General features: G+C 36.8%; 9 protein-coding genes and 1 long non-coding RNA gene across 12 annotated transcripts in view; 4 read left to right on the forward strand and 6 right to left on the reverse strand.

Moving 5' to 3' along the window:
* Positions 1 to 5769: 5769 nt before the first annotated feature.
* LOC121888813 (complement C1q-like protein 4) lies at positions 5770 to 8236 on the reverse strand. Its single transcript, XM_042400322.1, has 3 exons — positions 7740 to 8236; positions 7466 to 7594; positions 5770 to 6473 (listed from the first exon to the last, which is right to left on the reverse strand). The coding sequence occupies exons 1-3, from the start codon at positions 7822 to 7824 to the stop codon at positions 6196 to 6198; spliced, it is 492 nt and encodes a 163-aa protein (XP_042256256.1). The 5' UTR covers positions 7825 to 8236; the 3' UTR covers positions 5770 to 6195.
* Positions 8237 to 16957: 8721 nt separating this feature from the next.
* LOC121888814 (complement C1q-like protein 4) lies at positions 16958 to 19317 on the reverse strand. The gene is made up of 3 exons (XM_042400323.1): positions 18918 to 19317; positions 18647 to 18772; positions 16958 to 17656 (listed from the first exon to the last, which is right to left on the reverse strand). Exons 1-3 carry the CDS (start codon positions 19000 to 19002, stop codon positions 17379 to 17381), a joined length of 489 nt encoding a protein of 162 aa, XP_042256257.1. The 5' UTR covers positions 19003 to 19317; the 3' UTR covers positions 16958 to 17378.
* An 11446-nt stretch (positions 19318 to 30763) lies between these two features.
* On the reverse strand, positions 30764 to 36111 carry LOC121888815 (complement C1q-like protein 4). Its single transcript, XM_042400324.1, has 4 exons — positions 36000 to 36111; positions 32217 to 32378; positions 31943 to 32071; positions 30764 to 31081 (listed from the first exon to the last, which is right to left on the reverse strand). Exons 2-4 carry the CDS (start codon positions 32224 to 32226, stop codon positions 30801 to 30803), a joined length of 420 nt encoding a protein of 139 aa, XP_042256258.1. The 5' UTR covers positions 32227 to 32378; positions 36000 to 36111; the 3' UTR covers positions 30764 to 30800.
* Positions 36112 to 38883: 2772 nt separating this feature from the next.
* Positions 38884 to 40020, forward strand: LOC121889531. Its single transcript, XR_006093555.1, has 2 exons — positions 38884 to 38977; positions 39855 to 40020. It is a non-coding gene; the product is annotated as an uncharacterized LOC121889531 (long non-coding RNA).
* Positions 40021 to 43745: 3725 nt separating this feature from the next.
* Positions 43746 to 45336, reverse strand: LOC121889920 (complement C1q-like protein 4). Its single transcript, XM_042402154.1, has 3 exons — positions 45203 to 45336; positions 44929 to 45057; positions 43746 to 44066 (listed from the first exon to the last, which is right to left on the reverse strand). Exons 1-3 carry the CDS (start codon positions 45210 to 45212, stop codon positions 43786 to 43788), a joined length of 420 nt encoding a protein of 139 aa, XP_042258088.1. The 5' UTR covers positions 45213 to 45336; the 3' UTR covers positions 43746 to 43785.
* A 10010-nt stretch (positions 45337 to 55346) lies between these two features.
* Positions 55347 to 60286, reverse strand: LOC121889969 (complement C1q tumor necrosis factor-related protein 3-like). The gene is made up of 3 exons (XM_042402213.1): positions 60236 to 60286; positions 59962 to 60090; positions 55347 to 55624 (listed from the first exon to the last, which is right to left on the reverse strand). The coding sequence occupies exons 1-3, from the start codon at positions 60243 to 60245 to the stop codon at positions 55347 to 55349; spliced, it is 417 nt and encodes a 138-aa protein (XP_042258147.1). The 5' UTR covers positions 60246 to 60286.
* Positions 60287 to 75513: 15227 nt separating this feature from the next.
* Positions 75514 to 83822, forward strand: vbp1 (von Hippel-Lindau binding protein 1). The gene is made up of 6 exons (XM_042400883.1): positions 75514 to 75654; positions 78785 to 78909; positions 79175 to 79241; positions 80734 to 80832; positions 81004 to 81142; positions 82777 to 83822. Exons 1-6 carry the CDS (start codon positions 75574 to 75576, stop codon positions 82851 to 82853), a joined length of 588 nt encoding a protein of 195 aa, XP_042256817.1. The 5' UTR covers positions 75514 to 75573; the 3' UTR covers positions 82854 to 83822.
* Positions 83823 to 86280: 2458 nt separating this feature from the next.
* rab39bb (RAB39B, member RAS oncogene family b) lies at positions 86281 to 105093 on the reverse strand. Its single transcript, XM_042401612.1, has 4 exons — positions 104610 to 105093; positions 101263 to 101589; positions 93410 to 93590; positions 86281 to 91740 (listed from the first exon to the last, which is right to left on the reverse strand). The coding sequence occupies exons 2-4, from the start codon at positions 101475 to 101477 to the stop codon at positions 91495 to 91497; spliced, it is 642 nt and encodes a 213-aa protein (XP_042257546.1). The 5' UTR covers positions 101478 to 101589; positions 104610 to 105093; the 3' UTR covers positions 86281 to 91494.
* Positions 105094 to 107176: 2083 nt separating this feature from the next.
* zgc:162171 (uncharacterized protein LOC565931 homolog) lies at positions 107177 to 119839 on the forward strand. 2 transcript variants are annotated; one of them, XM_042401133.1, is made up of 5 exons: positions 107177 to 107700; positions 107863 to 108185; positions 114732 to 114862; positions 116508 to 116657; positions 119137 to 119839. In XM_042401133.1, exons 2-5 carry the CDS (start codon positions 107993 to 107995, stop codon positions 119347 to 119349), a joined length of 687 nt encoding a protein of 228 aa, XP_042257067.1. In that variant the 5' UTR covers positions 107177 to 107700; positions 107863 to 107992; the 3' UTR covers positions 119350 to 119839. The 2 variants fall into 2 exon arrangements, with proteins under 2 accessions (XP_042257067.1, XP_042257065.1); XM_042401131.1 differs by having other exon boundaries at positions 107177 to 108185.
* A 19376-nt stretch (positions 119840 to 139215) lies between these two features.
* The window catches only part of si:ch211-200p22.4 (phosphatidylinositol-binding clathrin assembly protein), an 80808-nt gene continuing 75844 nt past the window's right edge, over positions 139216 to 144179 (forward strand). For both annotated transcript variants that reach the window (XM_042400663.1, XM_042400664.1), the window contains exon 1: positions 139216 to 140550. In XM_042400663.1, coding sequence (XP_042256597.1) covers positions 140421 to 140550 — 130 coding nt within the window. In that variant the 5' untranslated portion in view covers positions 139216 to 140420. The remainder of the gene's footprint in view (positions 140551 to 144179) is intronic.

Genomic DNA, 144179 nt, shown 5'->3' on the forward strand with positions numbered 1-144179 from the left:
CAAATTACCATCATAGCTTGTCCATACACAGTTTTTTAAGTTTGGAGGTTTATTGATAACCAGTGCGATTCTAGACCAATAAAACTTAAATTGAAAAACAATGAATATTTTAACTTCATGTAAGGTGAAAGCGGTCAATCTTAGTGACAGATTTATTGCACAAGTTGGTTCAGTCTTATCACTGCTTACATCTGCATTAAACTGCAGAGAAAAATAAGTAGTGTCTACTGGCTAGCTGGTAAACAGAGAGCACCTAGAAAGTTAAAGAAAAAAACAATATTTTTCTAAGGTGTTGATGGAGACCAAACCGGAGCTGAAAAACAGAGTTAATGTTGGACTTTCATTCATCAGATAGCCAGAAACCCAACCAAGTCTTGCTGGTGTTGTCATTTTATCTTACTTGTAGTTTAAACTTCTTAAGTTTTCAAAAAAATACATAGGTGTTGGATAGGATCAACTGTAATAATAATTAACTTTGTTACAATAAATACATGAATAAAATATGACTTGAAAATGATCAATAATACAAATAGAAAATGGTACTTCTATACACTTGGTAAGATTTGTATGCATTTTAATGCTAATTTCATTTCTGATTCAGTTTTCTTTGGACCAGTTCTATGTTTTGTGTACTTTCAATTTGATCCAATCTTCAGTGCACCTGTTGCAGGTGTTTATTATTTTACCCTCTTTTATCATGCTAGAGGACAATATGCATCAAGGCTGTTCCTGATGAAGAACTGCAAGAGCATTGTCATGACGGCTGATGACCAAAGTTTCTCCGGATTCGACTATGACACAGCTGATAATGGAGGAAATGCAGTATTTCTGGAGCTGCAGAAAGGAGATCAGATGTGTGTGTGCCTGGGTGCAAAAACTCATGTTTGGGCAGGTGAGAGACGTACCATCTTCAGTGGCTTTCTGGTCCGTCCCATGTGAGAATCGATGACTCAAGAATGGTTTTTGTGGTTCAGTTTATTCCTGTCTGAATATACAGTATGTCCAAAAACCTGAGATGAATGAAGCATCTACTGTGCTGCCAATAAAACTCAAACTTCGATTAAACAGATAGATGTTACTATTTTCAACCAAAACCTCACCACCATTTGACAAAGAGGCGGAAAACGCAATCTTAGGAGCAGCTGTGAACGGGGAGAAATTATAAACATTAAAATCCTCACAGACAAGAACACACACAGGTGGCAAATTTTACAATTCTTCAAACTTCCCCTAACACTACAACTCAGATTCCCACCAATGGCTGTTATTTCTCCTCATTGGGCAAGATACTGAACCCCAAATTGCTCCCGATGGCTGTGCCTGCGGTGTGTGAGTGTGTGTGAATGTTCATTAGATTAGATCCTGATGAGCAGGTTTGCACCTTGCATAGCAGCCTCTGCCATCAGTATATGAATGTGTGTGTGAATCAGTGAATGTTGCAATGTCTTGTAAAGCGTTTTGAGTGGTCAGAGGACCAGAAAGGCGCTACATGTAAATGCAGCCCATTAACCATTTTTTCTTGCCTGTTACTGGACCCTTGGATGCCTCAAAATAGTATAATAATAATAATAATAATAATAATAATAATAATAATAATAATAATAATAATAATAATATTTTATGAGAAAGTTTCATTCTACCTTTTCTCTTCAGTTCCTCAATCAGCAGTTTGCAATCAGTAGTAAAAATATTTCTTTATATGTCTTACTTTGAAATTGTATAACTTTAAAAAAGTTATACAAATATGTATGGTTGCAACTAATGATTATTTTCATTATTGTTAGCAACTTGAAGTGAAGAGCAAGTGATCATGATTTGTTCTCCACATTAAAAGAAAACATTTGTTGGTCCATGCACTCCAGAATGACCAGTACTCCCAGGAAATTGTGATTTTGAGATCAAAATAATTAACACAAATTCAGGAAATCTAAGCAATATTTGTGAGAGCTTGCAATTTTGCTAACTTTGCAGACCGTTTGTCCTTTGGACCAATTGTTGTATTTCATGTCCTGGTAACTGCATTCTCTTCCTTTACAAATGGGAGGGTGTTTCCTACATCCATTGTACTGATTTTTTTTTTCTTTCTGGCAAATATGTGCCAATCAGGAAGGGCAGTAAAGAATGCACTGTCAGGAAGTGAGCTGCAGTAACCAGCACTGGATGGACCAGTGCTAAATGCTTAGTTTGTATTCAAAATTTAAACATTTGCTTTTGCAGTGTAGACCAACATTGCATAATTGTGAAACCCCTAAGAATAAAAGGTCACAACAATGGTTGATTTTTATCATTTATTTACAGATGATCTCCCGCTGAGGCAACCACCCTCTGAGGCAGAACCTGGCACCTCACAGCCAGTACCTTCCTGCATCAGTACCTCCATGTGTGCACCCAGGTCCCGTTCAGCTGTCCCAAATCTGATCTCAGATGTGATCCAGGACATTCAAGAGACGATTTTATTGACCCATCCATCCTGACCTCCTCCATGTGCGGACTGATGTCACTCTATAAAAACCTCACCGGATTTCCTTCTTTGTCCAGTCATAATTACTTTGGCCACTAGAGGGCTTTGTCACTTGAGCATAAACATTTGGGTTTGGTTGCTGAAATGACTGATTATGTTGTTTTTTTCAAGAGGGCAGTCTCGAAATATCTTAAAACCTTCGGGAATGAGTTTTTTTTTAAAATTTGGTACAGTCAGTGTCCTCAGAGGATATATCCTAATAACTTTAGCGCAATAGGTTCATGTTTATTGATTTGCGTGACAACTCAACAGCTATTGGATGAATTTGTCATATCTGTGCACTTCTTTGGTTTATGACCAAATACATGCAAAACTAAATCCATCAGCCACTACAGCACAGTACTTGATTTTTAGTGCTATTTATTAAGTAGTTCTTTCAATGTAACAATCTTTTCTAATGCCAAAGTCCCTCTTTTTGTTACTATACTTCCACAGCAGCTCAACAGGGAAACACTGTCTGCTAAAAAGACTTTAAATGTGGCAGATATCCACTTGATATGACTTGACTCAGACTGCTGAAGCCTCATATAAGCTTCAGATAAACTTTTAAACACATTTTTGCACAAAATGACTGTGTGGACACACTGTAGATTTTGGCCCCCATCACTTTCATTGAAAACGCATTTGGAAAGGATCTTTTAATAACCAGTATGAACAAGAGGAATGATTACAGTGAGGAAAACCTCTTTCAGTGTTCATTTGGACACCTGACTGTTGTTTTTAGAAAGACTTGAAAAATTGTGAAACTATTCTTTGACATTTTCCTCAAAGCACCACTGTGCCAAAGGAAAGCCTCACAGATGCTTGCATGGCTGTAGACTCTTGACTTATGTCGTTATTTGACATTCAACACAACTATTGCTCAATCAATCATCAATCAATGAGTAAACAAGTTGGTGCAACCCCACCCCATTGAGAAATTTATTCAAAAATCTTATCAACCACAAACACATTTTCCCATCACCACTGATCCCCTGTGTTGTTTGGCAATATTGTTTAATATTTTAATTACTGGGTTATTATTAGTGATGCACTAACATGTAACCAGCAGTTTAATGTTGCAGCTGGTGGTTTATAGTTTGATGGGTACATAAAACAACAAATCCTATTTCATAAGTTGATTATATATTAGTATTACCTTTGAATTCAAGTAAGAAATATTTTCCTCTGAGATGCAGTGGAAGTGTAAATTGCAATAAAATGGAAATAGCCTAATCAGTTAAAGTACAAGTGCTTCCAAATTGTACTTGAGTCAATTCTTACAGTAATTACTTTCTACCACTGGGCGGCAGGCTGAAAGCAGTATAGAAAATTCAATTTTCCTCAGAAGTAGAGGGATATTTTTGTAAGCTGTTTTACTTAATATTATTGAATATTTACTTTCATTTACTGGGTATGTTACTGGGTATTTTTTTAGAGTATAGACTATACTGTCTATTTCTTCTCTCTTTTTTTGACTGTAAGCACAAAAAGTGACTTTGGAATGAATCATGATCTCATCTTATCATATTTCATCTTATCTTATCATATACAGTAGTAGTAGTACGTCTTGTAAAAGTAAAAGCAGCTGTATCAGTAGTGATAGTAGCAGTAACAGCATTGTAGACATTGTAGAAGAAATGTTTCTTCTTCTTCTTTATTATATATACTGTACATATTTTCAGGAGAAATTCAAATAAATTTAAAATCAAATATTACTTTTTTGGAGACGAAAGTCAACGTTAGACCGTCTGATATAGTTATTTGGAACTGAACAGCAAATTTAATAAAATATGTACATTGTGTACATTGTTTTAAGTGCAAGTCCATTACATACATGCATACTAATTTATGTTATTAGAATATAAAACATTCATTAACAAAATATTCTTTTTGTTTTACCAACCAATAACCAATAGTGCCAACTTTCAAGTTCCTTTTAAAGTTCTCACAGACACTCTTTTGTCTTAATGATGTTCTGTTAATTGTATGTCTTCATATTGTATTGTGGTATATGTCATAAAATCACATATGTCAACCTTCAATTTTATTTTTGTAATTTCCTGTGTGCTTTTTGGCTTGTATGATACTGTACTTAGACAGCTTTGCTTGTTTTTTGTTTTTGATGCTCTGTTGCATGCTTGATGTTCATTATCATTCATATTATTACCTGCAGTTTAATATTCACCATCACTAAATTAGGTCTAAAACATTGTCTATGTTATTAATTGTTCATTTTACACCTAAGACAATTTGCTGGTGATTTTTTGTCACATTTTTATCCTCGCAAATACAAATTCTTTCTCAATATGTATGTTATAAACCAAAAGTTGTATTTTATCATTAGTTCTAGGATATTTATTAATATCAAGGGACATTTCCATTTGTTTTATTTTCATACACAATTGCATGTTTTCATGTGTTGTACAAAACAAGTAAGGACATATTTCATATGATTAGGAAATTGACTCGCAACATTTTAATTCAGACTGAAATATCTCAATAACTATTTGATGGACTGCCATGAAACACACATTCATGGTGTCCAGATAATGATAAAGAATGAATGACTGTGGTGATCCCCTGACTTTTCCCTTATAGTCCAACATTTCTGTATTCAACCGTCAGGTTCACATAAGAATATGGATGTTTCTTGTTTACCAGTTGAACTCTAATACAGAGGAAAAGCAGAATTTTGTAGAGAGACAAATCATTGAAACCACAACACTCTCTGCCTTTAAACTTGTGCTTTAATGACCTATAAGCTTTCTGAACTACATCAGCTCTAACATGAAGGAAAAATAATGAAGAAAACCACAGCTGGATACAAAATATTATGAATATTATCATAAATGATAATTAACATTATTGTTATTCATAATATTCACTTTCCTAAAATATATCATTACATAGCTCATTTACTAAACTAATCACTAAAACTAACAGGTAAAGCAGCAGAATAATTGTTGAAACTACATGCGCATTTTTGGGTATTCACATCATTTTGGAAACCAATCACAGTACAGGACAACCCTCAAAATGATCTCTGAAAATGAAAATGTTAAATTGTCTCTCAATTAAATACTAGTACAGGAACAAATGGAGCATTTATGCTTTGGGATCTATTTTCAGAATCTCAATGGAGATAAAAAGATGTAAAAACAGATGTAAAGCCTTCCTGTCAGTATGTTGATCTGAGACGTGTGGATGAGTGTACAAACCATAAAATAAAATCTGAGATTATACTGACAAATGTTCAGTAACAGGAAACTGACAGTGATACCAGACAAAAGTTAGATTTATATATGATTGAACAATGCCATAGGTGCAATATATATGGATTATGTTGTGGTTCCATTTTAGCTGTTGAAATTAAGAAGAAAGTAACTACTGTTATTGTTTGGATGAAAACTCATGGAGTTACCAAAATGGGTTGATCTTCTGTGAATCATTAGATTTTTATACTTTTCGTCACTTTTTATGACATGAAGTTGAAAATGAAACAGTCAAGACTCATTGGACTAATGTTTCAATGATTTATTTTGGTTGAATATAGTAACATCTATCTGTTTAATCGAAATTTGAGTTTTATTGGTAGCACAGTAGATGCTTCATTGATCTCATGTTTTTGGATGTACAGTATATTCAGGCAGGAATAAACTGAACCACAAAAACCATTCTGGGGTCATTGATTCTCACATGTGACGGACCAGAAAGCCACTGAAGTTGGTTTGGCTTGATCCCCAAACATGAGTATTTGCACCCAGGCGCACAAAAACCTGATCACCTTCCTTCAACTGCAGGAATGCTGCATTTCCTCCATTATCAGCTGAGTCATTGCTTGATTTGTGATCAGATGTCATGACAATGGTCTCGCAGTTCTTCATCAGGAACAGCTTTGATGGATGTTGTCCTCCAGCATGATAGAAGAAGGTAAAATGATAAAGACCTGCAACAGGTGCACTGAAGATACCTGCAGACACAAAATGGGATTTTTCAAATATTAAAAGTTTTTGAAAAGCTCTGAAAGACGTAGGGTTAAAAAAAACTGAATCAGAGATTAAATTAACACTAAAATGCATACAAATCTTACCAAGTGTATAGAAGTACCATTTTTTATTTTTATTCTTCATTATTTTCAAGTCATATATTATTTATATTTTTATTGTAACATAGTAAATTATTATCACAATAGATCGTACCCATCACCTGTTTTTTTGAGTTTAAGTAACTTCAAAATAAGATAAAATGACAATACCTGCATAAACACATGAAGACATAAATATTGTTAATACTGTAGAAACCTATAACATACTGATTATATGTTGGGTTTTCAAAGCTTTCTTTATCTTTAGGAAGATCTTGTTGCAATATCATTTGCAGAAAGTTCTGATCATGTCTCTCTTTAAAGCTGCATTAATTACTTTGTTTGGCTTCTGGGGGGCAGTAGAAATCTACAACAAGCTGAAAAACAAAAGCCTCCGATATGAAGTGGTTATAGCCAAGAAGTGCCTATTACACATCCAGCATACATGGAGCAGTATTAACATGTATTTTGTGTCGGGTTTCTAGCTATCTGATGAGTGAAAGTCCAATATTAACTCTCTTTTTTAGCTCTGTAACTTTCTAGATGCTCTTTGTTTACCAGCTAGCCAGTAGCCACTACCCTTTTTTTCTCTGCAGTTTAATGCAGATGTAAACAGTGATAAGACTAACAATAAATCTCTATCACTATGACTGACCGCTTTCACCTTACATGAAGTTCAAATATTCATTGTTGATGTAAAAAATATTAATTACTCAAGTTTTTTGTTTCAGTATATAGTTGAGTTGTATTAGTCTAGAATTGCACTGGTTATTAGTAAATCCAAAGCTTCAGAAACTGTGACAAGCCATGAAACTAACCAAATCAAACCAAACAATCAAATAGATGATTCTGATTGGGGCATTATATAATGATCTTACCTGAGCAGCTATTGTAGGCATCACCAATGTTTGTTATCACCTTGTTGTAAACCAGAGTTCTGTCCATGTTGAAGGGTCCATGGGCCCCACTGTATTCTGCCACAGCAGTGAATGCCACCATGATGCTCTCTATATAAAACAAAACATTCTCATTATCATATTTTGGAAATGTATTTCTTTTCTCTATCTTGTCTTGTGTATTTTATCAAAATACAAACATTGCTTAAAGAGAAAATTACTCATTAAAATCTTTAATGAGAAAGATTCTTTCTACCTTTTCTCTTCAGTCCCTCAATGTGGATTTGGCTGTCCTTCAGCTGGGCTTCCCTGGCTTCCAGGTATTCTTTGAAGGCATCCATCTCCGTCGGTTGATCACTTGTGTTTGGATAGCTGGCGGACTGATTTTCTTTGCTCTGTCTCCAAAGCTGTGACTTGTAAGGTCACTGTGTCTGCTTTTATATTCTTCAGTCGATGATAATGTGTTGTCACATGCCCCCCTTATGCAATTATAAAGTATCTGTGGTGGTGCTCTGTTCCTGGCTGATTTCTGAATAATTTCCTCAGGAAAACGTGGGCTGGAACCAAGTTGTTAACTGGTTTGCAAAAGATTTACCAAGTATTGAGCAAAACAGAAGCAGGAATTGAGCCTCCTTTACCCAATTATAAAGATCGCCAGGGGACAACCTCACAGGTGCTTTCATGGCTTTTAGACTCTTGACTTGTGTCGTTTGACATTCAACACAGCTATTGCTCAATCAATCTTCCGCAACTGCGTAAACAAATTGGAATGGGGTTGTTTATTTCTATAACTTTTGAATCGGCAATGTAATACATATTTTCCTTTCAGATGCAGTGGGAGTACAAGTGCCTCAAAATTGTACTTAAATCAATTCTTACAGTAGTTACTTTCTACTGTTGGGCTGCAGAATTAAAGCATTTTCAGTTATTGCTGTTGCTTAATCAATCTCACTGATCACTTGTGTTGGAATAGCAGGCGGACTAATTTTCTTAATAATATTTCTTGATTTGCAGATTAAATAGTGAGACAAATATATATAATCATCTTATAAAATATGAGTTGTTCGTATAGAACTACCCACGAACTATGAAGCTGCAACATTAAAATGCTGCTTACACACTACATGTAAGTACATTCACATATACAGTACATACATAAATATCTACACACACACCCACATATAAGACAGCGGAACTAAACCACAGTATGATACACAGAACAGATGTTACCAACATGAAGTGAAGAGCAAGTGATCATGAGTTGTTCTCCAAATTAAAAGAAAACATTTGTTGGTCCATGCACTCCAAAATGATCAGTACTCCCAGGAAATTGTGATTTTGCAATCGCAATTGTTAACGCAAATTCAAGAAATCTATGCAATATTTGTGAGAGCTTGCAATTTTGCTAAATTACCACAACTTTTCCACATGAAATGGCCAAATCAACAGCCTGCTTGTGATTTGGACCAATTGTCGCATTTTGTGTTGTGGTAACTTATGTCATCACAGTGCATTCATGTAGAGGATGGACAAATACACTATACTTTTATGATAATGATTTTATTTTAATGGCATTATTGGATGATTTTATTGGGTACTAATGTTGAGGTGAAAGTTTATTTAATAAAGGCTTATAAATGGAACTCAAATACAGTATTCTCTTTTCATATAACTTTGAGCCTGTTGTTCTCATATTCAGAGAATAAATTAAAACATTAGCACTGAAATATAGGTGTTTCTGTGATATGCAGTATGCTTTTTATTTTTTATCAAAGGAAGTGATTACATATGACTCTTCATTTGTAGAAGTTTAATAAAAGTTGTATTATTTTCTTTTGCATGCAATTTTTCTCAATTCCCGCAATTTCACCACAATAAGAACACATAAAGCACTGCAAATTGTATTGCAATTTTTGAGAAAAGCCGCTGCAAAATCAAACATTTTTGGCTACAACAATCACCAAAAAACTCCTGGAGAAATTCTGGAGGGACTGAATGACACACAGAAGCTTTTGCTGATCTGATGCCTCTATCAGCAGCTGTGAGAAAGCCGACACCATTTGTCTGTTCTCTCCATAATCCTTATGAATCGCTTCTAAAAACTGATTTCTTTTCGCACGTAGTGGGGGGCTTGTCAGACAGCTTCAGGAAGGAAGGGAGGCAACTTACCACTTATTCAGAAACTTGGGTTTGTTGCATTCCGTTGAAAAATGATAGGGTGTTCCATTGTACTCATTTGTTTTTCTTTCTGATAAACACCTGTTTAACAAAGATGTGTGATCATCAAAGATTGTGCTGTCAGGAGGTGAGCTGCAGTAACCAACACTGGATGGACCGGTTGTTAAGAATCACTGATTTGACACATATTTTGTGCCCACAGTCAAAGAAAGAAGAAGAAAGAAATAGACAGTGCAGCCTATACTCTACATACATTGGCCAAAAATAAAAACATACATGGTAAATCAAAGTAAATATTAAATAATATTAAATAAAACAGCTTACAGAAATATATCTCTACTTCCAAGGAAAATCAAGTTTTCGAGACTGCTTTCAGTCTGTTGCCCAGTGGTAGAAAGAAACTACTATAAGAATTGACTCAAGTACAAAACAACTCAAGCTCCCAAAACAAGTGATCAACCAACAGAGATGGATGCCTTGAAAAAAAAACTGTAAGATGTGGAAGCCCAGCTGATACAAGATAGAATGAAACTTTTTCATTAAAGATTTTAATATAAAACGTGCTCACTTACACAAGATATGATGTAGAAAAGAAATAGGATGATGAGAATGTTTTCTTTTATATAGAGAGAACCAATGTGGCATTCACTGCCCTGGCAGAACACGATGGGTCCCATGGACCCTTTAGTGAGGACACAACTCTGGTTTACAACAAGGTGATTACAAACATTGGTGATGCCTACAATAGCTGTACAGGAAATCAAATTACCATCATAGCTTGTCCATACACAGTTTTTTAAGTTTGGAGGTTTATTGATAACCAGTGCAATTCTAGACCAATAAAACTTAAATTGAAAAACAATGAATATTTTAACTTCATGTAAGGTGAAAGCAGTCAATCTTAGTGACAGATTTATTGCACAAGTTGGTTCAGTCTTATCACTGCTTACATCTGCATTAAACTGCAGAGAAAAATAAGTAGTGTCTACTGGCTAGCTGGTAAACAGGGAGCACCTAGAAAGTTAAAGAAAAAAACAATATTTTTCTAAGGTGTTGATGGAGACCAAACCGGAGCTGAAAAACAGAGTTAATGTTGGACTTTCATTCATCAGATAGCCAGAAACCCAACCAAGTCTTGCTGGTGTTGTCATTTTATCTTACTTGTAGTTGTTTAAACTTCTTAAGTTTTCAAAAAAATACATAGGTGTTGGATAGGATCTACTGTAATAATAATTAACTTTGTTACAATAAATACATGAATAAAATATGACTTGAAAATGATCAATAATACAAATAGAAAATGGTACTTCTATACACTTGGTAAGATTTGTATGCATTTTAATGCTAATTTCATTTCTGATTCAGTTCTCTTTGGACCAGTTCTATGTTTTGTGTACTTTCAATTTGATCCAATCATTAAGGCAAAAAAACTGAACTCTATGTTTTTCAGAGTTTTTCAGAAATCTTTAACATTTGAAAAATCTCATTTTGTTTCAGCAGGTATCTTCAGTGCACCTTTTGTAGGTGTATTATTTTACCTTCTTCTATCATGCTGGAGGACAACATGCATCAAGGCTGTTCCTGATGAAGAACTGCGAGAGCATTGTCATGACGGCTGATGACCAAAGTTTCTCCGGGTTCGGCTATGACACAGCTGATTATGGAGGAAATGAAGTATTTCTGGAGCTGCAGAAAGGAGATCAGGTGTGTGTGTGCCTGGGTGCAAAAACTCATGTTTGGGCAGCTGAGAGACGTATCACCTTCAGTGGCTTTCTGGTCCGTCCCATGTGAGAATCAACGACTCAAGAATGGTTTTTGTGGTTCAGTTTATTCCTGTCTGAATATACAGTATGTCCAAAAACCTGAGATGAATGAAGCATCTACTGTGCTACCAATAAAACTCAAACTTCGATTAAACGGATAGATGTTACTATTTTCAACCAAAATAAATCATTCGAAACATTAGTCCAATGAGTCTTGACTGTTTCGTTTACAACTTCATGTCATAAACAATGACTAAAATATAAAAATCTAATGATTCACAGGGAATCAACCCTTTTATTTTGGATACTCCATGAGTTTTCATCCAAACAATAACAACAACAAAAAACAAATAAAATGTAAAGTTCCTTTCTTAATCTCAAAAGCTAAAATGGAGCAACAACATAATCCACATATATTTCACATATGGCATTGTTCAAATCCAATATAATCTCAGATTTTATTTTATGGTTTGTACACTCATCCACATGTCTCAGATCAACATACTGACAGGAAGGCTTTACATGTTTTACACTGTTTTACATCTTTTATCTCCATTGAGATTCTGAAAAAAAAGGTCCCAAAGCATAAATGCTCCATTTATTCCTGTACTATTATTTAATAAACCCAAGAGCAATTTTCTTATAATTCTGATGGATTCTCTGTAAGACTAATGATTGATAACAGTTGAACCAGCTCAGCAAAGTCTTAATGTTTCCAGTGATGGTGTTTGATACAGTGATAACTATGACGGTCTACAGATTTTACAGGTCTGATAAGACATTGGAGCGCCCCATTAGCACCATATGATGATGTCAGAACAGGTTTGTCTGTAGATTCTGTAATCTTTGGCCTTCAAGCAGGTGAGGTGGATGTAGGTTTAAATGTACAGAACGAGCTACATCACACAGATATGAGGCAGCAACACCTGTAAATATAAACAGTCACCTGATAGTGACTGTTTAGATGTCTTAAAAGTCATAATTTCTGCTCCTGTTTGCCATCAAACATGTTTTATTCGGGACAATGGAGGTAGAAGAAATATTGACATGAATTATTACTGCTGTATTATTGCCAATACAATATATATATGACTGCAAGTTAAATATAAATTAGTTGATATGGCACAACAAGTCCAAATGTCATTTACTATAAAGATATTGATAAAGCAGCATTAAGTTAACCATTTCCACACTTTGTCCTCTTAAGTTCTTTGTCTGAATGCACTAAAAGCATTCAGTTGTCCATCTAGCTAATGTCAAAAGCTTCTTTGATAAAGATGATAAGATTTAGGAATATTTTACCAAAATTTAAATACTGTAAGATGGGACTGTTACCACAGTTACCACTGTAGAAATACTGCAGAGCCTAATATTTATAACTGTATCTGCTCATGTATACAGACAGCTTTTCTCATAACATTTACTGGTGTGAGGAGACATTAAAACTTTTCGACACATCCAGTTTGCTGTAAAAACATGTAGGAAAACCTAAATCAAAATGAACAACAAAAAACAAAGACAAAATGTAGTTTCCATAGCTATCTCTCTCTTATGCTGATTCTCAAGGCAGTAACTACAAATAGACATATCACTGACAGTTTTTATGTGCGTTACAGCAGCTGTTGATCAGCCCAAACCTCAGGAAGCTCATGGCTGTCGATCAATACATGAACAGGCTTCTTGCCTACTACTCCTCTCGCACCGGGGCTCCAAGCTAACATTAGCCGAGAATGCAGGTAAAGGGCTTGGTGGAAAAACAGAAGAGAGTGGGAGGGAGAGTAGCTCGCTTTTGAGTCTCATGCTAGCACTAGTTTGGTTTCCAGAACTTGCATATTGTGGCTTTAAAAAAAAGAAGCAAATATTCTTCTATTGTAGAGGATGTAAGGGTGTAAGTATAATACTACGATTCTAGATCATGATGAATTTATATAATTAAATCTACTATCTATTTAATCTTTTAGCATGCCTAGTGTAGCCTAATATATAGGCTACAGTATGTTATCCATTGCAATATGTATTCAGATTAAATGTACTGTATTCAAAGTGTTCATGGTTTAGTTTGAGATGGTACAATAATTATTACAATAACAACTGAAGATTAATAAATATCTTTTTACACCCATTACTGTCCTAACCAACTATAACAACAAGAGGGAGCTGCTCTTACATCAGACTTTCAGAGGGTGCAGAGAGCAGTGTTTAGTCACCAAAGAAAGGAAAAGAGACAATGTAAAAAGTTTTTTTTGTTTTGCATTTATTGTTCTGAAGATGTTCACAAACTCTACTTTCATTAAAAGTTGCTTGATCTGTGTTTTTGAGGTTTTTTTTTCAATCAGTTTTTTTTATATATTGATAGTTGAAGTACACGTTTATGGCACAAAATCATACAAAAGCGTTTCAAAGAGCTTTACAAAGTGATAGAGCAGTAGGTAGACATGTTTATCTTATTTGAGCCAAGACGATTATACTTTTGAATTTTCATATCAGCACATGCCTAACGACAGTGTCACAATCTAGGAGAACTGGTTTTACAAACATTACTATTATTGCACGAGTGTCTCTCCTCAGGATATAACCGTAATGTAAATGTGTGATGTCTGATCATCTACACAGTGAAGAGGAGAAAACCACTGAAGGTCGTGTGTGCATTATGGTTATCAAACACTCTGCCGTTCTCCCACAGTTCCAAGTGCACCTTATCGCCAGCAACCAGTTGCAGAACAGCATTATTACTGGTAGTGTCTGAGGTGTCAGCTCCACGGAAATCAAAGGTTGAAACCTGAAGGACGCCATTCTTCATTAAAATGGCCACTGTGTTATGAGTGTTGTAGCCATAGGTCTTGGAGCTGAAGTAGTAGAGACCGTTCACTGGTGCTGTGAAGATCCCTGCAACAATGCAAAAACAAGCAGATTCAAGAAGTTTTACTCAAATTACAAATAGGTTTGAGTTTTATTGTTCACATTTTTCTGAAAGGCAGGGGCAAACCTTAGTGTGTGGAGCCAAAGAATTGTATTTTTTCAGAACCAGAGTTAGCTAACAGGAGACTCATAATATTACCAATTAATTTATGATTGAGAATAGTCGACAGAATATAAGCTTCAATGTTTTTCCTTTATTTATAGTAAATATAATGTTACTTAGAGTTAGTTGGCCCAAACAATTGAATTTTGACTCAATCAATGAAACTATGTCCATTGTGCAACTTAAAGCATCATTAATGAAGTTCAATATTCACTCTCCTTTTAGCTTTATTTTGGTTTTTACTAACTCTTGAGGCAAATATCTGTCTCTTTAGCTATTAGATGCTTAACTATGTTCCTCAGTCACTGTCACTTTGTCTGCCTGCCATTTGGTGCTGTGCAGGTAGGGTACAATCAGTTTATCAGAGCCTTTTGCTGAAAAAGCTGCCTGATTCTACTGGAAACAAGGTTTATGAGAGTTGCTTTTTGGGCCACAAAAACCAAAACAATGATCCAAAATAGATGAAACACAGAACCGGGAAGAACAAAACAGCGGATAATTATCTGTGGGCTCGTCAGTGAAACCGACAACTTTCACATTACACTTTGTTATTTGATCCACTGTTAACATCAAAATATTGATTAGTGCTGCTTTAAACACAAGAACACAGTAGAGACCTGAGTCAAACAGCATTAGCAAACACACACACACAAACACACATCATAGTCTACAGTACCTGTATCTTCATTGTAACAACAGCCAGTGTTCGAGAAGACCCTTTTGAAAACCAGGATCTTGTCTGTGCAGGGTCCTTTGTAAACCTCACCACAATTTGACAAAGAGGCGGAAAACGCAATCTTAGGAGCAGCTGTGGAACATTAAAACCCTCACAGACAAGAGCACACAGGTTGCAAATTTTACAATTCTTCAAACTTCCTCTAACACTACAACTCACATTCTCACTAATGGCTGTTATTTCTCCTCACTGGGCAAGACACTGAACCTCAAATTGTTCCCGATGGCTGTGCCAGCGTTCGTGAGAGTTGGTGTGAATGTGCATTAGATTAGATCCTGATGAGCAGGTTTGCACCTTGCATGGCAGCCTCTGCCATCAGTGTATGAATGTGTGTGTGAATTGGTGAATATTGACATGTATTGTAAAGCATTTTGAGTGGTCGGAAGACTAGAAAGGCGCTATATAAATACAGCATTTTAATCATTTTTTCTCGCCTGTTACTGGCCCCTTGGATGCCTCAGAATAATAAGACTCTAGTCTGTCATGGGTATAAATGCCTCATCCACATCAAAACTAACACTGGAATCCATATTTATCAAAGTTCACTTATTGATATTTTCTTTATAAAATCCAGTTTCTACATCATTTCCTCACACATTAAGTTACTGAGGACATCTAAAAGTTGCTCTTTAATAAATCTTCATTAAAATCTTTAATGACAAAGTTTCATTCTACTTTTTCTCTTCTATTCCTCAATCTGGATTTGGCAGTCCTTCAGCTGGGTTTCCATGGCTTCCAGGTATGCTTTGAAGGCATCCATCTCTGCTGGTTGATCACTTGTGTTGGAATAGCAGGCAGACTAATTTTCTTTGCTCCGTCTCCAAAGCTATGACTTGTAAGGTCACTGTGGCTGCTTTTATATTGTTCAATCGATGATAATGTGTTGTCATGTGCCTCCTTTACCCAATTATATAGAACCTGTGGTGATGCTCTATCCCTGGCTGACACCATTGTTGTTATTTCATACACAATTGTGTGTTTTCTTGTGTTGCACAAAACAAGTAAGGAAATATGTCATATGATTAGGAAATTGACTCGCAAAATTTTTATTCAGATTGAAACATCTCAATAACTATTTGATGGACTGCCATGAAACTCTGCAGAGACATTCATGGTGTCCAGATAATGATAAAGAATGAATGACTGTGGTGATCCCCTGACTTTTCCCTTATAGTCCAACATTTCAGTATTTCACCGTCAGGTTCACATAAGAATATGGATGTGTCTTGTTTCCTGGTTGGACTCTAATACAGAAGAAAAAAACACTACAAAAACACCACAACACTCTCTGCCTTTAAACTTGTGCTTTAATGACCTACAAGAGCTTTCTGAACTACATCAGCTCTACATGGAAGAAAAATAGTGAAGAAAACCACAGCTGGATACAAAATGTTATGAATATTACCATAAATGATGATGAACATTGTTGTTATTCATAATAATCAGCTTTCTAAAATATATAATTACATAGCTCATTTACTAAACTAATCACTAAAATTAACAGGTAAAACAGCAGAATAATTGTTGTAACTACAAGAGCTTTTTATGGGTCTTTACATCATTTTGGTTCAACTCCTACTGCAAATGTGTTGAATACAAAACCAATAACAGTACAGGACAACCCTCAAAATGAGCTCTAAAAGTGAAAATGTTAAATTGTCTCTCAATTAAATAATAATGTTGATCTGAGATGTGTGGATGAGTGTACAAACCATAAAATAAAATCTGAGATTATACTGACAAATGTTCAGTCACACTGACAGTGATACCAGACAACAAGTTAGATTTATATATGATTGAACAATGCCATAGGTGCAATATATATGGATTATGTTGTGGTTCCATTTTAGCTGCTGAAATTAAGAAAGGAACTTTATATTTTACTCATTTGTTGTTATTGTTTGGATGAAAGCTCATGGAGTTACCAAAATGGCTTGATCTTCTGTGAATCATTAGATTTTTATACTTTTCGTCACTTTTTATGACATGAAGTTGAAAATGAAACAGTCAAGACTCATTGGACTAATGTTTCAATGATTTATTTTGGTTGAATATAGTAACATCTATCTGTTTAATCGAAATTTGAGTTTTATTGGTAGCACAGTAGATGCTTCATTGATCTCATGTTTTTGGATGTACAGTATATTCAGGCAGGAATAAACTGAAACACAAAAACTATTCTGGGGTCATTGATTCTCACATCTGACGGACCAGAAAGCCACTGAAGTTGGTATGGCATGATCCCCAAACATGAGTATTTGCAACCAGGCGCACAAAAACCTGATCACCTTCCTTCAGCTGCAGGAATGCTGCATTTCCTCCATTGTCAGCTGTGTCATAGCGTGATTTGTGATCATGCGTCATGACAATGGTCTCGCAGTTCTTCATCAGGAACAGCTTTGATGGATGTTCTCCTCCAGCATGATAGAAGAAGGTAAAATAATAAAGACCTGCAACAGGTGCACTGAAGATACCTGCAGAAACAAAATGGGATTTTTCAATTATTAAAAGTTTTTGAAAAGCTCTGAAAGACCTAGGGTTAAAAAAAACTGAATCAGAAATTGAATTAACACTAAAATGCATACAAATCTTACCAAGTGTATAGAAGTACCATTTTTTATTTTTATTCTTCATTATTTTCAAGTCATATATTATTTATATTTTTATTGTAACATAGTAAATTATTATCACAATAGATCGTACCCAACACCTGTTTTTTTGAGTTTAAATAACTTCAAATAAGATAAAATGACAATACCTGCATAAACACATGAAGACATAAATATTGTTAATACTGTAGAAACTTATAACATACTGATTATATGTTGGGTTTTCAAAGCTTTGTTTATCTTTAGGAAGATCTTGTTGCAATATCATTTGCAGAAAGTTCTGATCATGTCTCTCTTTAAAGCTGCATTAATTACTTTGTTTGGCTTCTGGCAGGCAGAAGAAATCTACAACAAGCTGAAAAACAAAAGCCTCCGATGTGAAGTGGTTATAGCCAAGAAGTGCCTATTACACATCCAGCATACATGGAGCAGTATTAACATGTATTTTGGGTCGGGTTTCTGGCTATCTGATGAGTGAAAGTCCAATATTAACTCTCTTTTTTAGCTCTGTAACTTTCTAGATGCTCTTTGTTTACCAGCTAGCCAGTAGCCACTACCCTTTTTTCTCTGCAGTTTAATGCAGATGTAAGCAGTGATAAGACTAACAATAAATCTCTGTCACTATGACTGTCCGCTTTCACCTTACATGAAGTTCAAATATTCATTGTTGATGTAAAAAATATTAATTACTCAAGTTTTTTGTTTCAGTATATAGTTGAGTTGTATTAGTCTAGAATTGCACTGGTTATTAGTAAATCCAAAGCTTCAGAAACTGTGACAAGCCATGAAACTAACCAAAACAAACCAAACAATCAAATAGATGATTATGATTGGGGCATTATATAATGATCTTACCTGAGCAGCTATTGTAGGCATCACCAATGTTTGTAATCACCTCGTTGTAAACCAGAGTTGTGTCCATGTTGAAGGGTCCATGGGCCCCACCGTCTGCCACAGCTGTGAATGCCACCATGGTTCTCTCTATATAAAACAAAACATTCTCATTATCATATTTTGTAAATGTATTTCTTTTCTATGTCTTGTCTTGTGTATTTTATCAAAATACAAACATTGCTTAAAGAGAAAATTCCTCATTAAAATCTTTAATGAGAAAGATTCTTTCTACCCTTTCTCTTCAGTTCCTCAATCTGGATTTGGCTGTCCTTCAGCTGGGCTGCCATGGCTTCCAGGTATTCTTTGAAGGCATCCATCTCCGTCGGTTGATCACTTGTGTTTGGACAGCTGGCGGACTGATTTTCTTTTACTCTGTGATTTGTAAGGTCACTGTGGCTGCTTTTATATTCTTCAGTCGACGATAATGTGTTGTCACATGCCCCCCTTATGCAATTATAAAGTATCTGTGGTGGTGCTCTGTTCCTGGCTGATTTCTGAATAATTTCCTCAGGAAAACGTGGGCTGGAACCAAGTTGTTAACTGGTTTGCAAAATATTTACCAAGTATTGAGCAAAACAGAAGCAGGAATTGAGCCTCCTTTACCCAATTACTGTGGCTGCTTTCATATTGTTCGATCGATGATAATGTTTTGTCATGTGCCTCCTTTACCCAATTGTAAAGAATCTAAGAGGAATTCATTAACATTGACATCACAGCACTACTGTGCCAAAGGACAACTTCGCAGATGCTTGTATGGCTTTTAGACGCTTGACTTGTGTCATTGTTTGACATTCAACACAGCTATTGCTCAATCAATCCTCTGCAATTGCGTTGGGGTTGGGTTGTATATTTCTATAACTTTTGGGTCAGGAAATATTTTCCCCTGAAATGCATTGGAAGTATAAAGTATAATAAAATGGAAATTGCTTAATCAGTTAAAGTACAAGTGCCTCAAAATTGTACTTGAGTCAGTTATCACTGATCTTGTGCAATCAGCAGTAAAAATATTTCTTGATTTGCAGATTAAATAGTGATACAAATATGTATAATCATCTTATAAAATATGAGTTGTTCTTATAAAACTACCCACGAACTATAAAGCTGCAACATTAAAATGATGCTTACACATTACATGTAAGTACATTCACATATACAGTACATACATAAATATCTACACACACACCCACATATAAGACAGCGGAACTAAACCACAGTATGATACACAGAACAGATGTTACCAACATGAAGTGAAGAGCAAGTGATCATGAGTTGTTCTCCAAATTAAAAGAAAACATTTGTTGGTCCATGCACTCCAAAATGACCAGTACTCCCAGGAAATTATGATTTTGCAATCGCAATTGTTAACGCAAATTCAAGAAATCTATGCAATATTTGCGAGAGCTTGCAATTTTGCTAAATTACCACAACTTTTCCACATGAAACGGCCAAATCAACAGTCTGCTTGTGATTTGGACCAATTGTCGCATTTTGTGTTGTGGTAATTTATGTCATCACAGTGCATTCATGTAGAAGATGTTTATTTAATAAAGGCTTATAAATGGAACTCAAATACAGTATTCTCTTTTTATATAACTTTGAGCCTGTTCTCATGTTCAGAGAGTAAATTAAAACATTAGCACTGAAATATAGGTGTTTCTGTGATATGCAGTATGCTTTTTATTTTTTTTATCAAAGGAAGTGATTACATATGACTCTTCATTTGTAGAAGTTTAATAAAAGTTGTATTATTTTCCTTTGCATGCAATTTTTCTCAATTCCCGCAATTTCACCACAATAAGAACACATAAAGCACTACAAGTTGTATTGCAATTTTTGAGAAAAGCTGCTGCAAAATCAAACATTTTTGGCTATAACAATCACCAAAAAACTCCTGGAGAAACTCTGGAGGGACTGAATGACACACAGAAGCTTTTGCTGATCTGATGCGTCTATCAGCAGCTGTGAGAAAGCCGACATCATTTGTCTGTTCTCTCCATAATCCTTATGAATCGCTTCTAAAAACTGATTTCTTTTCGCACGTAGTGGGGGGCTTGTCAGACAGCTTCAGGAAGGAAGGGAGGCAACTTACCACTTATTCAGAAACTTGGGTTTGTTGCGTTCCGTTGAAAAATGATAGGGTTCCATTGTACTCTTTATTTTTTTCTTTCTGATAAACACCTGTTTAACAAAGATGTGTGATCATCAAAGATTGTGCTGTCAGGAGGTGAGCTGCAGTAACCAACACTGGATGGACCGGTTGTTAAGAATCACTGATTTGACACACATTTTGTGCCCACAGTCAAAAAAAGAAGAAGAAAGAAAGACAGTGCAGCCTATACTCTACATACATTGGCCAAAAATAAAAACATACATGGTAAATCAAAATAAATGTTAAATAATATTAAGTAAAACAGCTTACAGAAATATATCTCTACTTCCAAGGAAAATCAAGTTTTCTAGACTGCTTTCAGTCTGTTGCCCAGTGGTAGAAAGAAACTACTATAAGAATTGACTCAAGTACAATTTTGAAGCACTTGTACTTTAACTGATTAGGCTATTTCCATTTTATTGTAATTTACACTTTCACTGCATCTCAGATGAAAATATTTCTTACTTTGTTTTCAAACGTTATACAAATATATAATCAGCTTATGAAATAGCTGTTGAATAGCATTGTTTGTGTTAAACAATGAGGTGGGAGTTGCACCAACTTGTTTACTCAAGAAACAGAAGACTGGTTGAGCAATAGTTATGTTGAATGTCAAACAATGGTCAAGCCTGAGCTCTCCCAGAAGCCACAAAATTTTGGATTTGGGGGCTCTTGAAAAACTGGTAGTTGATTAGTCAGTTCATCGATTAGTCGATTGACAGAAAAATAGACGCCAGCTATTTTGCTAATTGATTAATCGTTTTTTTTTTGTCATTTTCTCCAAAATTCTCTGGTTCCAGCCTCTCAAATGAATATAATACGAATGAATATTTTCTGGTTGATCTCCTGTGACTGTAAACTGAAAATCTTTGGATTGTGGACTGTTGGTCGGGACAAAACAAGACATTTAAGGATGTTATCTTGGGCTTTGGGAAACAGAAATCAACATTTTGTATAGACCAAACAACTAATTTGAGATTATCCACAATGAAAATAATCGTTAGTTGCAATCGTATATATTTGTAAAACTTTTGAATCTGTAAAGTAAGAAATATTTTTACTGTTGATTGCACAAGATCAGTGTGATCTTCTTAGCCAGTGAGGTGTGGCTAAGAAGATATCAACATAAATTTCTCAGGAAAGTATGGGAGTAATATCAGCTTTACCAGTTTGCAGTAGATTCACCAAGCGTTGAGCAATAGCTGTGTCAAAAGTCAAACAACCACACAAGTCAATAAATCAGAGTTCAAACTCTTACATAAAGAATAAGGCTGGCGATTTTCTATATTTTTCTTATTGTAGAAGTAAAAAACATCACAGTCAACCAAAAGACATGAGAGAGCTGGGGTGCATGTAACCATGAAGTCAAAATCCAAAGCACAAAAAGGGATTTGCACATCCAAATCAATTAGATATTTTATTTTTATTTTGTTTAAATTGTCCAATACAAGCACAGGGACGTTTCACACTGAAGAAGGCATCTTGTGTGCCAACACCTTTTTGCGCACTGCTTTCTATTTTTCTTATCGTCAACAAACCTCAGGTGCAGAGCCAAACCAACAATGAACTCATCCTACTTACAAGTGTTGTTTGTGTATCCAAAGTCTGATATATCTTATTCCTCTTTGCTGTAGACCTCAGTTGTCCAAAAACGAAGGAACATGTCACCCAGTGTAACGGTGTGGCTCATTGATGTGTTCTACAAGGTCTACGGCATGGAGGAATATGGTATATCAGGCTTTGGATAAAAAAATAATACTTGTAAGTAGGATCAATTCATTGTTGGTGTGTCCCCGCACATTAGATTTGTTGGCAATAAGAAAAAGATAGAAAACCACCAACCACGCTAGCAGCTCTGTGAGACTGTGCTTTAGCACAGTGGTGCTTTGAGCTGAATGCTAACATCAGCCTGCTAACTTGCTCACAATAACATTTTGCAGGTTTTGTGTTTATCTGGTTGACTATCTTAGTTTAGCGTGTTACCATGCTTATATTTGGTAATTAACGCTAAACACAAAATACTGTTGAAGCTGAAGGGATGTCAGGTATTTGCAGGTGCAGGTATTTGGTCATAAACCAAAGTATTGCACAAATTAAAATTTTGGCCTGATGACAGTTTCTCCAGCTTGACTCCAGACTGAAGACATGCACATTAGGTTAACTGGCAACTCTAAATTGCCTGTAGAATGTGAAGGTTTTGCTCAATACCCGGTAAATCTTCTGCAAACCAGTAAACAAGTTGATCCATCCATTTTCCACCGCTTATCCTGGACTGGGTCGCAGTGGCATCAGACTGAGTAAGGAAACCCAGACATCCTTCATCTCCTTCAGATACTGTTCTGTTGGCTCGTATCACGTGCACGCACCTTGTTTTTATGTAAGCAGGTTTTGAGAGTAATTAAACACCATATGCAAACCAGTAAACAAGTTGGTGCAAGCCCATGTTTCCCTGAGAAAATTATTCAGAAATGTTATCAGCCAGGAACATATTTTCCAATTGCCACAGATTCTTTATATTTGGGTAAAGGAGGCATGTGACAACACATTATCGCCAATAGAACAACATAAAAGCTGCCACAGTGACCTTACAAGTCACAGCTTTGGAGACTGAGAAAAAGAAAATGAGTCCACCCACTATCCCAAAACAAGTGATCAACCAACAGAGATGGATGCCTTGAAAAAAAAACTGTAAGATGTGGAAGCCCAGCTGATACATGATAGAATGAAACTTTTCCATTAAAGATTTTAATATAGAAAGTGCTCACTTACACAAGATATGATGTAGAAAAGAAATGCATTTACAAAATAGGATGATGAGAATGTTTTCTTTTATATAGAGAGAACCAAGGAGGCATTCACTGCCTTGGCAGAACACGGTGGGGCCCATGGACCCTTTAGTGAGGACACAACTCTGGTTTACAACAAGGTGATTACAAACATTGGTGATGCCTACAATAGCTGTACAGGAAATCAAATTACTATCATGACTTGTCCATACACAGTTTTTTAAGTTTGGGGGTTTATTGATAACCAGTGCAATTCTAGACCAATAAAACTTAAAATGAAAAACAATGAATATTTTAACTTCATGTAAAGTGAAAGCGGTCAATCTTAGTGACAGATTTATTGCACAAGTTGGTTCAGTCTTATCGCTGCTTACATCTACATTAAACTGCAGAGAAAAATAAGTAGTGTCTACTGGCTAGCTGGTAAACAGAGAGCATCTAGAAAGTTAAAGAAAAAAACAATATTTTTCTAAGGTGTTGATGGAGACCAAACCAGAGCTGAAAAACAGAGTTAATGTTGGATTTTCATTCATCAGATAGCCAGAAACTCAACCAAGTCTTGCTGGTGTTGTCATTTTATCTTACTTGTAGTTGTTTAAACTTCTTAAGTTTTCAAAAAAAACATAGGTGTTGGATAGGATCTACTGTAATAATAATTAACTTTGTTACAATAAATACATGAATAAAATATGACTTGAAAATGATCAATAATACAAATAGAAAATGGTACTTCTATACACTTGGTAAGATTTGTATGCATTTTAATGCTAATTTCATTTCTGATTCAGTTCTCTTTGGACCAGTTCTATGTTTTGTGTACTTTCAATTTGATCCAATCATTAAGGCAAAAAAATTTAACTCTATGTTTTTCAGAGTTTTTCAGAAATCTTTAACATTTGAAAAATCTCATTTTGTTTCAGCAGGTATCTTCAGTGCACCTTTTGTAGGTGTATTATTTTACCTTCTTCTATCATGCTGGAGGACAACATGCATCAAGGCTGTTCCTGATGAAGAACTGCGAGAGCATTGTCATGACGGCTGATGACCAAAGTTTCTCCGGGTTCGGCTATGACACAGCTGATTATGGAGGAAATGCAGTATTTCTGGAGCTGCAGAAAGGAGATCAGGTGTGTGTGTGCCTGGGTGCAAAAACTCATGTTTGGGCAGCTGAGAGACGTATCACCTTCAGTGGCTTTCTGGTCCGTCCCATGTGAGAATCGACGACTCAAGAATGGTTTTTGTGGTTCAGTTTATTCCTGTCTGAATATACAGTATGTCCAAAAACCTGAGATGAATGAAGCATCTACTGTGCTACCAATAAAACTCAAACTTCGATTAAACAGATAGATGTTACTATTTTCAACCAAAATAAATCATTCGAAACATTAGTCCAATGAGTCTTGACTGTTTCGTTTACAACTTCATGTCATAAACAATGACTAAAATATAAAAATCTAATGATTCACAGGGAATCAACCCTTTTATTTTGGATATTCCATGAGTTTTCATCCAAACAATAACAACAACAAAAAACAAATAAAATGTAAAGTTCCTTTCTTAATCTCAAAAGCTAAAATGAAGCAACAACATAATCCACATATATTTCACATATGGCATTGTTCAAATCCAATATAATCTCAGATTTTATTTTATGGTTTGATCATTCATCCACATGTCTCAGATCAACATACTGACAGGAAGGCTTTACATGTTTTACACTGTTTTACATCTTTTATCTCCATTGAGATTCTGAAAAAAAAGGTCCCAAAGCATAAATGCTCCATTTATTCCTGTACTATTATTTAATAAACCCAAGTGCAATTTTCTTATAATTCTGATGGATTCTCTGTAAGACTAATGATTGATAACAGTTGAACCAGCTCAGCAAAGTCTTAATGTTTCCAGTGATGGTGTTTGATACAGTGATAACTATGACGCTCTACAGATTTTACAGGTCTGATAAGACATTGGAGCGCCCCATTAGCACCATATGATGATGTCAGAACAGGTTTGTCTGTAGACTCTGTAATCTTTGACCTTCAAGCAGGTGAGGTGGATGTAGGTTTAAATGGACAGAATGAGCCACATCACACAGATATGAGGCAGCAACACCTGTAAATATAAACAGTCACCTGATAGTGACTGTTTAGATGTCTTAAAAGTCATAATTTCTGCTCCTGTTTGACATCAAACATGTTTTATTCGGGACAATGGAAGTAGAAGTAATATTGACATGAATTATTACTGCTGTATTATTGCCAATACAATATATATATGACTGCAAGTTAAATATAAATTAGTTGATATGGCACAACGAGTCCAAATGTCATATAGCTAATGTCAAAAGCTTCTTTGATAAAGATGATAAGATTTAGGAATATTTTACCAAAATTGAAATACTGTAAGATGGGACTGTTACCACAGTTACCACTGTAGAAATACTGCAGAGCCTAATATTTATAACTGTATCTGCTCATGTATACAGACAGCTTTTCTCATAACATTTACTGGTGTCAGGAGACATTAAAACTTTTGGACACATCCAGTTTGTTGTAAAAACATGTAGGAAAACCCAAATCAAAATGAACAACAAAAAACAAAGACAAAATGTAGTTTCCATAGCTATCTCTCTCTTATGCTGATTCTCAAGGCAGTAACTACAAATAGACATATCACTGACAGTTTTTATGTGCTTAACAGCAGCTGTTGATCGGCCCAAACCTCAGGAAGCTCATGGCTGTCGATCAATACATGAACAGGCTTCTTGCCTACTACTCCTCTCGCACCGGGGCTCCAAGCTAACATTAGCCGAGAATGCAGGTAAAGGGTTTGGTGGAAAAACGGAGAAGAGAGAGGGAGGGGAGGAAGGAGAGTAGCTCACTTTCGAGTCTCATGCTAGCACTAGCTTGGTTTCCAGAACTTGCATATTGTGGCTTTAAAAAAAAGAAGCAAATATTCTTCTATTGTAGAGGATGTAAGGGTGTAAGTATAATACTACGATTCTAGATCATGATGAATTTATGTAGTTAAATCTACTATCTATTTAATCTTTTAGCATGCCTAGTGTAGCCTAATATATAGGCTACAGTATGTTATCCATTGCAATATGTATTCAGATTAAATGTACTGTATTCAAAGTGTTCATGGTTTAGTTTGAGATGGTACAATAATTATTACAATAACAACTGAAGATTAATAAATATCTTTTTACACCCATTACTGTCCTAACCAACTATAACAACAAGAGGGAGCTGCTCTTACATCAGACTTTCAGAGGGTGCAGAGAGCAGTGTTTAGTCACCAAAGAAAGGAAAAGAGACAATGTAAAAAGTTTCTTTTGTTTTGCATTTATTGTTCTGAAGATGTTCACAAACTCTACTTTCATCAAAAGTTGCTTGATGTGTACGATTATTTTTGAGGTTTTTTTTTCAATCAGTTTTTTTTATATATTGATAGTTGAAGTTCACGTTTATGGCACAAAATCATACAAAAGCGTTTCAAAGAGCTTTACAAAGTGATAGAGCAGTAGGTAGACATGTTTATCTTATTTGAGCCAAGATGATTATACTTTTGAATTTTCATATCAGCACATGCCTAACGACAGTGTCACAATCTAGAGGAACTGGTTTTACAAACATTACTATTATTGCACGAGTGTCTCTCCTCAGGATATAACCGTAATGTAAATGTGTGATGTCTGATCATCTACACAGTGAAGAGGAGAAAACCACTGAAGGTCGTGTGTGCATTATGGTTATCAAACACTCTGCCGTTCTCCCACAGTTCCAAGTGCACCTTATCGCCAGCAACCAGTTGCAGAACAGCATTATTACTGGTAGTGTCTGAGGTGTCAGCTCCACGGAAATCAAAGGTTGAAACCTGAAGGACGCCATTCTTCATTAAAATGGCCCCTGTGTTATGAGTGTTGTAGCCATAGGTGTTGAAGCTGAAGTAGTAGAGACCGTTCACTGGTGCTGTGAAGATCCCTGCAACAATGCAAAAACAAGCAGATTCAAGAAGTTTTACTCAAATTACAAATAGGTTTGAGTTTTATTGTTCACATTTTTCTGAAAGGCAGGGCCAAACCTTAGTGTGGAGCCAAAGAATTGTATTTTATCAGAACCAGAGTTAGCTAACAGGAGACTCATAATATTACCAATTAATTTATGATTGAGAATAGTCAACAGAATATAAGCTACAATGTTTTTCCTTTATTTATAGTAAATATAATGTTACTTAGAGTTAGTTGGCCAAAAACAATTGAATTTTGACTCAACCAATGAAACTATGTCCATTGTGCAACTTAAAGCATCATTAATGAAGTTCAATATTCACTCTCCTTTTAGCTCTATTTTGGTTTTTACTAACTCTTGAGGCAAATATCTGTCTCTTTAGCTATTAGATGCTTAACTATGTTCCTCAGTCACTGTCACTTTGTCTGCCTGCCATACGGTGCTGTGCAGGTAGGGTACAATCAGTTTATCAGAGCCTTTTGCTGAAAAAGCTGCCTGATTCTACTGGAAACAAGGTTTATGAGAGTTGCTTTTTGGGCCACAAAAACCAAAACAATGATCCAAAATAGACGAAACACAGAACCGGGAAGAACAAAACAGCCGGCGGATAATTATCTGTGCGCTCGTCAGTGAAACCGACAACTTTCACATTACACTTTGTTATTTGATCCACTGTTAACATCAAAATATTGATTAGTGCTGCTTTAAACACAAGAACACAGTAGAGACCTGAGTCAAACAGCATTAGCAAACACACACACACACAAACACACATCATAGTCTACAGTACCTGTATCTTCATTGTAACAACAGCCAGTGTTCGAGAAGACCCTTTTGAAAACCAGGATCTTGTCTGTGCAGGGTCCTTTGTAAACCTCACCACCATTTGAAAAAGAGGCGGAAAACGCAATCTTAGGAGCAGCTGTGGAACATTAAAACCCTCACAGACGAGAACACACACAGGTTGCAAATTTTACAATTCTTCAAACTTCCTCTAACACTACAACTCAGATTCCCACTAATGGCTGTTATTTCTCCTCACTGGGCAAGACACTGAACCTCAAATTGTTCCCGATGGCTGTGCCAGCGTTCATGAGAGTTGGTGTGAATGTGCATTAGATTAGATCCTGATGAGCAGGTTTGCACCTTGCATGGCAGCCTCTGCCATCAGTGTATGAATGTGTGTGTGAATTGGTGAATGTTGACATGTATTGTAAAGCGTTTTGAGTGGTCGGAAGACTAGAAAGGCGCTATATAAATACAGCATTTTAATCATTTTTTCTTGCCTGTTACTGGCCCCTTGGATGCCTCAGAATAATAAGACTCTAGTCTGTCATGGGTATAAATGCCTCATCCACATCAAAACTAACACTGGAATCCATATTTATCACAGTTGACTTATTGATATATTCTTTATAAAATCCAGTTTCTACATCATTTCCTCACACATTAAGTTACTGAGGACACCTAAAAGTTGCTCTTTAATAAATTCTTCATTAAAATCTTTAATGACAAAGTTTCATTCTACTTTTTCTCTTCTATTCCTCAATCTGGATTTGGCAGTCCTTCAGCTGGGTTTCCATAGCTTCCAGGTATGCTTTGAAGGCATCCATCTCTGCTGGTTGATCACTTGTGTTGGAATAGCAGGCAGACTAATTTTCTTTGCTCCGTCTCCAAAGCTATGACTTGTAAGGTCACTGTGGCTGCTTTTATATTGTTCGATCGATGATACTGTGTTGTCATGTGCCTCCTTTACCCAATTATATAGAACCTGTGGTGATGCTCTGTCCCTGGCTGACACCAAGTTGTTATTTCATACACAATTGTGTGTTTTCTTGTGTTGCACAAAACAAGTAAGGACATATTTCATATGATTAGGAAATTTTTATTCAGATTGAAATATCTCAATAACTATTTGGTGGACTGCCATGAAACTCTGCAGAGACATTCATGGTGTCCAGATAATGATAAAGAATGAATGACTGTGGTGATCCCCTGACTTTTCCCTTATAGTCCAACATTTCAGTATTTCACCGTCAGGTTCACATAAGAATATGGATGTTTCTTGTTTACCGGTTGAACTATAATACAGAAGAAAAAAAGATTTTTGTAGAGAGACAAATCATTGAAACCACAACACTCTCTGCCTTTAAACTTGTGATTTAATGACCTACAAGAGCTTTCTGAACTACATCAGCTCTCACATGAAGGAAAAATAGTGAAGAAAACCACAGCTGGACACAAAATATTATGAATATTACCATAAATGATGATGAACATTGTTGTTATTCATAATATTCATTTTCCTAAAATATATAATTACATAGCTCATTTACTAAACTAATCACTAAAACAAACAGGTAAAGCAGCAGAATAATTGTTGTAACTACAAGAGCTTTTTATGGGTCTTTACATCATTTTGGTTCAACTCCTACTGCAAATGTGTTGAATACAAAACCAATAACAGTACAGGACAACCCTCAAAATAAGCTCTAAAAATGAAAATGTTAAATTGTCTCTCAATTAAATAATAGTACAGGAATAAATGGAGCATTTATGTTTTGGGATCTTTTTTCGGAATCTCAATGGAGATAAAAGATGTAAAACAGTGTAAAACATGTAAAACCTTCCTGTCAGTATGTTGATCTGAGACGTGTGGATGAGTGTACAAACCATAAAATAAAATCTGAGATTATACTGACAAATGTTCAGTAACACTGACAGTGATACCAGACAACAAGTTAGATTTATATATGATTGAACAATGCCATAGGTGCAATATATATGGATTATGTTGTGGTTCCATTTTAGCTGCTGAAATTAAGAAAGGAACTTTATATTTTATTCATTTTTTGTTGTTGTTATTGTTTGGGTGAAAGCTCATGGGGTGTCTAAAATGAAAGGGTTGATCTTCTGTGAATCATTAGATTTTTGTATTTTTCGTCACTTTTTATGACATGAAGTTGAAAATGAAACAGTCAAGACTCATTGGACTAATGTTTCAATGATTTATTTTGATTGAATATAGTAACATTTACCTTTTTAGTCAAAATTTGAGTTTTATTGGTAGCACAGTAGATGCTTCATTGATCTCATGTTTTTTGACATACTGTATATTCAGGCAGGAATAAACTGAAACACAAAAACCATTCTGGGGTCATCTATTATCACATGGGACAGACCAGAAAGCCACTGAAGCTGGTATGTCTCCTAGCTGCCCAAAGATGATTATTTGCAACCAGGCGCACAAACACCTCATCTCCTGCCTGCAACTGCATGAAGGCTGCATTTCCTCCATTATCAGCTCCATCACAGCCTGCTTTGTGATCAGATGCTATGACAATGGTCTCACAGTTCTTCATCAGGGCCAGCCTTGACTTATGTTCCCCTCCAGCGTGGTAGAAGAATGTAAAATAATAAACACCTGCAACAGGTGCACAGAAGATGCCTGCAGAAAAAAAGGGGATTTTATGAATGTTAAAGGTTTTTGCTCTGAAAAACGTTGGATTAAAAAATCTTTTGTCTTAATGATTGAATCAAATTGAAATTATATATTTTATCGCATAAAACACAGAACTGGTCCAAAGAAAATTGCATCAGAAATGAAATTAACACTAAAATGCATACAAATCTTACAAAGTGTATAGAAGTACCATTTTTATAACGGATCGATTTCAGGTAATATTTTTATATATTTATTGTAACATGCAAGCTGCATTAATTACTTTGTTTGGCTTCTGGGGGGCAGAAGAAATCTACAACAAGCTGAAAAACAAAAGCCTCCGATGTGAAGTGGTTATGTCTAAGAAGTGCCTACTACACATCCAGCATACATGGAGCAGTATTAAGATTTATTTTGGGTTGGGTTTCTGGCTATCTGATGGATGAAAGTCCAATGTTAACTCCCTTTTTTAGCTCTGGTTCAGTCTCCATCAACACCTTAGAAAAACATTGTTTTTTTCGTTAACTTTCTAGGTGCTCTCTGTTTACCAGCTAGCCACTATCTTTTGTTCTCTGCTGTTTTGTGCAGATGTGAGCAGTAATAAAACTGAACCAAGTTGTGCAATAAATCTCATAATGACTGACCGCTTTCACCTTACATGAAGTTAAAATATTTGTTGTTGATGTGAAAAACATTAATTACTCAAGTTTTTTGTTTTAAATTATAGCAAGTTTTATTGGTTCAGAATTGCACTAGTTATCAATAAAACCCAAACCTTCAGAAACTGTGACAAGCCATGAAACTAACCAGATCAAACCAAACAATCAAATAGGTGATTATGATTGAGGCATTATATAATGATCTTACCTGTACAGCTATTGTAGGCATCACCAATGTTTGTAATCACCTCGTTGTAAACCAGAGTTGTGTCCGTGTTGAAGGGTCCATGGGCCCCACCGTATTCTGCCAGGGCAGTGAATGCCACCATGGTTCTCTCTATATAAAACAAAACATTCTCATTATCATATTTTGTAAATGCACCTCTTCTCTACATCATATCTTGTGTATTTTATCAAAATACAAGCATTGCTTAAAGAGCACATTCTTCATTAAAATGATCAATTAGAAAGATTCTCTCTACCTTGAGCCATAGCTTCCAACTTGTGTTAGGATAGGAGGCGGACCAATTTTCTTTTTCTCAGTCTCCAAAGCTGTGATTTGTATGGTCACTGTGGCTGCTTTTATATTGTTCGATCAATGGTAATGTGTTGTCACGTGCCTCCTTTACCCAATTGTAAAGAATCTAAGAGGAATTCATTAACATTGACATCACAGCACTACTGTGCCAAAGGACAACCTCTCAGATGCTTGTATGGCTTTTACACTCTTGACTTGTGTCATTGTTTGACATTCAACACAGCTATTGCTCAATCAATCCTCTGCAATTGTGTTGGGGTGGGGTTGTATATTTCTATAACTTTTGAGTCAGCAAATACTTTCCCCTGAAATGCATTGGAAGTATAAAGTATAATAAAATGGAAATTGCTTAATCAGTTAAAGTACAAGTGCCTCAAAATTGTACTTGAGTCAGTCAACACTGATCTTGTGCAATCAGCAGTAAAAATATTTCTTGATTTGCAGATTAAATAGTGAGACAAATATATATAATCATCTTATAAAATATGAGTTGTTCTTATAGAACTACCCACAAACTAAATAGCTGCAACATTAAAATGCTGCTTACACATTACATGTAAGTACATTCACATATACAGTACATACATAAATATCTACACACACACCCACATATAAGACAGCGGAACTAAACCACAGTATGATACACAGAACAGATGTTACCAACATGAAGTGAAGAGCAAGTGATCATGAGTTGTTCTCCAAATTAAAAGAAAACATTTGTTGGTCCATGCACTCTAGAATGACCAGTACTCCCAGGAAATTGTGATTTTGCAATCGCAATTGTTAACGCAAATTCAAGAAATCTATGCAATATTTGCGAGAGCTTGCAATTTTGCTAAATTACCACAACTTTTCCACATGAAATGGCCAAATCAACAGTCTGCTTGTGATTTGGACCAATTGTCGCATTTTGTGTTGTGGTAACTTATGTCATCACAGTGCATTCATGTAGAAGATGGACAAAGACACTATACTTTTATGATAATGGATTTATTTTAATGGCATTATTGGATGATTTTATTGGGTACTAATGTTGAGGTGAAAGTTTATTTAATAAAGGCTTATAAATGGAACTCAAATACAGTATTTTCTTTTATATAACTTTGAGCCTGTTGTTCTCATGTTCAGAGAATAATTTAAAACATTAGCACTGAAATAAAGGTGTTTCTGTGATATGCAGTATGCTTTTTATTTTTTATCAAAGGAAGTGATTACATATGACTCTTCATTTGTAGAAGTTTAATAAAAGTTGTATTATTTTCCTTTGCATGCAATTTATCTCAATTCCCGCAATTTCACCACAATAAGAACACATAAAGCACTGCAAATTGTATTGCAATTTTTGAGAAAAGCCGCTGCAAAATCAAACATTTTTGGCTACAACAATCACCAAAAAACTTCTGGAGAAATTCTGGAGGGACTGAATGACACACAGAAGCTTTTGCTGATCTGATGCCTCTATCAGCAGCTGTGAGAAAGCCGACATCATTCGTCTGTTTTCTCCATAATCTTTATGAATCACTTCTAAAAACTGATTTCTTTTCGCACGTAGTGGGGGACTTGTCAGACAGCTTCAGGAGGGGAAGGAGGCAACTCACCACTTATTCAGAAACTTGAGCTTGTTGCGATCCGTTGAAAAATGTTAGGGTGTTTCTTCATCCATTGTAGTCATTTGTTTTTCTTTCTGACAAACACCTGCTTAACAAAGATGTGTGATCATCAAAGAATGTGCTGTCAGGAGATGAGCTGCAGTAACCAACACTGTATGGACCGGTTGTTGAGAATCACTGATTTGACACAAAATCCATGCACAATTTCACACATGAGCACACAAAACAGAAGCAGCCCATGAGCCATGATCCATAAAAACACCCTAAAACACCCTAATCATGTGTATCAATCATGTTACATGCTTTACTGGACATTTGATTTTATGTATTTCTTATATAATTCATTGCAGCATTAGAAATGCTACTGGTTATTTCATACATGTATATATATCTGATTAAACTATATCAAACATTCTAACATTAACTTTCGTCTCCTAAAAAGTAATATTTGATTTTAACTGTATTTGAATTTGAAGTTCTCCTGAAATTATATATAGTATATATGATAAAGAAGAACAACGAAAAAAAAAAACTTCTACAACGTCTACAATGATATTACTGCTACTATCACTACTGATACAGCTGCTTTTACTTTTACAAGACCTACTACTACTACTGTATACAATAAGGTAAGATGAAATATAAGATGAGATCATGATTCATTCCAAAGTCACATTTTGTGCCTACGGTCAAAAAAAGAAGAAGAAAGAAATAGACAGTGCAGCCTATACTCTACATACATTGGCCAAAAATAAAAACATACATGGTAAATCAAAATAAATATTAAATAATATTAAGTAAAACAGCTTACAGAAATATATCTCTACTTCCAAGGAAAATCAAGTTTTCTAGACTGCTTTCAGTCTGTTGCCCAGTGGTAGAAAGAAACTACTATAAGAATTGACTCAAGTACAATTTTGAAGCACTTGTACTTTAACTGATTAGGCTATTTCCATTTTATTGTAATTTACACTTCCACTGCATCTCAGATGAAAATATTTCTTACTTTGTTTTCAAACGTTATACAAATATATAATCAGCTTATGAAATAGGATTTTTTGTCTTGTGTTAAACAATGAGGTGGGAGTTGCACCAACTCGTTTACTCAAGAAACAGAAGACTGGTTGAGCAATTGTTATGTTGAATGTCAAACAATGGTCAAGCCTGAGCTCTCCCAGAAGCCACAAAATTTTGGATTTGGGGGCTCTGGAAAAACTGGTAGTTGATTAGTCAGTTCATCGATTAGTCGATTGACAGAAAAGTAGATGCCAGCTATTTTGCTAATTGATTAATCGTTTTTTTTTTTGTCATTTTCTCCAAAATTCTCTGGTTCCAGCCTCTCAAATGAATATAATACGAATGAATATTTTCTAGTTGATCTCCTGTGACTGTAAACTGAAAATCTTTGGATTGTGGACTGTTGGTCGGGACAAAACAAGACATTTAAGGATGTTATCTTGGGCTTTGGGAAACAGAAATCAACATTTTGTATAGACCAAACAACTAATTTGAGATAATCCACAATGAAAATAATCGTTAGTTGCAATCGTATATATCTGTAAAACTTTTGAATCTGTAAAGTAAGAAATATTTTTACTGTTGATTGCACAAGATCAGTGTGATCTTCTTAGCCAGTGTGGTGTGACTAAGAAGATATCAACATAAATTTCTCAGGAAAGTGTGGGAGTAGTATCAGCTTTACCGGTTTGCAGTAGATTCACCAAGCGTTGAGCAATAGCTGTGTCAAAAGTCAAACAACCACACAAGTCAATAAATCAGAGTTCAAACTCTTACATAAAGAATAAGGCTGGCGATTTTCTATATTTTTCTTATTGTAGAAGTAAAAAACATCACAGTCAACCAAAAGACATGAGGGGGCTGGGGTGCATGTAACCATGAAGTCAAAATCCAAAGCATAAAAAGGGATTTGCACATCCAAATCAATTAGATATTTTGTTTTTATTTTGTTTAAATTGTCCAATACAAGCACAGGGACGTTTCACACTGAAGAAGGCATCTTGTGTGCGAACACCTTTTTGCGCACTGCTTTCTATTTTTCTTATCGTCAACAAACCTCATGTGCAGAGCCAAACCAACAATGAACTCATCCTACTTACAAGTGTTGTTTGTGTATCCAAAGTCTGATATATCTTATTCCTCTTTGCTGTAGACCTCAGTTGTCCAAAAATAGATGGTAATGAGAATGTTTTGTTTTATATAGAGAGAACCAAGGTGGCATTCACTGCCCTGGCAGAATACGGTGGGGCCCATGGACCCTTTAGTGAGGACACAACTCTGGTTTACAACAAGGTGATTACAAACATTGGTGATGCCTACAATAGCTGTACAGGTAAGATCAGTATATACTGACCCAATCATAATCACCTATTTGATTGTTTGGTTTGAGTATTGTTGAGATGTTTTCCATATTGACTTAATAAATGAGTACTGTGGCTGCATATCAGAAATTATATCAGAAATCAAATTACTATCATAGCTTGTCCATACACAGTTTTTTAAGTTTGAGGGTTTATTGATAACCAGTGCAATTCTAGACCAATAAAACTTTAAAAGAAAAACAATGAATATTTTAACTTCATGTAAGGTGAAAGCGGTCAATCTTAGTGACAGATTTATTGCACAAGTTACATCTGCATTAAACTGCAGAGAAAAATAAGTAGTATCTACTGGCTAGCTGGTAAACAGAGAGCACCTAGAAAGTTAAAGAAAAAAGCAATATTTTCCTAAGGTGTTGATGGAGACCAAACCAGAGCTGAAAAACAGAGTTAATGTTGGATTTTCATTCATCAGATAGCCAGAAACCCAACCAAGTCTTGCTGGTGTTGTCATTTTATCTTACTTGTAGTTGTTTAAACTTGTTAAGTTTTTTAAAAAAAACATAGGTGTTGGATAGGATCTACTGTAATAATAATTAACTTTGTTACAATAAATACATGAATAAAATATGACTTGAAAATGATCAGTAGTACAAATAGAAAATGGTACTTCTATACACTTGCTAATTTAATGCTAATTTCATTTCTGATTCAGTTTTCTTTGGACCAGTTTTATGTTTTGTGTACTTTCAATTTGATCCAATCTTCAGTGCACCTGTTGCAGGTGTTTATTATTTTACCTTCTTCTATCATGCTGGAGGACAACATGCATCAAGGCTGTTCCTGATGAAGAACTGCGAGAGCATTGTCATGACGGCTGATGACCAAAGTTTCTGCGGGTTCGGCTATGACACAGCTGATAATGGAGGAAATGCAGTATTTCTGGAGCTGCAGAAAGGAGATCAGGTGTATGTGCGCCTGGGTGCAAAAACTCATGTTTGGACAGTTGAGAGACGTACCACCTTCAGTGGCTTTCTGGTCCGTCCCATGTGAGAATCGACGACTCCAGAATGGTTTTTGTGGTTCAGTTTATTCCTGTCTGAATATACAGTATGTCCAAAAACCTGAGATGAATGAAGCATCTACTGTGCTACCAATAAAACTCAAATTTCGATTAAACAGATAGATGTTACTATTTTCAACCAAAATAAATCATTCGAAACATTAGTCCAATGAGTCTTGACTGTTTCATTTACAACTTCATGTCATAAACAATGACTAAAATATAAAAATCTAATGATTCACAGGGAATCAACCCTTTTATTTTGGATACTCCATCCAGTTTTCATCCAAACAATAACAACAACAAAAAACAAATAAAATATAAAGTTCCTTTCTTAATCTCAAAAGCTAAAATGGAGCAACAACATAATCCACATATATTTCACATATGGCATTGTTCAAATCCAATATAATCTCAGATTTTATTTTATGGTTTGTACACTCATCCACACGTCTCAGATCAACATACTGACAGGAAGGCTTTATATGTTTTACACTGTTTTACATCTTTCATCTCCATTGAGATTCTGAAAAAAAGGTCCCAAAGCATAAATGCTCCATTTATTTCTGTACTATTATTTAATAAACCCAAGTGCAATTTTCTTATAATTCTGATGGATTCTCTGTAAGACTAATGATTGATAACAGTTGAACCAGCTCAACAAAGTCTTAATGTTTCCAGTGATGGTGTTTGATACAGTGATAACTATGACGCTCTACAGATTTTACAGGTCTGATAAGACATTGGAGCGCCCCATTAGCACCATATGATGATGTCAGAACAGGTTTGTCTGTAGACTCTGTAATCTTTGGCCTTCAAGCAGGTGAGGTGGATGTAGGTTTAAATGGACAGAACGAGCCACATCACACAGATATGAGGCAGCAACACCTGTAAATATAAACAGTCACCTGATAGTGACTGTTTAGATGTCTTAAAAGTCATAATTTCTGCTCCTGTTTGCCATCAAACATGTTTTATTCGGGACAATGGAAGTAGAAGTAATATTGACATGAATTATTACTGCTGTATTATTGCCAATACAATATATATATGACTGCAAGTTAAATATAAATTAGTTGATATGGCACAACGAGTCCAAATGTCATTTACTATAAAGATATTGATAAAGCAGCATTAAGTTAACCATTTCCACACTTTGTCCTCTTAAGTTCTTTGTCTGAATGCACTAAAAGCATTCAGTTGTCCATCTAGCTAATGTCAAAAGCTTCTTTGATAAAGATGATAAGATTTAGGAATATTTTACCAAAATTGAAATACTGTAAGATGGGACTGTTACCACAGTTACCACTATAGAAATACTGCAGAGCCTAATATTTATACTGTATCTGCTCATGTATACAGACAGCTTTTCTCATAACATTTACTGGTGTCAGGAGACATTAAAACTTTTGGACACATCCAGTTCGCTGTAAAAACATGTAGGAAAACCCAAATCAAAATGAACAACAAAAAACAAAGACAAAATGTAGTTTCCATAGCTATCTCTCTCTTATGCTGATTCTCAAGGCAGTAACTACAAATAGACATATCACTGACAGTTTTATGTGCATTACAGCAGCTGTTGATCAGCCCAAACCTCAGGAAGCTCATGGCTGTCGATCAATACATGAACAGGCTTCTTGCCTACTACTCCTCTCGTACCGGGGCTCCAAGCTAACATTAGCCGAGAATGCAGGTAAAGGGTTTGGTGGAAAAACAGAGAAGAGAGAGGGAGGGGAGGAAGGAGAGTAGCTCGCTTTTGAGTCTCATGCTAGCACTAGCTTGGTTGCCAGAACTTGCATATTGTGGCTTTAAAAAAAAGAAGCAAATATTCTTCTATTGTAGAGGATGTGAGGGTGTAAGTATAATAGTACGATTCTAGATCATGATGAATTTATGTAGTTAAATTTACTATCTATTTAATCTTTTAGCATGCCTAGTTGTTAGTATGATTTTTATCTGCTCCTATATACTTTATTGATTTTGGGTGTTGGACATGTGACATAAATATTCCAGAGTCTGCATGTCACCTTAGGTAATATGGTATAGCCTTTCAGGGGGGCCTTAGAGATACAAACAATGGGTCCCTGGTCAAGTTTGGAACTGTTCCAGATGTGGTATGTTGTGACACATAATATGTTGTGAGGTAGCTGTCAATCACTTGATGGACGGCTCCCAACTGAAGTAGTGCCCATGGAAAACATGTTATTCATGTGATAAGATACAGATGTGTAACCCCATATAAGCTATGCATCGACAGTGGTACGTTGCCCAGACCATCTTTGTACATGGAATGGACCCGATGGCCATCGTCTAATAAACGTCTTCAAAATAAGAACTTCGCCAGCTCTTCCTTTGAACGATATCATCACACATCCTTCCTTTCACCTAGTGTAGCCTTATATATGGGCTACAGTATGTTATCCATTGCAATATGTATTCAGATTAAATGTACTGTATTCAAAATGTTCATGGTTTAGTTTGAGATGGTACAATAATTATTACAATAACAACTGAAGATTAATAAGTATCTTTTTACACCCATTACTGTCCTAACCAACTATAACAACAAGAGGGAGCTGCTCTTACATCAGACTTTCAGAGGGTGCAGAGAGCAGTGTTTAGTCACCAAAGAAAGGAAAAGAGACAATGTAAAAAGTTTCTTTTGTTTTGCATTTATTGTTCTGAAGATGTTCACAAACTCTACTTTCATTAAAAGTTGCTTGATGTGTACGATTATTTTTGAGGGTTTTTTTTTCAATCAGTTTTTTTTATATATTGATAGTTGAAGTTCACGTTTATGGCACAAAATCATACAAAAGCGTTTCAAAGAGCTTTACAAAGTGATAGAGCAGTAGGTAGACATGTTTATCTTATTTGAGCCAAGATGATTATACTTTTGAATTTTCATATCAGCACATGCCTAACGACAGTGTCACAATCTAGAGGAACTGGTTTTACAAACATTACTATTATTGCACGAGTGTCTCTCCTCAGGATATAACCGTAATGTAAATGTGTGATGTCTGATCATCTACACAGTGAAGAGGAGAAAACCACTGAAGGTCGTGTGTGCATTATGGTTATCAAACACTCTGCCGTTCTCCCACAGTTCCAAGTGCACCTTATCGCCAGCAACCAGTTGCAGAACAGCATTATTACTGGTAGTGTCTGAGGTGTCAGCTCCACGGAAATCAAAGGTTGAAACCTGAAGGACGCCATTCTTCATTAAAATGGCCCCTGTGTTATGAGTGTTGTAGTCATAGGTGTTGAAGCTGAAGTAGTAGAGACTGTTCACTGGTGCTGTGAAGATCCCTGCAACAATGCAAAAACAAGCAGATTCAAGAAGTTTTACTCAAATTACAAATAGCTTTGAGTTTTATTGTTCACATTTTTCTGAAAGGCAGGGGCAAACCTTAGTGTGTGGAGCCAAAGAATTGTATTTTATCAGAACCAGAGTTAGCTAACAGGAGACTCATAATATTACCAATTAATTTATGATTGAGAATAGTCAACAGAATATAAGCTACAATGTTTTTCCTTTATTTATAGTAAATATAATGTTACTTAGAGTTAGTTGGCCCAAACAATTGAATTTTGACTCAACCAATGAAACTATGTCCATTGTGCAACTTAAAGCATCATTAATGAAGTTCAATATTCACTCTCCTTTTAGCTCTATTTTGGTTTTTACTAACTCTTGAGGCAAATATCTGTCTCTTTAGCTATTAGATGCTTAATTATGTTCCTCAGTCACTGTCACTTTGTCTGCCTGCCATTTGGTGCTGTGCAGGTAGGGTACAATCAGTTTATCAGAGCCTTTTGCTGAAGAAGCTTCCTGATTCTACTGGAAACAAGGTTTATGAGAGTTGCTTTTTGGGCCACAAAAACCAAAACAATGATCCAAAATAGACGAAACACAGAACCAGGAAGAACAAAACAGCCCGATAATTATCTGTGGGCTGGTCAGTGAAACCAACAACTTTCACATTACACTTTGTTATTTGATCCACTGTTAACATCAAAATATTGATTAGTGCTGCTTTAAACACAAGAACACAGTAGAGACCTGAGTCAAACAGCATTAGCAAACACACACACACAAACACACATCATAGTCTACAGTACCTGTATCTTCATTGTAACAACAGCCAGTGTTTGAGAAGACCTTTTTGAAAACCAGGATCTTGTCTGTGCAGGGTCCTTTGTAAACCTCACCACCATTTGACAAAGAGGTGGAAAACGCAATCTTAGGAGCAGCTGTGGAACATTAAAATCCTCACAGACGAGCACACGCACAGGTTGCAAATTTTACAATTCTTCAAACTTCCTCTAACCCTACAACTCAGATTCCCACTAATGGCTGTTATTTCTCCTCACTGGGCAAGACACTGAACCTCAAATTGTTCTCGATGGCTGTGCCAGCGTTCGTGAGAGTTGGTGTGAATGTGCATTAGATTAGATCCTGATGAGCAGGTTTGCACCTTGCATGGCAGCCTCTGCCATCAGTGTATGAATGTGTGTGTGAATTGGTGAATATTGACATGTATTGTAAAGCGTTTTGAGTGGTCGGAAGACTAGAAAGGCGCTATGTAAACACAGCATTTTAATCATTTTTTCTTGCCTGTTACTGGCCCCTTGGATGCCTCAGAATAATAAGACTCTAGTCTGTCATGGGTATAAATGCCTCATCCACATCAAAACTAACACTGGAATCCATATTTATCACAGTTGACTTATTGATATATTCTTTATAAAATCCAGTTTCTACATCATTTCCTCACACATTAAGTTACTGAGGACATCTAAAAGTTGCTCTTCAATAAGTCTTCATTAAAATCTTTAATGACAAAGTTTCATTCTACTTTTTCTCTTCTATTCTTCAATCTGGATTTGGCAGTCCTTCAGCTGGGTTTCCATGGCTTCCAGGTATGCTTTGAAGGCATCCATCTCTGCTGGTTGATCACTTGTGTTGGAATAGCAGGCAGACTAATTTTCTTTGCTCCGTCTCCAAAGCTATGACTTGTAAGGTCACTGTGGCTGCTTTTATATTGTTCGATCGATGATAATGTGTTGTCATGTGCCTCCTTTACCTAATTATATAGAACCTGTGGTGATGCTCTGTCCCTGGCTGACACCAAGTTGTTATTTCATACACAATTGTGTGTTTTCTTGTGTTGCACAAAACAAGTAAGGACATATGTCATATGATTAGGAAATTTTTATTCAGATTGAAATATCTCAATAACTATTTGGTGGACTGCCATGAAACTCTGCAGAGACATTCATGGTGTCCAGATAATGATAAGGAATGAATGACTGTGGTGATTCCCTGACTTTTCCCTTATAGTCCAACATTTCAGTATTTCACCATCAGGTTCAAATAAGAATATGGATGTTTCTTGTTTACCGGTTGAACTATAATATAGAAGAAAAAAAGGTTTTTGTAGAGAGACAAATCATTGAAACCACAACACTCTCTGCCTTTAAACTTGTGATTTAATGACCTACAAGAGCTTTCTGAACTACATCAGCTCTCACATGAAGGAAAAATAGTGAAGAAAACCACAGCTGGACACAAAATATTATGAATATTACCATAAATGATAATGAACATTGTTGTTATTCATAATATTCATTTTCCTAAAATATATAATTACATAGCTCATTTACTAAACTAATCACTAAAACAAACAGGTAAAGCAGCAGAATAATTGTTGTAACTACAAGAGCTTTTTATGGGTCTTTACATCATTTTGGTTCAACTCCTACTGCAAATGTGTTGAATACAAAACCAATAACAGTACAGGACAACCCTCAAAATAAGCTCTAAAAATGAAAATGTTAAATTGTCTCTCAATTAAATAATAGTACAGGAATAAATGGAGCATTTATGTTTTGGGATCTCTTTTCGGAATCTCAATGGAGATAAAAGATGTAAAACAGTGTAAAACATGTAAAACCTTCCTGTCAGTATGTTGATCTGAGACGTGTGGATGAGTGTACAAACCATAAAATAAAATCTGAGATTATACTGACAAATGTTCAGTAACACTGACAGTGATACCAGACAACAAGTTAGATTTATATATGATTGAACAATGCCATAGGTGCAATATATATGGATTATGTTGTGGTTCCATTTTAGCTGCTGAAATTAAGAAAGGAACTTTATATTTTACTCATTTTTTGTTGTTGTTATTGTTTGGGTGAAAGCTCATGGGGTGTCTAAAATGAAAGGGTTGATCTTCTGTGAATCATTAGATTTTTGTATTTTTCGTCACTTTTTATGACATGAAGTTGAAAATGAAACAGTCAAGACTCATTGGACTAATGTTTCAATGATTTATTTTGATTGAATATAGTAACATTTACCTTTTTAGTCAAAATTTGAGTTTTATTGGTAGCACAGTAGATGCTTCATTGATCTCAGGTTTTTTGACATACTGTATATTCAGGCAGGAATAAACTGAAACACAAAAACCATTCTGGGGTCATCTATTATCACATGGGACAGACCAGAAAGCCACTGAAGCTGGTATGTCTCCTAGCTGCCCAAAGATGATTATTTGCAACCAGGCGCACAAACACCTCATCTCCTGCCTGCAACTGCATGAATGCTGCATTTCCTCCATTATCAGCTCCATCACAGCCTGCTTTGTGATCAGATGCTATGACAATGGTCTCACAGTTCTTCATCAGGGCCAGCCTTGACTTATGTTCCCCTCCAGCGTGGTAGAAGAATGTAAAATAATAAACACCTGCAACAGGTGCACAGAAGATGCCTGCAGAAAAAAAGGGGATTTTATGAATGTTAAAGGTTTTTGCTCTGAAAAAACGTTGGATTAAAAAATCTTTTGTCTTAATGATTGAATCAAATTGAAATTATATATTTTATCGCATAAAACACAGAACTGGTCCAAAGAAAATTGCATCAGAAATGAAATTAACACTAAAATGCATACAAATCTTACAAAGTGTATAGAAGTACCATTTTTATAACGGATCGATTTCAGGTAATATTTTTATATATTTATTGTAACATGCAAGCTGCATTAATTACTTTGTTTGGCTTCTGGGGGGCAGAAGAAATCTACAACAAGCTGAAAAACAAAAGCCTCTGATGTGAAGTGGTTATGTCTAAGAAGTGCCTACTACACATCCAGCATACATGGAGCAGTATTAAGATTTATTTTGGGTTGGATTTCTGGCTATCTGATGGATGAAAGTCCAATGTTAACTCCCTTTTTTAGCTCTGGTTCAGTCTCCATCAACACCTTAGAAAAACATTGTTTTTTTCGTTAACTTTCTAGGTGCTCTCTGTTTACCAGCTAGCCACTATCTTTTGTTCTCTGCTGTTTTGTGCAGATGTGAGCAGTAATAAAACTGAACCAAGTTGTGCAATAAATCTCATAATGACTGACCTCTTTCACCTTACATGAAGTTAAAATATTTGTTGTTGATGTGAAAAACATTAATTACTCAAGTTTTTTGTTTTAAATTATAGCAAGTTTTATTGGTTCAGAATTGCACTAGTTATCAATAAAACCCAAACCTTCAGAAACTGTGACAAGCCATGAAACTAACCAGATCAAACCAAACAATCAAATAGGTGATTATGATTGGGGCATTATATAATGATCTTACCTGTACAGCTATTGTAGGCATCACCAATGTTTGTAATCACCTCGTTGTAAACCAGAGTTGTGTCCGTGTTGAAGGGTCCATGGGCCCCACCGTATTCTGCCAGGGCAGTGAATGCCACCATGGTTCCCTCTATATAAAACAAAACATTCTCATTATCATATTTTGTAAATGCACCTCTTCTCTACATCATATCTTGTGTATTTTATCAAAATACAAGCATTGCTTAAAGAGCACATTCTTCATTAAAATGATCAATTAGAAAGATTCTCTCTACCTTGAGCCATAGCTTCCAACTTGTGTTAGGATAGGAGGCGGACCAATTTTCTTTTTCTCAGTCTCCAAAGCTGTGATTTGTATGGTCACTGTGGCTGCTTTTATATTGTTTGATCAATGGTAATGTGTTGTCACGTGCCTCCTTTACCCAACTGTAAAGAATCTAAGAGGAATTCATTAAAATGGAAATTGCTTAATCAGTTAAAGTACAAGTGCCTCAAAGTTGTACTTGAGTCAGTCAACACTGATCTTGTGCAATCAGCAGTAAAAATATTTCTTGATTTGCAGATTAAATAGTGAGACAAATATATATAATCATCTTATAAAATATGAGTTGTTCTTATAGAACTACCCACAAACTAAATAGCTGCAACATTAAAATGCTGCTTACACATTACATGTAAGCACATTCACATATACAGTACATACATAAATATCTACACACACACCCACATATAAGACAGCGGAACTAAACCACAGTATGATACACAGAACAGATGTTACCAACATGAAGTGAAGAGCAAGTGATCATGAGTTGTTCTCCAAATTAAAAGAAAACATTTGTTGGTCCATGCACTCTAGAATGACCAGTACTCCCAGGAAATTGTGATTTTGCAATCGCAATTGTTAACGCAAATTCAAGAAATCTATGCAATATTTGCGAGAGCTTGCAATTTTGCTAAATTACCACAACTTTTCCACATGAAATGGCCAAATCAACAGTCTGCTTGTGATTTGGACCAATTGTCGCATTTTGTGTTGTGGTAACTTATGTCATCACAGTGCATTCATGTAGAAGATGGACAAAGACACTATACTTTTATGATAATGGATTTATTTTAATGGCATTATTGGATGATTTTATTGGGTACTAATGTTGAGGTGAAAGTTTATTTAATAAAGGCTTATAAATGGAACTCAAATACAGTATTTTCTTTTATATAACTTTGAGCCTGTTGTTCTCATGTTCAGAGAATAATTTAAAACATTAGCACTGAAATAAAGGTGTTTCTGTGATATGCAGTATGCTTTTTATTTTTTATCAAAGGAAGTGATTACATATGACTCTTCATTTGTAGAAGTTTAATAAAAGTTGTATTATTTTCCTTTGCATGCAATTTATCTCAATTCCCGCAATTTCACCACAATAAGAACACATAAAGCACTGCAAATTGTATTGCAATTTTTGAGAAAAGCCGCTGCAAAATCAAACATTTTTGGCTACAACAATCACCAAAAAACTTCTGGAGAAATTCTGGAGGGACTGAATGACACACAGAAGCTTTTGCTGATCTGATGCCTCTATCAGCAGCTGTGAGAAAGCCGACATCATTCGTCTGTTTTCTCCATAATCTTTATGAATCACTTCTAAAAACTGATTTCTTTTCTTTTTGTGGGGGACTTGTCAGACAGCTTCAGGAGGGGAAGGAGGCAACTCACCACTTATTCAGAAACTTGAGCTTGTTGCGATCCGTTGAAAAATGTTAGGGTGTTTCTTCATCCATTGTAGTCATTTGTTTTTCTTTCTGACAAACACCTGCTTAACAAAGATGTGTGATCATCAAAGAATGTGCTGTCAGGAGATGAGCTGCAGTAACCAACACTGGATGGACCGGTTGTTGAGAATCACTGATTTGACACAAAATCCATGCACAATTTCACACATGAGTACACAAAACAGAAGCAGCCCATGAGCCATGATCCATAAAAACACCCTAAAACACCCTAATCATGTCTATCAATCAAGTTACATGCTTTACTGGACATTTGATTTTATGTATTTCTTATATAATTCATTGCAGCATTAGAAATGCTACTGGTTATTTCATACATGTATATATATCTGATTAAACTATATCAGACATTCTAACATTAACTTTCATCTCCTAAAAAGTAATATTTGATTTTAACTGTATTTGAATTTGAATTTCTCCTGAAATTATATATAGTATATATGATAAAGAAGAACAAGGGGAAAAAAACAACTTCTAAAACTTCTACAATGATATTACTGCTACTATCACTACTGATACAGCTGCTTTTACTTTTACAAGACCTACTACTACTACTGTATACAATAAGGTAAGATGAAATATAAGATGATATCATGATTCATTCCAAAGTCACGTTTTGTGCCTATGGTCAAAAAAAGAAGAAGAAAGAAATAGACAGTGCAGCCTATACTCTACATACATTGGCCAAAAATAAAAACATACATGGTAAATCAAAGTAAATATTAAATAATATTAAATAAAACAGCTTACAGAAATATATCTCTACTTCCAAGGAAAATCAAGTTTTCTAGTCTGCTTTCAGTCTGTTGCCCAGTGGTAAAAAGAAACTACTATAAGAATTGGCTCAAGTACAATTTTGAAGCACTTGTACTTTAACTGATTAGGCTATTTCCATTTTATTGTAATTTACACTTCCACTGCATCTCAGATGAAAATATTTCTTACTTTGTTTTCAAACGTTATACAAATATATAATCAGCTTATGAAATAGCTGTTGAATAGCATAGTTTGTGTTAAACAATGAGGTGGGAGTTGCACCAACTTGTTTACTCAATTGCAGAAGACTGATTGAGCAATAGTTATGTTGAATGTCAAACGCTCTGTGACATTTTATGATTTACACCTACCCTTGGGGCATGTATGTGTGAATATTTAGTTGTTACTTAGAATTATGTTGTAACTTATCTCTGTGGTGCAACAGACAGAATCAGTCATTTCAGCAAGTGCCCCAAATGAGTAATAATAACTAAATGAGTAAAAGTAATAATAACTGGACATATAACTGAGATTAGCCTGAGCTCTCCCAGAAGCCACAAAATTTTGAATTTGGGGGCTCTTGAAAAACTGGTAGTTGATTAGTCAGTTCATCGATTAGTCAATTGACAGAAGAATAGACGCCAGCTATTTTGCTAATTGATTAATCGTTTTTTTTGTCATTTTCTCCTAAATTCTCTGGTTCCAGCCTCTCAAATGAATATAATACGAATGAATATTTTCTGATTGATCTCCTGTGACTGTAAACTGAAAATCTTTGGATTGTGGACTGTTGGTCGGGACAAAACAAGACATTTAAGGATGTTATCTTGGGCTTTGGGAAACAGAAATCAACATTTTGTATAGACCAAACAACTAATTTGAGATAATCCACAATGAAAATAATCGTTAGTTGCAATCGTATATATTTGTAAAACTTTTGAATCTGTAAAGTAAGAAATATTTTTACTGTTGATTGCACAAGATCAGTGTGATCTTCTTAGCCAGTGTGGTGTGACTAAGAAGATATCAACATAAATTTCTCAGGAAAGTGTGGGAGTAGTATCAGCTTTACCGGTTTGCAGTAGATTCACCAAGTGTTGAGCAATAGCTGTATCAAAAGTCAAACAACCACACAAGTCAATAAATCAGAGTTCAAACTCTTACATAAAGAATAAGGCTGGTGATTTTCTATATTTTTCTTATTGTAGAAGTAAAAAACATCACAGTCAACCAAAAGACATGAGGGAGCTGGGGTGTATGTAACCATGAAGTCAAAATCCAAAGCACAAAAAGGGATTCGCACATCCAAATCAATTAGATATTTTATTTTTATTTTGTTTAAATTGTCCAATACAAGCACAGGGACATTTTACACTGAAGAACACCTTTTTGCGCACTGCTTTCTATTTTTCTTATCGTCAACAAACCTCAGGTGCAGAGCCAAACCAACAATGAACTCATCCTACTTACAAGTGTTGTTTGTGTATCCAAAGTCTGATATATCTTATTCCTCTTTGCTGTAGACCTCAGTTGTCCAAAAACGAAGGAACATGTCACCCAGTGTAACGGTGTGGCTCATTGATGTGTTCTACAAGGTCTACGGCATGGAGGAATATGGTATATCAGGCTTTGGATAAAAAAACAATACTTGTAAGTAGGATCAATTCATTGTTGGTGTGTCCCCGCACATTAGATTTGTTGGCAATAAGAAAAAGATAGAAAACCACCAACCACGCTAGCAGCTCTGTGAGACTGTGCTTTAGCACAGTGGTGCTTTGAGCTGAATGCTAACATCAGCCTGCTAACTTGCTCACAATAACATTTTGCAGGTTTTGTGTTTATCTGGTTGACTATCTTAGTTTAGCGTGTTAGCATGCTTATATTTGGTAATTAACGCTAAACACAAAATACTGTTGAAGCTGAAGGGATGTCAGGTATTTGCAGGTGCAGGTATTTGGTCATAAACCAAAGTATTGCACAAATTAAAATTTTGGCCTGATGACGGTTTCTTCAGTTTGACTCCAGACCGTAGCATGCACATTAGGTTAACTGGCAACTCTAAATTGCCTGTAGAATGTGAAGGTTTTGCTCAATACCCAGTAAATCTTCTGCAAACCAGTAAACAAGTTGATCCATCCATTTTCCACCGCTTATCCAGGACTGGGTCACAGTGGCATCAGACTGAGTAAGGAAACCCAGACATCCTTCAACTCCTTCAGATACTGTTCTGTTGGCTTGTATCATGTGCACGCGCCTTGTTTTTATGTGAGCAGGTTTTGAGAGTAATTAAACACCGTATGCAAACCAGTAAACAAGTTGGTGCAAGCCCACGTTTCCCTGAGAAAATTATTCAGAAATGTTATCAGCCAGGAACATATTTTCCAACTGCCACAGATTCTTTATATTTGGGTAAAGGAGGCATGTGACAACACATTATCGCCGATAGAACAACATAAAAGCTGCCACAGTGACCTTACAAGTCACAGCTTTGGAGACTGAGAAAAAGAAAATTAGTCCACCCGCTATCCCAAAACAAGTGATCAACCAACAGAGATGGATGCCTTGAAAAAAAAAGTGTAAGATGTGGAAGCCCAGCTGATACAAGATAGAATGAAACTTTTTCATTAAGGATTTTAATATAGAAAGTGCTCACTTACACAAGATATGATGTAGAAAAGAAATGCATTTACAAAATAGGATGATGAGAATGTTTTCTTTTATATAGAGAGAACCAATGTGGCATTCACTGCCCTGGCCGAACACAGTGGGGCCCATGGACCCTTTAGTGAGGACACAACTCTGGTTTACAACAAGGCGATTACAAACATTGGTGATGCCTACAATAGCTGTACAGGAAATCACATTACTATCATGGCTTGTCCATACACAGTTTTTTAAGTTTGGGGGTTTATTGATAACCAGAGCTAATCTAGACCAATAAAACTTAAAATGAAAAACAATGAATATTTTAACTTAATGTAAAGTGAAAGCAGTCAATCTTAGTGACAGATTTATTGCACAAGTAGGTTCAGTCTTATCGCTGCTTACATCTGCATTAAACTGCAGAGAAAAATAAGTAGTGTCTACTGACTAGCTGGTAAACAGAGAGCACCTAGAAAGTTAAAGAAAAAAACAATATTTTCCTAAGGTGTTGATGGAGACCAAACCAGAGCTGAAAAACAGAGTTAATGTTGGACTTTCATTCATCAGATAGCCAGAAACCCAACCAAGTCTTGCTGGTGTTGTCATTTTATCTTACTTGTAGTTGTTTAAACTTCTTAAGTTTTCAAAAAAAACATAGGTGTTGGATAGGATCTACTGTAATAATAATTAACTTTGTTACAATAAATACATGAATAAAATGATCAATAATATAAATAGAAAATGGTACTTCTATACACTTGGTAAGATTTGTGTGCATTTTAATGCTAATTTCATTTCTGATTCAGTTTTCTTTGGACCAGTTTTATGTTTTGTGTACTTTCAATTTGATCCAATCTTCAGTGCACCTGTTGCAGGTGTTTATTATTTTACCTTCTTCTATCATGCTGGAGGACAACATGCATCAAGGCTGTTCCTGATGAAGAACTGCGAGAGCATTGTCATGACGGCTGATGACCAAAGTTTCTCCGGGTTTGGCTATGACACAGCTGATAATGGAGGAAATGCAGTATTTCTGGAGCTGCAGAAAGGAGATCAGGTGTATGTGCGTCTGGGTGCAAAAACTCATGTTTGGGCAGCTGAGAGACGTACCACCTTCAGTGGCTTTCTGGTCCATCCCATGTGAGAATCGACGACTCAAGAATGGTTTTTGTGGTTCAGTTTATTCCTGTCTGAATATACAGTATGTCCAAAAACCTGAGATGAATGAAGTGTCTACTGTGCTACAAATAAAACTCAAATTTCGATTAAACAGATAGATGTTACTATTTTCAACCAAAATAAATCATTCGAAACATTAGTCCAATGAGTCTTGACTGTTTCATTTACAACTTCATGTCATAAACAATGACTAAAATATAAACATCTAATGATTCACAGGGAATCAACCCTTTTATTTTGGATACTCCATGAGTTTTCATCCAAACAACAAAAAACAAATGAAATGTAAAGTTCTTAATCTCAAAAGCTAAAATGGAACCACAACATAATCCACATATATTTCACATATGGCATTGTTCAAATCCAATATAATCTCAGATTTTATTTTATGGTTTGTACACTCATCCACATGTCTCAGATCAACATGCTGACAGGAAGGCTTTATATGTTTTACACTGTTACACTATAATGATGTTTTATGGTGTGACAACCCTGTGGTTAAAGGGGACCTATTATGCTCTTCCTCATTTTCATTCATATATATATATATATATATATATATATATATATATATATATATATATATATATATATATATATATATTATTACAATGCCAGATGTACATGTTAAACATGGCCAAAGTTACAAAATTATGAGGTAAACATATGTAGATATAGACTGCTGTGAACCCCCTTTTTTCTCCTTTTAACCTGAGCCGATGTCGTCTCTTGACAGATTTCTTTATATGGTCATCTGTTCACTGCTCTGCTCCGCCAACACTACGGCATTTTTACATTGTTTTGAGGGTAGTCAAACCGAGCCATGACTTGAGTTGAGCTGGCATGCTGTGGGTGTTTTTCCATTACACAGCACGGCAAGGTAAAATAAGTAGTTTACCTTTACATCATCACTGTGGCTGTTTCTGCTTGTACTATTCCTCCCTGCATTATTTCTAACTGATCCACTGAACAAAGCTCCAAATATCTCCATATCTTGTTGTTGCGACTGGTTTTTAGCACCATAGAGCTTGAAATGAGTATAATAGGTCCCCTTTAAGGTCTTTTTAGGTTTAGGCAAACAACCCACTTGGTTCAGTTTAGTGAAAGATCATGGTTTGGCTTAAAATGATCACTTGAAACGTTATTAATACTTACTTAAAGTTATGCAACCTCTGTCATGATGCAAAGATGAAAGAGAAGATGAACAGACTTTTACACTTGTCCTGTTTTGAAAGGGAATTCGCACCATTAAAGCAGAACGTAAATTGCACTTTTGTCTAGCTTGTCTGTCAGTCTCTCGCTCACACTCTCTCCTGCTGTCTCTGGCTGTTGGAAGCGTCAAAATTATTTTCTCTGGCATTTATCAATTTTCAGTCTTTTTGAACTCCTCATCATGAGTGACAGCAGTAATTCTTGGCTGCCTGATCAATACTGTATTTCTTGTAAAAGCAGGATGTTGTAGGACAAAAAACACATTGCACCTTTCATGCAAGACTGTAAATAAGATGATAAATTGCACATTATTGATGGATTACAGATGTGTTGAATTGATGAAGTATACCCTGGCTGATACTTGATTTTTGAAGCTGACACCACTATTGATATTTTTGAGAATTTAGAAGATGTTAGCTTTTTTTTGTTTGTTTGTTTTTTACATGAATACATAATATAAACAAACCTTTTCAGTAAGGATCCCTTACATCTTTTTTTTTTTTTTTTTTTTTAAACATGCAAGTGACTAGTTGATGTACTAAGTGGAACATTACTGTTAAAAAATAAACTTCAGTGCTCTCTGGTGGACAAACTATATAATGGAAACTGTTTCTATATTACCTTTACCTTTAGTTCCTCTGAAAAGGTATGTCCAAAGATTTTAAAGGGTCAGTTCATCTACTTCACAGGTAGTTTTATAAAAACTGTTTTTATTTTTGTTGTTTTGTATCTATAAAGTTTCTCATAATTATTTTGTTATTTGACAACTTTAGTGATTCTGGTATCAAAAGACACACAGAAGAGTCACAACAACTTCTCTCATATAAATAGATTTGTTAACAATATGTACACATAATAACGATTCTGCAATTTTCTTATAATTCTGATGGATTCTCTGTAAGATGATTGATAACAGTTGAACCAACTCAGCAAAGTCTTAATGTTTCCAGTGATGGTGTTTGATACAGTGATAACTATGACGGTCTACAGATTTTACAGGTCTGATAAGACATTGGAGCGCCCCATAAGCACCATATGATGATGTCAGAACAGGTTTGTCTGTAGACTCTGTAATCTTTGGCCTTCAAGCAGGTGAGGTGGATGTAGGTTTAAATGGACAGAACGAGCCACATCACACAGATATGAGGCAGCAACACCTGTAAATATAAACAGTCACCTGATAGTGACTGTTTAGATGTCTTAAAAGTCATAATTTCTGCTCCTGTTTGACTTCAAACATGTTTTATTCGGGACAATGGAGGTAGAAGTAATATTGACATGAATTATTACTGCTGTATTATTGCCAATACAATATATATATGACTGCAAGTTAAATATAAATTAGTTGATATGGCACAACGAGTCCAAATGTCATTTACTATAAAGATATTGATAAAGCAGCATTAAGTTAACAATTTCCATACTTTGTCTTCTTAAGTTCTTTGTCTGAACACACTAAAAGCATTCAGTTGTCCATCTAGCTAATGTCAACAGCTTTTTGATTAAGATGATGAGATTTAGGAATATTTTACCAAAATTGAAATACTGTAAGATGGGACTGTTACCACAGTTACCACTGTAGAAATAATAATATTTATACTGTATCTGCTCATGCATACAGACAGCTTTTCTCATAACATTTACTGGTGTCAGGAGACATTAAAACTTTTCGACACATCCAGTTTGCTGTAAAAACATGTAGGAAAACCCAAATCAAAATGAACAACAAAAAACAAAGACAAAATGTAGTTTTCATAGCTATCTCTCTCTTATGCTGATTCTCAAGGCAGTAACTACAAATAGATATATCACTGACAGTTTTTATGTGCTTTACAGCAGCTGTTGATCAGCCCAAACCTCAGGAAGCTCATGGCTGTCGATCAATACATGAACAGGCTTCTTGCCTACTACTCCTCTCGTACCGGGGCTCCAAGCTAACATTAGCCGAGAATGCAGGTAAAGGGTTTGGTGGAAAAACAGAGAAGACAGAGGGAGGGGAGGAAGGAGAGTAGCTCGCTTTTGAGTCTCATGCTAGCACTAGCTTGGTTTCCAGAACTTGCATATTGTGGCTTTAAAAAAAAGAAGCAAATATTCTTCTATTGTAGAGGATGTAAGGGTGTAAGTATAATAGTACGATTCTAGATCATGATGAATTTATATAGTTAAATCTACTATCTATTTAATCTTTTAGCATGCCTAGTGTAGCCTAATATATAGGCTACAGTATGTTATCCATTGCAATATGTATTCAGATTAAATGTACTGTATTCAAAGTGCTCATGGTTTAGTTTGAGATGGTACAATAATTATTACAATAACAACTGAAGATTAATAAATATCTTTTTACACCCATTACTGTCCTAACCAACTATAACAACAAGAGGGAGCTGCTCTTACATCAGACTTTCAGAGGGTGCAGAGAGCAGTGTTTAGTCACCAAAGAAAGGAAAAGAGACAATGTAAAAAGTTCTTTTTGTTTTGCATTTGTTGTTCTGAAGATGTTCACAAACTCTACTTTCATTAAAAGTTGCTTGATGTGTACGATTATTTTTGAGGGGTTTTTTTCAATCAGTTTTTTTAATATATTGATAGTTGAAGTTCACGTTTATGGCACAAAATCATACAAAAGCGTTTCAAAGAGCTTTACAAAGTGATAGAGCAGTAGGTAGACATGTTTATCTTATTTGAGCCAAGATGATTATACTTTTGAATTTTCATATCAGCACATGCCTAACGACAGTGTCACAATCTAGAGGAACTGGTTTTACAAACATTACTATTATTACACAAGTGTCTCTCCTCAGGATATAACCGTAATGTAAATGTGTGATGTCTGATCATCTACACAGTGAAGAGGAGAAAACCACTGAAGGTCGTGTGTGCATTATGATCAAACACTCTGCCGTTCTCCCACAGTTCCAAGTGCACCTTATCGCCAGCAACCAGTTGCAGAACAGCATTATTACTGGTAGTGTCTGAGGTGTCAGCTCCATGGAAATCAAAGGTTGAAACCTGAAGGACGCCATTCTTCATTAAAATGGCCCCTGTGTTATGAGTGTTGTAGCCATAGGTGTTGAAGCTGAAGTAGTAGAGACCGTTCACTGGTGCTGTGAAGATCCCTGCAACAATGCAAAAACAAGCAGATTCAAGAAGTTTTACTCAAATTACAAATAGCTTTGAGTTTTATTGTTCACATTTTTCTGAAAGGCAGGGGCAAACCTTAGTGTGTGGAGCCAAAGAATTGTATTTTATCAGAACCAGAGTTAGCTAACAAGAGACTCATAATATTACCAATTAATTTATGATTGAGAATAGTCAACAGAATATGAGCTACAATGTTTTTCTTTTATTTATAGTAAATATAATGTTACTTAGAGTTAGTTGGCCCAAACAATTGAATTTTGACTCAACCAATGAAACTATGTCCATTGTGCAACTTAAAGCATCATTAATGAAGTTCAATATTCACTCTCCTTTTAGCTCTATTTTGGTTTTTACTAACTCTTGAGGCAAATATCTGTCTCTTTAGCTATTAGATGCTTAACTATGTTCCTCAGTCACTGTCACTTTGTCTGCCTGCCATTCGGTGCTGTGCAGGTAGGGTACAATCAGTTTATCAGAGCCTTTTTCTGAAAAAGCTGCCTGCATCTACTGGAAAGAAGGTTTATGAGAACAGCTTTTCAGGCCACAAAAACCAAAACAATGATCCAAAATAGACGAAACACAGAACCGGGAAGAACAAAACAGCCGGCGGATAATTATCTGTGGGCTTGTCAGTGAAGCCGACAACTTTCACAGTACACTTTGTTATTTGATCCACTGTTAACATCAAAATATTGATTAGTGCTGCTTTAAACACAAGAACACAGTAGAGACCTGAGTCAAACAGCATTAGCAAACACACACACACAAACACACATCATAGTCTACAGTACCTGTATCTTCATTGTAACAACAGCCAGTGTTCGAGAAGACCCTTTTGAAAACCAGGATCTTGTCTGTGCAGGGTCCTTTGTAAACCTCACCACCATTTGAAAAAGAGGTGGAAAACGCAATCTTAGGAGCAGCTGTGGAACATTAAAACCCTCACAGACAAGAGCACACAGGTTGCAAATCTTACAATTCTTCAAACTTCTTCTAACACTACAGCTCAGATTCCCACTAATGGCTGTTATTTCTCCTCACTGGGCAAGACACTGAACCTCAAATTGTTCCCGATGGCTGTGCCAGCGTTCGTGAGAGTTGGTGTGAATGTGCATTAGATTAGATCCTGATGAGCAGGTTTGCACCTTGCATGGCAGCCTCTGCCATCAGTGTATGAATGTGTGTGTGAATTGGTGAATGTTGATATGTATTGTAAAGCGTTTTGAGTGGTCGGAAGACTAGAAAGGCGCTATGTAAATACAGCATTTTAATCATTTTTTCTTGCCTGTTACTGGCCCCTTGGATGCCTCAGAATAATAAGACTCTAGTCTGTCATGGGTATAAATGCCTCATCCACATCAAAACTAACACTGGAATCCATATTTATCACAGTTGACTTATTGATATATTCTTTATAAATCCAGTTTCTACATCATTTCCTCACACATTAAGTTACTGAGGACACCTAAAAGTTGCTCTTTAATAAATTCTTCATTAAAATCTTTAATGACAAAGTTTCATTCTACTTTTTCTCTTCTATTCCTCAATCTGGATTTGGCAGTCCTTCAGCTGGGTTTCCATGGCTTCCAGGTATGCTTTGAAGGCATCCATCTCTGCTGGTTGATCACTTGTGTTGGAATAGCAGGCAGACTAATTTTCTTTGCTCCGTCTCCAAAGCTATGACTTGTAAGGTCACTGTGGCTGCTTTTATATTGTTCGATCGATGATAATGTGTTGTCATGTGCCTCCTTTACCCAATTATATAGAACCTGTGGTGATGCTCTGTCCCTGGCTGACACCAAGTTGTTATTTCATACACAATTGTGTGTTTTCTTGTGTTGCACAAAACAAGTAAGGACATATGTCATATGATTAGGAAATTTTTATTCAGATTGAAATATCTCAATAACTATTTGGTGGACTGCCATGAAACTCTGCAGAGACATTCATGGTGTCCAGATAATGATAAAGAATGAATGACTGTGGTGATCCCCTGACTTTTCCCTTATAGTCCAACATTTCAGTATTTCACCGTCAGGTTCACATAAGAATATGGATGTTTCTTGTTTACCGGTTGAACTATAATACAGAAGAAAAAAAGATTTTTGTAGAGAGACAAATCATTGAAACCACAACACTCTCTGCCTTTAAACTTGTGATTTAATGACCTACAAGAGCTTTCTGAACTACATCAGCTCTCACATGAAGGAAAAATAGTGAAGAAAACCACAGCTGGACACAAAATATTATGAATATTACCATAAATGATGATGAACATTGTTGTTATTCATAATATTCATTTTCCTAAAATATATAATTACATAGCTCATTTACTAAACTAATCACTAAAACAAACAGGTAAAGCAGCAGAATAATTGTTGTAACTACAAGAGCTTTTTATGGGTCTTTACATCATTTTGGTTCAACTCCTACTGCAAATGTGTTGAATACAAAACCAATAACAGTACAGGACAACCCTCAAAATAAGCTCTAAAAATGAAAATGTTAAATTGTCTCTCAATTAAATAATAGTACAGGAATAAATGGAGCATTTATGTTTTGGGATCTTTTTTCGGAATCTCAATGGAGATAAAAGATGTAAAACAGTGTAAAACATGTAAAACCTTCCTGTCAGTATGTTGATCTGAGACGTGTGGATGAGTGTACAAACCATAAAATAAAATCTGAGATTATACTGACAAATGTTCAGTAACAGGAAACTGACAGTGATACCAGACAACAAGTTAGATTTATATATGATTGAACAATGCCATAGGTGCAATATATATGGATTATGTTGTGGTTCCATTTTAGCTGCTGAAATTAAGAAAGGAACTTTATATTTTACTCATTTTTTGTTGTTGTTATTGTTTGGGTGAAAGCTCATGGGGTGTCTAAAATGAAAGGGTTGATCTTCTGTGAATCATTAGATTTTTGTATTTTTCGTTACTTTTTATGACATGAAGTTGAAAATGAAACAGTCAAGACTCATTGGACTAATGTTTCAATGATTTATTTTGATTGAATATAGTAACATTTACCTTTTTAGTCAAAATTTGAGTTTTATTGGTAGCACAGTAGATGCTGCATTGATCTCAGGTTTTTTGACATACTGTATATTCAGGCAGGAATAAACTGAACCACAAAAACCATTTTGGAGTCATCTATTATCACATGGGACAGACCAGAAAGCCACTGAAGCTGGTATGTCTCTCAGCTGCCCAAAGATGATTATTTGCAACCAGGCACACAAACACCTGATCTCCTGCCTGCAACTGCATGAATGCTGCATTTCCTCCATTATCAGCTTCATCACAGCCTGCTTTGTGATCAGATGTTATGACAATGGTCTCACAGTTCTTCATCAGGGCCAGCCTTGACTTATGTTCCCCTCCAGCGTGGTAGAAGAATGTAAAATAATAAACACCTGCAACAGGTGCACAGAAGAGGCCTGCAGAAAAAAAGGGGATTTTATGAATGTTAAAGGTTTTTGCTCTGAAAAACGTTGGATTAAAAAATCTTTTGTCTTAATGATTGAATCAAATTGAAATTATATATTTTATCGCATAAAACACAGAACTGGTCCAAAGAAAATTGCATCAGAAATGAAATTAACACTAAAATGCATACAAATCTTACAAAGTGTATAGAAGTACCATTTTTATAACGGATCGATTTCAGGTAATATTTTTATATATTTATTGTAACATGCAAGCTGCATTAATTACTTTGTTTGGCTTCTGGGGGGCAGAAGAAATCTACAACAAGCTGAAAAACAAAAGCCTCCGATGTGAAGTGGTTATGTCTAAGAAGTGCGTACTACACATCCAGCATACATGGAGCAGTATTAAGATTTATTTTGGGTTGGGTTTCTGGCTATCTGATGGATGAAAGTCCAATGTTAACTCCCTTTTTTAGCTCTGGTTCAGTCTCCATCAACACCTTAGGAAAATATTGTTTTTTTCGTTAACTTTCTAGGTGCTCTCTGTTTACCAGCTAGCCACTATCTTTTGTTCTCTGCTGTTTTGTGCAGATGTGAGCAGTAATAAAACTGAACCAAGTTGTGCAATAAATCTCTTAATGACTGACCGCTTTCACCTTACATGAAGTTAAAATATTTGTTGTTGATGTGAAAAACATTAATTACTCAAGTTTTTTGTTTTAAATTATAGCAAATTTTATTGGTCCAGAATTGCACTAGTTATCAATAAAACCCAAACCTTCAGAAACTGTGACAAGCCATGAAACTAACCAGATCAAACCAAACAATCAAATAGGTGATTATGATTGGGGAATTATATAATGATCTTACCTGTACAGCTATTGTAGGCATCACCAATGTTTGTAATCACCTTGTTGTAAACCAGAGTTGTGTCCTTGTTGAAGGGTCCATGGGCCCCACCGTATTCTGCCAGGGCAGTGAATGCCACCATGGTTCTCTCTATATAAAACAAAACATTCTCATTATCATATTTTGTAAATGCACCTCTTCTCTATGTCATATCTTGTGTATTTTATCAAAATACAAGCATTGCTTAAAGAGCACATTCTTCATTAAAATGATCAATTAGAAAGATTCTCTCTACCTTGAGCCATAGCTTCCAACTTGTGTTAGGATAGGAGGCGGACCAATTTTCATTTTCTCAGTCTCCAAAGCTGTGATTTGTATGGTCACTGTGGCTGCTTTTATATTGTTCGATCGATGATAATGTGTTGTCACGTGCCTCCTTTACCCAATTGTAAAGAATCTAAGAGGAATTCATTAACATTGACATCACAGCACTACTGTGCCAAACGACAACCTCTCAGATGCTTGTATGGCTTTTACACTCTTGACTTGTGTCATTGTTTGACATTCAACACAGCTATTGCTCAATCAATCCTCTGCAATTGTGTTGGGGTGGGGTTGTATATTTCTATAACTTTTGAGTCAGCAAATACTTTCCCCTGAAATGCATTGGAAGTATAAAGTATAATAAAATGGAAATTGCTTAATCAGTTAAAGTACAAGTGCCTCAAAATTGTACTTGAGTCAGTCAACACTGATCTTGTGCAATCAGCAGTAAAAATATTTCTTGATTTGCAGATTAAATAGTGAGACAAATATATATAATCATCTTATAAAATATGAGTTGTTCTTATAGAACTACCCACAAACTAAATAGCTGCAACATTAAAATGCTGCTTACACATTACATGTAAGTACATTCACATATACAGTACATACATAAATATCTACACACACACCCACATATAAGACAGCGGAACTAAACCACAGTATGATACACAGAACAGATGTTACCAACATGAAGTGAAGAGCAAGTGATCATGAGTTGTTCTCCAAATTAAAAGAAAACATTTGTTGGTCCATGCACTCTAGAATGACCAGTACTCCCAGGAAATTGTGATTTTGCAATCGCAATTGTTAACGCAAATTCAAGAAATCTATGCAATATTTGCGAGAGCTTGCAATTTTGCTAAATTACCACAACTTTTCCACATGAAATGGCCAAATCAACAGTCTGCTTGTGATTTGGACCAATTGTCGCATTTTGTGTTGTGGTAACTTATGTCATCACAGTGCATTCATGTAGAAGATGGACAAAGACACTATACTTTTATGATAATGGATTTATTTTAATGGCATTATTGGATGATTTTATTGGGTACTAATGTTGAGGTGAAAGTTTATTTAATAAAGGCTTATAAATGGAACTCAAATACAGTATTTTCTTTTATATAACTTTGAGCCTGTTGTTCTCATGTTCAGAGAATAATTTAAAACATTAGCACTGAAATAAAGGTGTTTCTGTGATATGCAGTATGCTTTTTATTTTTTATCAAAGGAAGTGATTACATATGACTCTTCATTTGTAGAAGTTTAATAAAAGTTGTATTATTTTCCTTTGCATGCAATTTATCTCAATTCCCGCAATTTCACCACAATAAGAACACATAAAGCACTGCAAATTGTATTGCAATTTTTGAGAAAAGCCGCTGCAAAATCAAACATTTTTGGCTACAACAATCACCAAAAAACTCCTGGAGAAATTCTGGAGGGACTGAATGACACACAGAAGCTGAAATGATAACATTTTGATTGTAATTTAAATCCCATAATATTATACAACTGTTGAACTGAAGAAAATGTAATAACAGATTATTTTGGACAAACATGTCAACACTCAAACGTGCATAAGTGTGCTCTTGAGTGTGAGTAGACTCTGTTCTTAACTAAGAACAAATCTCAAATAAGAAAACATCGGTGAATGTCAGAATCTTCGTGAAAACTGCATAAGTGGGTTTTAAGAAGAACTTTCTTTTTAAGGACGGCTGGTGAATGAGGCCCGTTGTTTTCAAGTTGTATCTTCCTCCGATGCACCTGTCACATACTCAGGTGTGTGGAGATTTTTTTCAAAAATATATATACAGACTACCAGTTTTTCAAAGTCAAAATATCTTACAACCTTCAGAGTGAGTTAGCTTGAAATTTGGCACAGTCAGTGTTCCCAGAGGATGTATCCTAATAACTTTGTTGATCCCTCAACTTTTCCTCTATAGCGCCACAAGGTTCACATTTGTAGCCATATTTGTGCAATACTTTGGTTTATGACCAAATCCATGCAGAACTAAACCCATCAGCCAGTAAAGTAGCAGTACAGTACTTTGTGTTTAGTGCCAATTATCACATATTAGCATGCTAACACACTTAACTAGAATTGGGGAAAACATTAATTAAATTAAATCAAATTAAATATTATTCCTGCAAATGTCAGCACTGATATTGTGAGCATGTTAGCATGTTTATGTTTAAGGACGGTTCACAACTTTTCAACTCAACTGTCTTAAAACAACATTCAGGAGCCCAAATGAACAATGAAATAGTTTTTTCTTGCTGTAATCATTCCTCCTGTTCATACTGACTTCATAATGCACCTACAGTGTAATTGATGGGGACCAAAATCCACAAGCCTCCATCTCTGAAAAGCGCCACAAGGTTCACATTTGTAGCCATATTTGTGCAATACTTTGGTTTATGACCAAATCCATGCAGTAGCTAAACCCATCAGCCAGTAAAGTAGCAGTACAGTACAAAAGCCTCACAGATGCTTGCATTGCTGTAGACTCTTGACTTGTGTTGTTGTTTGACTTTCAACACAGCTGTTGCTTTATCAATCTTCTGCAACTCAGTAAACAAGTTTTGAATCAACAAATTAAGAAATATTTTCCTACAGTGGAAGTATAAAGTTAAATAAAATGGAGATTGCCTAATAAGTTCAAGGTCCTCAAAATTGTACTTGAGTCATTTCTTGAGTAGTTATTCTTTGCGTTCTAGGAAACTTGATTTTCGTTGGAAGTAGAGGGATATTTCTTCAAACTGTTTTACTTGAATGTTTCATTTCATACAATTTTTACCATGTATGTTTTTATTTTAGGTATGTAGAATATAGACTATATTTCTTTTTTTTTCACTGTAGGCACAAACAATCATGATCTCATCTTATCATAGTTCATCTTATCATATACAGTTGTAGTAGTAGGTCTTGTAAAGTAGTAAGTAAAAGAAGCTCTATCAGTAGTGATAGTAGTTTTTTTTCTTCTTCTTTATTGAAAAAGATTCATTAACAAACATCAAGGCATAAAAACAATAAACTATTGTGATGACTTGGCATGTTCTCTTTTCAATCGTCTCAAAGCAACGAGAAGAATGTCCACAAGGTCCCAAGGAAAAAAGCGGGCTTCATTTTCCTCCATCTAGATACATGGATGAAAAATGTTTGCCAGGAGCTTCAATATCAAGTCACTCTTAATGTCTCCCATGTTAATACCAAACACAAACTCTCTTGTGAGAGGAGCAAATAGTTGGCTTTTGGTTGACAGCCAGTCCTGTAAATCCTCCCAGAATGTCACATATAATAGAAAAATAAATGATCTGTAGTTTCAATTTCAGTATCACAATAGCTGCACTTATTGTGGTTAACATTACATCCCAGTCTCAGCGGTTCATTGGATAGATAAATATTATTAGACTCTTGACTTGTGTTGTTGTTTGACTTTCAACAGAGCTGTTGCTTTATCAATCTTCTGCAACTGAGTAAACAAGTTTACAGTTATTGCCTGCAAAGGCTGTGCCACCAAATATTAAGTTAAGGGTACCAATATTTTGGCCAAACTATTTTCATTTGTTTTTTTGTATTAAATAATATGTTACGTTGTAAATCAAAAGCAAAGTTTCAGTTATATTCAATGTGAAATAAAGAATGATGGATACCATGTACTTCTGTCAGTTTCAACTTAATACAGAGAAAATTTAGTTTTTTTTTAAAAGTTGAAAGGGTACCAATAGCTTTGGCCACACCTGTTTGTGGTATCATGCCTGTCTTGGACAACGTCCAGTTCTTGTATTTAGTTCCCCTTTTCAAACAATCTCTTCTTATCATCTGTTTCACCATGTATCATGCACTTCAGATAACCCTTTCTATTTCTTTATTCCTAACAAACTAGACATTAATTTGCCTACACAAGCAAGAAACATCTTACTTTAAAACAGAACAATGTGATTACAACATATAAAGGTCAACAGACAGGGTCAAGAGTGCATCATGTTCTTTAAAGGCAAAACTGATCAGTTGAACAGACTTCTACACTGGATTAACCATCATCCAAATATTAATACAATTTAGTGATTTCTCCAACAGAACACTTCTACTGTCATTTTTCCAGCACAGTGGTTTCATCTTCTAGGCCACCTCCTATATCATAACCAGAAGTTAAGCTGTTTTTTCAGAATTGATACAATTTGACAGTACAAAGCTGTAGCTGTAAAACCATTGAACATGTGACACATTTAACATGTAAACACCAGTGTGTAAAACCTAAAGGCAGGTGATTATTTTTGTGAATAAGTGTTCTCCTCTTCAACATGTGTTTAATAACATAATAAATGGTAATTTACCTGAGTGATTAGTTTGTATTCAAAATTAAAACATTTGCTTCTGCAGCTTAGACCAACATTGCATAATTGTGAAACACCCAAAACAAGAGAAAATGGCCCAAACACTTTCACAGATAGCCTCGACACTGGCAACAATCTCCGAGTCACTTGAAGAAATGAGTACAAATAATAATAATAGTACAAATCTTGAGATTAATTGTAAGCTATGAATAATAACACTGTAAAAGTTAAATGAATTTTAAAGCCTTTATTTACAAACAAGCAATTAATTGCTGTCAAACTTGGACAGTAAGTCTATAGTCCCAGGAGTGGTTGAGGACGGACATCCTCGTTTGTGTTTTAAAACCATAATGCTTTGTAAAATAATTATTACAAATATTACAAATGATAACATTTTGATTGTAATTTAAATCCCATAATATTATACAACTGTTGAACTGAAGAAAATGTAATAACAGATTATTTTGGACAAACATGTCAACACTCAAACGTGCATAAGTGTGCTCTTGAGTGTGAGTAGACTCTGTTCTTAACTAAGAACAAATCTCAAATAAGAAAACATTGGTGAATGTCAGAATCTTCGTGAAAACTGCATAAGTGGGTTTTAAGAAGAACTTTCTTTTTAAGGACGGCTGGTGAATGAGGCCCGTTGTTTTCAAGTTGCATCTTCCTCCGATGCACCTGTCACATACTCAGGTGTGTGGAGATTTTTTTCAAAAATATATATACAGACTACCAGTTTTTCAAAGTCAAAATATCTTACAACCTTCAGAGTGAGTTAGCTTGAAATTTGGCACAGTCAGTGTTCCCAGAGGATGTATCCTAATAACTTTGTTGATCCCTCAACTTTTCCTCTATAGCGCCACAAGGTTTACATTTGTAGCCATATTTGTGCAATACTTTGGTTTATGACCAAATCCATGCAGAACTAAACCCATCAGCCAGTAAAGTAGCAGTACAGTACTTTGTGTTTAGTGCCAATTATCACATATTAGCATGCTAACACACTTAACTAGAATTGGGGAAAACATTAATTAAATTAAATCAAATTAAATATTATTCCTGCAAATGTCAGCACTGATATTGTGAGCATGTTAGCATGTTTATGTTTAAGGACGGTTCACAACTTTTCAACTCAACTGTCTTAAAACAACATTCAGGAGCCCAAATGAACAATGAAATAGTTTTTTCTTGCTGTAATCATTCCTCCTGTTCATACTGACTTCATAATGCACCTACAGTGTAATTGATGGGGACCAAAATCCACAAGCCTCCATCTCTGAAAAGCGCCACAAGGTTCACATTTGTAGCCATATTTGTGCAATACTTTGGTTTATGACCAAATCCATGCAGTAGCTAAACCCATCAGCCAGTAAAGTAGCAGTACAGTACAAAAGCCTCACAGATGCTTGCATTGCTGTAGACTCTTGACTTGTGTTGTTGTTTGACTTTCAACACAGCTGTTGCTTTATCAATCTTCTGCAACTCAGTAAACAAGTTTTGAATCAACAAATTAAGAAATATTTTCCTACAGTGGAAGTATAAAGTTAAATAAAATGGAGATTGCCTAATAAGTTCAAGGTCCTCAAAATTGTACTTGAGTCATTTCTTGAGTAGTTATTCTTTGCGTTCTAGGAAACTTGATTTTCGTTGGAAGTAGAGGGATATTTCTTCAAACTGTTTTACTTGAATGTTTCATTTCATACAATTTTTACCATGTATGTTTTTATTTTAGGTATGTAGAATATAGACTATATTTCTTTTTTTTTCACTATAGGCACAAACAATCATGATCTCATCTTATCATAGTTCATCTTATCATATACAGTTGTAGTAGTAGGTCTTGTAAAGTAGTAAGTAAAAGAAGCTCTATCAGTAGTGATAGTAGTTTTTTTTTCTTCTTCTTTATTGAAAAAGATTCATTAACAAACATCAAGGCATAAAAACAATAAACTATTGTGATGACTTGGCATGTTCACTTTTCAATCGTCTCAAAGCAACGAGAAGAATGTCCACAAGGTCCCAAGGAAAAAAGCGGGCTTCATTTTCCTCCATCTAGATACATGGATGAAAAATGTTTGCCAGGAGCTTCAATATCAAGTCACTCTTAATGTCTCCCATGTTAATACCAAACACAAACTCTCTTGTGAGAGGAGCAAATAGTTGGCTTTTGGTTGACAGCCAGTCCTGTAAATCCTCCCAGAATGTCACATATAATAGAAAAATAAATGATCTGTAGTTTCAATTTCAGTATCACAATAGCTGCACTTATTGTGGTTAACATTACATCCCAGTCTCAGCGGTTCATTGGATAGATAAATATTATTAGACTCTTGACTTGTGTTGTTGTTTGACTTTCAACAGAGCTGTTGCTTTATCAATCTTCTGCAACTGAGTAAACAAGTTTACAGTTATTGCCTGCAAAGGCTGTGCCACCAAATATTAAGTTAAGGGTACCAATATTTTGGCCAAACTATTTTCATTTGTTTTATTGTATTAAATAATATGTTACGTTGTAAATCAAAAGCAAAGTTTCAGTTATATTCAATGTGAAATAAAGAATGATGGATACCATGTACTTTTGTCAGTTTCAACTTAATACAGAGAAAATTTAGTTTTTTTTTAAAAGTTGAAAGGGTACCAATAGCTTTGGCCACACCTGTTTGTGGTATCATGCCTGTCTTGGACAACGTCCAGTTCTTGTATTTAGTTCCCCTTTTCAAACAATCTCTTCTTATCATCTGTTTCACCATGTATCATGCACTTCAGATAACCCTTTCTATTTCTTTATTCCTAACAAACTAGACATTAATTTGCCTACACAAGCAAGAAACATCTTACTTTAAAACAGAACAATGTGATTACAACATATAAAGGTCAACAGACAGGGTCAAGAGTGCATCATGTTCTTTAAAGGCAAAACTGATCAGTTGAACAGACTTCTACACTGGATTAACCATCATCCAAATATTAATACAATTTAGTGATTTCTCCAACAGAACACTTCTACTGTCATTTTTCCAGCACAGTGGTTTCATCTTCTAGGCCACCTCCTATATCATAACCAGAAGTTAAGCTGTTTTTTCAGAACTGATACAATTTGACAGTACAAAGCTGTAGCTGTAAAACCATTGAACATGTGACACATTTAACATGTAAACACCAGTGTGTAAAACCTAAAGGCAGGTGATTATTTTTGTGAATAAGTGTTCTCCTCTTCAACATGTGTTTAATAACATAATAAAATGTAATTTACCTGAGTGATTAGTTTGTATTCAAAATTAAAACATTTGCTTCTGCAGCTTAGACCAACATTGCATAATTGTGAAACACCCAAAACAAGAGAAAATGGCCCAAACACTTTCACAGATAGCCTCGACACTGGCAACAATCTCCGAGTCACTTGAAGAAATGAGTACAAATAATAATAATAGTACAAATCTTGAGATTAATTGTAAGCTATGAATAATAACACTGTAAAAGTTAAATGAATTTTAAAGCCTTTATTTACAAACAAGCAATTAATTGCTGTCAAACTTGGACAGTAAGTCTATAGTCCCAGGAGTGGTTGAGGACGGACATCCTCGTTTGTGTTTTAAAACCATAATGCTTTGTAAAATAATTATTACAAATATTACAAATGATAACATTTTGATTGTAATTTAAATCCCATAATATTATACAACTGTTGAACTGAAGAAAATGTAATAACAGATTATTTTGGACAAACATGTCAACACTCAAACGTGCATAAGTGTGCTCTTGAGTGTGAGTAGACTCTGTTCTTAACTAAGAACAAATCTCAAATAAGAAAACATTGGTGAATGTCAGAATCTTCGTGAAAACTGCATAAGTGGGTTTTAAGAAGAACTTTCTTTTTAAGGACGGCTGGTGAATGAGGCCCGTTGTTTTCAAGTTGCATCTTCCTCCGATGCACCTGTCACATACTCAGGTGTGTGGAGATTTTTTTCAAAAATATATATACAGACTACCAGTTTTTCAAAGTCAAAATATCTTACAACCTTCAGAGTGAGTTAGCTTGAAATTTGGCACAGTCAGTGTTCCCAGAGGATGTATCCTAATAACTTTGTTGATCCCTCAACTTTTCCTCTATAGCACCACAAGGTTCACATTTGTAGCCATATTTGTGCAATACTTTGGTTTATGACCAAATCCATGCAGAACTAAACCCATCAGCCAGTAAAGTAGCAGTACAGTACTTTGTGTTTAGTGCCAATTATCACATATTAGCATGCTAACACACTTAACTAGAATTGGGGAAAACATTAATTAAATTAAATCAAATTAAATATTATTCCTGCAAATGTCAGCACTGATATTGTGAGCATGTTAGCATGTTTATGTTTAAGGACGGTTCACAACTTTTCAACTCAACTGTCTTAAAACAACATTCAGGAGCCCAAATGAACAATGAAATAGTTTTTTCTTGCTGTAATCATTCCTCCTGTTCATACTGACTTCATAATGCACCTACAGTGTAATTGATGGGGACCAAAATCCACAAGCCTCCATCTCTGAAAAGCGCCACAAGGTTCACATTTGTAGCCATATTTGTGCAATACTTTGGTTTATGACCAAATCCATGCAGTAGCTAAACCCATCAGCCAGTAAAGTAGCAGTACAGTACAAAAGCCTCACAGATGCTTGCATTGCTGTAGACTCTTGACTTGTGTTGTTGTTTGACTTTCAACACAGCTGTTGCTTTATCAATCTTCTGCAACTCAGTAAACAAGTTTTGAATCAACAAATTAAGAAATATTTTCCTACAGTGGAAGTATAAAGTTAAATAAAATGGAGATTGCCTAATAAGTTCAAGGTCCTCAAAATTGTACTTGAGTCATTTCTTGAGTAGTTATTCTTTGCGTTCTAGGAAACTTGATTTTCGTTGGAAGTAGAGGGATATTTCTTCAAACTGTTTTACTTGAATGTTTCATTTCATACAATTTTTACCATGTATGTTTTTATTTTAGGTATGTAGAATATAGACTATATTTCTTTTTTTTTCACTGTAGGCACAAACAATCATGATCTCATCTTATCATAGTTCATCTTATCATATACAGTTGTAGTAGTAGGTCTTGTAAAGTAGTAAGTAAAAGAAGCTCTATCAGTAGTGATAGTAGTTTTTTTTTCTTCTTCTTTATTGAAAAAGATTCATTAACAAACATCAAGGCATAAAAACAATAAACTATTGTGATGACTTGGCATGTTCTCTTTTCAATCGTCTCAAAGCAACGAGAAGAATGTCCACAAGGTCCCAAGGAAAAAAGCGGGCTTCATTTTCCTCCATCTAGATACATGGATGAAAAATGTTTGCCAGGAGCTACAATATCAAGTCACTCTTAATGTCTCCCATGTTAATACCAAACACAAACTCTCTTGTGAGAGGAGCAAATAGTTGGCTTTTGGTTGACAGCCAGTCCTGTAAATCCTCCCAGAATGTCACATATAATAGAAAAATAAATGATCTGTAGTTTCAATTTCAGTATCACAATAGCTGCACTTATTGTGGTTAACATTACATCCCAGTCTCAGCGGTTCATTGGATAGATAAATATTATTAGACTCTTGACTTGTGTTGTTGTTTGACTTTCAACAGAGCTGTTGCTTTATCAATCTTCTGCAACTGAGTAAACAAGTTTACAGTTATTGCCTGCAAAGGCTGTGCCACCAAATATTAAGTTAAGGGTACCAATATTTTGGCCAAACTATTTTCATTTGTTTTATTGTATTAAATAATATGTTACGTTGTAAATCAAAAGCAAAGTTTCAGTTATATTCAATGTGAAATAAAGAATGATGGATACCATGTACTTCTGTCAGTTTCAACTTAATACAGAGAAAATTTAGTTTTTTTTAAAAGTTGAAAGGGTACCAATAGCTTTGGCCACACCTGTTTGTGGTATCATGCCTGTCTTGGACAACGTCCAGTTCTTGTATTTAGTTCCCCTTTTCAAACAATCTCTTCTTATCATCTGTTTCACCATGTATCATGCACTTCAGATAACCCTTTCTATTTCTTTATTCCTAACAAACTAGACATTAATTTGCCTACACAAGCAAGAAACATCTTACTTTAAAACAGAACAATGTGATTACAACATATAAAGGTCAACAGACAGGGTCAAGAGTGCATCATGTTCTTTAAAGGCAAAACTGATCAGTTGAACAGACTTCTACACTGGATTAACCATCATCCAAATATTAATACAATTTAGTGATTTCTCCAACAGAACACTTCTACTGTCATTTTTCCAGCACAGTGGTTTCATCTTCTAGGCCACCTCCTATATCATAACCAGAAGTTAAGCTGTTTTTTCAGAATTGATACAATTTGACAGTACAAAGCTGTAGCTGTAAAACCATTGAACATGTGACACATTTAACATGTAAACACCAGTGTGTAAAACCTAAAGGCAGGTGATTATTTTTGTGAATAAGTGTTCTCCTCTTCAATATGTGTTTAATAACACAATAAATGGTAATTTATCTGAGTGATTAGTTTGTATTCAAAATTAAAACATTTGCTTCTGCAGCTTAGACCAACATTGCATAATTGTGAAACACCCAAAACAAGAGAAAATGGCCCAAACACTTTCACAGATAGCCTCGACACTGGCAAAAATCTCCGAGTCACTTGAAGAAATGAGTACAAATAATAATAATAGTACAAATCTTGAGATTAATTGTAAGCTATGAATAATAACACTGTAAAAGTTAAATGAATTTTAAAGCCTTTATTTACAAACAAGCAATTAATTGCTGTCAAACTTGGACAGTAAGTCTATAGTCCCAGGAGTGGTTGAGGACGGACATCCTCGTTTGTGTTTTAAAACCATAATGCTTTGTAAAATAATTATTACAAATATTACAAATGATAACATTTTGATTGTAATTTAAATCCCATAATATTATACAACTGTTGAACTGAAGAAAATGTAATAACAGATTATTTTGGACAAACATGTCAACACTCAAACGTGCATAAGTGTGCTCTTGAGTGTGAGTAGACTCTGTTCTTAACTAAGAACAAATCTCAAATAAGAAAACATCGGTGAATGTCAGAATCTTCGTGAAAACTGCATAAGTGGGTTTTAAGAAGAACTTTCTTTTTAAGGACGGCTGGTGAATGAGGCCCGTTGTTTTCAAGTTGCATCTTCCTCCGATGCACCTGTCACATACTCAGGTGTGTGGAGATTTTTTTCAAAAATATATATACAGACTACCAGTTTTTCAAAGTCAAAATATCTTACAACCTTCAGAGTGAGTTAGCTTGAAATTTGGCACAGTCAGTGTTCCCAGAGGATGTATCCTAATAACTTTGTTGATCCCTCAACTTTTCCTCTATAGCACCACAAGGTTCACATTTGTAGCCATATTTGTGCAATACTTTGGTTTATGACCAAATCCATGCAGAACTAAACCCATCAGCCAGTAAAGTAGCAGTACAGTACTTTGTGTTTAGTGCCAATTATCACATATTAGCATGCTAACACACTTAACTAGAATTGGGGAAAACATTAATTAAATTAAATCAAATTAAATATTATTCCTGCAAATGTCAGCACTGATATTGTGAGCATGTTAGCATGTTTATGTTTAAGGACGGTTCACAACTTTTCAACTCAACTGTCTTAAAACAACATTCAGGAGCCCAAATGAACAATGAAATAGTTTTTTCTTGCTGTAATCATTCCTCCTGTTCATACTGACTTCATAATGCACCTACAGTGTAATTGATGGGGACCAAAATCCACAAGCCTCCATCTCTGAAAAGCGCCACAAGGTTCACATTTGTAGCCATATTTGTGCAATACTTTGGTTTATGACCAAATCCATGCAGAACTAAACCCATCAGCCAGTAAAGTAGCAGTAGCTAAACCCATCAGCCAGTAAAGCAGCAGTACAGTACAAAAGCCTCACAGATGCTTGCATTGCTGTAGACTCTTGACTTGTGTTGTTGTTTGACTTTCAACACAGCTGTTGCTTTATCAATCTTCTGCAACTCAGTAAACAAGTTTTGAATCAACAAATTAAGACATATTTTCCTACAGTGGAAGTATAAAGTTAAATAAAATGGAGATTGCCTAATAAGTTCAAGGTCCTCAAAATTGTACTTGAGTCATTTCTTGAGTAGTTATTCTTTGCGTTCTAGGAAACTTGATTTTCGTTGGAAGTAGAGGGATATTTCTTCAAACTGTTTTACTTGAATGTTTCATTTCATACAATTTTTACCATGTATGTTTTTATTTTAGGTATGTAGAATATAGACTATATTTCTTTTTTTTTCACTGTAGGCACAAACAATCATGATCTCATCTTATCATAGTTCATCTTATCATATACAGTTGTAGTAGTAGGTCTTGTAAAGTAGTAAGTAAAAGAAGCTCTATCAGTAGTGATAGTAGTTTTTTTTCTTCTTCTTTATTGAAAAAGATTCATTAACAAGCATCAAGGCATAAAAACAGTAAACACCTCAGAGGCCCATGGTGTCACCTCTAGCCTCTTTCCACCAGTCTCTGCACTCTTCCATGTAGTTGCTCTAGACGTCTCAAATATTGTGATGACTTGGCATGTTCTGTTTTCATTCATCTCAAAGCAACGAGAAGAATGTCCACAAGGTCCCAAGGAAAAAAGCGGGCTTCATTTTCCTCCATCTAGATACATGGATGAAAAATGTTTGCCAGGAGCTTCAATATCAAGTCACTCTTAATGTCTCCCATGTTAATACCAAACACAAACTCTCTTGTGAGAGGAGCAAATAGTTGGCTTTTGGTTGACAGCCAGTCCTGTAAATCCTCCCAGAATGTCACATATAATAGAAAAATAAATGATCTGTAGTTTCAATTTCAATATCACAATAGCTGCACTTATTGTGGTTAACATTACATCCCAGTCTCAGCGGTTCATTGGATAGATAAATATTATTACTAAGTCCCCATAGACTAAAAAATATGTTTTTCTTCTTGTTCCTTTAGTTTGATGTTTGAGCTTCACTGTGCAGAATGATGTATGTGCAGAGTTTGACGTTAAAAGACTGTGTTCACATTTATCTGCTGAAGGTGGAAAATCTCTCTGTGCTTAAATCTGATTTTAAGGGGTCGACCTGTACGCATGATTTGTGACATCACAACTAGTTTGGAGGCCAATCCTGGTCCAGTATTCAACTTACACGAGTGTGATGTGGACACTTGAAGCCTCCAGTGCACAAACACTGATAACAGACTTTACAGTGAACAAGGAGACATCTTGTGTGCTGCAATTAAACATCTGGGGAAAAAACATATTTGCATTATCATATCCTCCATGTCTGGAGGGGATCTTTTAGAATTTTGAAACTGACTTTTTTTGTCTAGTTCCCCATTTCTTAAAGATCCCTTCCAGACATGTATTAAGACATAAATACTCTGCTTGGAACAACAGTGTGTGCCTGATATGGTTTTTCCACAAAAAAAAGTATAATTCCCACTTTAAAATCCTTAAAATGTCATCTACTCCTTCTCCCTCGTTAAAAATACCAGATTCTAGGAATATGCAAATATTTTTCATTTGAGATGTTTAACTGCTGAACACAAGATATCTCCTACTTCACTGTAATATCTATTCTTAATGTGTGCACTGGAGGTTTCAAGTTTCCACATCACATTTGTATAAATTGAATATTTGACCAGGATTGGCTTCCAAACTAGTTGCAATGTCACAAATCATTCTTACAGGCCAACCCCTTAAAATCAGATTCAAGCACAAAGAAACTTTTCATTTTCAGCAGAAAATAGTGTCAAACTCTGCACGTACATCATTCTGTGCAGTAAATCTCAAACATCCAACTGAAGGAACAAGAAGAAAAGCGCATTTTTGAGTGGAAGGGGACTTTAATATCTGACTCTGAAAACAGTAGTTGTAGAGGAAGAAATACTAGATACATTAGTAGCCAGTGGCGGACTAAGTACATTTACTCAAGTACTGTACTCATGTACAATTTTGAGGTACTTGTACTTTACTTGAGTATTTCCATGTGATGCTACTTTATACTTCCAATCCACTACATTTCAGAGGGAAATATTATACTTTCTACTCCACTAAATTTATTTGACAGTTTTAGTTACTTTTCAGATGAAGATTTGACACAATGGATAATATAACAAGCTTTTAAAATACAACACATTGTTAAAGGTGAAACCTGTGGTTTCCAACCTTTTTTGGTTTTTGACGTCTTACAAAAAGCAGTGTGTAGTCGGGGTCACATTTCAGATGTCTGTGAGTTGTTAACAGCTCCACCAAATAGTGATTTTTCCCTCTAAACTTCTCACATGCTTTCATTTCAATAAATGTTCAAATGGTCCAATATTTCACCCAAAAATCAAAGATTAGAGAAGTTTCCAAAAACTGAAAACAGCTTTGTGTATCAGAACTTTGTTTTTTCTTCTTTTCTCTCCCATTAATCATCTCATGACCCCTCAGATTTATCTGATGACCCTTTGGAGGGGCCCGACCCCTAGGTTGGGAACCACTGGACTAAACTAGCTAACTGTATATAAAGTATTTGAAACTAGCTCCACCTCCAGCAGCTACAACAGTAACACACTGCTCTAACACTGATGTTTCAGTATTAATAATTTAATGATTTCATATATAATAATATATCAGTCAGAGGGACCAAAACACTACTTTTATTTTAATACTTTAATAGTTTTACATTCATGCAGGACTTTTACTTGTAATGTAGTATTTTTACATTGCTGTATTGGTACTTTTTCTTAAGTGAAGGATCTGAATACTTCTGCAAACACTGTTAGTTGTAGTAAGCAGCCTGTGACCACTAGAGGGAGCTGAGCGTCGACTCTCTTCTTGAGACGGACGCACAGAGACGTGTTGACGCACAGGGAGACGTATTGACGCACAGAGAGTCTTGTACGTAAAGGAAGAAAGGAGTAGCCTCTCTCCAGCATGGCAGCGACCATAGACAACAGCAATGCAGTACAGGCGACAAAGAGAAAGCATCTCGGGATCCCTGAAGCGGTGTTTGTGGTGCGTAAACCCTCTGAAATGTCTCACTATAACATGTCGGCAGCGTTAAAAAGACGCGTTTGTACTTGTAACCGGCGTGTGGGCGCGTCATGCTAAGTTAGCTAAGCTAGCGAGAGAGCTAACACAAGTGGGGCGGTTGCTCACTGCCATCTATGGACACAGCAGCCTGTACCTCATTTCCACTTTACATTTTTAGCTCATTATAGCTAAATAAACGTCTGTCAATCAACCTAGCTGTGCTAATAAATCTGCTGCTGTCATTTAAAGTAGCGTTAGCTTCCTGCTTCTCCTCCATTCATTGTTAGGTAATATATCACAGTGGAGGAGCCAGGCTAACACTAAATAAAAACAGTTTATGGAGGAATAATTCATCATTGTTGAGGATTTCTACCTAAAGGGATTAAAATTATGCGTTAAAACATGTTTGGGTTGTTGGCTGCCAGGTGTATGGCCACTTAAAGGGGATGTATCATGCACATTTGAAGGTTTATATTTATATTTTAGGGCTCTACTGGAATATCTATCATTATTTATAGTTAAAAACATCTTATTTAGGTCATTATGAAGCCCTTCAGTTTAGCCTCTGTCTGAAACATTGAGGTCGTAGTAAGTGGTGATGATGTACTGTCATAAAACAACAGTCAGGTGCCCAAATGAACATTGAAATAGGTTTTTCTGGTTATAATCATTCCTCCTGTTCATACTGACCATTAGAAGATCCCTTCATAATGTACATACCAGATATGCAATGTATTTAAAAGTTTATCTGAAGCTAATATAAAGCTTCAGCTGACCAAATGAGTCAAATAAAGTCATCTTTCGATGTTACAGTCTTTTTTAGTGCCAAAGTTCCTCTTTTTGTTCCTGCTCTTCCATTGCAGCTCAAGGCAAGGTGAGTTAATTTGTATAGCACACTTCAACAAGACAGTTCAAAGTGCTTTACATAAAACATAAAAGGCTTCAAGGCAAAATGTAAAAGAAACACAAGTTAATATAAAAAAAAGACATTTAAATACAGTTAAATAGAAAGTAAAAATAAGATAAAAATAGATTAAGGCAAATAAAACAGGAGAGTAAAAGTTACAGCGCGAGATATTAATCAAAGGCCTCAAATTTGATTTAGCTGATAAAATGCAGCAACGACCTCAAATCTTCTGGGAGTTTGTTTCAGGGGCCTCATTTATTACCTTTGAGATATATACGTCACTTCCCACCAAAAAGGACAGGAGAATGTGCTCACCTGTACGGAAACTCTGACCCATACATACGAACATTTTGGTGGTGAATCGAAGCCAGTTTGTATAATGATTCCTCTCGCGTATTTCATTTCACTTCACTTCATATCACACGTTTACTATAGATCCACTTTATCAGCAGTGTTGCTTGTGCTTGTAGTCAGCCATAACTATTCCATAAACACCTTTTTTGTGATTTTTTTTTTAAAAAAATTTTTTATTATTGAACTATTAATGAAACGTCTCACCATCACATTCCCAGAGCGCAGAGGAGAGGAGCTGTATGGTGCTCACATTCGGTTGTGAAGCAGTGCAGCTGCTGAAATGCCAGCATGATGCCAGGATTGTGGCATATTGAGTGTGTGGTCTCATCAGTCATGTATGTGTCTATATACAGTAGATGCTTAACAAATACCAAAGCGGTGAGCTTCGGTGTTGCCGTGCCTGCGCTACTTTGTACCCTCTTGCCACATCTTCACTTTTAATCACGTCTAATTTCATGAATTGTTTCGTTTGTTGCTCCGACTGCGTTACCAGCTGCTGCAGCCGTCAGCCGCTCAAACTTTCTTCTTTTTAATGCTGCCGTTCTCCACAGGAACAGATTGTACCTCAATATTCATGAAGGCTTTTGCGTTGACCATTTGCACACGCCATTTTCAGCTTTTGTGCGCACATAGGCTACACTTTTGAGGCCCCAGATATGTGGAGCATAAAAACTGAACGCTGCTTCTCCATGTGTGACTCCGGGGACAGAAAAGAGACCTGTCCTAGACGATCTGAGAGGTCTGGACGGCTCATAATGTAGCATCAGATCAGTGCTTTATAAACCAACAGCAGTATTTTGAAATCAATTGTTTGACAGACAGGGAAGCCAGTGTAAAGATCTGAGAACCGGAGTGATGTGACGTCTCGAGCAGCAGCGTCCTGAATCAGCTGCAGCTGTCCGATCGATATTTTAGAGAGACCTGTAGTCGAATCGACCGAAGATAAACACATGGACGAGTTTTTGCCAAATCCCACTGAAAGTCCTTTTTAATTCTTGATATATTCTTTGTCTATCTTAATGTGGCCGTTGAAATTCACGTCTCAGCAGGGAAACACAAAGAGGGAATTTAAAGCTAAAAAGACTGTAAATGTGTCAGATATCCACTTGATATGACTAACTCAGACTGCTGAAGCCTCATATAAGCTTCACATCAACTTTTAAATGCATTTTTGCAGAAAGCGACTGTGTACACTGTGGATTTTGGCCTCCATCACTTACATTGAAAACACATGTGAAGGGGATCTTTTAGCAGCCAGTAAGAACAGAAGGAACGATTACAGTTCACTCGTCATATGTGCACCTAACTAGCTGTTTTAAGACTTAAAAAAAATTGTGAACGTATCCTTTAAATTGAACAGTATTCCTAATAGTTTCCCCTCCTCATGTATGTTTATGGGGTGGACGAAATATTAGGAACACTTGTCAATTTAATGAACTACAGTATACCACCACCATCCACTAAGACCTCAAGATTAAACATAAGATAGAATTTATAGCAGCGCTGTTGTGTTGGATTACACTAGATTGCACAGTTGTTCCTAATAAAGTGCTCGCTGAGTGTTTATTGATATTGGCTTGCATGTGAGCTGATGAGTAACAAAGTGCAGAATAGGGTGATTTATCAGCTAATTTAGAAACAGTCTCACCATTACGTCATTCGTCCACCTAACAGCACTGAAAATATCCTGCTCAGTATATCTCATCAAGCTAAAAAAAAGCTAATTTAAGAGATTCTTATCAAAAAAAAGTTTTGATTTTAAACAAAGATTGTCTGATATATGATTATTGACTCTAACAACTCAGTGTCATTCCAGTTTTAATGTCTTGGCTCACTGTTTGTACTCTGCAGGAGGATGTTGACTCTTTTATGAAGCAGCCTGGCAATGAGACAGCAGACTCAGCGCTGAGGAAGCTGGACGAACAGTACCAGAAATATAAATACATGGAGCTCAACCTGTCCCAGAAGAAACTCAGGTAACAACATACAGACACCAAGTTTCTCTGTCCCGCTCAAAATTAAACAGTGTAAAGGGACATCTAATCATTTGCAAATAGAAGAGCATTTATCAGCTGTTTTAACTGTATTTACATGTGATTTTTACATCATGTGATATATTTCAAGCTGCTTTTAATCTCGTTTTCCCTTGTTTGAAGTTAGCTTTGCTTTGGTGTACAGAAATACACACTGTTTCATGTTTTTTTTTTTCTTTTTCCTGACTCTTTCTCTCTGGGTACGTAGGTTGAAAAACCAGATCCCACAAATCACACAGACGCTAGAAATCCTACGGCACATGCAGAAGAAAAAGGTGCGTTTTTGTGACCTAACTTTGAACAAATGTTTGTTGTCATTTTCTCATGAAACACACAGTAACAATACAACAGTTTGAGACCAGAAAATGCACATATATAACACAAACACCCACGTACACGCACTCAATTTGCACCGGTATGTGATAGAATACAAATAAAACAAAATACCTCCCTGTATTCTTTACTAATTCCTCTCAGTTAAAGCCTACATTCCCATCTTTCATGACATTATTTGCCATTAAAAATGTAAGTTAGTCTTTCCGGACCGATACAATCTAAAAGCTGGAGCGTCTATACTTTTCCAACATAGATCAATAGCTCTCCTGGCTTGAAGAAGTCCGAAATTAGTGTGTTTCGATGTACAGTGTATTTAAAGTCCTTCAGATATATTCCAAGCACAGAGTTTGATGTTTAAAGGGACTTTGGATCTTTGGACATTCCTATAAAAAAAAAATAGAGCACCTTTCTCTCTCAAACATTTCGTACAAACATCTGGAATATTAGCAGACACATGATGAAGCTTGACAGGACTTATGTACATTAACTACTTATATTGGAGTCATTTAAAACTTGCTAGTTGTGCTAAACTGGTATGACATCAATGTATTATGCTATGAGATGGCGGTGTGGTGGGTAAAACGTGTTGCAGTCTTAATTTGTTGTTGATTTAACTTGTCTGAATAATCCGCGAATGACCCGAGATGAAAATAAAAGGATCACAGAAGGAATTTCTAACCGGATCAATAGACCTTTGACTGTTTTAACTCAGCTGCTTAACAAAAAACGTCACATTTCAGCACAGACGCAGGCAGTTTATTGGTCATGTCAGGTTTTAATGTAGAAATCTTCAGTTATGCTCTCTCCACCTTCTTATCAATCAACATTGATGTGTCACAATATCAAGTATCTGTTGAGCTTCAAGCTTGCTTAAGCTTGATCTAAGAGGTTTAAAATGAAAAGATTTATGTGCTGCAAATACAATTTACTAACTAAATTATACAAAAATGAATAAATCATCTTTCTTGTTCGTATAAATCTTTATGAACTACAAACTATTCTTAATGTTCAGGTTTGTCGTGGCTAGAGCTGCAACGATTAATCAATTAATCAGTCGACAGAAAACTTATACCAACTTTTTTGATAATCGATTAATAGTTTTGAGTCTTTTTTTTTTTTTAAGAGAAAAAAACGTCCAAATTTTCTGATTTCAGCTTCTCAAATATGAATATTTTCTGGTTTATTGAGTCTTCTGTGACAGTAAGGAAATATCTTAATCAGTTTTCACAATTTTCAGACATTTTATAAACCAACCGACTAATCAATTTAATCAAGAAAATAAACAACTAACAACTTTCTTCTGGACAAGTGCTCATCTCTCCTCTATTAGAGCTGTGTGATAGAAAATTCAAGATCAAACTTTGTTTAAAAAAATAACTGAAAAGTCCGTTTTTGACCAAGTTTGCTGTCATTTTTTTTCTTTTTACACAGGAGACCACAGACCCCATGGAAACACACTTCCTATTGGCTGACAATGTTTACTGCAAGGCCTCAGTGCCGCCCACCGATAAAGTCTGCCTATGGTTAGGAGTAAGTAGAGCTCTGATTTACGTCTCAAAGAACTTTATAGATACAGAATATAAGTCACAAAAGACATCAGCATGTGATGTTTGGAAAGAGGTTTAAGTTACTGTCACTGTGAGGCTGTAAACTCTCAACTCAATAGTCTTCTTCTTCTTCATCATCATTCTCCCTCCAAAGGCTAACGTCATGTTAGAGTACGACATCGACGAAGCCCAGGCTCTCCTAGAGAAGAACCTGTCCACAGCATCTCGTAACCTAGAGACACTCGAGGATGACCTGGATTTCCTGCGAGACCAGTTCACCACCACCGAAGTCAGTATCCTTCCACCTGGACCTGTAGTCCACGCAGGTTTGGCTCACAGCCGGTTTAAAGTGACAGGAAGTTCGGTGAAGCTGTTCCTGCTCACTCGTGTGTTTTATATATTACTTTACCAAGTTTATTCTCTAGTGATGCCCCCTTTGAACATTTTGATTTTCTTTTTTTGTCAATTGTTAATAAAAAAGATAACACAGGTAAGAAAAACAAAATTAACAAGAAAAAAAATGTACATTAAGTCAAATCTCTGTTTTTTTTATGTCAACATGATTCAATTTAAAGGTCTTAAAAATTACATCTTTACTTCTCATGTGATGTACTGATTGGCCCAAATATAAAAGACGACCCCCGTTTTTCCAACACATTTTCAGAAAAATACTTTATGAAGATAAAAACACACTTTTACACTGTTGGGAAAGTTTCCCAAAGATACTATTTATCAAAGGAGAATAAAGTCCTCGTCCTTAAATCATTTTCTCTTATAAAAGGGAAATAGCACCATTAAAGCAGAACGTAAAGTGCAAATTTGTGTACTTGTCAATCAGTCACTCACTCACAGTCTCCTGTGTCATTGTTGGAAGCATTGATATTATTTTCTCTGGCATTCACCATTTTTAAGACTTTGTGTCTTTTCGAGCTCCTCATCAAGTGTGACAGCAGAGATTCTCGGCTGCCTGATCGGTCCGCAATCTGTTTCTAAAGTAAACTCACTCGTCATGAATTTTATTTCCTCCATTGTAGGAAAACATGTTACACGAGCCTTCAGAAACTCCTGCAGGTTAAACTGAACTAACCAAACACTTTTAGTGCTGACAGACTCTTAACAGACTCAATATAAACGGACTTCGAAACACTTGCTAGCGTTCATCAAGGCTACAAACACATGATGCAGCTCTCTGTATAAGCCAGTATTATAGATACTCGCCGATACATCGCCTTCTATTCGGGCCGATATGGTATTTCTCATAAAAACAGGATGTTGTTTGGGACAAAAAAAACAAAGAGGTATCAGTTTAAATGGTAGAGAAAAAAACACATTGTACCTTTCATGCAAAACAGAAAAATAAGAAGATAAATTGCACATTATTGATGGATTTTTGAGAGTTTAAAGGATGTTTACTACTTTTTTTTTTTTTTTTTTACATGATTACATAATATTAAACCTTTTTAATAAGGATCTTTTTTTAAGAGAAAGATGTTAAGTGACTAGTAGATGTACTAAAGTGAACATTACTGTTAAAAAATAAACTTCAGTGCCCTCTAGTGGACAAACTGTATAATGGAAACAGAATTTCTATATCACCTTTACCTTTAGTTCTTATGAAAAGGTATGTCCAGAGATTTTACAGGTAGTTTTATGAAAATGTTTTTATATAACTTGGGTGAACTGACCTTTTTAAATCTATGTTGAGGAATAGTGTTGTATTAGTTTGCTTATTTACCAGCCTGACAGTCAGTGTTGAGTTTACAGTTCTGTAGTTTTCTGTAAAAGGGACCAAAACAGGAAACTACAGCTACTATATGTCTCCAGGTCCAACACTAAATGGAAAACTCTGTTTTTACTATGACTAATCATGATGCTGTCACTGTGCCGCCGCCGCTGCTGTTGTTCCTTAACCCAACGCTCCCCTCAGACATGGCACGAGTCTACAACTGGGACGTGAAGAGAAGGAGCAAAGAAAACCTCCTCAAATCAGCAGACAAGTCTTAATATTGACAAAACAGCCTCCACATCCCCTCCTGCTAACTATCTTCTCCTTTAGTCAATGAAAAACAAACCCTGTCCCCTCCTCCCCTCTCCTCCCCCCACACATCATATGTATGTTCACCCCAGAGCTCAGCAGATGGAGGGCATGTTTAAAACATTTCAGCGTGTTTGATTTAACTCTGTATTTGGAAGACGAAACCGGTTAAATCAAGCACACTTTTCATAAATCTGTCTGGTTTTGAATATGCCCTCTCATCACGTCTGGCTCTATCTACCACAACTACTGTTTTCTGTTGATTTGTTACTTTTTAAAGTATTTTTTCAAGTAAAAACTAACAAAAAAAACAAAGGCAACGAGGCAACTTTTGTATTCTTTTTAATGATTTAAGTATGTTCCTGTTATTTTCGGCAGATTTCTGAGTGAGGGTTCTCTCGCATCGTCTTTACCTCCATGCATTTTCCTGACTCACTGACCCGGCACCTCTGGTTTTTCTTTTGGGGTTTTTTTTGTTGTTCTTATTTTTATTTTTTTCTCAACCTGCAACAACATTCTCACTTGGGATTTTTACTTGAATTGATTATCGTTGAAGCGCAGTTGCCATTATACTCCAGTAGAATCAGGCTTGTAGGATGGCTGAGATCTCAACAGAAGAAGAATACAGAATTTAAAAACTAGTTTCGCCTTGTGGCTCCGGTTTTCACCTAACTACAGGACTTTTTTTTAGGAGTTCAGAAGGATCGATGACTCTGTTCCCCGTCTGTAGTCCTGCTCCAAACCTGCTGCTCCTCCTCCTCCTCCTCCGTCCCTTTTACTCGACCATCTCTTCCTCTCCTCCAGTTCTCCTCTTTCGACGCTTCCTCTGCTCCCCCCCTTTTACCGCTGTTCTGTCTGTATTTATTTGTCTCTCACTGTACTCATTAAACAATGAATGAAGTAAATGAAGAACATTGGGCAAAGAGATGAGACCTTGACCTGGTTCTCTGTGTGTTATTTTTCTGATGAGAACTCCCCCGACAAAAAGGTTGATGGAGGTTAGAAAAGAAGAATATTTAACATTTAATGATGTTTGGAGTCGAGTACCTGCATGTAATCGTGTCGGGTTTCCTTTAAAACAGAACATTTAAGCAGAATCAAAGGTCTAAGAGTAGCATCAACAGTAACTACAGTTGAAGACAAACAGCATTTAGCAAGGTTATAATTTCCACCAGTACAGTTGAAAGTAAGTAAATGTCAACTTTATTGCTTGCCGCTGTAATATATTATCGTCATACTCTAAATTCATCCCTCCTGTTCTTTCTCCCAGAGCTTCATCTTGAACTTTTCCCTCTTCCCAAAAAATGCAACCCTTTTCCCTTTTTTTTATTAATCCTGTCATCTGTCATTTTAAGATTCTGGATAAAGAAGCCAAAATAAGCAGTGTGTAGAGGAGACGTTGTAGTGCCTTTTTTAATTGACTGAGAGAAATAAATTTATTAAATCTGCAGAATGCAACTTTTTGAGCTGATTCAGCTGACAGTTTGAAGTGTATCAAACCTTTGCTGCTCAGTGTTCGGTGTCTCCACCCAGTGGTGATGTGAGGAACTACAGCACATTTCAAGAAAATCGGTGCAGATCTACATCAGCTTATTTTATCTTTTTTAGTTTTTCCATTCATCTGTTAAATCTAACTAATCCACATCTTATGACTAGGATCAACATATTTTTATTGTACTTAATTACTCTCAAATGGCATAAAATGTGTGTTTCTTTGATCACACAGTGCAATGTACACTTGAGAGGAGAAAATAATGTTAGGAGAGAAAAAGCAAAATCTAATTTTTTGGCAAAACATAAAAGAATTAATTTTTGACATGTGGTAAGATCTATTAAAGACCCCTCCCAGTTTGCTTTAAGACATAAAATACTCTGCTTTGACTAATAATTTGTGTCTGATGTTTTTCCACAAAAAAAAGTTCAATTAACGGGTTAAAGATTCTTAAAATGACATCCCCTTCTTCTGCCTCAATCCAGAATCTATGAATATGTAAATATTTTACATTTCAAAATGTCTCCTCGTTGTAAAGTCCATTCTCAGTGTTTGTGTACCAGAGGCTTCAAGTTTCCACATCACACTTGTGTAAGCTGCATACTGGACCGCGATTGGCTCCAATTACTTGTGATGTCACAAATCGTGCAAATCGTAAGTACAGGCCTTAAACTCAGATTTTTAATGAGCGCAGAGAAAACTTTCCACTTTCAGCAGATGAATATGAAAACAAGCTTTCTAGTGTCAAACTCTGCACATACATCATTCTGCACAGTGAAGATCAAACATCCAACTGAAGGAACAACACATGTTTGAGTGGAGGGAGGCTTTAATTATTGTATATGATGTATGGCTTAAACCCCTCTCCAACCCCAACTACCACTCTCTATACATTGTGTATGTATCTAGTCACCCTATTCAGTGTATTGCGTGCTACAGACTACACATGGCAGCTTTATTATATGCACAACCAGGTCAGGTAACCTACAGTTAATTGGTTAAACAACTTTATTTAGGAGTATGTACCATGTGAGTCCAATATAAACTAAAAAGGTGTTAAAACTATAACACAGTGCCTCTCAAAATTAGGGAATAATGCATGACTCACTTTTAGTTGACATATTTTAGTGGTGCAAATTCCCTCATAAACTTGCAGTAAACCAGTAAAACTGGGACTTTGGGTCCCCTGAGAGTCTGTTTCCTGCTTTTCATAGTTTTGAACTACTTCAAATATCCCCAAAACTGGCAGGTTATGAATAAATTTAATAATATTCTTAGTTTTTCCAACATCCTGCCTCTCTAGTAGTTCACAACATAAAAAGCCTGGGGGGGGGGGGCAACGTTATGTAAAAAAAATAGCAACGAGAACATGTTTATTTTCCCAGTCACATTTTATTTTTAGTACATTTCAGTTTGTTGATAGATAACTAGAGCAGAGGAAGAGACACTGTCCGCTTTTACCCAGCAGGATTTAGGGGACAGCGATATACAGTATTGTCTGTACAGCTCAGAGGGTTGAAAACAAAAAGTGAAAGATCATTTTTATCGTACCGCGGCTCCTGTGAGAAGATGGGTTGAGTTTGAGGGCAGGGAGTAATTGTCGTCTCCCGTCAGATACATGCGTTTGAATGCGAGGCTGACGCATTAATGACATGTTTAGAGCTGCAACGATTAGTTGAAAGTTAATCCGCAACTATTTTGATCATTGATTAATCATGCAGGAGGTACCTTTTCAAGTAGAAATGCAAAACATTTGATTGTTCCAGCTTCTCAAAAGTGAGAATTTGCTGCTTTTCCTTGTGTTACATTACAGTCAATTGAATATTTTTGGATTTTGGACAGTTGGTTGGACAAAACGAGGCATGATGACATCACTTTGGGACCTAGGAAATTGTTTTACTGTTTTCTGATGATTTTTTTGGACCAACTGATTAATCAATGACATTAGTTGCAGCTCTAGACATGTTACTTGTCAGACTGGCAGAGTAGAAAAAAAAAACATCTACTGGTAGCAACAGTCCACTGGTAGATGGTGTTTATCTCCCACTGCAGTTTTGTCAGACCCATATAAATAATGTGCAAAGTCAAAGAAAAGGATAGTTTGGAAAGTCTCCTGTGCAGTTTGAAATATTCAGACTAATGAGGCTCCACTGAGGACATATTTTCTTAAAAAACAGGGACATTATTGGCAAAAGTCGCAAAGGGATGATAAAGCTTAAGGGAATAGTTTGACATTTTGTGTTTATTTGCTGTCTTGCTGAGAGAAGATTGATACCAGACTCGTATGTATACAGTTAGCTTAGCCATTAGCTGGTTAACTTAGCTTAGCATAAAGACTGGAAACATTGGCGAACTTCTAGCTTGGCTCTGTCCAAAGGTAACAAAAACCGCCCGCCAGAATCTCTACAGCTCATATATTAAAACATTATATCTTGTTTGTTTAATTTGTACAAAAACAAAGTGTAAAAACTATAAGTTATGATAATAGCAGGCTAGTTATTTCCTCCTGTCTTTATGCTAAGCTAAGCTAATCAGCTGCTTTCTCATATTTACTGTACAGAAATGAGACTGGTGTTGATCATTTCATCTAATTCTTGGCAAGAAAGTGATGTCCAACATTTCCTTTTCACAAAGGTGTAAAAAAAAAGTGACATCAGAACATAAATTTTAGTTCCTCTGAGGGTTTAGTTGCATTTTAGCTACCTCTTTACTGAGAGTTGAAGTGGGTCCAGCAGTGTTATGTATTCTGTGTGCGAAAGCAGCCTTAGTGAAACCAAATGCTGCCAAGGATACTGGCAGAGACCGCCGCCAAGAGCCCGTAAATCGCCCTGTACGTTTCTCTGGTAACGAGCCAAAAAGCAGATTGCTTTGTTGTCAAACATGAAAATGCTTTCCATCATACGAGTGGCTGCCTTCGAAGTGCCCTTCCTTAATCCCCCCTCGAGTCTTGAGGTGACTTTGTCGGCATCTCTGAATTTTCATATCGTTGTTTTCATCAAGCCAAGCTTCAGACTGAAACTGAAACAAAGGGAGAACCTTTACAGAGTGGACTGCAGGGCTCAGCCAAAAAATGCCTCTTTCAAGTTCAGCAATGTCATGTGACTTACTAAAGATTCTGCTCTGGAGGGGAAGTAGCTTTACTCACAGACTGCAGTGTCAAGTGGAGGCTAAAACATTAACAGCCACTTCCAGCACGTTACAAGCTGATTGGGCTTCTAGGAAAGAAGAGGCTTCTCAGATGTAAGATGTCTTTAGTGTTTAATTGCTGGCTGCTTATTTCACACACTGATTGAATTGTGTTTTACTGGAATCAGCTGACATAGTGAGCCAGTCGTGGTCACATCAGGATTAGACTCTTTTACTCTTAAAAAGGATGTGTATTCAGTCAATATTACAGCAATAAGATGTGTTGATCTGCTGGGAATCAATATATAAATCTGATTAGAAGACACCCTCTTTTTAACACTGAACCAACAATAAACCGTCAACATTTTGAAGCTCATCCCAACTTTGGCGACCGTTTAAAAACCTTCGAGATGTGACAGGCTTCATGATGGTTTAATCTCCCTGCTCAAACAGTGTTGAAAGTGGGAAATATTACTTGCAAAACAAATCAAGCTTTCTGCTTTCTTGGCCCAGATTTGGTCCAGAAATCAAATAACCAAGCGCTGATGGACGAAAACTGCAGATGTAGAAACATGTCTCAATTAAGCTTCTTTTCCCCGTAGAGAACCACTAGATGAGATTTTGTTTTTCTGAAACACTTTAGCATTCATTCAAAACACTTTTTTTGGTGTTCCCTCAATGCTTTTTCATTCTCTTGCAATATTTTTTGTTCCTTTGCATCACTTATTGCATTATGACATGATACTTTACACCAAATTAAATTAAGTAGCACTGGGTTGTGCGAAAGAAACATGAGTCAAAGGGATGCAAAAGTATGGAGACACAAATATCAAACCAAAAGTATGCAAAGAAATTATTCAGAAGGAACAGAAAGTTAATGGAGCACATGATGCAAAAAGTAAATTCCAAACATTACCTTTGAGAGACTGGCGACAATATTTCAGACTGAAAGTGAGCTAATACAGATCTTTGAGATATCCAACTGAGTCCGGTACAGCAGAGACGATCTACCAGCTGGCTGACATCTGGTGAGAAAATCTTGCCAGCCCATAAGGAGGAGCCATACACACACTGGAGACTACATCCACACCCACCCACGCAGACTTTAACACTTCTGAACTGTCTCCTCCGTGATGTCCACTTGGGAACGTTTAAAAGTGTTGGAGTAGAAAGCACTGGTGATGATACAGCAGAGGCAGAGAGAGGTAAACAGACTGTTTTTTTTTTTAAAGCTGTTGTGGAATTTAACATACCCTGATCATGCCCTTGCAAAACCTCCTTGTCAAATTTCAAAAACACAAGAGCATCCGGGAGAACGTCAGCTTCTTTTTTTATTCCAGGGAGGGTTTTTTTTGAAGGTCGACCTTTTGTCTGGCATCAGCATTTCACTCACTTCAGTAAGGAATAATGTGACCTGTACAGCCGAGGGAATGATGGACTATCATTTGAATAATCTCCACCCAAGTCTCACAACATTTTTTTTAAAGCATTCATAAGGTAGTGTTACATCTACTGGAAATGTTTCTCATTCACACGTTTCTTATTTGACAACTCAGTGTAAAATCACCTTATTTTCCTCCTTGCTTATACATTCATGTTAAAATAAAATGACACAAGCAGAACTCTTTGGAAACATATGAAAGAAGGCAAACAGTGTGAGAAAATGATGCACTTACAGTATCCACACTGACCTACAGAGGAGTTTAATGATTAACCGCAGAAGGGAAAGTATTGGATAAAGTAAGTTACTTGGGATTATGATAAAAGAAGCTTAAATATGAAGATCCTGCAAAAAGATTTCTAGATTTACAGTGTGAGTGTCATTAAGTAACAATGCTAAAAGTCTCTGTCTGTCCCTTGTCAGTGTTTAAATGACAATAATTTATTTAATTTTGGCAAAGACAGCCAAAAACAAACATTCATATATTTGGTCCAGCAGTTTATTTCAAAGGTTTGGATGGGATTCTACTTTTCTTGATCACCTTCATATGACATGTTTAATGTTTTGCCCTGTCCTGCTGCATGTGTGCATAGCCTATAATGCCAATGTAGACTGTGCATGAGTTACACTCTGATCTTAACCTGGCATTTACAGGAACGTCAGTAACCGGTAGCGGTAAAAGTTTAAAAGGTAAATTCACACTGAACCACATAGGGCAGAAAATTGTGGTTTAAACCTTTGAGCATGTTCCTCTTATGGCCACAATCCAAACGGTGATGTCATATCAGGTGTTTTGACTTTCACTGGTGATGGTGAAATCACCACACACCAGAGCCACAGAGCTTCAGAGCTTATTTGACAGTGTTACACGTGGGAGGATCTTTTCAATATCTGGCTAGACTGTGTCTAAAACCATCAAGTTATTTGAGCAATAGGCCTTTTTTTCCACAGAAGATATTTTGACATCTTACAGCAGGAAAAGCACAGGTGTAAATAATTAAATAAATGCATTTGTACTGTGTTTTTCCTACTACATGATATGGTAAGTCAAAATGTCTATGGTCAAACAGGCCTTTTGAATTTCAATCTGTCTCTAATGCATCTTGTTTGCAGTTACAGTTGAGTTTTTTTGAGGCGTAGCTATCCGATTTACCCAAGACACATGAAGTAACTTCCCCAAGTAACTCTGGCACTTGCATCAACCTGTTGCCTTGGAGCATAATAAACTGAAAACAAACGTTTGATGGGATATTAAACATGCGTGCACTCACACATTAAAAAATGACATGTAAACCTCTGTGCCTGTATCTTTGTTGGATTAATTTAATATCTGCCAATTGGACCTTCTTTACTTGATTAAATCATGGTACACTTCAGTCCGTATGCGTGCATTGTAGGTAATGTGTCTGCTTCTTTTGTGGAGTCCGTTCCTTCAGATTCCCTCTGCGTGGTTTGGTCCTCCCCTGTTTGCTTTGCTTTGCCTTCAAGAAATAAATTATCTCCAGTTTGCTGATTATCACCTTTCAAATGTCCCAAATGAGGCTCCTGTTATGTTATGGTGGACATTGGCTATTAAGGTGCTTTCTGGCTCCAACATTCCTATTAGTCCACCAAAAAAAGTTCCCAGTTTAAGGCAGGTAAGAGTTGTTAAGCTCGTCCACCTTGGTCAGTTAAGCTGTACAAGTTGTCTCTTCCTGCTTAAGGAGTCCATTGGGAACTGGATGGGTGATGGTGTTTCGTTATAGTGCGTTATTTAGCAGAATGATGGTGGATACAACCATGTAGTCAATGTCATTAAGCTCACTGGAGGCCCAAATTGTTCCAAAGAGACAGTTCCCAACAAAATCATAGCTCCAGGAATGAAATCTGTCTTCCCTTATTAAATTTGGGACCTCCAGGACTCCTCCATTGAGCTCTGATAGTGGAATGTGGAGCAAAATGCCAGCACAAGAGAAACGCAACTCTTGTCGATGAGGGAAGTTGAATCTAAGGGTGCTGACTAAAATGTTTTGAATGATATGTGCTGAGAGAATGTTGGACACCAACTTAGAGGATAAGATTAAGAAGTAGCGGAAGGAGAGGTGAAGGAAGAGATGAGTGCAGAAAGAAAGGTTAAACAAGTCAAGAGCGTATTTTGTGAAGAACCTAAGTTGATCCTCTTTCTACGGCCTTTCTAAGACTTTCAAGGAGGGATTTTCAGGCAAGAAGCCCAAAACAAAACTAAAGGAACTGAATTATGGGAACCCTCGCAAGTAATTGAGCATTTGTGATCCTTCCTCTCCAGGAAATTTAACGTATATGAACAGAAATGGGCACAAGCCTCCAGCTGTCCACCCACGTTTAAGGTGTTCTTCATCGCCTTCAGCCAGCCTATTCACTGAAATTCCTCAAATATCCTCCTCCGTATCCAGTCTGAAGAAAGAACAATTGAGGGTTACCAACAGTTTCAGTCAGAGGGCTGACACCTCAGTCCGTCAGCCACTCCCCTCTGAATCCTCCCTGGTTCCCTCCCCTTGTCTCCACCAGTCCCATCGTTCCAGCTCTTCCCAGATCAACAGAGACAGCGGCGGTCACTCTTGGTCACTTCCTCCGAGGAGTGAACCACGTTGGGGACGAACCCACTCTTCACACCCTCCCAGCCCTCCTGGATTGTGATGTCACCAGACCGCACCAAGGCGAAGATGTCCCTGGTCAGCTCGGTGAAGGCATGCTCAACGTTGATGGCGTCACGGGCCGACGTCTCGACGTAGCGCATCCCGTACGCCCCTGCCAGCTTCTCTGCCTCCTGGCGGGTCACCTACAAGATGAAATGAGATTAGAAGAGACTTTCACATGTGGGAATTTGGCAAGTCAATGGCTGGTAGATGTACACTCTTAGGACGACAGCAGAGATCAGCAGAGGTCAACTTAAGCCCCTTGTTGACCAAATCGCATGAGGAACTAAGAAACCCCAGGAACTAAACATGGGATCTGAATAAGGAAATAAAAATCCCTTTTGTGCACTCTAGATAGTGTTTGAAGAACCATGAAGATCAGGAAAATTAGCTTAACGGATTTACACAAAGTCCATCCAATAGTTCCTGGGCCAAAAGAAGTACTACCACTAAGTAAGAAATCAGTTGTAATGCGGGTAAAATAAAAATTCCTGGAAATGTTCCTGTGGTTGAAAAGGGTTATTAGAAGTCTCAAAAGAATCTAAAACACATGGTGGACCTTTGTGCTATTATCAACAATGAGGTAATAACTTAGCTACTGGTACATCTGACTGTGTTTAGATGATGTTAGCTTTGCCTGATGGCTATGTAGCTAAGTGACAAAGCCAAAAGAACAGCTGTTGTTCAGTTTAATTAAGTCTGCAGCTCAAGGTTTTGAGTTTAGACCAGAACTTAGGACAAAAGAAAAGAAAATTCATGTTGTTGACACCTGTTGGCACATTTAATTGTAATTTGCAGACGGCTAGTTCTTCCCCATCTCTCCAAAATGGAATCAGATGGAGTTGTTTTGCGTTGGCGCCGAAACATTGCCAATTAAACAGAGTTCTCATTCTAGTGTGCAGGTACCTTTCAGTTGTATTTTTGTTGTTTTGTTGTTTGTATCCAGCACTGAAGCTTTGTGCATGTACTGTACACAAGACTACCCTTGCCACTGGCTGGGAGATTTATAATATGGTCCCCTAAATTTGGCAGCTAATCAAAAGATTGAACATGGAGACAAAATGGAGTAAGCAGGTGACCGTGAGCTGTGAATAACCTGCTATAAAACAAATCCACTACTGCACAGAAACCTATGACAAGAAAAAAGAAATAAGACAGCAACTGTTTTGGTCAGGCAAGGGCATTAATGCGTCGACTGAGTGTGTGTGACTATGTTGCTTCAAAGTCTTTGATTTTTTGCTGATATAAGACAGACTGCACACTCAGAAACTGCTTAAAATCATTTGACAACATTACTGAACTGCATCAGACTGAACAGAAACATCATACCACATGCACTGAGTAGCATCACTAACACTTTTGAGATGTAGCCAGCTAAGTGGCAAGTAAATTAGCCTTTTACATTAACTGATTAGAGAAGACAGATCAAGATCACAATGAAGTGGCTAAGACGGGAAAGCTTACATAATTTCCTGGTTTATTTGATTTTTATCCTGCTCGCACAAGATTTTACTGTACAAGTGTAGACACACTGTTGTGCAGTGTCATCCTGTAATGTCTAAATTTCAATGGTGATATTTTTACTTTCTGTCTGCCAGCTGCCCCAAGAGAATTTATCACTGAAATAAATGTACTAAAAATAAATGCACTAAATGTGAACAAAAGGTTATTTTTAATGCTGCACACTTTGATAAATTGTATATTACGTAACATTTAAAAGAGTCACTATCCCCAGCAACACATTTTAACACACTACAGCCTCATGAGAAACTGTTGTGTTCACATTTCCGTTCACTTTTACACTGTACATACCTGGCGCTGTGCCTCAAGGTCACACTTGTGGCCCACCAATAGGAAGACGATGCTGTGGGGCTGGACGTGACTGCGAGCCTCCTCCAGCCAATCGTGAACGTTCTGGAAAGAGCGGCGATTGGTGATGTCGAACAGGAGGAGACCGCCCACCGAGTTACGGTAGTAAGCCCTGGTGATGGACCTGCAGAGGCCAGAAAATGGAGGAAAAGATTAAAAAAAAATCAGAGCCAGAGACAATTCATTTGCCAAGTTTGTCTCAGTAAACGTGATGCAGAGAGCGACAGGAAGAGACGCAAATTAGAGTGAAAGGGAATGTTGGTTGATTATACCAAGAAACAAAGGACTGTTATCTGCATTCAAGATAAAGAGACATTTAGTGAAGATGCAAACAAAAAAAGAGATAAAGTCAGGAGGAAAAATGGATGACAAGGTGTGAGAGAAGGAAAGATGAGAAGTGAGAGAGGTGTCAGGTGGAGGAGCTGAGAAGTCGGATAACAAATCAGATGGAGGGAGATAGCTGTGATCATTTTGCCAGCGATTCTGAACAATTTTGTTTGACAATTTAGATAACAAAACTGTTTGATTTCACATACTAATGAACGATCCCTTTACTGTATTCTTTAACAGAGGAAAGAGCAAAGAAAGGTGTTATTTTTAATGGTCCTTAGAGGGAAAAGTAACTTGATATACCAAGAAAAGATTATATAGAAATTGCTCATTTTTGTGATTACTAGTCAGTCTATTATTTGAATTTGAAAATAGTCGGCTTGGAATAATAATTTGTGTCTGATGTGGTTTTTCAGTAAGAAAGGTCAATTACCTGGTTAGAAATTGTCAAAATGACACCTACTCCTTCTACATCATTAAAAATCCAGAATCTATGAATATGAAAATATAACTTATTTCTACAATGTACCTGCCGGAGACAAGACGTCTCCTTCGCTGTAAAGTCTATTCTCAGTGTTTGTGCAGTGGAGGCTTCAAGTTTCCACATCACACTTGTGTAAGTTACATACTGGAGCTCAACTGGCTTCCAAATTAGTTGTGATGTCACATGCTCGTTAGTACACGATTTAATCTCACGATTTTCGGTGAGCACGGAGCAACTTTCCTCTCTCAGTAGCTGAGGGTGAAAACTCTGCACGTACATCATTCTGCACATTGATGCTCAAACAGCCAACGAAGAGCAAAACTTTTGACTGGAGGGGAACTTAAAATTCATTAGATTTTTAATGCATTTTTTGGTGTCTCTTCCAAGCATCATGAGTCATTTAAACTGAAAATGAGATGGGATAATATATCATTATTGCCGATATACCAATTTTTTCCCATTAATTACCACACAAACAAGTAACTCTGATAAAATAATATCAATATCAACCTTTAAAAATGCTGAATTCCAGTGGAAACTCCAATCATGTTGTTTGATTTTACATAACTAACCACTGCAGCCCGACTTGAGAGGAGAAATGCCGCTAGATTTTGACAAGATGTGGCACCCCGCGTGCACACACCAAGACACACCAACCCCCTCTCTCTCTATGATCACGTCTTATCTTCCCACAGTATCCTCACGGAGAGAATGTCAACATAAATATAACGAGAAGGAAAATTACAGACTTGAGCAAGAGACGGAAAGAGAGACGCGTCATGAAAGAGGAAGAGGGGAGGATTAGTCGATGGAGAGAATACAGTAAGGAGGTGGCAAAAACTCAGAGCCGGCGAGTGATTCACTTGATTCGACACACACACACACACACACACATATATATATATTTATGGAAAGAAGGACCACGCAGATGAAACAGCAGTGACTAAGACTAAATGTGAGTCGTCAGTAGGAGAAAAAGAAAACAGACGAGGAAGATGAGGTGGATTAAAATCAGAGGAGAGGCTGTACACAGATCCTGATGCATGTTGCACAAAGTGTAAAATCAACTGCAGTGTCATAAAATCCCAAAATATGTAAGAAAAACATCTTAAATTCTTTCCCAAAATGGCTTCTTCAGTCAAAATGGCAACCTTATAAAGACCCATAAATGGAAATTTTCTGGTAGCTTTATATCTGACAACTTGGTTCCACTAAATCAGTTCCACATTGCAGAGTAATAGAAACACAACAAAAACACCTCATAACAAATAAATAAATAAATATCCTTGTGTGCACCATTTGGGATGTGGGTCTAAACATAACGGATAAAGCTGACATTATTCTATATTTCCTCTTACTGTCAACAGATCCCATGAAAAGACCAAAACCAACAATGTGTTAGTCCGTCTCTAAATACTTTCTGACTTCCTGAGCCTGTCTGCGCCACTCAGTCCTAAACCCAATTTGTGTCCACTAAAAATTGGTCACAAATGTATAGAGTAATTCCAAAAAAAACTTTACTCAAACAGGAGTAAATGTTGCATTTGTTGGGGACTATTTTCAGCTGCCGATGAATACACATTTGGTGCTCTAGTGAGTGTTTCCAGCAGCAGGACGGCTTATGTGGAACTGACTCAAAATAAACTTAAGTATTCGTGTTGATTTTTGGGGAAAAAAACATGTCATCTAATGCAACTGTGTGGCTCATTGATGTGTTTTTAATAGTTTCAACAATGGCGCTCTACAGCACATACTGTAGGAATGAGATGTATCAATTTTTACTTGTTGATAGGATCAATTCATTGTTGGTTTTGGTCTTTTCATGGAATTCCTTGACGATAAGAAAAATATTACCGTACTTATCCTGACATTTTCTGCCACAGAAAGCAGTATGACGTTCAAGATGAATAGAAACACAAGTGTGACCTACAACCTACAACTAATTTCAGTTAAATCCTTGTGCTTTATATTTAAAGCTCCAAATCAATCAGTGTCTCCTGTTCTTAATGGCTTTAACATAACGATCCTCTTCAGCACTCAGCTACAAAAACGTTCAATCAATCATTCTTGACCTTTGGGGAAAGTATGTGTGACAAAATCATTTAAATGAAACTATGAGATGTGGCTCAAAAACCAAGTAAAAGGATCTTTGTTCTTTATTTTATGTATAATCAAGTCTTGTATTGTATTCATATCAAATCCTGCATATATGGCTGTATAGTCTACCGCTGCAACTAACGATTATTTTCATAGTAAACAGCAGAAAAGTGTCCTGGAGTCTAAGGTGATGTCGTCAAATGTCTTATTTTGTCCAAAAAACAGTCCTGAAACCCCAAAATATTACATATACAGTAATGTAAGTAACACAATCAACACATCTCCACATGTGAGAGCTTTGAACCAGCAAATGTTTCGCATTTTTGCTTGAAAAATGACGATTATTCGATTATCAAAATAGCTGATAGCAGATTAATTTTCTGTCTATTGATTAATCAATTAATGGACTGATGGTTGCAGCTCTAACATACTCTTATATTCAGCCATCAAGAGCCTTTTTTTTCTGTTAACGAGACGGTGTGATCCCACTTTACTCTCACAGTGCTGTTTTCTCACCTTTGGGAACTATAACTGGAAATGAATGTAATGATCTTGAAACAAGACACAGTAAGTCTGTTTAGTGCACTTGTATCAAGAAATACACAAACACATAACAAAACAATATTTCTGCAGTAAAAATGAAAGATGTGAAGATGTAAAATATAACGAGCTAGTTATACGACTTAAGGAAGAAGAATGACCTTATTCTTCAGTTTTTTAATCAATATTAAGGCTTTCAGTGGACTATATAACTGTAACATACCAGCACAGAAACCACTTTTCTTCAGATGGTGTACATCTAATTTAAGAGAGGTCTTAAAAAAGCAATGAAACAAAGATTAAAGGCTTCTCTGCTCTACATGAAGTGACTCTTAAACTCATATCCTACAGTACGGTGCAGGATCAAGAATCTAATCGTGAGAAACACTCAGAGACTTGTCCTCAAAATGGCCTCTCGGCGTTTGAAAAAGGTTCGTCCTTCGGTCTCCGAGGGACGGGCCGCAGTTGCCATGGAGACGCTAATCATGCTGACAGGTGAGACCAGTCCCCCTTCTGTCAAGACGAGGAGTTGAGCTGTATCCGTGTGTGTGTGCAGGCATGTGTGAAGATGCATTTTAAGCTAGGAGACGTAATTCGTTACAGCTTCATCTACGGACTGCAGGGTTCTCACGTAGAACATTTACCTTTCTTTACTGTTCCTTCAGATTACATCTACTCAGTCATTAAGTTGGTAATTGTCTTACTGAGGGGTACATGTGACATTTTATGGACTCCTCTTTTTATGGCTGCCGCTGCTGCTGCAGTGTTTGAATGCGTTGAATCACAACTACAAACGCTCAAAAGTGGGCTAATGACAAAATATAACAACATCTATAACTCTTTTCTGTTGTTTTCTGATATTTTTTGTTATTTTTTAGAATAAGAATGTGTCTTTTACACTTAGTTAGCATGAAGAAGAAAGAAAAAGAAGAAAAAAATCACACAACTAAGGACATTTTGTGCACTCGCAGTCATGCATTGCATGTAAAATGAAAATAATTGATTTTACACCCATTCCTGGAGAAGAACTGTAATTTTGCACTAACTATAAAAGGGAAATAATGATGTGTTCAATTGGTGCACTTCATATGAATTCATTCCAATTAATGGCGAGAAAAAAGTCTGACAGCTAGTGCACCGCAGGTCAGCTAATTTTGTAAAAAAATGTGAAATCTGTCTATAGACAAAGTTTCCAAATATAAATGAATAGTTAATTTACTTGATTTAAACTATGCTTTTCTTTCAAGATTCCCCTACAATTACTAACAAAGTACACAACTCAAAATGCGCTGGTCTCACGATAAAGTCGCTCTTTACACTGAAGTTGTTTGACGTCTTCAGACTGTTTTCCTGCTTCATGCACATTGGAAGAAGACGAAGTTATGCCAGAAAACCCTTTTATGCATGAAACTGGACTCATTAATAAAATGTTACATAAGTGGATGATGCAAAAGGACTCATATTATACATGATGAGTTACTTTAAATGAAAACATGCTGTAATATATCTTGTAAAGAACTAACTGAATCCTGTCTGTCTATTATTGTAGCAACAGCGTTTCTTACCTGTTTCTAAAAGTTATTTTATCTAAGTCATAATGTTATAACCTCACAGCTTAAGTTGGTTTAATGTGGTTAATTAACATAATTTGAAATGACTTTTTTTGACAGTGTGAAATCTAACCGTGTTCAATTCCTCTTCAGACCTTTTTCCTCAAAAAATTATGAAAATATTAGGAGCACTTCCAGTTGTTTACTTGTCAGAAACATCCCCTCCGGTCGTATGCTCTGTTGTCTCACCTCAAACGTTCATTTGAATAACAGCTCCTTCTCCTGCCCAAGCAAACAAATTAGTTTCAGGAAGTAATTCGAGTTTTTAGACCTCTAGGCTATGTCGTTAAGTTCTCTAATATTACCTGTTTCCTCATCAAAATACACTTTAGACCCTGAATTTGGGGTATTTGGATGTTGAGATGTGAACTAAATTAATTCTCTGATAGTTTTAGATTTTATAGATAAATTTCTCATGTAGATACTGTCTTTAAACATTCATTTATGTCTTTAAAGACAGAAATTTATACTGTATATTTTCTACATTTTGATATATTATAATATATGGTAGTCTTGATATGAAAGTTAAGTAAAATTAAATTAAATTCCATGGTGTCAGCTGTTGTCTTGTGATGATGTGATACTTAATTGATCTCTGTAAAAAAAATTAACATTTTCATTTTCTGAGAAAAGGGGGTCAGCTGCAGGTCTTCTTCTCTCAGTTCTGTAAAAGCAGCTGCTTTATTTTCTAATCAAATATCCACAAGAGATTTGGAAACATTTAACCCTGTGTGACCTTTACAGTTCCCATAAAAAAAAAAAAAACAGAATTAAAGTGTCAAACTTCAACTTCCTTGTTTTCCTCCACGTCAGAGACATTTCCCATCGATCACTTGTCAGTCTAACAGTATTTAACTGTACTGTGAGGTATCTTCTTTGAAATTTCCAGTATGCAAGTATGCATTTCTCTTTTACTGGTCGTGCTGCTCACACTTACTACCCAGTTCCTCTTCTAGTTTTACCTCCAAAAGAACCACTTCTGCAGGAACATACGAAGCTTTACCTCCTACTGTGCAGCATTGTCTCTTAACCGAGGAAGACAGCAGATGTTTCCAAAGAGCAGATGGTGAAGCTCCAACAAAGACACTATTGAGTTGTTTTACTGTCCTTTATGTCCATTAGCAATCTGAAAATGCTATAGCGCCCTAAAAGCTGAAACGATAAGCCGATAAAGAGAATTTAATGCGACTATTTTGATGATCGGTGTAATGTTTAAGTCAATTTTTTGAGAACATCTACTGGTTCCAGCTACTTCAATGTGGTGATTTACTGCTTTTTTCAGCTTTATATCATTGTAAATTCAATATATTTGGGTTTTGGACTGTTGGTTGAACAAAAAACAAATAAAATAAAACAATAAAATTTCAAAAAATGCCTCATAAAGGTTGCCTGACTGAAACTTATAGCTATTTAATAAATCTACTATAAGTGTTGATAGTGTGCAGGAGTCAGTTTTGTTGTTTTATGTTCTTCCTTTTTCTCTTTCGTAGTTAGTGTACAAGTGTGCAAAAGACTAAAGTCCTTCCTTTGCACTGTTGGACAAAACAAGACATTTAAAGGCACCATCCTGCTCTAGGAACATACCGGCACTTTATAAACGAAATGATGATCGACAGAATAAGAAATAAAGAATAACTAAAAGAATCTGTCCTTCTCATGCTGTCATTACAGATTATTGTAGGAATATTATAAGAGTACGCTATAGACTAATGAGTCCATGGCAAATGACAAGACACCATAAATTACCTCATAATTAAGCACCAGGGGCAAACTGTGGTCACTAATGACATTTTATAGGCCTATGATCAGATAAAACTCATTGTAATGACTCAGTATAGTCACAGTATTCCCCATAACACTGTAAAAATGTAGGAGTGGTGATAAAAGACTGTGTTACAATAGCAAATTCACTTATATGTATGGGTGTAGATTTGGGTATGGACGGTAGAGACATGTCCCTACCAATATTGAAGTGTCGCTGAATTGTCATTACCAATATTTTTACCAATTTCAATCGATATAGCTGCTTTAACTCTAATGAACATTATCTAAAAGCTACATTAGCCATAGCTTGGCCAACTGGTTTGTTTGTGACTGTCATTTATCACAGAGACGCACAGACAGCCTCTCAGGTGAGCTCTTACGTCATAGTGAAAGATCTAACCATAAATTCAGGAGTTGAGCTGAATGAAAAATTATACAAATACAAGCTTTTGAGATGATCTAAAGAGAGGTTTGAGCATCACTCCGTCATCACCTGAGAGGCTGCAGCTCACCTGTCTTTACGTCTCTGTGCTGATCAGGCTGCTGTTGACAGGATTTTCATAATAAAATGATCAAAAACATGAATTCTAAGGTTAGGGACCAGTGCCAAGGTTACCACTGGCACTGGTCCCCGGCGCTGCACTGCGGCTGGCCACTGCTCCTATACTGTGACAGTGTATGATATGTTGTTTTTAAATATTAATTCTGGTCTCAGATTTATAGTTAAGTACTCTATCAATAAAATAAAGTCTGGTTTCAGGCAAGTCAGCAAATGCATATTCAGTAAAGTTACATTTTGCAGAGTCAGGCTCTTTATGTGTGTGTGTTTGTGTGTGTGTTTGTGTGTGTACGTGTGCATATGAGTGATAGAGAGCAAGTACACATACACAATTATTTTGTTTCCCTACCAAAGTTCAAACCAAACCTACTTACATGCTCGTCATAAAGCTCCACACCCAGCTGTTTCTCACCTGAAGCGCTCCTGACCCGCGGTGTCCCAGATCTGCAGCTTGATCCGCTTTCCCGGCTCGATCTCCACCAGCCGGGAGAAGAAGTCCACGCCGACGGTGGGGTCCGACACCTGGGCAAAGCGACCCTCGGTGAACCGCCGGATCAGACACGACTTGCCCACCGTGGAGTCCCCGATGACGATCAGCCGGAACTGATAGAGCCATATCGCCTCCATGACTTGGCTTTGCCTGCCTGTGTCGCTCTGTAGCGGTCTGTCGGTCCTTGTGTGTAGGATGTGTGTGTGTGTGTGTGTGTATGTGTGTGTGTGTGTGTGTGTGTGTGTGTGTCTGTGGAGGTGTGAGCGGTGGAGTGGTGCACGTGCGTGAATGCGTGCGTGTTTGGGGAGGGAAAGAGAGAGAGAGAGAGAGAGAGAGAGCAACGACATTAGAATAACCCTATATGTTTGTAATTAGGCTATTCCTATAATATTATCCTGCTAATTTGCGACATTATCTATGGTTGATAATAATCTAGTCTATTTTCTATCATCTTTTTTCCTATTTTCTTTATGTTATATGTTTTTAACGCTGTAGCACTTTGAGATTCACTGCGAATGAGAAGTGCAGTACAAATTAAATGCATTATTAATTCAGAGATGTGTCAGAGATCTTTTTTTATTGAATTATTCCCCCTCTGATAGTCCTACAATTGAGATTGGTAATAGACTAGGACATTCAATAATAGCTTTATAGCGTAGTGCTCCTATATTTTATTATTCTTTTATGTTTCATCTCCACTGGCATCACTATTAAGACTGCTATTGTGCCCATAGTGCTTAATAATGACTGCATCTTATGGATATTTGTGGTATTCTTTATAAAAATCTGCCATAAATCTCTTCTATCTTTCTTAGATGTGTCTTATTACTCCTACATGGACTCTGTTGCTGCTGTTGAATGCATTTGCAAAAGAAAGAAACTATTAAACATAATACATACTTTGATTCAATACTGAAATGTAACCTTTAATTGGCCATTTGCCCTCACACACACACACACGCCCCCCTCCTGTGGCATATCTGGCTCACTGTGCCTCATTGTGTTCTGTGCGTGATTCAATTAAAAACCACGAGATGTAAGAGAAAAGCCGCTTAGCTTACATGCTTTTCACTTCACTTCATGGCGTCCATTTTTTAATAAGCCTGCTTTCTGGATTATTGGCCGTACAGCCCTACAGCCTTTTTTTTTTTTGGATATGAGGCTTAAGCACATCTGAACGCTTACAAACGTGGATCCCATTCAGTTCAATATTAGAGGGGGCACGTGTCCGCTCAAATATTTGAGATTACATGGCTTTAGAAGTTGTTAAATTCTATTTTCACTTCTATTTGTTTTCCAGTAAGCTAATAACATAGCATATAGACAAAAGCTTCTCTGGGGTTTTTTTATTCGTATTTAACTCTGCCTGCTACACACCGTCACCCCCCTCTCTGTTTAGCCTACTTGGTTTCTTCCAGCTAGCAGGGACCGTTAACCAATCAACGTGTGAGGTATTAATAACCAATTTCAGCTCCCGCCATAAAACAGTCCCACTTGAATGAATATGTAAATTTCTTCACAATCTCTATTAGAGTGACTTTAACGTCATTGGATTTAATTACAACCCACAAGTAATTAACACTAGTGTTAGCTTTTTGTCCTTCGCTATTATTAGCAGCTAAATTAAAGCGTCAAAAGCTAAATAGTGTCAGTAAAACCGTAGCTATACATGTTTGTGAACAACAGTGCTGGCTAGCTGGCTAGCTAACTAGCTAACGTTACACCTGAGTTTAAAGCCTTTTCACTAGCATTTTCTTGTTCAATATTGCTATTTAAATGCAATATAGTATTAATAACTATCATTCACTTATAGTTCTAGATAGACTGATGGTGTGGTCATAAACATAGAGGCCAAAACAGATAATTACTGCTAACAACTTGGTTTGGTGTCAATATTAACATAATTCATGGTGACACTATGCCCCCTCAACAATTACATGTTATTGCTAATATATGCATTTTCTTTTCATGACATACCTGCTACAAGAGACAATTTTTTAGGTGAATTTCTGTTGTTAGTTAGATTTAGTACAGAATAAGTTGAGAGTTAAAAGAAAAAAGAACAAACTATGTGTTACCATATAACTATACCGCCTTCACATGTGTTGAGATAACCTTTAAATATCCTGAAACTCTCATCCTACCAGCATATTTAACATACCAGAACTGCCACTGGGGTCCCTGGGGACCCCAAGAATAAACTACTGTAAGAAACAACCATCATAGCAAAAAGAATATTAGTATTTCAGTAAAGTTACAGTTAATTTGCATATTGTGTACACTGAAAATATATACTTTTCTTTTATACTATCACAGCTTTTTCTGCAAGTACAATCTTTCCACAAAGTATTCAAAATGACATGACACTCAAATATTGCTTTCTGGTTTAATCCCTGCGTGAACTTTAAGGCATATTTAAGACGATGATGCAAAGAAAGGGGAAATGGGCTTTAAAGTCGGTTATTTTTAGAAACACAAATGAGAGAGGGACTTTCTATTCTCTAGTAGGCTACTACTACACCACAGCTATCCCAGACCAGGCCATCGGGCGGGCAGAGAGCCAGACTCAGCCTCCCATCACCCCCTCCGTGTCTCTGTGGAGTCGGGTTGCGTAGCTCGGTCGGTATGCAAACATTAGTGGCTGAATCCCCGGTGAATAGCAGCCTTATGGGCTCACACCGGATGCAATTTGGAGGTCCACCACGAAACACAGCATATCACATATCCAACATTTACAGATGTGCCTCAAATATGTGTCAGATCCGAAATATAAATCACTAGATACTCACGTGGGGGACCTCTTACAAATCACTTTTACAGAAGCAGTCTGTGGTGGTTTTGTGCATTATGGTTGCACTATTTTCAGTTTATTAGGACATATGGTGTGAAATATGTTTAATTTATTAGACATCAAATATTAATCAACATTCCTAAAAAGCGATTTCAGTTGTGATACTTGTGAAGACTTTCCAAAACGTGCAATGTTCATTTTTTTCATATATTTATGTGTTCACAGGTGACATGTGAACTATAAAGCGCATTTATGAGCTATTATAGGGTTTATTACATATTAGGATATAAGCGCAGAGTGTGTAGGCCTACTCATAAAAACGTCTTTTAGCAGATTGTTTTCATCACAGGCTATTATTAGACCACACAGAGCACATCATGACAGAAACTAGGCCTGTGTGTTCACTTTCAGGCTTTCAGCTGATTAATAGCAAAGCAGAAAACGTGAATACAGAGAGGGAAATGCTTAGAAAACCTACTTGGAGCAGGAGTGAAGTGTAGCCTGATATCAGTCAGAATAGTTGTTTGTTTGCGCCGTTCAGGACCAGGCTGATGTGGGCTCCATGGCACCGACGAGTGTGTCTGGATGGATCCGCAGGACGCAGCAAAATAACCGAAGCAGTGGCAAAACCTCCGGGGGTCGATGCTTCTCTCACAGCCCCGGTGACAGAGGCTGGTGTAGGCCCTGGAGTCAGGGCTGATTTCCTTGTTAATGTCAGGCCCGAGAGCAGATATAGAAAAACAGAGCAGGTGCAAAAAGAAGAGAGAAAAAACGGATCTTGCGCTTTCACCCCGAAGCCACGAATAAACCACGAACGAGCCGCTTTTCTCAGTTTCGACACCGAGAACCGTCGCTGTTTAAGAGGGCAGGATGCTCGCTGTCAGAGGGGAATCCCGCCGTATCATTTGTGTGTTTGGTGTGTGTTTGTAGGTTTTCGCTGCTGATGAAATGGCAGCAGTAGCAGCAGCATCATATAGCCTGACTCATCCCGCATCAGTACCACTACCGTAAAGGACCGTGCACAGGCGCAACACTGTGGGGAAACAAGCAACACTGTGATAAAAGCTTAAATAACAAACATTTTTATGGACATGATAAAGAAATATCAGAAGAAAAACATCAGTCTAACTGGATACTGGGTATGATTTTGTGAAAAAATCTGACAAAATGATAGATAGTGTCAGTATAATTGATGGAAAACAGAAATAATACACATTAAGTCGGCTACTTGACTATATTTGATTTTGAGAGGACTTGAGGTCTGTTCAGAATCTTAGATGTCCACAGAACTGTACAATAATCCTGTTGTGATATGAGATAAATTAATGATAATTACTGCAAACTACTATAAAATTACAACGGAGTACCACAGACACTATTATACAATATTATTTTATTGGGTTTTTTTTAAATAAATATTTTTTGTATTGGACATGTTTATTTTTGGAGACAAGTGCAACAAGAGGGAAGCTGCACTCTCACTGCGCCGTCTGTGGGAGCAAATGCAAATGCGCAGACACGGAACTGGACACGCTGCTGGGAAATGTAGTTTTTACACATACGGCACGAAACCGTGTGTGTGGCTAGATGTTGTACCAGAGATGAGGAGGAGAAGAGGATCCTTCACATGAGAACATTTTCCCTGTTCTCAGAAGCTTTCTTGGGTAAAATTATGTTAAGATTTAGAGTGTTGAGAGAATGTGAGCTGGCATTTAGAAGGAAAAAATAATCCACATCTGGCTCCGTTAACATTGTTGATGCTTTGCAACATAGCTCATTCTCCTACCAGAAATAATTTTAATAACATGCAGACTGTGGCAATGGAAATACACACATGACCAGCAACAATTCTTAAGCACACTTTGGCACTAATAACGTTGAAATCAGACATGTTATGTAAATGTATATATCTTTATTACAGCTACCTGTATGGTGCAGTCTGGGGATTTTTGCATTCAAGATACATTTACATTTTCTGTGGTTGGAAACTCTATATTGTCTGTATTACCTCTATTTGGAGAAATGATCCGTGCTGTTGAGTGGAACCTGATCTGGTTGCCACCTAACTTCACAGTTTCATTAAATACTGTCATCCTGTTGATTGCATCAGTGGCAAACACTTACTTATATGGTAAAAAAACAAAAACAAAACATAGACATAGTATTCAGATGTGAGGAAAACTGCACTGTTATGAACACAACAAACATTAACTTTATGAGATTCAGCATTATGTTGTAAGGTGTTTCTCATATTGTGTTCACACTCTGTGCATCTTGTTTGACTCTGTCATGAAGCAACAAACACAAAACACTCCTAACAAATAAAAAACAATACAAAACAAAGATTTAATCAGTATATATAATATAATAAATTGAAGTGGGAGGCGGGCCTCTGAAGGAGGTCTCCAAAGAGATTCAGTGATTAGAAGTGAAAAAACATTACAATAGTTATAACATTAGTTATCAAAAGGAGATCACATAGAACAACCTGAATGTGTGTGATTTGGTTAAAGAGACAGTTCAGAGATACAGTAGTTTTGGAGAATTTTACTGTTTTTCCCACTTTCTCAGAGTCGGAAACTAATTAACACCTTAGGAAAGACTTTTTATATGTATTTGGTGTAGTCTGAAGTTATGTCAAACAGTAATAATAGGCTATGTTGGCTCAGTTGTTGAGTGTCTGTGGGATCAAATAACATAATCATGAGCCCATAAGTATCCAGGAATTGAACGAAACTAAAGGGGGAGTGAGGGGACACCTTTTTCCAAGCTTTGTCTGAAGGAAGGCCTGAAACCCCTGTAAAAACAAAACAAAACAATGTGTTATGCATAAAGTCGAATAATGACGTAGCATTCAAACACTAAAAGTTTTCTATATGTGCTATTTTGAGTTGCAGCCACATGATTCACTAATGCTTTCATTTAAATGCCGGTGTATCTAATAAAGCGGCCACTAGACTCTCTCTCTCTCTCTCTCTCTCTCTCACACACACACACACACACACACACACACACACACACACACACACACACACACACACACACATCAGATCAGATCGTCGTCACTTTTTGGGTACATTACATAAACTTACATTCATTTCCTGGGGACTTACCCTAACCATAACCACTACTTGTCCAAACCTACCCCCAAATTTGTTCCTAAAAGTAGCCTATGACACACACACAAACACAGTGCGGAGGTGGGGGGCGTGGTCGTGGCGCAGACAGCTGCAGAGCAAACTGCTGACAGGCTTCTTCATCGCAGTCTCAGTGTGTGTTTTTTTTTTGTGAGGACGTGATGCCTGCAAAGCAAACAGTTGAGGAGATGTGCACACACACCGCAGGCTAAACAACACACCACACTTCCTTGACTTCTCAGCCACGACAGCGTTTGACATCCAGCAAGTTCTTCTTTTTTTTTTTTTTTTTACTACTGTAAACTTTTGCACACTGACAGACAGATAAGCAGCATTTCGGTAGAGCGAGCGAGGATGACACCGGTACAATCGGAACGACATTTTAACAGACTTTTCCTGTGCGGGTTGATTTTCTATCTGCGGGACTCAACAGTGAGTTTATAGCGACTTTTTTTCAACACTGCTTACATCACAGTTATACTGAGAGTCAGTGTTTAGTGTAACTGCTCATCACTTGTGCGCATTTTACTGTTTAGTTCGGTAAAATGTTGTATAAAGTATGATTTACAGGCTATTTTTTGCATATATATGTAGATCCATCAGTACTGCTGTCAATGGCCAAACCCTTCACATTTTGTAATCGTCTCTTTTCCACGCGCGACCCATTAATTGGAGACATCACCGTTCCATCCGTTTAACGCGCGCGCTCTCAACCGGAGCAGCTATGCAGCACGAGCGCTTGCTGAAAGTGTTGGTCATCGGCGACCTGGGAGTCGGGAAAACGTCCATCATAAAGAGATACGTCCACCAAGTGTTCTCCCAGCACTACCGGGCCACCATCGGAGTCGACTTCGCCCTCAAAGTGCTCAACTGGGATCACAAGACGGTGGTGCGGCTGCAGCTCTGGGACATCGCCGGTGCGTAAAAGTTTGGCTTCATGCAGGGAAAATGTGAAGGAGCAGCTGCCTTCAGATTGTGGTTATATTTGCCAGAAACCGCCTGTGGTGGAATGTAACTAAGTACATTTACTCAAGTGCTGTACTTAAGTAGGAATTTTGAGGTATTTGTACTTGAGTAGCCGATTTCCAGAGGTGGAAGAAGTATTCAGATAATTTACTTAGTAAAAGTACCAATACAGCAATGTAAAAATACTCCATTACAAGTAAAAGTCCTGCATTAAAATCCTACTTAAGTAAAAGTACATAAGTATTATGAGCTTGATGGAGTTAAAGTATTGCAGTAAAAGTACATAAGTATTATGAGCTTGATGGAGTTAAAGTATTGCAGTAAAAGTACATAAGTATTATGAGCTTGATGTAGTTAAAGTATTACAGTAAAAGTAGTGGTTTGGTCCCTCTGACTGATATATTATTATATATGACATCATTAGATTATTAATACTGAAGCATCAGTGTTAGAGCAGCATGTTACTGTTGTAGCTGCTGGACGTGGAGCTAGTTTCAACTACTTTATATACAGTTAACTAGTTTAGTCCAGTGGTTCCCAACATAGGTGTCGGGGCCCTCCAAAGGGTCACCAGATAAATCTGAGGGGTCGCGAGATGATTAATGGGAGAGGAAAGAAGAGAAAACAAAGTTCTGATACACAAATCTTTTGATTTTTGGTGAAATATTGGATCATTTGAACATTTATTGAAGTGAAACCATGTGAGAAGTTTAGAGGGAAAAATCACTATTTGGTGGAGCTGTTAACAACTCATAGACATCTGAAATGTGACCCCGACTACACACTGCTTTTTGTAAGACGTCAAAAGCCAAAAAGGTTGGAAACCACTGGTTTCATCTCTAACAATGTGTTATATTTTAAAAGCTTGTTATATTATCCATTGTGTCAAATCTTCATCTGAAAAGTAACTAAAGCTGTCAAATAAATGCAGTGGAGTAGAAAGTATAAAGTAGCTTAAAATGGAAAAACTCAAGTAAAGTACAAGTACCTCAAAACAGTACTTGAGTAAATGGATTTAGTTAATTTCCACCACTGCAATAGAGATATTAAAGGAAGAATTTGACATTTTGGGAAATTCGTGTTCTTGCTGAGACTTAGATCAAAACATTGATACCACTTCAGACCACTTCTCATCTAATTCTTGGCAAGGAACTGAAAGAGCATATTTCCCAAAAATGTCAAATTGTTCCTTTAACAAGTATCACTTGTGCTCCAAAACTAAATCTGATTTAGGTTTATGTGTACTCAGTTACTTTCCACCACTGCCTATTTCCATTTTGTGCTACTTCATACTTCCACTCTACTACATTTCAGAGGGAAATATTGTACTTTCTGTTCCACTACATTTATTTCAGCACTAAAGTTACTTTCTAAATCAATATTTTATATGTAAAACACATGATTAGTTTGTCATATATGCTAAGATTGAGCATATAAATTAGACTATTCAACAGTATAAGGTGTTAAAATTAGCCATCATGACAACATTAAAATGCTGCTTACAATTAAACAGTTTTAATATTTAAACTTTAACTCTAAATTGGGCCATTTTACATAATGATTACTTTCACTTTTGATACTTTAAGTACATTTTGCTGACAATACTCTACTGACTTTTACTTAAATAAGATTTTGAATGCAGGATTTTTACTTGTAATTAAGTGTTTTTTCATTGTGATATTGTTATTTTTACTTAAGTAAAGAATAGGATAACCACTGCATCGCCATGTGACACTAATGTGTCACTGTGCTTCAGGTAAAACTAGTAGGTTTAGGTCATTTTGAAGTTTAGGTCTACCAGACTCTTGATTAGTTTTTAATTAATTCATGGATTCTGTCAGATTTGTAATATTTGCTTTGCTTGTAGCTGCATACGTCCGACAAGTCAAAAACACATGAATTACTCAAATATGACACCAAACACAACATCAAGTGACCTCTAAATGACGTTATAATCATGTAATACATGATATTGTATGTGGGTCAGGTTCAGGTTTAGATTGGGTTCAGGTTTTCTAAAAACTGGTATCAAGGTTAAGTTTACTTATAGTCTAGAGAATCAAATATTATTAGACATAATTTACCATCTATAAAGTTTAGATGTTATGGTAAATGTTCATGGCTCCTTGGAGACTCATATATACTCAGTTTTGCATCTTGTCACCAGTAACGGCCCAAGTCATTTATTCAGGTTTCTCAGAAAACACGAAAAATTCTTCATGGTGTGCAAGCTGCCTCTAGACACTGCACAACAGGCTACTATAATACCGGTCAAATGATGTTATGATTACTAATATTATGTTCAAGTGAGATTTTCATTAAATAAAAACAAAAGTAAAGAGGATCCTTTGTAATTTTTTAGTTATACACATAATTTCTAGCTGTTAGATTACAACACGGTATTCAAATCTTTCTTAATTAGATCATGTAATGTGGAAAAAATGAGACAAAAACTGTAGATGAAATATTGTTTAAAAGGCAGAAAAGAGTTAACAAAAAGCCTTTTAATCACTTGTAACAGCCACAGACTCTGGAGCCTTCCCATTCTTTGCTAAATGCTAATGCTAGCTACATGGACTTAGCTATTTTGCTGACTAAAAAGACTGAATAAAAAGACTAAATAACAACGCAAAATGACGATTTAGTCACACTCTTGACGCAGACCGTTATACTACAGGGGTAGAATCGCATGATCTGTTCAACTGAGGATGTGGGTGATTTTACCAGAGGCGGCCAGCGTCATGAGGAGATGATTTAGGCAAAAAAAATAATTTTTGTTAAAAAATGACACAGGCCATTATTTTAGGAAGGTGTCATACACGTCAAAATGCTTATTTAGCATAAAAAACATACTTCAAATCTGTATGAAAGTGGTTTTATATCATGTAAGACATGGTATTGTTGTGTCTATTTGGGCATGGATGCAGCAAATAATAAGAAAATAGAAAGAATGTAGTTAGAGAAATCTTAAATTAAAGTTTTAGCTAGTCATAAATGCATAATTATGAATATTTTAAAATGTCAAATCCACTTGTCATAGCTAATTGGCACTTAGTTGAACTTGGACTGTACAAATACGATGCAACTAACGAGCCAAACATAGAAAAGCTGCATTTTGCTGATGCATCCGACAATGACGACGCATGATGTGAGAAGTGACCGCCTGCAAGATGTGGTAAACCTCCATTTCTGCAGATGAAATGTTGAGTTTACCCTCCAGCATGTCTCATTACCCACCAGATTAGGTGTCATAAAAGAAGAAAAACTCTTTGTTTTCTGATTATAAAACCATCACGTCTCTCTAGTTTAATTTGATGTACTTTTAGAAACACTGTTCTTCCTTGTCTCTCAGCTCTGTTTCTCTCTCTCTCACACACACACACACATGTTACAGTTTATCTTCTGCGGGTGTTGAGCAACATGATAGCTGATAAGAGGCGTCATTTACATGAAGACATCCTATTGAGGCTGTTAGCTAGACGGACTTTAGACCAGCAAACCAGTGATGACTTCATACTGGAGCTGCTGCTGGAGTCACTGCATGGTGACTTTTAAACTCTGACAGTGTGTCTTTCTCTCTCTCACACACACACACAGCTGGCAGATTATTCTTGCCAGCACATGAAAGTGATAATTGCATCACTGGTTTGTGTGAGTGAGGGAGTGTTTCACTGGTCCATCACAAGGTGTTTGCAAAGTCAATTTTTTTTACACCACAACATTTGCAATGTTTTATTAGCTGCTTGTGTCAAGATTAGTTAAGTTAAAGGCCTTTCTTTCTGAGTTCTCCAGTCATGACATCTTTTTGTTGACCAGTATGGAGGTTAGCTTCACTCAGGGCTAAACTGGCAGATTCCCAGTAGACGTTTTGTACTGGATCTGTCACAAATAAATGCAACTTCACTTTTAGCGAGTACAGACTTACAATCTGATATTCATTCATTTGTGTAAGAAGATAAGATCTCAAAAAACAACACATTTGAACCACAAAGTCAATTACTAAAATACAAATAGATGCTAATGTGCAGCTCAGAGAATAGAGCAGTGGTGGAAGACGTATTTAGATCATTTACTTGAGTAAAAGTACCAATACAGCAAAGTGAAAATACTCCATTACAAGTAAAAGTCCAGCATTAAAATCCTACTTAAGTAAAAGTACATAAGTATTATGAGCTTGATGTAGCTAAAGTATTGCAGTAAAAGTAGTGGTTTGGTCCCTCTGACTGATATATTATTATATATGACATCATTAGATTATTAATAGTGAAGCATCAGTGTTAGAGCAGCATGTTACTGTTGTAGCTGCTGGAGGTGGAGCTAGTTTCAACTACTTTATATACAGTTAGCTAGTTTAGTCCAGTGGTTCACAAACTAGGGGTCGGGCCCCTCCAAAGGGTCACCAGATAAATCTGAGGGGTCGTGAGATGATTAACAAAGTTCTGATACACAAATCTGTTGATTTTTGGTGAACTATTGGATCATTTGAACATTTATTGAAATGAAAGCATGTGAGAAGTTTAGAGGGAAAAATCACTATTTGGTGGAGCTGTTAACAACTCATAGACATCTGAAATGTGACCCCGACTACACACTGCTTTTTGTAAGACGTCAAAAGCCCAAAAAGGTTGGAAACCACTGGTTTCATCTCTAACCATGTGTTGTATTTTAAAAGCTTGTTATATTATCCATTGTGTCAAATCTTCATCTGAAAAGTCACTAAAGCTGTCAAATAAATGCAGTGGAGTAGAAAGTATAAAGTAGCATCAAATGGAAATACTCAAGTAAAGTACAACCTCAAAACAGTACTTGAGTAAATGGATTTAGTTAATTTCCACCACTGCAATAGAGATATTAAAGGAAGAATTTGACATTTTGGGAAATTCGTGTTCTTGCTGAGAGTTAGATGAAAACATCGATACCATTTCAGACATGAGTTGTACTGGTCTTCTCATCTAACTCTTGGCAAGGAACTGAAAGAGCATATTTCCCAAAATGTCAAACTATTCCTTTAACAGGTATCACTTGTGCTCCAAAACTAAATCTGATTTAGGTTTTATGTGACCCACATGCAGACCTACGAGGTCTTATTCTAAAGTCTGAACTGTTAGCGGTGATCGGATAGTTTTAAGAGGTAGTTTAAAGTCTTTCTCACACTCTGCTGAGGTGAGTGAAACACGGAGATAACATTTGCTGACAACTCTCAGGCTGCTTGTTTGTGTGTTTGTGTTTGTGTGTGTGTGCGTGTCAGATGCTCACTTGTTGATTCACCACTATATTAGGATCATGTGGAGGAAGTTAGCTTCCAGGATAGAGACTTATTCATATATTCAGTATGTGTGTATGACGCACACGGTCATACACACATACTTAGATTCAACAAAAGATGTATTTTTCTGCACGAACTCACGGCTTAACAAGATTTAATTTTACTCCGTTTCTCATTCTTTCACATTTTATTATTCAGTCAACATATCATAAACCGTTTTTTCCTCCAATTTATTTGCCATATATACGTTTCACACATATTAACAGTTAATTGTGTTTACGATGCAAGTCAGAAATGTGGAAAATATAAAGTATTCATCAACAACAGTGACATCTACCCTTCAAAAAACTGGTTAAACACTGGATTAAATGTTCTATTTTACAAATAACTTTTGTGAGATTTGAATTAGAATCAAACATCTCAGTGCATGTAGAAATATATATATATATATATGAATGAAATCTTACAAATAACAGTAAATTAGAAATAACTGTGACTCAGCAGGAACTACTGACGGTGTGCTCTTGAGTCTTTGTTTGAATTAAAACTCTTCAAATACAGACCAGAAAGAAAGACTTACTACATGTATCTATGTTAAGTTGATCTGTAATCAAGATAAGGTTTGAGTTAAGAACATTTTCAGGTATCTAATCAAGTTTTATAAAGTGTCAGACGGACTTTGAGGTTGCAGCCACAACACGTGAATATTTGAGATCCGTTTCTGAAACTCCTGAATGGCTCAACTGATTCTAGACAGACGAGACCTCCAGCAACACTTGTAGTATGAAGAACAAGCCAATGGGTCGTCTACAAAGATGGGTTGGATATATAGTTGTGTGACTTCAGACCAATCGTTGTCCAAGATTAACAGAGGCAAGGGAAGAAGGGATACGGGTGACGCCATATTTGGTCCATTAACTAGAAAGGTGCAACTAGGGGGTGGTACTTGGGTGTTTGTTAATCCAAAAATGTGCCTATTAGATATGGCATACATTAGAAACACTTTGATTAGGATAATAACAATAATAATAATAATAGTAGTAGTAATAAAATAAATAAAAAGCTTTATAAAGTGCTGTGTATAGAGAGAGCAGAAAGACACATAATACAACAACTGAAACTCCTGAATCGTTCAACTAATTCCTCACCATGTTGTTCTGATCACGTTTGTAACATAGACCTCATAAATGTTACTTATTCTGTCGTCTTTTCTTCTGTTTTCTTTTTGAAGGACAAGAACGCTATGGCAACATGACACGTGTGTACTACAGAGAGGCCGTAGGGGCTCTCGTCGTCTTCGACATGACCCGACTCTCCACGTTTCAGGCCGTCCTCAAGTGGAAAGGAGACCTGGACTCAAAGGTAAATTTGGAAAGGAAATAAGTGAAGGAGAAAGGGAAGGAAAGGGTTAGAAAGCATCCACCCTCTAATTAGTTTTACAGCTGCAATTCATGTGAGGAAGCGGCTACAGACTTTTGTAATATACAAGTGGAACCTTTAATCTGTGACGTCGGCTGCTTTGTCTACTTATTCTGCAGTCATGATTTCCCACATTACCCTTTAGTAACCTCTGCAGTGACATTGGATGTTGGATGCACTGTGTGGATATTTATTTTCATTCCATCGACAGTAAAATGTGCGGTTATGTTTTTCTCTCAGCCGCTTCCAACTATAAACGTCAGATTGAGATCTAAATATGTGACTGAAAGTCTGGTCTGTCAGTGACTTCACTTCACTTCACTTAAAGGATACATTCACACTTTTTCAAGTCAGTCTTAAAACAATTGTCAGGTAACCATGGCCACTAAGAGATCTCTTAGTGATGGAGGACCACTTCCACAGCCCTCCTTCTGTACAAAAATGTGTTTAAAAGTTTACTTGAGGCTAATATGAAGCCTCAACCATCCAAATTAGTCTAATCAAGTCAATATCTTTTAATACTAAAGTCTTTTTATTGCAAAATTCCCTCTTAATGTTACGATCCTTCAACTGCAGCTGAACAGGAAAACTGTCCGTCAACACACGAATAGGGAATATTTTACTAAGAAGATTGTAACCGTGGGAGATATCTGCTTTATTTGACTAAACCAGACAGCTGAAGCTTCATATTAACTTCAGATAAACTTTAAACACATTTTAGCTAAAACACAAAGGATTTTGTCCCCCTTCACATACACTGTAAGCACTTGTAAGCATCTGACCATTGTTTTAAGACAAACTTGAACAGTTGTGAGCCTTTCCTTTTAACTTTATTGTCTCTTCAAGGGAAACCGGCCTCGCAGCAGCCGTTAGAATAACATAGAAGACATGCACTACATGAATAAATAAATACATAGTTAAACAGTAACATAAAATAAAAGATAAAAATGAGCAACCATGAAAAAGACATACAGGCAGTAGAGATTACAGCTCTATGTCCAGCTACAGAAATACACTGGAAACGTCCACAAATTGTAAAAACCAGCAGTAAATTAGGACAAACTTCACTCAGAGATAAACAGTACAACATCCAAAGGTTAAGCTTACTGTTTACTTTATAACTTAGATTTCCTTCTTCAAATAACAACATGTCCAGTCTGCTAACAAACAGAAGACTTTTAGTTTGGTTTATATTGGTCAACTTTACCTTTTAAGCTGTATTTACAAATGACTGATGACAATCTTAACTAAATACATGTTTAACATATTTATATGATATCAGAGGAGGAATAAACAACAAGCTTTGGTGGTTTTATCTTCACATTTAGCCCATGAAAACTTCTCTTTTTCACTTAGTTATATGACCAGTGGATTATTAAATACTGAAGCCTGCTAAAGATATCTATTTTGCACTGTATTTCTTGGCCTCATCTATAAAATCCATTGAAACTGGACTTTTCTGCTCTACTATGATGTATTTGGTGAAGAAATGCAGACTTTAGGTGGTGAAATCTTAGTCATCTCCTTAGAGCTGCTGTTCTGTTCTGTTTTAAGTCACATCACATTTCCTAATCTGTTTTTTTGTTAGGTCGCCCTGAGCAACGGGAGGCCGGTTCCAGTTGTTCTACTGGCCAACAAATGTGACCAGCGGCGGCACGGTTTGTGCCCTAAACTGCCCAAACTGGAGAACTTCTCCAGGGAGTACGGATTCGTCGGCTGGTTTGAAACCTCTGCCAAGGTAAGACCTGATGTTCTTCTGCGTGTTAATGTTACCATGAGGAATGCAAATATTGTTATAAACTGTGATCTGTTTCTTTTTCTGTTCTCCGTCGCTGTCTTCATTCATTTCCACTGTAAACAAATGTCACTGCATATTTTCTAGGCGCATTTCTCATTACTCCTCTGCCTCACTTAGTTGTTCTTTTCTTTCTATATTTAACAGTCTCTCTTCTCTTCATGCCAACTCTCCTCTCCTTTTTCTCAGTTTTCAAGCTGCACTGGTTAACAGTTTAATGTGAATATACACTTGGCTCTTGTGTCGAAACCACAAAATTTAAAAATCCAGTTGTCTGGTCATTGGCATCCTTCCTCCACTCCAGGAAGTGACAAATTCACAACCACAAAGTTGACTCTGTAAAGTAGAAAAGGAAACATTTAGCCGTGAAAAGTGTCAAGTTCATTTACTAACACCGCCTGGTTTCTGGAGATAAAGCTGCTCCTTCTTGCTGCCGTGTTGTCGGCCGCCAATTAACACACGTATTAATGCAATTACCCCGCTGCAGCTAAAATTACCAACACCCAACTAAAAATTACCAACAGCGTCTTCATTTGTAACTGAGAGCCTACGAGGAGTTAGAGGGATTTTCTGCCTGTTTTTTGGGGGGGATATGGACAAGGAGCTTGTTGTGGTATAGCTGTTCTCTTTGGTTGATTAGATTTTATTTATCTACTTACTCAATTGATCTATATTTGAAGGGGCAAGTTAGAAGCAACAGCTATTTATAGCGCGCAAATTAGATCCGTTATACTTTTAATCTGCTTTCATGTCCTTTTGCTTGTGTTTACTTTCTAATCTCTTTTTTTGCACAGTAAAAAAAAAAGTACTTCACAGTTAAGAAATAAGTTTAACACAATGATGGTTTATCTTGTGGTAATTAAGTAAGTAATTGTTTGTGTCACATGACCATGTTTGCCAGTTTCTACACTTACAGACTATGTTTAGTGACTGAGTGGAGAGATAGTTATAATAAAGTTAATAATATAATGTAATAAAGTTTGACTGGATTAACTTAATGGGGAAAGTTGTTGTCTTTTTCAGTTGTAGCTGCTGTTCAAAAGAATATTTGATTAATTTACTGATTTGTTAAAGTTTCTCCTCCACTCGAAAAATTTGTTTTGCTCGTTGTTGCTTCAGTTGGATGTTGATGAATGATTTATGTGCAGTTTGGCACTAAAAGGCTGTTTTCACTTTCATCTGCTGGAGCGGGAAAGCAAGATTTGTGGAAAAAAACACATTAGACACAAATTTCATATTATTCAAAGTAGAGAATCTTATATACAGCTGGAGGGGATCTTTAAGGAATTTAAAGCTGCATTAATTTATATTTTTTATTTTACAATTGTAAAACTGACTATACTGACGAGAGTTTTATCACCCTACTCTGAAATTCTCCTCAGCTCTACAGAGCATTTTAGCTTCTTTCAGCTCATTGTTTTGGTTTTTACGGCCGCATTTTTACTTTTTTGGTTCACTTTCACCGCTCCAGAGTACACAGCTTAAATCTGAAAAGACATTATTTGGTGCCACTTTACTATAAGACTACCCTTATACAGGATTTATGAATAGTTTATTAATAAGTTGTTAACACTTTATAAATCATTAATAAGCTGTTATAACATATTAGATAAAAAGGGCAACAGTGACCTTTTGCTTGCCAAATAGTGAGCCCACATTTTTCTGTACTGTTAAGCCTCAGATCAAATTGGTTACTTATCTTACCTTATACCTGTCAGCTTCATCAGATATTTGTCCATAAGTTAGTAGCATTTAACCACCGTCTGCATATCTTAATAGTCAAAAAAGTTTCATTTGGCATATCAAATTATGGCATATGATTAGATTCATACACTAAGGCTTTGGCAATATTGTTTACCTTGACATTTCCAGCACGCTATCAGCAGCCGTCCTCGTTATTATCACAGGTGTTGATGACATATGCTATCAGGTTGTTACACACAGTGGATATTAAAGTTGTATATTGTGATGCTTCATGTTGGTTACAGGTGTTTCACACTTTACAGCAAGGCTCCCTTTTGTCAGTAATAAATGTTAGTAACTCATTAGTAAGATTAATGAGTTGTAAGCAGTAACTTGATCTTGCCAAATAGTTGTATGAAAACTGTTATAACTTGTTTATAATTGTTTACACATAATATATGAAGTGACAACCTAATTAATAACCTAATTAGAAACCATTTATAAAATCTTTATAAGGGTAGTCTTATTGTTAAGTGGTACCCATTATTTTGAAAATAATGAAAACAGATATTTTCAAAAACAGTCACCAGAATGGATAAATCTGAAAACTTTGGTTTTGTGTTTGAGTGTGTACGAGGACAATTGAGCTTTTGAAAACAACATCATAAGCTAGTTAGTCTGTTGTTACATCTCGCTCTCTCCTCCCCTGTTTATGTCTCTTTAACCTCCGTCTTCTCAGGACAACACCAACATCGACGCGGCCATCACGTGTCTGGTGAAGAACATCATGTCCGTGGAGGAGGAGAGGGCCTTGAGTGACGCTACATCCAAAAACGAACCGGAAGGCAGCGTTCTGGTGCTGCCTCGCTTCGACTACAATGTGAAGGAGAAGGGACTCGGTGGGTGTTCGGGATGCTCCGGTCTCAAACCCAGAGACGCAGACAACGACTGAAGAAGAGATCGGTCTGAACTGAGAGACTTAGTTGAATAATTTATATGTTGTAACTTAAAGTTACATCCCCTCCCTCCCTTTATCCTCACAAATGCATTTTATTCAGAGATGTCAGATGAAATATTTTGGGTTTTTATTCTAAGACAAAGATTTGAAAAAGTTAAACTGTCTTTTAAGGATTTTTGTGAAAAATCCATCAAACATCTTTTGTACAAGACTGTAATTATTATCTTTTTATAACAATAGAGTCAAAATATTTGTTTCATTGTTACAAAACTTTACTGTATTAATTTTAAAATGTGATAATAAAATGGTTTACAGGTTTGAAAGAACGTTTAGGGCTCAGCAACATTTTTAAAGTGTAAAACATTTACAAAGAAGTTGAATTTCTTATTTTGTGATGACATGTTGGAATAAAATCCATTGGTTTGTTAATAACAGATTAAAAATCTAATTGTAAAAACAATCGCATATTCATAAGAGTGCACTTTTAATCTGTCACGTCTGAATGTCAGAACCTTTTCATTGTCTTTCTTTGGCTGTGATGAATGTGTTTCAATCCAATCAATGGAATAAAATATTGACATTGTACGTTTCTGCAAACCACGGATACGTTGAATCTCTACGTTTCAATGTTGTGTCATTTGACGCCGCATTAAATGGCCGTTATCAGTTGAATAATTAAGTTTTATGATGTGACAACTCTGTGGTTAAAGTCTGATTAGGTTGAAGCACAACCATTGTTGTTTAGGGTTAGGGAAAGATCATGGTTTGGGTTAAAATACACGGTTTTGTCGCCAGAAAAACGGCTGCAAATGTCCCGACGTCTCGCTAAAAATACCAGGTTTTGTCAGTTGAAACAGGAAGCGAGCGGTGGTCTCTGCTGCTTTGATGCTTTTGCACCTTTCTGCCATTCAACTAACTCTCAAACCAACCACCCAACCCGCCTCCTCCTAACATGGAAATGAGCTCATATAAATGTCGTCTGAGCTACGTCACTTTCCCCATGTTAAGTATTGTAGAAATGTTGATATGCTACATATTAAACGTATTGAAACATAGAGATTAAACGTATCTGGGGTTTGCAGAAACGTACCGTGCCAACATTTTTGTGAATAAAACACAACAGATGTTATCCTGCTCTGAATGTGAGAAAAACATCTGTTTAGACTTGAAATGTGAACTGTTTTATCCACAAATGTTTTTAAAATTAGATGTTTTTTAGTTTAGATGTATTTTTTAAACAGTAGCAGCAGGATTTCACTTCTTTTTTATGGTCTTTACTTGAAATGGAAGTGGACAACGCCAACAACCTGTGGGACAACCTCAGCAACAAAGCCTACAAAATGGACGGCCGTTTATGGGCATGTGCGAACAATCTGATGTCATCAAGAGGAGGAAGTAGAGGTAACATTGCAAATGAAACATTCAGAGCAGGCTGAAGCTGCAGGATGGGGCATTTTACACAGGTTTACACACATGTGGCCATGTCTAACATAGATGTCTGACATCATGACAGTATAAAAATTTGGGTTAAAGCATCTGTTAAATGAAATTGTAACAAAAATAACAAAAAATCACAAAAAGCACGATATGTCCCCTATAAGTTACAGGAAACCACTTAAAGGCACCATTTGGAGTTTTTGACCACCAATGGCGCTGTGGAGCAATGTTTTTATGAGCGAGCCCTTGTTTTTGTTTACAGCTCTACTAGCATGTGAGGATTTGCATGTGTGTCAATACACATCACTGCTGACTGCAGAGGCCAGTAACGCTAATGGGATGAACATGCTATTCCACTGATTGGCAGCTGGTGGCAGTAATGCACCAAGAAACTAGTCTGAAAAAAACGGCTTTGCAAGTGTTTCAAGATGAATGAAATAGATTTAACATGTTTGTTGGGATTCACACAACAGGTTCTGGTATGAAACATGATGTAAACATAACTCTGTTGACAAGAAAACTCCACAGTGTATCTTTAACTCTTTTTGTTTACTTTGTCTGCTTCTACAGTCACTCCCTGCTGTAGTGTTTCTGCACTGCACTCTGAGATCACCCGTCAGTCATTCAGTGTGGTCGGGACTGTGACAGCTTCTTCTTTTTGATGTTCCCTTTATGATGTTTGAGTTTCTGTATCTCTTCAGGCACGGCGGTTCAAGGTTGCTTTTTTTATTGTCAACTGTTTCAGAGCGACGAGTCAGTAAAAATCATCTTCAGGCAGACTCCGACAGTCATGCAGGACAGAATACAGTGGAAAAAATAAATAAAATAGACAATGAAGATAATAGAAATGACTATCTTAACATTTACTTTTCAAACTCTAGTATTGATCTATAGGGTGATGTTGAAAGGTGAACTTTTCTATATAAAACATACAGATTCACACTGTTTGCTGTAAAAAGGTTGTGAACAAGGTTATTTAGCGCTATATCTGCTGATGCTAACTACTCATTTTTTTCTTCCTCTATTTATTCCACACAAACAATAAAAAGTTTTCCATATAAATTCCATATAAACTATAAAACACCGACCGTTTCATCAACTGGATTCTGGTTGTTTTTTACATAATTTGTTGATTGATTGTCAAAACACACAATTTAGTGGAAATGTTGCATCACTTTGACATGTTTCATATGCTTTAACATGCATAGTTAGGTTTTCCCACATGCTTTTCTGAATGTCACATTCTTTGAAGCCTTTTATTTACTCAGAGTCTGTCAGCATTCACTCACCTCTCGGCTTTAAAAACGAGAAAAACAGGTATGACTATTAAATTAGAATGAATTCCTTTTCTTCCGTTCTCATTTTCACGGCTTTGCTTTTTAACTTAACACTGTCTCTGTTCTCTAAATGTGTTTGCCAGCTCTTACAGCTATAGCTCTCAAGTTAAAAGCCTAAAAAAACAATCCTAATTATATAGGCGATTGATAAAAGCAGTGTGTGTATTAGTGTTCGAGTCGTTCTTGCTGCTCAGCCTGATGGATAGTGCACTATAATTATGCGCCCACCCATGTAAATATTCCTATTCATTGTGCCAGAGTGTGCATAATACTCATGTTCTCTGAGGAAAAGTGTTTCTTTTTCAGTCGTCATCATCCTGCGTACATTCACAGTCCAACCACCATCTGAAAAGGTTCAATCTAAGTGAGATTTAAGTGCGGACTGGAAAAGAAATTAATCATTTTCTTTGTCAGAAGGAGGCACCGATCAAACCTTATAATTGCTTTAAAAAAACAAAACACCAACGCCGAAATCATCCACATATCCTGAATAGATCTCTCACTGTGCTACACTGAAAATAATCATTTCATCTTGTCAGATAAAAAGTCCTCTTGGTGGGAGTACATGTATTTTACAATAAACTGCACATTATTATTTTCTTTTTTTTTCTTATATTCTAATCTTCCTCCTTCCCAGAAAACAGTGTGTCTTTAATGATGCTTCATGCTGCACTGCTAGACAGAAATAATACAAATTCCAACTGATAAAAGCATCACACATCCATTCCTTCTCTATCATGAGTCATAAACGTCCTTTGTTATGTCCTGCACCCCTCAATTCAACTGCAAATACACCCCATTAGGAAGTTTATACGTAATTGACTTTAGAGCTGCTGTAATTCTTTCAGTTTTGCAGAAAACATGGTGGATTTTTGATGTCTTTGTTCTTCACCGCAGGTTAAATGGACCAGTGAACTGACCGCGTGAGCTTACATGAGCTTCTTTGTCCTTTCCGTGTCGACACAGCAGGTGGTCGCGGGGAGACGCTGTGAATCGTTTCCCTGCTTGACATCTCAAATATGAGATAAGGCTTTTAGAGAGTTTTTTTTAAAAAAATTAAAGACCTCCTAAGACATTTTTTCAATCACTGGCCTTAGAACAACAGTTTATGCGTTGCTTTGAAAGATTATCTATGTAATGCCACCGCTAATGAGCGTTGCAGGATTAACCTGCTATTAACCCCCCATTTCCTTCCGTTCTCTGTTTACAGCTTTTCTATGCTGCAGTACAACGTAGCCCCAGGTTAATGGTGTAGTAATTTGATTGAACACAAATTTGTTTTGTATTATGCAATCCAGAGCACAAAACTGAAATAGTGTAGATCTTGGGGAGGGACTCTCTGGAGGAAAGGGCCTAAAGACGGTGCGTGGTAAAGTGGGACCCGTCTTAAAGGGGGGCGTATCAAGCACATTTGCAGCTCTATATTTACATTCTGGGGCTCTACTGGTTTTAAAAAACTCCTTATTTATCTTATACAGGCTCAACTCAACAATTCAAAAACAGAAGTCATACTGTTTAGTCCCCCTAATCCATCCAATAACCCCATTAGTCTTGGTCCCCTATCCACCTACATGAAGCCCACTGCCAGAAATCTCGGAGTTTCAAGCCACACATTAACAAAGTCGTCCAGTCCTGCTTCCTCCAAATCAGACCCATTTCCAGAATTAAGCCGATGCCAAAAATCATCCACGCTTTCATTTTCTCTAGACTAGATTACTGCAACTTCCTCCTTTCCGGTATAACACAAAAATCCCTGTTCCGCCTCCACCTAGTCCAGAATGCAGCAGCTCAGCTTCTTACTGGTTTTAACAGACAACGTCACATCACCCCAATTCTGGCTTCTCTCCGTTGGCTCTCTGTTCGTTTTAGAATTGACTTTAAGATTTTACTGATCACTTATAAAGCACGTCTGGGTCTGAAGCTCCAAGCTAACAGATATGCTGACCCCCGTATGAGCCAGCCCGCAGCCTTACATCCTCAGGTGGGGCCCTTCTGGCTGTTCCAAAGTCGAGGCTTAAATCTAAAGATGACCGTTTGGAACGACCTGCCTGAGGAGATAAGGCTGGCAGAATCAGTAACTTCTTTTAAATCACTTCTTAAAACCCATTTTTGCTTTTATGTAATGTTGTCTTTAGATCATCTTTCTTTTAAACTTTTTATCATCTCGCCGCCATCTTTTTAAGGTCAGATCTGTTATTGTTTTCTGTTTCATGTCTTTGCTTTGCATTGTACTGCTTTTGCTTTGTCTGTCAAAGGTGCTATATAAATAAAGTTATTATTATTATTTATGTGGTCCTTCAGTTCAGCCTCTGTCTGAAACAGGCCGTTTTAGCTCCTGTCTCTTTATGGACCCCCTCCTGATGAGCCCACTCTGCTCTGATTGGTCAGCTTCAGGTGACTCGGGAGGCTACGTAAACTAACAGTAGTAGTAGGATTTCACTTCTTTTTCTTGTTCTTTACTCAAAATGGAAACTTCTCAAATACAATCATACATCTTTGAGCCTGAATCCAATCTGAAATATGCAAATGGACAATATGAACAACTCATGGTACAACCTTAGCAACAAAGGCTACGTAAAATGCGATGTCCAGCATGCGCCAACAATCTGATGTCATCAGGACGAGGAAGTAGGTGTAACTTTGCACACAAAGCGTTCAGAGCAGGCCAAAGCCTTTTGACTTTCAATGAACATTTTTACATACATTCAACTCAAGTTTAGGACCTTTGACCATGTTAACGTAGACATCCAACTTCATAAAAGTATAAAAATACTAAAAAAAAGTACGATATGTTAAAGGAGCATTTATCACAAACCTGTGAAAACAGTTGTATAATGATACAGGAGACTGTGGCTCTGAAGGGAGCTCTCCAGTTTGACAATATAACCCTGATGATGTCATAGTGATGTCATCAGAGCTATCTTAGCTTCTGCTTGAGACTTAAATGTTTTCAAAAGAACCTGCATTATAAATTTGAGGTGTGGGCCTTGGAAAGAACTGAGCATTTATGAAGCGGGGGGCTCCAATGAAAGATGCCATTAGGTTGCATTATGGGAAATGTAGGATCCAGTGTTTTTGAAGCTTGACCCTTAACAGGGAACTAAAAGTCAGGATATCTCGGCCTCTGCTGCTTCAATTTTGACAAATCTTTCTTTAATCTCTCTCTTGTAAGTTCCCTAACTTTAGGAAAGTGCAATACTAAATCACTCAAGAACTTCTTTAAGGCCCCTTTAAGTTAAATTAGCACAAACAAGGTAGCATACAGCAAGACTGGAGCTTTTGGAGGTCTGCTTCGCCCAGCTGTTAATCCTGCTGGTATATCAGGTTTATTTGTTGAAAAAAGTAGAGAAGAGATCATCATAAAATAACAAACCACTCCACAAGTTATCTGTGGAGAAAGTAACATTATATGGATATAAATACACTACTATAATGTCAAGTGTTTTTATTTTACATTATCAATACATGTTGTCTCTTTCTCCCACTTGTCACATCTCTTGAAATCATGAACGCAGCGAGAAGGAGGAAATAAGAATAATCATCAATCACAAGATGTTTCTGAGGGCGCCACTAGAGGGAGCAACAAGCTGTGATTTCCTTTAAAAGTGGAAAATGTGTGTACACAACTCACATTAAAGGTTGTAGTGTGTGTGTATGCACTTAAAATGATTAATCTTTTGGCTGTAATAGTCTCCATGTTGCATTGTTTTCCTCACTGTCTCACTTCTTTCTCTGTTTTTTCCTTTCAGTCATCCCTCCTGCTGGTGTAGGAGTGGAACCTATTATGGCTCTTTTCTCTCTTTATTGCCCCAATAGCTTCTATTTTTGGACGTAGCCTCTCTCACTCACTCCCTCTCACATCTCTTACTGTTCTTTCCTGTGCTCCCTGATTCCCATTATCACGCTGATCCAAAGCGACCGAAATCAGTGCGAGGAGGAAGCAAAGATTCAACACTGAATGTGAATCTTCTCAGGTCTCCTCACAGCTGTTCTGCAGGTCGCTGCTAAATCCATCAGATATGGTGATGGGCTTTGTCTGAGCAAGATGCTGGCTGCTGAATCTCCCCGCTGAATTGATGTGTTTTCATCAGTCCTTGAGAGGAAATGGATAACTGATGTCCTTTGCAGTTTTTTTTTTTTTGTTTTTGTTGTTGCTGAGAAACCTGTTGCATCCTAGAGGACTAACAGCAGCACAGGAAGGATCTTTCACATATTTTGCTGTAAGTTGGTGCAACAGATCTTTCTTGTTTCCACTTCTCTTCTCAAACATCTTTTTCTCTTGTTCTACATCACCGTAAGTTCATGTCTTTGTTGATTTCTATTCTACACTCCACATGGCTCAGTTATATGGCTCAGTTCAATTGGAAGTGTGTGATTTGCAGATGAAAAGTAAGCATGTTTTGTGTATTTCGTGTCATCGTAATTGAAAATCTTGACTTGTTTACTGACACAACAAACCTTTGACAACATGAAAAACTCATATTTAGTTGTTTTAAGGTACTCGCTGGCGTCTGACAGATGTGTTAATCAATCTGAGAATGATTGACGTCTTGAATTTTAGTCATGCTTCTCTTTTATTTATATTTGGACTCCATATTCTGTCTTTATAAGGATAAAAAAAATCTCTGTTAAAAGAACAATCTTTTCCTCACACCTCTAGCTGAATTATAAATATATATATATATTCCTTTTATATGTTTATGATCATTTTATCATCTGTTTTTTCAACACACAGCATTCATAATGTGATAAATTACAGATATATTTGAATATAATATGTACAATAATGCATCTTCTGTTACAGAATGATATCAAAGAAAGCACAACATTTGTTTGTATTGTTCTTTTGTTTTAGATTTAAAATTAACATGCAAAGTCTTTATAAGCTGGCGATGTTTTCTATCTTCCCAGTGAACCCAGTCCACCATGAAGATGGCTGCTTCTATTAGGATAATCATCGGTCTGCTGCTTATTTTACACTTCAGCAATGGTGAGTGCCTCTCGGTGCAGTTTGTTATGTAACAGGTTGTTCAGCAGGTAATCTGACTGGTTAAAAGCAGGCTGATGATTGCTTTTTTTTATTCCTGTGTGTTTCTAGTTTGAGGCGAGGTCCATATTAATCTCATAATCACAGTGAAGTATATTTATTAATGTTAGCTTTATTACTGTACAGGTATTGTATAGAGCCACTGCATGTTTATTGTGAAATTTAAAGTCCCCATCCACTCAAAAAATGTGTTTTTATTCTTGTTTCTTCAGTTGGACGTCTGAGCTTCACTGTGCAGAATAATGTATGTGCAGAGTTTGACACTAGAAGACTGTTTTCACTTTCATCTGTTTCTCAGTGCTCACTGAAAATCTGATTTTAAGGGGCTGGCCTACGAGCTTGATTGATGACATGATTTGTGAACTTGAATAGGAGAAAGTTGGACTTTTCAGTGAAGTAGGAGACATCTTTTGTCCAGCAGTTAAACTTATAAAATGAACAATATTTGGCATTTTCACCAATTCTAGAGTTTTAAGGTTTTGAGGTAATTATGCTTTTTTTGAGGAAAACACATATTAGACACATATTATTATTCCAAGTAGAGTGTTTTTTATATATCTTACAACATGTCTGGAGGGGATCTTTAAGGATAATTGTGTTTCATATAGTTTTTACATGTGCTCTCTTTGTTGTTTGGATCCAAAAAGTGCATCAAGTCAATTTTATTTATATAACCCAAAATAATTTTTACAATCTGTACAACATGGCACACTTTAGACCCTTGATTAAGATAAGGTAAAACTCTCCACAAAACCTAAAAAAAGGGGGAAATAGGCATTGTTTATACTGTCCAATACAAACCCTGAGCCAGTTTTTTCAGCTCTGATAATTTGTGAAAACACAGCCCAGTACTTATTGTTTTTAATATATCTTTTTTGTTTATTTCTTTTAGTCCATTCAAGAATAAAACTGATCTATAAAACAGTTTCAGGATTGTATCAGAGAGCAGATGTCCCTTTATATTGATATTCGTTTCCAAAAAAATGAATCACAAACATGAACATACATGAAACTAGAAATCTAACTGATATTTTATCCACACACAATAAACAGTGGCCTGATTCATTTATGGTTGACGCACAGTACTGTTATTGATCCGTGTTATTCAGCTCATGAGATGTTACAAGGTCATATTTATTGGAACTTACATGAGCTTTGTTTTTACATTGTTTTGGATGAAATCTATGAAAGGGAAAATATGACCACAGTTTTATGTAAAAGAAAGGTTTAAACAAGCATACTGTGTGTGATTCATCTTGTCTTTCTCTAACAAGATGAAATTGTTAAGCTACAAGGGAGCTTAATGGTAGAAAGAGATTCAACCTTTTGAAACGTCGATAGCTTATGACAGGTTTTAAATCAGTCCCAACGGGCTTCTTGCCAGACGTGTTTTGCAGCAGTGTTCAATAGTTACATTGACAGAAAGCATTTTATAAATTAGGGGTCAGCAGGATTTTCATTTTTTAACTGTGATTAACATGAAAAAGTAAAACTACATCAGTGATAGATCTGTGATTCCTGGAAAAGAAGAGTCTTCCAATACATTTTATTTAAAAAAAAAAAAAAAAGCTGTTTGAACACGAAGTTGTGCCAAAATTGAACCGTCCACGTGTACTGTATATACTCTCACACCTACTGTATATATCAATGCATACACAGTCATGCCCAGTGCATACACTCATGCATATATTCATGCACACAATCTGTTCAATTTGTTCTGTTATTTTCATCCTAAATCCATTTTATCCATCTGTTTGTTTAGTTGTTTTCACCTGAATTTAAAAGCCAAACCAGGGACAAGCTCTGCAAGGCAAGGCGCATTTATTTCATACCTTGAGTGCTTTACAAAGTAAGTACACCGACAAAAGGATATATATATATATATATATATATATATATATATAAGCAAACAAGCAAAGCACAGAGAATAAAAACAAACAAACAAATTTGACAAGAAAAGTAGATCAGTTTGCAGAAGGAAGCCGAATCATAAGGACAACAATAAAAAATGTAAGTTGGTTTGTAATCAGTTGTGCACGGATATAAAATTGTAGATTGGATCACATAAATTACAGCAAATAAGCTTTAGCTAGATGCCTTATATACCTCACATCTGTCGCATTACCTCTTCACGATTATCTGCATTGTTCCTATTAAATGTACCGAACAAATAAACGAGGACGAAGATTAAAATGCACCTACTGTTTTTCTTCGTTTTGACCTTCCATCAAAAAATGTTCTGCTTTTCATCATTTTCATAATGTAGACTAAAAGGTTAAACTATAATGTATGTTCATGAATGACTGTCATTCAGTAAGTATTTCACCAAACGTATTTCAACTCCACCACGGCATTAAAAAAACAATTTTCTGTAGCCTTCAACTCTCTCTACAGTCACATTATGACTGGATTAACCTGCAAGGAAGCCATAAGACTAAAATGAATTCTGGGCCTACTTGACCATCAGCTTCCTCCCTCTCTTTGTAGATTGTGAATGCACCATGACATCTTCAAGTACCCTTCAAATACAGTGATTGAGGGTCTCTGTGCTAGCGCCCCAAGAATTTAAATGAGCTTTGATTAGATGGTAGCATTCAGGTGCGATGCTGTGAAAAAATCAAAGGGAGGGGGGGGTGTTTTTGAAACGTTTTAGCCTATTAGGTTATTTCTTGCAGCTGTTACAATAACATTTATAAAATTATTATGAACTATAATAAAACAATTATGAAACTTGAACTTGACTTTTGCATTTGCAGGAATGTTTTAATCCATTTTCTTTATTCAATTCATCAAGTAGTGTGATATTTTCACTCTCAGCGATGTGATGTCAAGTTTATGCCTTGTCCTTTCCTCATCCAGACACATAATCCTATCTTATACAACAAAACAGAAAAGTTAAAAGCTAATTTAAAATGCCAGAATTAAATCCCCCAGGACTCCTTTCAGTACTGTGGATAGCGCCACTCGGCCAGATGTGCCAAAACACTTAAAGTCATTCTTGCACGTCACTGTTTAAAGGTGCAGTGTGTAGAATTTAGTGTCATCTGGAGGAACAGACTTGGCAGAAATGGAACAAAATATTTATAAGTATGTTTTCATTAGTGTATAATCACCTGAAACTAAGAATCATATTTTTATTACTAGTATTCTGTTGGTTGCAATCTGCAAACTCACCACTAGATGCCACTAAATCTTACACACTGGTCCTTTAATTCAGCTCTATGTGCAGCGTGCAGCAAACTTCAATATTGAATAGAAATAATAACAACATGCAATAGCACAACATGCTGTCATCATAAAAATAAATAAGATACAGTAGACGCCTACTTGTCAGACTAAGAAAACAGTCTGCTTCTTTTTCTGCTTTCCTGTGTCGCCCCTCTTTGACCAACATCTCTGCAAATCTCCGAGCAGGGAAGGAGGAAACCCCTGGTCCATTTACTGCGTCATCACGTAGCCTAGACGCCGTGTTATCTCTATTGTCACAAGAGCACGAGCCATGACAATGAAAGTGACTGTTCTCACGTTGCAGCTCTTAGAGTTTTTTTAATTAGCCTAGTTATTTTAGATATTGTATACTGTCCATGGGTGAAGCAGTGCAAATCACTATGAGGGGGATAAATTTTGTCTCCACCAGGGATAAAGCAGAGGCAGACCAGAGGGGGGGAAATCCCCACCGTCCACCCTGGCAAATTGCACCCCAGCAGGGCCATATTAACACTTCACTGTGCCCCTGAGCACCAACATTCAAATACTCCCCCTCCAGGAAAATATCTTAATATCCAGATGGATTGGCTAAAAATTAATTCACAAAAAGTCCTAATAACTTTGGGGATCCTCTGACTTTTCTTCTAGCACCACCGACGCTGACAGTTTTGGTTTGAGTTGAAATGTCTGGACAACTATTGGATGGATCACCATGAAATGTGTTCCAACGTCACTTTGCCGCCTGACTGTTCATCAACGGCCATCATCAGGTCAAAATTTCAGTGCAAAACTAATGACATCCCCATTAACCTCAGCTGTACTTTGTGTTTAGTGCCAATTAGCAAATGAGATGGTAAACATTTTACCTGCTGCATACCGTGCTAGCATTGTCATTGTGAACATGTTAGCATGCTGACAATAGCATATCAAGTACACAAATGCACATGCTTTGAGCTACGCAAGATTGATTTCACGCATCGCTGCTTTCTGGAGTGTGTCACCTGAAAATTGTTTGTGCAACACAAGCGCAAGCTGCAGTCTGAGCGTTGTAACAAGGGTCGCTATAGCATGAAACAACACTGATCCTCTTTATTTGAGTTCACTTGAGTTCAGTGCTCTGATTAGCTTCAACTAGCCTATATCACCTCCTTGAGGACTGAGATTGATCCCCTCCACTGGTGGAGGGGAAATTGCCATTTGTGTACTTCCATGGAGCGTGTTTCTGATTGCTTAGTAAAATCTCTATTTTGCTTTTTCTTTCTAGCCCAGAAACCCAGTGACGACTCCTTCCACGCCTCCCTCGTCATGCTGTTCAGCGTGAGCCCCCTGTCCCTCATCAGCCTCCTGCTGCTGGGCCTGACAGTCGTCCTGTCTGGCAGTGTCTACCTTTGGGTCCTCAGATACGTCTGCATCGGCTGCTGCCAGCCAGTTGTGGTCGGCCCTGAATCACAATCCCTGGCTGGGATGGTTTAAAATCATCAGCCCCTGTCTGAGTGGGTTTCACTCGCTCACGTGCTATGCTAACAAGTCACACTGGATATTCCCCTTTCTTCACAGCTAAAAATGACATTCTTCGCACCTGTGAATTGGCTGTATTCACAAGAGAGAAGACTTTAATATGTGAAATTAGATATCTCACATGAGACATGTCAGGCCAGAATGTGTGAAAAAATGTTCCTTTATAGTTGTTGTTTTTGTACTTAATGTAAATTTGACATTTTCATATATGACAGAATGTGTAAGCTATAAGAAATGTGACCAGTTATTTCCCTTGTTGGAAAAACAACCAAGCTTTGTAGGTGCATTAAAACAGGGGATGACATCTTCCTGTACCAAAGAAGACATGGACGCAGCTTTACAGGTTGTTGTAAGAGTTGTCGTGTATCTGGCCATCCAACCAAGTCCAATATTCACTCTCCTTTTGGATTTTTTTTGGGCTCCATCAACTCCTGAGTGAAAATATTAAATTCTTTAACTGCTAAATGCTACACTATGTTCACTAGCTAGTCGCCAACTTTGTCTGTCTGCTGTTTGGTGTTGAGCAAACAGCATAAACTGTATTTATTTATGCTTTTTTGCTTAAAAAGAAAAGAGTAATGAGAGCAGTGAGAGTGAACCAAAATAATGAGCTGAAAGATGCTAAAACTTTCAGCTGTAAAAGAAAGATGATGTAAAAATGCCCCTAAAATGATTAGCGCTGCAATAATTCATAAGCATGAATAACTTAGTATCAAAATAATTAATTTGTGCTCACAAATAAAACCAACTGTTATGTGTCAAAGAGACAAGGACAAAGTGGTAATAATAATAATATTCATATGAAAGAATGGATTCAGTATTTGTAGGCACTTCAATTCAAAAACACAGCTGCTAGCATGTCGCTAATGACCAAAGTAGCCAGAACAACCTGTAACTTAAGTTTCCACACTACAGCAACTTTACACTAGTTCAGAAGCATAGATTATTAATTTATATGCAACATGATAATAATAATAATATTCATATGAAAGAATGGATTCAGTATTTGTAGGCACCTCAATTCCCTAAACACAGCTGCTAGCATGTCGCTAATGACCAAAGTAGCCAGAACAACCTGTAACTTTAGTTTCCACTGCTACGGCAACTTCACATTAATTCAAAAGCATAGATTATTAATTTATACACACATATTAAGTAATTTGACAACAGTAATTACTCATTTGTGAGCACAAATAGCTAATTCCTTCTCACAGATTCATTTAAGAGGTTGAATTACTCATTTGTGCAAACAAATCTTAAAAGTTTTACTCCTGACACCTGCTGGACTCCGTAAAAAGTCCAACTAAGATCAGCCTGAGCAATGTGTTTGTTGGACAACAGGTTAAATGAACATACCTCTATACATATATTTTTTACTGTATATGTACAAGATGAACTGAGGATACAGAAAGACGTTTTATTGGAGAAGTTTTATGAATAAATACAAATTAAATAGTGCAAGGTCATTCTCACATTTCTTTATGTTTCTGTATGTGTCTGAGATATAAACACAAACACATATGGTGATTTGTATACTTGACTCTACTTCTATCTGTTTTTCAATTAATTTTGAAATAAATCTTCTGGGTACTTAACAGCTCTCCATCTGACTCTCAATATTGTCTGTATCTGTCTTCGAATGAATAAGAAAATAACATTCCAGATGAAAGATGAGTCATCTCACAGTCTGCTTGAATAATGGACAGAGGCTATCAAGTTTGCATCTTAACGGATCCAATTAAATTTGATCAGTCTCATAATTCAACAGCTTCATATCCCTTTAAAGCTCAATGAATGAATAAGTGATCTGAGAGAAATCAAGAGCAGCCAGGAGGCTTCGAAGAGGTTTATTATTTTACCAGGAACACACATACAAACCGCCACACATGATGTAAAAACACATGAACATGTTGATTGAAGGATATCTCTAAATGCTGTGTAGGAGATATGTTGACAGCTTTTATTGATTTATATGATTTTCAACATTTAAAGCTCAGACTGTTCTGCCTGAGATAAGCTTGACATGACTGACAGGGAAGAAAAATCCCAGAGTTAAGCATTGTTCAGACAAATACAGACTTTACACAATAGCTTGTTTCTGCTAAGTGATGTAAAGGTGCTCATAATTCTTTTATTGACCTTCTTGTTGCTATGGTTTGGTATGCTGCTGATGAGATCCGGGTTGTGTTGTTGTGAGATGAGCTCAGCGTTTCTATGGACTTGATATGTGGTTATTTTGTTCCTGAACAAAGAAAATAACTATGGCGCTCCAGCTCACAAACAACTTATTAAAGAAAAAAAACAGAGAAAAAAAAAGATGTATTGGTTCATCTCACTGTACCTAGCATCGGTAGTTTGTTAAAAAATAACTTTACAGAGCTGAAAATCTAGAGATCAACCTTTTCAGCCCTCTGGACACAAACTATAATATAATTATAATACATAAAAAGTACGATATGCAAGGCTAGATTACTAACTGGGCAAAGCAGGGCCCTCAGTCAATTGATTATAATTGTAAATTTGTTAAGGAGTCTGCACTAGAAAAGCTCTACTGTATCAATTAAAGTACTTGTAAGTAGGATTGATTGTTGGTTTGACTCTGCACAATAAGAAAAATGTCCTTTAAGGCACCTTTTACACTTTTATCCATTATTTTGGCTCTATTTTAGTCTTAGGTATAGTTTTAGGACTTAGTTCTAAAAGTTCCAGTCTATTTTCTTCTACTTTTAATAGGTTGATTTACTGTAAAATAAAGTGCGACCAATATATTTTATATTGCTTTTATGTCCTTGATAGACTGTTGCTGTTAATGGTCATCTGTGAACGCCTCTGACCTGTGTGTTAAATGCCTGGCTGCAGACCAGAGTTTCCTTTAGGATATAATTAATTTGAAGATGAAGTCCGGTCTTGGGAATGTAATGAGGGATGGGTGGGATTGGGGGGGTTTTTCATGGGGCCCAATGAAAGGTTTTGCCCCAGGGGCCCCCCTCATACATGAATCCGGCCATAATGAGATGATTAGGTTGTAGGATGTTACTTAAAACTCCATTAAACGTGAGTCTTTCTGTATGGAGTTTGCATGTTCTCCCCGTGCATGTAGATGTGAAAGGTTGCCTGGCTGTATGGCGGCCGGCGTGAAGACAAGCAGGTATAGAACATGTACGGATGAACAAAAACAGTATCCTCAAACATGCATGTTACCATTTCTGAGTTTGGGTAAAAAAAATACCTGAAAATAACACACAGCTGATTCGTTTTTAATTAAAAAATCAACTAAAGACGAATCAGCTATGTGACCACTGAGCCTAGTTTACATTATTAATTTTTAATTGACATTGTGGGTGTATGTGATGTGCTGTTGTGTGTAGCTTTGTATTTTGTATGGTGTGTTCTTTGTGGGTTTTTTTTTTGCTTTGTACTGTTTGTTGTTGTGCTGCTGTATGTTTTTATTGTAATGGACTACAGATGCAAATTAGCTTCAAGCTAACTCTGGTGCAGTGCATCATTTATGCTTAATACTGCACACTGTCCTGTTCAATAAATCAAATCATTCATTCAATCTGTGGCAAGATGTATCATAAGCCTCAGATATAAAGGAAGTGAAACACAGGTTTGGGTTCAAGAGGTTAGCAGGTGCGTCTAGTCATCTCGATACTGGTAGTTTAAAAAAAAAAAAGTGTTATGAATCATCAGAAATGACTACTGTAGTAGTAATAGTCTACCTCTTCCACACAAGAGAGGAAGACAACGATGATTAGCTACAAGAAGGAGGTGAAGAAAGTCAAAGGGCACAGTCACCTCGTTCTGCTCTTGATCCCAATTTGAATCCTTTAATACTGATATCTGTCAATACTGAGCTGCATTTTTATAATCAAAGACTCATAATCAGTCCAAAATTATAACGATCCAGCTCCAGATGTGGTGTAATTATGTAAAACTGCTCAAAACTCAGCAACTTGATTGTACTACTTCAGTGAAAACTCAGTTGACTCGAGTAAAGGCCAAGACACCTGAGAGATGTCATTATTTAGCTCACCTTGCTGATACCGAGCTAGTTCACCGATCATAATTATGGTATCACAGTTAAACTATCCTCTCTAGTCCATTTACACATAGCGGGTGAACTGTGTGCACCTCTGGGTGCTCTGCTCCCTGTCTTTGACTCCGCAAGTGTTTTCTTAACCCGTCCCTTTCAGTGGCGCGCTAATGGATTTATTTCTATCTCTCTGAGCACATTGGCCTTGAGCAAGGCAGTGGCTCATCCGTGATTGACAGCTGCTGATAGGACTCCAATCCCATCCTGAGAGCCTGTTGCCAGGGGCTACGGGGGCACCCCGCATCCATGCAGTTGCCATGGAAATGAGGGAGTTCAGCTGTTCTGCCTGCAGATGGCAACAGACTCCAAGTCAGGAGGGAAGGGTTGAGTCTACGGGTGGCTGAGAGGTGAAATGGGTTTGAGGGCTGCGCGGCGCATCAGTGGTTGGCACTGATGCCTCATAAAAAAAAAAAAAAAAAAAAAAGCAGGATGTAAGGTTTGATGTCACGGTTTGCATGTTCACCCTGAGTTCACCTCTCGTTTCGTCTGGGTGCTGCAGCTCCCTTCAATTACATGCAAGTCAGGTCGAGACTCCACATTCCCTGGAGGCATCAGTATGACTGTCTGCCTGCCAATCTTTGTGCTGCTGTATATCAAGTCTTTATGGGCATTCCTCCTTTTTACATGATTCTTTAAAGTCATTTTGTATTCTTGGTAAAGACTTGAGATGAAAATGAACTAAAAAAAAAGCCTTTAGACTGTAATTGCAGCAAGAACATAATTGGAAATCATCTTATATAATGAAACACAGTTGATTTAGCCCAGTTGTTGCAGCTGTTATTGCACATTAAAAAAAGGTTGTTTTCTTTCTTTCCACGGTGCATGTTGGCGTACCTTCAGCTGTGACACAGAGCATATAAAAACAGGGAAGTGAGCCCTATTTGGTGGTCCGTGCAGCGCTAACCGCTTCCATTTACTGTGGTTGCATTTCTGATTTCCTTACTGTGCTGCATGCACATTTTTCACCTCATTAGCTTTGGCTGAAATTGGTGCAAAAAAAAAGGAGAAAAGACCAGATGAAGACAGTTAGGCTTACAGTTGCTTGTAGGTGGATTACAAGCACGCGTTCAGCTTCCAGATGCTGATAGATTCCGGCTGGTTCTGCGGATAAATGTGTTTCTCATCACACGCTCTTGACAGTTGATCGTATCAATCATCACATCATCTTGGACAAGTCTGCGGGAAGGAGAGGAGATGAGAGGTGGTCCGGAGATGTGGAATCCAGGAATTCACCTGCTGCTGTTTGCAGTATTTCACACGTGGGTGGGAAATACTGCAAACTGCAGCTGGTTCCCTGAAATGGAAAAGAAACTTTCTAAGTGTGTGTGTGTGTGTGTGTGTGGCTAAGACACACACATACACACACCCTACAACACCAACAGTCATCAGGCGTATGAGTTATGGTATCACTCAACCACTTTCTGTCTCAGTCTCATGCCCTGATGCACTCTCAGTCACAGGTCATGACGTCTTCACAAAATCAGATTTGATATGGGTTTATTGCATCATGACAGACTGCTTACATGCATGCAGCAGCTGTAATCAATGAGAACCACTTATGGTGACTGGGAGCAGCAGCCAGGCATCTAATTACATCCTATACTGTGTGTGAAATACAGTCGACTGCCGCCAGATATTTGATTTATTCAGCTCTCAGATCCGGTGTGGTACCCACCGGGCTGTGTTGTGCAGCATGAGCGGTTCCCACTGATTTTTCAGCACACCGTGTTCCATATAGTCTGGAGTCAAACAAGGACAAGGCGTCTGAGGAATAATTTAATACCACCTTAAATTTAGATTAGTGCGGCACGAAAAACGCGTTCATAAAAGGAGAACATAGAGGTTAAAGTCAGTCTGTTACCGTGTTGTAGTAAAAACGTCTTTATGATACGTAATAGACGTGAAATTTGAGACACTGGTTTCATAAATTCCGCTACAATTTAAACTGTACACCCTTAAAGGCTATACTCGCTCCTCCAGGTCTTATCCAATATACTAATGATGCGTTCAAGGGCAGTTGGAAATGTTACAGGAACGCGAACACTAATACACTAATAAAAGCAGTTATAAAACACTTGACTGCTTTTTTTGACAATTAAAATGACGACAGTGGTGAAAAAATCTCGATCATTGTTTCCCAAAGCCCAAGTTGCTACCTAAGATGTCTTGTTTTGTCCCGACCAACAGTCCACAACCTAAAGATATTCAGTTTACTATCACAGAGGACTAAATGAACCAGAAAATATTCACATTTAAGAAACTGGAACCAGAAAATTTTGGCATTTTTCTTAAAAAAAAAAACCCCCAACTCAAAACAATAACCAATTATCAAAATAGCTGTTAATTAGTTTTCTGTTGACTGACTAATTGTTGCAGCTCTAATTTAATATATAAAATGTTATAAAATAATTAAAAATGTTTTTCAAAGAGCAAGGTGTTCTCCTCACATTGTTAGTGACATTTTTCATGAGCCTAATAAAAATTGCTGCCCTTGAACTTTCTGTTGATTGACTAATCCATCAGCAATGTTTTATAGGAGCAAATGGATAGCAAAATAATGACAAAGGACGTTATTAAATAAAAAAGCAAGAGCACAAGTAGAAGTTAAAGGATGGGTTCACGGTTTTTCAAGTGTGTCTTAAAACAAGGTGTTCATATGAACACTTAAAAAGGTTTTCCTCGCTGTAATCATTCTGCTCATACTGACTATTAAAAGATCCCACAGCATTTAAACGTTTATCTGAAGTTTATATGAGGCTTCAGCAGTCATATCAAGTGGATATCTGCCACATTTACAGTCTTTTTTAGCATCAAATTCCCTCTTTGTGTTTCCCTGTTGAGCTGCGGTGGAGGTATAGTAACAAAAAGAGGGACTTTGGCACTAAAAAGACTGTATTAGACTAATTTGGACGGCTGAAGCTTCATATTAGCTTCAGATAAACTTTTAAATGCATTTTTGCACAGAAGTAGGACTGGATTTTGGCCCCCATCAATTACATTGTACGTGCATTATGAAAGGATCTTTTGATAGTCAGTGTGTACAAGAGGAATAATTATGGCAAGAAAAACTCGTTCAGTGCTCATGTGAGCACCTGACTGTAAGACTTGAAAAACTGTGAACCTATCCCTTTAAACGCGCGGAATGTCATTTTAAGTGTTATAAATTCCGAGTCTGGGCGGTGCCTCTGAAGGCAGCGCAGTTGTGAGATCAGCTGATTTTTTACGCTGCCATTTTGTCCGGCAGAGCAGCAACCAACCAGCCAGTCAGTCGGTCCGTAAAAAGAAACCTCTGGCGAGACTTTTTCAGACAGCAGGACGGGACGGGACTGTCGGTTTAAAAAAAACAACGAGCCGATAATGTGGAGGCGACAGCGAAAGGACAGCACCAACCGAGCCTGAGGACCGAGAAGGGGAAACAACGGAGCTAAAGGAGCTGTCATTTTTTAACTTAACGGGTCCGCCGGCTCGGCTCTTCAGTCAAGACTAACGCCCGCTCGCTCGCGCTCGCTCTGGCTGGCTGGCAGGTTAGCTAACCCCCGCTAGCATCTCGGCTAACACCCACCGCTCCTCGCTTTCCTTTCTCACCGGGAGAAACGACACCTGCCCTGGCTGTCAGTTTCACAGTCTCCTCTTATAACCTCCAAACAATGCGCTGCTCAATTCTGAGTGACTTTTTTACGCCCGAGGGGGGTTTTAACACACACTTTGCCAAGCGACCTGTGATAGCTAACTAAACAGTCCAAAGCTAACAAGTTGACGTGGAGGAGGAACTCGAGATTTTTTCTTTTTTTTTTCTTTTTTTTTTGGATTGTCGAGATTGTTGTTGATGGATTCACGGATTACTTTTGTTTAAATTTGCTTTCTCCGAGGTGGACTTATCTCTTGCGGTGACCCCCGAAACAAAGCATCCAGGTTACAAACCAGCCAGTTAGCTATGTTTATGTTTATTTGTGGCCAGAAAGTAATTTCCAGTGATTACAAATTCCACAGTGGGACTCTTTCTTGGTTCGAGTACTGCAACGGAAACATTAGCTAACACAGACTAGCTCAGATTAGTGTCGTCGTGTTTTGTTTACTAGATAGATAGCTAGATAGTTGGAATAAACTGTTGCCAAAACTACAAAAGCTTACTGCAAATCAGCTGTTGATTGTGGTTTTCAGTGCAAAGCCAATCAGATATTCTTGTACCTGCATATTTTTTTTTGTTGCCATCAGTGATCTGACTTTGCTGCAGGCTGCACAGGTTTTGTACGCACCTGGAAAGAGGAAAAAAAAACACAGTTCGCCTCCCCCTTTACCTCCACTTGACAGTGAAGTCACGTTGAGTTGTGTCCCGCAGGGAGTTGATCCATTGATCGGATCGTTATTGTGATATTTTAGCTGATTGAGGGGAAAAAAGAAAGCAGAGAGAGAAAGAGAAGCGATGTCGGGCCAGTCTATCACGGATCGGATCGCAGCAGCGCAGCACAGCATGACCGGGTCTGCTATCAGCAAGGCTGTGTGCAAAGCCACCACACATGAAGTCAGCGGACCCAAGAAGAAACACCTTGATTGTGAGTATACCTTTATGGATGCATGCATGCGTGTGTGTGTGTGTGTGCGTGTTGTCAGCCAGCTGCAAGGCTTCAAAAGCAGACATACCGGTCCTCTGAGCTCTGATACACACATTCCTTTACAGTACAGTACCTGGCTGGTTGGACAGCGTCACTGAGTCCACCAGGAAGACTATTTTACCCTGCTGCTGTTTATGGCCATTTAGCTCATCTACAGCCCCTCTTTACACAGTGAAACATCAGCTGTGTTAACACTTGTAACACCAGAGTTGGTCTTTGGTGTCTGAATTGATTGACCTTTTGATTTTAAGCAATAATTAGGTCTAAAAATGCCACAAAAGATGACAGGTGCCCCTCATAAGTTGCCACAGCCCAAAGTCATGTGCTAAAATTGCTTAACTAATGTGACAAAAGGCCAAAATATCCTTAAAGTGTTTAATCAAAGTTGAGACTAATGATTGCTTTCATTATGGATTAGCCTGCAGACTATATTCTAGATTAATTGATGTATTATTTTAAGGCTGCAACTACAGATTCTTTTCATTATCGCTTAATCTGTCGTTTGATCTATAAAATGTAAGAAAATATTGAAAAATATCCATCACTGTTTCCCACAGCCCAAGGTGACTTCCTAAAAAGTCTTGTTTTGTCCCGACCAACAGTCCACGACTCAAAGATACTCAGTTTACTCACATAGAAGACTAACGAAACCAGGAAGTATTCACATTTAAGAAGCACGAACTGGGGAATTTGGAAAATTTCTTCTTATCAAATGACTCAAAGCGATTAATTGTTGATCCAAATAGTTGGAATTTAATAGTTGGCAACTAATCGATTAATTGTTAAAATGTTAGAAAATAGTGAAAAATGCCTGTTATATAATTTCAGACTTATTATCTTATGACCAACAGTCCAAAACTCAAAAGCTACTCAATTCAAAAGTATCAAATCCTCACATTTCAGGACTTGGAAACAGAGAACGTCAAGTGTTTTTGCTTAAAAAATTAGCTAGTCAATGACCAAAACGATCAATTTTCTGTTGATCGACTAATCATTTCAGCTCTTTTATCCACCTTTACAGTCTCAAATATAAACCTTAAATACAGTATGTACCATATTGAAAGATGTAAAACTAAGAAAAGAGAATCTCCAATTAGCAAACGTTTGATATCTTATGCTTGATAAATGAAATCAGTCGTCAAAATTGTCCGCGATTAAGTTTCTCTAAGTTGAATAATCCATTAATTCGCTAATTCAGCTCATAAAGATCAGTTTAAAAACTCGTTGCATCTGTGAAACTATAACCATCAACTGTTACGCTTGACAATTCCTGACTTGCATCAAAAAGCATGTAGTGTTGCGAGCCTGGCTCGGTTACAAAACTCTTATAGCAGGTTCCTGTTGTACAGACTTCAAGGCGAGACAGAAACAACAGAACAAGTGACAGAACAACAGAAAGCAGGTCTTTCATCAGACCTGCAGCCCGGCAAGGACAGCCTGTGCTCACCTTGTTCTCAAGGAGAGACACCGACACCGCTGTGCACTCTGAAATCTCACGGATCATGTTAGGGGAAAAAATCACAGAAACACAAGAATATTTCCTCACAAGACAGCCTCGGTGGCCTTAATTTGTCGGGGAAAAAAACCTCTCGCACGACACATTCAGGCGTGTCAGTGGAGAGAAGGGACTGTGCCACGCTACAGTACTTGTCAGAATGTAATCAGCAAAAGCAAATACCTGCTTCTCAGTTGCTGATGTTATTCCAACGGATTGAATTTTATAGCTAGTTGATCCTTGCTTTGCTAATGATGAGTAGATTTAAGCTGTTACATTTGCCAGTAAAGCCCACTGAAATTAAACTGAGTCATGTTGAAAGTAGCGGTGATGCAAGTGGGGCGACACAAAAGAATAAATGAATAAATTTATTAAAAATAAAGAGTGAGTCAAGCACATGCGTGATGTTGGACGTTACTGGGACGAAATGTGCTGGAGCTCTGCTTCTGGGAACAGCCTTTTTTCTGTCGGCATGGGACACACATGTCTGATCAATGCTTTTCGGCTCAGCTGCCTCACATCCGTCAACTCCTCCTCGCTGCTTGCTCGCAGGACTCGGCTGCTGACGTTCGACAAAAGTCATGTATTGTCTCCGCTCCTTTTGTGAACTTGGCCAGACCTTTACAGCCAATACAGCCACGTCAAGCTTAATCATTGTGGGATATTGATTTCTTTGTGAGAGCGACGACCTCGGTGCCGTAGGGAGGGGAACGGCCGGTGAATGGTGCATCGCATGAAGGCCTGATTGTCATGTTATTTGTTCGTTTTGATTATACCATGAAAGTGTAACGTCCGGTGCTGTCACGCCGTCGAGTATGATGAAGGGCGACTGGTGAGGCAGGAATAAAGGCAGGTTATAGGTTAGGTCGTCATTCAGTCAGGCAGGTAGTCAATTTGTGAGTCGGTTAGCAGTGGCGGGGAAGCTGACAGGCAATCTGTTCGATCATTACTCAGTCAACTTGCCAGCCATCCGATTCAACCAGGCAGTAAAGTAATGAACACAAGCTGCTAGGTGAGGTATGTACAGTAGTTCACCATACATGTAGTCAACCTTATTCATACTCTACATTATAATCTGATGGCGCAGCTCTAACAGGTCTTGAGTGTATCCAGAAAATATGGAGGGTTCATTGGGATCCAAGGGGTCAGTTCACATCTAGAGATGGTCGGTGCGTCAATAGTGTAGTGAACGCTAGTGTGTCCCAGGTCCTGACTGTGACCTCAACACTCAATACATTGATCCATGTGTAGCGTTCCCAATGCAAACCTGAAGTGGATAATCAAAAAGGTCATACTAGTATTTCTTATTTCATGACTGATCAATCTGCCAGTTACTCTCAATTAATCGATGAATCGTTTTGTCTATAAAATGCAGCAAAATAGTTAAGAATGCCTGTTATAATATGTTAAAACTCATGGTGACGTCTACAAATGTCATGTTTTGTCTGATCAACAGCTCAAACTCTTAAGATATTCAGTTTAGTGTCATGTATGACACGAAAAAGCCTCAAATCATCACATTTGAGAGCTAAAATAAGCTAGTTTTTGGCATTTACTATGCTTAAAATGCGGCTAAAACAATTATTTGATTATCAAAATTGTTGCTGATTAAATGTCTGATGATTTACTAATTGTTGCAGCTCTAATTACTAATCTCACCTGTTGTTCAACAGTGAGTTTTATTGTTTAAAGGTGTTTTTGTTATCTCACAGATGTCTTGTCTGTCTTACCCCTTGAGGCAAAACCTATGTTTAAATCCAACATTTCCTTGAACTGTCCTATCCTGCCTCAACGAGCCGCTGCAAATTTAAATGTAAATCCAGCACAGAAGAAGAGCATAACGGAGTGGTATAATGTGTGGAAATATTGGATTTAAACGATTTAAAAGCTTTTTGGCCTGACAAAAGAGAAACCTGTAAGATCACAAAAATCTGAAAATAGCCTACAACCCACAGCTGAATATCAGGTAAAAAAAAAAAAACATTTCATTATTCTCCTAATGAACGCTGTGTTACCGAATCACTGAGTAACATACAGCGTGCTTGTCTCACTAACTAGTGCGACTAGTTGACTG

This window comes from Thunnus maccoyii, chromosome 22, assembly GCF_910596095.1.
Source record: "Thunnus maccoyii chromosome 22, fThuMac1.1, whole genome shotgun sequence".
NCBI lineage: Eukaryota > Metazoa > Chordata > Actinopteri > Scombriformes > Scombridae > Thunnus > Thunnus maccoyii.

Coding starts and splice junctions, on each gene's coding strand:
- LOC121888813 (XM_042400322.1), bottom strand. CDS start 7,824: ATGGATGCCTTCAAAGAATACCTGGAAGCCAGGGAAGCCCAGCTGAAG. Junction 7,595..7,739: donor TGAGGGACTGAAGAGAAAAG/GTAGAAAGAATC, acceptor TGTTTTATATAG/AGAGCATCATGGTGGCATTC. Junction 6,474..7,465: donor TGCCTACAATAGCTGCTCAG/GTAAGATCATTA, acceptor TTGTGTCTGCAG/GTATCTTCAGTGCACCTGTT.
- LOC121888814 (XM_042400323.1), bottom strand. CDS start 19,002: ATGGATGCCTTCAAAGAATACCTGGAAGCCATGGCAGCCCAGCTGAAG. Junction 18,773..18,917: donor TGAGGAACTGAAGAGAAAGG/GTAGAAAGAATC, acceptor TGTTTTATATAG/AGAGAACCATGGTGGCATTC. Junction 17,657..18,646: donor TGCCTACAATAGCTGCTCAG/GTAAGATCATTA, acceptor TTGTTTCTGCAG/GTATCTTCAGTGCACCTGTT.
- LOC121888815 (XM_042400324.1), bottom strand. Junction 31,082..31,942: donor TGCCTACAATAGCTGTACAG/GTAAGATCATTA, acceptor TTTTTTCTGCAG/GCATCTTCTGTGCACCTGTT.
- LOC121889920 (XM_042402154.1), bottom strand. Junction 44,067..44,928: donor TGCCTACAATAGCTGTACAG/GTAAGATCATTA, acceptor TTTTTTCTGCAG/GCATCTTCTGTGCACCTGTT.
- LOC121889969 (XM_042402213.1), bottom strand. Junction 55,625..59,961: donor TGCCTACAATAGCTGTACAG/GTAAGATCATTA, acceptor GCATTGTTGCAG/GGATCTTCACAGCACCAGTG.
- vbp1 (XM_042400883.1), top strand. CDS start 75,574: ATGGCAGCGACCATAGACAACAGCAATGCAGTACAGGCGACAAAGAGA. Junction 75,655..78,784: donor TCCCTGAAGCGGTGTTTGTG/GTGCGTAAACCC, acceptor TGTACTCTGCAG/GAGGATGTTGACTCTTTTAT. Junction 79,242..80,733: donor GGCACATGCAGAAGAAAAAG/GTGCGTTTTTGT, acceptor CTTTTTACACAG/GAGACCACAGACCCCATGGA.
- rab39bb (XM_042401612.1), bottom strand. CDS start 101,477: ATGGAGGCGATATGGCTCTATCAGTTCCGGCTGATCGTCATCGGGGAC. Junction 93,591..101,262: donor GCGGGTCAGGAGCGCTTCAG/GTGAGAAACAGC, acceptor TGGCCTCTGCAG/GTCCATCACCAGGGCTTACT. Junction 91,741..93,409: donor ACCTTGAGGCACAGCGCCAG/GTATGTACAGTG, acceptor TTCATCTTGTAG/GTGACCCGCCAGGAGGCAGA.
- zgc:162171 (XM_042401131.1), top strand. CDS start 107,993: ATGCAGCACGAGCGCTTGCTGAAAGTGTTGGTCATCGGCGACCTGGGA. Junction 108,186..114,731: donor GCAGCTCTGGGACATCGCCG/GTGCGTAAAAGT, acceptor TTCTTTTTGAAG/GACAAGAACGCTATGGCAAC. Junction 116,658..119,136: donor GGTTTGAAACCTCTGCCAAG/GTAAGACCTGAT, acceptor CCGTCTTCTCAG/GACAACACCAACATCGACGC.